Source organism: Toxorhynchites rutilus, chromosome 3 (assembly GCF_029784135.1).
Source record: "Toxorhynchites rutilus septentrionalis strain SRP chromosome 3, ASM2978413v1, whole genome shotgun sequence".
In the NCBI taxonomy this organism is placed as follows: domain Eukaryota; kingdom Metazoa; phylum Arthropoda; class Insecta; order Diptera; family Culicidae; genus Toxorhynchites; species Toxorhynchites rutilus.
The window spans coordinates 6,569,284-6,681,325 of record NC_073746.1 but is presented as its reverse complement, the minus strand read 5'-3'; the positions used below and the strand labels follow the sequence as shown (position 1 = coordinate 6,681,325).

The following is a 112,042-nucleotide window of genomic DNA, read 5'->3' as shown; positions in this document are numbered from 1 at the left end:
CTGAAAAGAATTCAGAAAATGACTTGGATCCAGGAAGATTTGACATTTATGACAATCATGTCCGAAAATGATCAGTGTGGTGATTCTAATACCAATGGGAACCACGATAGAACGAGCACGTCTCAGAAAAGACAGGTTCCAGTTCGGCACAGAGACTACGACATGACTTTTTTTGGTTTTGCTGAGATATTTTCGAAGCAGCCTGTAGATTCTGAGGCGAGGCCGTCTGCATAAGACTCTGTATGACCTTGAACATGGTTCATGACTAGCTTCCTCTGCATATAAGCCGAACGAAATGTGAAGAAGCGAGTTATATAGATAAGCCAATATCTTTATTTGGAAAATCTTCTTAAGAAATTGTAAACAGAGTTCTGTTCCAATAGACCAGTGATTCTCAAACTATGTTGGACAAGAGACCCCTCTTCAGAATGATTTTCTTCAAAAATTTTCTCTTTATTTTATTCATACAAAATACTCACCCCTTAAAAATATTGATTAATTAAACAAACTTGACATCATTTTATCGTCAATAATTAGACATAAAATTCAGTAAATATCAATTGTAATTAATAATTATCATACAACTAACAACAATAAAACTTTATACTAAAATATTAGTCATACTTATAACAAATTGGTTCACGTAACACAACTTATACAGTATCCTGAATGTTTCAAAAAAAACTTGTTGCAATTTTAAGACTGCGTTGACCCCCAAAATCTGTTTTCCCATATGTCGACCCCTGGGAACACAATATCTACCCCTAGGGGTCGATATAGATCGCTTTGATACCCCCTGCAATAGACTGTCATCTGCAGTTGAAAAAATAGAATGAACCGGAGCGAACAAAAAATCGTACCAAGGACGTGTAAAATGTCTGATGTACATTTCGCCCAGATCTGTTAGCGGCGATCAAATTTTGAAGCCAATTCCAGGCCTTTCCGACCGAGGAACACTGGAAATATGTGCGTAGGAATGGAGTGTGAAGGTGATAACTAGGCAATAATTTACGAAGCATTTGATAAAAGACGAGGTCGAGGCAGAGACTGTACTGCGAGGTGGCATAGACTGTCCCGAACCTTCGTAATGTGTTCCCCTATACGTCCCACTCCAGAAGCTGAGGTCACGAGTAGCGTTATTCCCGTATAACGAAAATTACCCTATCGGGATCATACTTTCGTGGCTAGAATGATGTTTGAGTGTGATTTCGTAACTAGAAAAACTTGTTTAAAACAGATTAATTCTAATAAATTCTACATGATTTCGAAGATGATGACCGATGACGAACAATGAATAAATGACTAAATATTTCTAGAATGTTTAATGAAACATAGCTGATAGATAAATTATCGTCAAGTCGAAGAGAAATTATTCTCTAAATTGTAATGTTTATTAGATTATAGGCTGCAAGCCCGTTATCTTTCTTAAAAACTAAACATGGAAAATAAAACTCATCATAAAAACTGAACATGAAAACAGAAATAAAACACATCATCACTTATACATTTAGTTGACCTCTTAAAAATAATCGTAGTCTTCTTCGAATTTCTTCTGTTGTCATATTTATGGAAATCACTTCCTGCAGCATGTCAAACTCACGCATGAATCGAGTTGTTGGTTCGTGCTGGGTGTAATTTCTGGACCTCAGAGGTGGATCAAAAACCCTCCGGCGACGAAGAGAAACGGGGCTGGTGTTAAAATTTATCCGTTCGTAGAGACACGGGCTTTTCTAGTTTTACAGTCAACTCAATACCAGATAACAGTCATTCGTGAAATATGCTCAAACGATATCAGATGGTAACCCTATCGATGGCTTATGTACAATCGACTATATCTCTCCATATTGACACTCGCCCATACTCCCGGCCAATATTAGGATGCTCATTCGCGTAGCGGTGATATGAAATTTCAATTTAGAATCTCTTCGTTATCGCGCTTATTACGTTCCGTTTGTGGTCGTAAACGTATATGTGCGATGCGGTCAGTATGATATCATAGTTCCTTCGCATTTCTCTCTCCCGGGGGGAAATAAATTATCAAATAGTTTTCAATGTCCTTTCCATACGCTACATCTCGATAGTCAACAGGCACTCGGGATCACCCTTAATGGTCTGTCAATAATGATTCTGTAAATTAAATCATCATTGGGTGAACGTTGGCTTCAAATTGCCGTGGAACAATTAGAAAAAAAACTTTGATATTAATCTCACGAAATCTAATTGATTTGTCAACGCCAGGCGGCTATCAGTGTCCAAAATTTAGCGCGAAAAAAAAACCTTTGAAACGTGAATCACGGAAAATGTGCATCGCAATGTGCATCCTCAGTGCGGAACGAATGTTTCCAGGCCTCGTCGAGAGTGGCACATAAATTGACGTAAATACAACAGAATCCCTACTCGCATACACGACAGAGCGGATTCATACCAGCGGACCAGCGATTGCATATGATTGTCGTGCAATTTGGAGATAATAGAGCCGCTTTCATGCTCTTCAGTTTACTTTATTTATCAGCATACACGCAAATCCACTTTAAAATTACTAGCATCGGGGTGGACAGTTTCGTAAATAGAAAAACGGCGAATTAGTGTGGTACTGTTTTTAAATCGATTACTGGTACACTAATAAATTGATTTTTAATAAACTGTGTTTATTCTCAAACAAAAACTTTTAATAAGTAACAACAAAAAAGTAATATGTTAAAAATGCATTCATAATAATAGTCTATCCTCGTCATACTTCAAAATGTATGTTATATTTGGGTGCTAAAACCATTGGTTATTGGGTCTTGGAATTAAACTTAGAGAGTGGGAAAGACCTACCTTTGGATTATCCTCCAAAAACATCGCATTTAGCATGATTTCATCAAAAATTATTTAGAAAAATCATATTTGTAAGTCATTGTAATAAGATTTTGGATCCATGAGACAACTGAATTTTTACTTTTATTTTTAGGCTCAATTCAAGATTTACGACACACAATGAGATGTGATCGTAAGGACTGGAGCTTTATGAAATAAATCGTGTTTGAATATACACTCGAAAATATCTGTTCTAGAAACATGGGGTAGGGGAGATGGGGGGAATTTGGACCACCTAAGCAAATCGCCTGATATTTCCAAACCAATACGGTCTAAATAAATAATGTCACATTGTACACTGAGCTACACTTGTTTTCTCTCAATCAATAATGTTTAATCGTTACATCAAGCTTCAGATTACAAAATATATCATAAAATAAAAGAGATGATTTTTAGACATTGAAATTTGATGCGGGGTGATTTGGACCGTCTGTGGGGTGATTTGGTCCAGTGTGTGTTTCATCAAAAAAAACATACTTATGTTCATGTTAAGTATTTTGGGATAATGTTACAATCAGTAACAATGTTCTGGGATCAATACCAGGTGTCTTGGCCAGATACCATACTGTTGTTCGAGCATTTTCAAACACTTTCGATGCTTGGTCAAAGAAAATCCGTTCTTGATGGCTTGCGTTCCTTTTTAAGCTCCTCCTTCTTCCAACGTAGTCTGCCCATCCTCTTTTTGTAATTCAGCGGCATCTTGAATCAGTTAGACCAAAGAAAAGCCTCAAACCTGCAGGACCAATTCACCCCACAGAAACGTGTCCATGTCACCCCAAACCAAAGCACGTTTCATTTTGTAAAGTTTAATCTCACGTTCGTGTATCATTTTATTTTCTATAAGGTTTACTATTTAAAAATGATAAAGTAACCATGCGATAAACATGTCGAAGCACGTGTCTGAAGAGAAAACTGTATAGAAAAGTTTGTCAATTTTGTTTCGAGACGTCATTTTAATATTTGCATATTTCGTTATTCAAAGTAGTTTCCATCAGTTTCAACGCACTATTAACAGAGCTTATTAAAGAAATAATGTTCAATGCTTAGGTTGAATTCATTTGACATTAGGCATCAAAAAACGTATTTTTTATTTTCTATTCATTCTTGTGAAAATAGGAGAATATGGCGGATTTTCTTGTTGCTTTATTTAACCCTTTACGGTCGTATTAATTGTTGATCGGAATCAATTCCACTTGGAAGAGATCCTCTTATCTTTCTACGCTAATAATACTTTGCTTATACCGAGTACCGTTATGTAATATTCTTGTTCAACCACAATAATCTCAACCTTCTTCCTTGTTCGTCATTGATCCAAGAATTTGCGGAGGATGCGTTCCACTTCATATTTCGGCTAAATTTTACCAGCTAATTGAAAATATACTTTATTTCTAAATTCGACCATTTCTTGATTTGTTTTTTCTTGCCCAAAAAGTTATATGTACCACTTTTCAGTTTCTTACAAATTACATTTATATTGTATTGATTTTTTCCAAAATAAAATCCGTATCAAAATGTCGTTTACACGCCTCAAACAGTTGAGTGTAGAGCAATTCCGCTCCAAATTGATTGGGTTCTAATCAGACTCTTCCCGAAGTTTCTTTCACTGCGGTATGACTGTATTTTCATAAAAGCGTAACGGTTGACCATTTACTTTAAAAAGCTGAGAAACTGGGACTGAGACTGGGAAAAGCAGTTCAAGAAGCGCCATGAATCGGTTGATGACAATCCTCAACCAGGAGCTTCTGTTGTCCCCTTATTCACCGTGAATATACTCCACAATTACAGTTACAACCCGAACATGGCTAAATCTTGCATCGTCATTGTGATGTTTTTAACAGAAAAAATTACCTTGAACTTTATTATCTTGATCAAGCCTCTCAAACTTGCAGTCAAGCTGCTTTCTGAATCTGACGCGATTCATGGTGGATATATCTCATTTCTGGCGTCTAAAAAGAGTTCCAGGGCCTTAAGTTTTACAACAACTCTGTTCATGATCACCCCTTTCTTCTGCAGATAAAATTGGGCTCATCCGTCTATTCAAGTAATGCACACCAGGAATGCACAAAACAGATAAAAACAAAATCCTTGGGCGGTACCTTTCCTGAGTAGAGGAAGCGGGGACATAGTGGTCACCCTAAGGAATAAGACCATTTCCAGCGTCCACATACCTCTTCAATTCCCGTTTCTCGAAGATTATTTTAGTTCAACTCATTGTTGTTCAAGATAGCAAACGGCGTTTACTATAAACATTCCAAATAGTACCCTTTTCATCATTAGAAAAAAGGTGAAAATTCGAACTTTTTTTTTTGCTTGGAGGTAAAGTGGTCACCTAGTGGGGCAAAGTGGTCACTCGCACATATCAAACTAAATGGCATAGATTTATGCGTTTCTTTCGTCCAAATTTGTTTAAATCATATTTGATATAGTAGGTACATGTATGAAATAAGCTTGGTCTATTCACCTAGAGTCTCAAATAAAATTTTCTCATGCATACAAAAACGTAGTAAGAAACAAATAACGCATAATAAGGCTTGGTTTTGTTGGAATGGCATATTTATCCAGGGCCAAAGCCATAAAACGATCCTCTTCGAAAGCAGAATGTGATGCGGTATATCAGCTTTAGTAAACAGAACATTGTAAGTCGTTATTCACATATGACCACTTTGCCCTCAAACATTAATGTAATTTCTATGCGAATGAATCGCTGAGATTAAAAAAAAAATATCTGTTCACCTCTCCTATTATATGTGAACAGTCGTCCAAACTGATGATTTGTCCAATATATCAGATTGCATAAACTAAATTTCACGAGAAATTCCTTAGATACCATAGGCACAGAACTACGGCCTAATGGCAATGTAGAGAGTAATTTCTGTTTTTATTTATATTTTGACACTAGCTGACCCGGCAAACTTCGTCCCGCCCAAAATTTGGTTTTTGTTATCAATACCTTCAAACATTCACGTTTGCTTACTAAGCGCAAGTTCATGAGTCCAATCGCAGAACTGTTCATTGATTGATCTTTTAATTGGCCCCGTTGAATTTACCTTTTACTTAAAAAATTCTAGTACTTCTACTCAGACTCATCATTATAATATCAGATTATTTTCAGACACAATTCTCGTTCAAGATTTTTTTCTCAAATAACATGTTTCTCCGTTACATGGAATAAATGTTTGGTACAGAAAATATGATAGAATAAAGACAGACCCCTCTCCTCTTCTCCCTTCAGAGAGGGGGAATAGTGTCCATTTAACATAGAAACGTTTCGTGCTCCCTAAAATTTTCACATGCCAAATTTGGCTCCATTTGCTTGATTAGTTTTCGAGTGAAGCATACATTTGGATTTCATTTGTCTGGCAGACCAGAACCACAGTAATGCAGAAATTTGTGTTTCATTTGTATGGAGCCCCCCTAAGAGAGAGGGGAGGAGTATCTAACCACCGTAAAAATATTTATTGAAAAAACATAAAAATCACTTAAATAGTCAAAAAGTCAATTAGAAAGCAGTACATATCGTAAAACTTCCAAAAACAAACCATATTCTTTTTGATTTTTCTTTTTCGTAACTGTCAGTTCCAGTAATCATCGTTTTTCTAACGAAAAGCTCAATGTCAGCCCCTAGGGACCGACACGGAGGTCAACGAGTTAAGCATTGCAGAATTAAGTACGCTACACATTAGGGTGCCAATGAATGTATGGGAAAAAATCGACTCTCAAATTTCAAAATGTTACCCTATACAAAATGTTCCCCACCTGGAAAAGACGCCCTATGCCAAATATCAGCTCAATTGGACTTAAGGGAAAGTGGCGCAAAGCGGTCAAAGTTTGAGTTTTTTGATAATCGAAAAATCACCCAAAGGGGGAGTAAAGGAAAACGGGGTTTTCGAAAAAATAATTTTGATGCCAAATGTCTTAAAATTTCATAAAACGTCGAGATCTAGAGTCATCTCGAAAAAAAAGATGGTATGGTTATGAGTACCAATAAAAATAGTTATCTCGATTTTTCATTCGGAACTTGTTGCGAAATGTTGATTTGCAAAATATTAGCTCATTCGAACTTCATTTGCAGACGTTAAAATTTTAGTTTTTTGAAAACAGAAAAATCACCGGAAATTGAGGTTTTCAAAAAAAATTGGTGCCTAATGTCTTAAAATTGCATGACACGTCGAGATTTACAGTTATCTCAAAAAAAAATTGCCAAAAGTCGACTTTTCAGACGGGACAAACGACTAAGCGCCAAAAACAAAAACTTTTTTTTTACAAAATTTTTTTTCGTTCGAGAAATCCCAGAATGTCAATTTTTGACAAGAATTTTTTTTAGATGCCACTAGATCTCGACGTTCCATGCCATGAGACATTTGGCATCAATATGTTTTTCGAAAACCCCGATTTCCTTTTCCAAAAAACTCAAACTTTGACCGCTTTACGCCACTCTCCGTTAAGTCCGATTGAGCTGATATTTGGCATAGGGTGTTTTTTCGAGGTGGTGAACTTTTTTTTTTTTGATAACCTTTTGAAATTAGAGATGACCATTTTGATTGGCACCCTACTACACATACAACGTCCCGTCACCGTGAAGTCAACGTGAAAGGATGAAATGTCAAATATTCTCCCATGGAAATCCTATGGCAGCATTCACATACACCATCACCGTTAACTTTACCGTCGGTAAAACAAATTCAAGAGAATAGTTGACGGGACGGCGACGGTAACGCTGTATGTGTAGCGCATATTAACAGATTGTATATTTCGCGCTGCTGTAACCACCTCACAAATCAAATTAAAGCACCATGGTACTTCATCTCATCTCAAAACCACAATGATGCCGAGGATATGAAGAAACGGGCAACCATCAACAAGGAGTAGAAATAAGACCGCAAAACCACAGCCTCCCCGAACCACCGTCTTCTCAGTCGATCTTCCCGGTGAAATGTGCCAGGTTTCTGCTCTAATTAGTGACTCAATTTGCACCGCAAATTTTTTTTAATTAAATCAAACAATGACATGAATTCCAAAGGAAGACAAATTGAGTAAAGGAAAGAAATGTGTCATCTTCCATGGAGACATCATACCTGTACGAACAGTATCACAGAATTATGATTTTGGATTGATCTATTAACCCATTAATGACCAAGCTGTAGCAATATTTTTTTTAACCTTTTATCAAAGTAATACTGTAGAAAAGTTTACATATTTTTGAATTTCATTAAAGGGTGTGTCACATCAAATTGCATCACGGAAAAAACGCTGTAGAAATTCGCCCAGTAGACCGATCCTTTTGAAAATTTTAGACAGTAAAATAAAAACTATTAAACAACTTTTGGCATTTTCTTTTTATTCATACTTCGAGCCCAAGCCCGTATGCTCGCACCTTCCTCTATACCCCGTCCATAAGGTTCTGTACAACGTCAGGTTATAGTTTATTTTAACAGAAATCCATTTTCTCTTGCAGTCCGCCTCCGATTTGACAACTTTTGGGTTCTTCCGGAGGGCCTGCTTCATAATCGCCCAATATTTCTCTATTGGTCGAAGCTCCGGCACGTTGTGCGGGTTCATTTCCTTTGGCACGAAGGTGACCCCGTTGGCTTTGTACCACTCCAACACGTCCATTGAATAGTGGCACGAAGCGAGATCCGGCCAGAAGATGGTCGGGCCCTCGTGCTGCTTCAATAGTGGTAGTAAGCGCTTCTGTAGGCACTCCTTAAGGTAAACCTGCCCGTTTACCGTGCCGGTCATCACGAAGGGGGCGCTCCGCTTTCCGCAAGAGCAGATCGCTTGCCACACCATGTACTTTTTGGCAAACTTGGATAGTTTCTGCTTGCGAATCTCCTCCGGAACGCTGAATTTGTCCTCTGTGGAGAAGAACAACAGGCCCGGCAGCTGACGAAAGTCCGCTTTGACGTAGGTTTCGTCGTCCGTTACCAGGCAATGCGGCTTCGTCAGCATTTCGGTGTACAGCTTCCGGGCTCGCGTCTTCCCCACCATGTTTTGCCTTTCGTCGCGGTTAGGAGCCTTCTGAACCTTGTATGTACGCACGCCCTCCCGCTGCTTGGTCCGCTGGACGAATGAACTTGACAAATTCAACTTATTGGCGACATCCCGGACCGAACTTCTCGGATTACGTCTAAACTGCTAAACTACGCGCTTGTGATCTTTTTCACTGACGGAGCATCCATTTTTGCCGTTCTTCACCTTCCGGTCGATGGTTAGGTTCTCGAAGTATCGTTTTAGAACTTTGCTGACCGTGGATTGGACGATTCCCATCATCTTACCGATGTCCCGATGTGATAACTCCGGATTCTCGAAATGAGTGCACAGGATTAATTCACGACGCTCTTTTTCGTTCGACGACATTTTTCCAAATTTACGAAACATTAACAGTGAAGTATGGCCAACGTTATCTATACACTCTTATCTGATTATAAGCGAAAGCTGAAGATATAATTCCTAAAAATTAAATTTCTACAGCGTTTTTTCTGTGATGCAATTTGATGTGACACACCCTTTAGGTCTTGTTTTTCGTTAGGTTATCTGAGGTAATGTACCTTCCGCACATAGTTGCTTTAAACCGAGTTTATTGCCCAATAAAGTTATACAAAATTGAATGAAATTGATAGATAGTGGTAGCTAATAGACTAAGGGGCTGTCCACATACCACGTGGACATAAAAAGCACGATTTTAGACACCCCTCCCCCTCCGTGGACAAGCGTGTACATTCCCTATACTCCTCTCCCTGTTTTCCCCTGTTTTTTTAGTGAAAAAAAATCGAAAAAATAGTTGAATTTCGCTCGAATCCAATTTTATGTTTGTTTTCTATTCTATGTTTCTATATTGATAGAAATGTTAGCTTGAATAATAGAAGCGGTTTGTTATTAATTATTTGATTTGTTCGTCAACCCGTCAAATTATTTGTGTCGCTGTTTGGGTTCTCCCAAATTCCATTTTCGTTATCACGTCATGTCAAATCATCTCGGAGAATCTCGACATTTCCGATCATAAACCGATGTAAGCTGGCTGAACTGGTTGAGTTTTCGAAAAATGAGAAACGGACATCAAGGGCTTCGTTATTGGAATTCAACTATCGAAAATCTCCGAGGAAAAACGGAAAATTGAAACAAGACAGTAGAAGTATAAAAAATCACTCATACCAATAGGCGTACCAATAGGCTCGCACTAAGCAAGAAATTCGCCATATTTTATGTTTTTACTACCTGCGAGGTAAAACTGCAACGAAGGCGGCCGAAAATTCGTGTAGTTCATGGACCCGATACTGTAACGATTCGCACAGCACAGCGTTGGTTTGATCGATTCAGTTCTGGTGGTGTAGTGGCTGTCGAAGATACACCCCGTACTGGTAGGTTAATCGTCGTGGAAACCGATAAAATCGTTGGAATCATCCAAGTAGACCAACATGTGAGCACTCGCACGATTGGCCAGGAACTGGGTATAGACCATAAAATCGTTTGGAACCATTTGCAGAAGATTGGATTCCAACAAAAGCTGGATGTATGGGTGCCACACGAGTTGACGCAAAAAAAAATTTTAGACCGAATCAACGCCTGCGATGCACTGCTGAAACGGAACGAACTCGACCCATTTTTGAAGAAGATGGTGACTGGTGATGAAAAGTGGATCACGTACGACAACCTAAAGCTCATCAGGCATATGTAAACGCTGGTGAGTTTCTCACTGTTGAGAAATCACTAAAGTCGGATGCAGTTCTACTTCAGGTGAATAAATTCACCGAAAATATGAATATATTTATTATATAAGTTCGCGCTAGTGTAAACGATTGATACGATTTCTATAAATCTCATCATATTTCTTCACACGAATATATCACTAGTCTAAACTCACCCTTAAACATAATTTCGTTATAATCCCTTCAATTCAATTCTGGTTTCATTAAATTATCCAGTCTTCTTTAGAAAATCTTAGAACATTTTGAGTGTAGTGAGTATGATTCTGGATTTTCATTCTGGAAAAGCTTATTCAATCGATTTGCAACTCGCTTCATATGATAAGAAGTTAGATACAGCTTTGTACCAGGAGAATTTTGGTAGAGATCCTTGTGTATTTATTATGGATATTTTTATCTGATAAAATGAAAAGTACAAAAATCTGAAAAAATCGGGATCATTTGATAAAAATCACGCAAATTTGAGTGTTCGTCAGGATATCAGGGAACATGGCAAAAAGTCAGGGAAATCGTGAAAAATCAGGAAGTTTGGCATATCTGGTTGTAACACGAAAGCATACTCTCATTTCACAAACATTGTTCATTTAACCCATTTTGTGCCAGGCGACAAAACAAAAAACAAAACCTTATAAAATTTAAAAATACAGTCTATCGCAAAATTAAGTATACACCTCATACGGCTTTGTTATTTTTGAGTTTTTCGGGATTAAAAGTAAATAATTAAATGCGACTCATATTCATCTAGAGGCGAATGAACTGAAAAGTTTAAACCCTCTTAAAGCCAAAAAGAAGAAGAAGAAGACTCATATTCATCGTAAAATTGATCCATTTTACTCTCATGTAGTGATAAGAAAAACATTAAAATTGTCATGTCTCTACTTCATATTTCATATACAAACAAAAAACCTCTAATTAAGACGTGGCAAAATTGAGTGTACAAAAAGAAAATCAGTTCAGAAATGTTAACAGATAACAAAAATCAATCCCCTAGTATCTGTTATGGTCCCCTTTGGGCGTCCAGCACTTTCTGCAAGCGCCGTGTCGAGATTTCTGAACACTGTAGACGGAAGTGCCTTCCAGATTTCCGTAATCGTCGTTTTGAGTTCTGCTTTGTTCCCTGGATTTTTATTCTTCAGATGGTTCTTTATTTACTCAATAGTGTTGTCCGGTGATTGCGGAGGTGTTTTGAGTTGATTGGGACATTATAGAACAGGTATTCCCGCACGATGAGGTCAGTTTGCTTCGGGTCATTATTCTGTTGGAAGTCGTAATCACGAGGGAGACCCAATTTCAGAACGGAAAACCGCAGGTTACGTTTCAGGAAGATCAATTAAGCCATTTTGTCCATCGCCGAATCGATAAACACCATGGTTCCAGATACAGAAGTACCATAAATCATCTGGCAGCCGTTTTTTAATGTGGGAACCAAATGCTGAACCTGGAACACCGATACTGATTTTCTCCACACCATCTGTCTTTCATCCAATTCAAAGAGATTGGTTTTCGGCTCATTCGTATAAAAGACCTTGTTCCAGAACTTCTTAGGTCTGTTTACACATGCATTAGCAAACTGTAGTCGTGTTCTTTCAGATGATATAATTTTCACGACCAATGCGACCTCTCCGATTGTTGCTGTATGCTGCTCTGCGGACAGTATCTGCGCTGACAGGTCTTCCAATGATGCCGGCCACTTCGGTAATCAATTTAGGAATGTTTGTTATAGGGTTCTTTCGCAATGTTCGCATAATTACTCGTTCATCATCAGAAGGTAGGATACGTTTGTGTCTTCTACTCGGGAGATTTTCTATGGTTCCTTCGTATTTCCACTTGTTTATGATTTTATTTGTTGTAAAGTGAGTTCTTCCGGCTATATCTGCTATTTCGGGCAATGTATTTCCCCGACAATTCATATTTATTATCATTGTACGTGTAACAATATCTATTTCTTTCCTTTAACTTGCCATTCTGATGAAAAAAAATGCAAACATCAATAAAAAAAACAAAAACCAACACTGCCCAAGCAATGGTTAGGTGTTGACACCAATCACTGATGAAAAAAAGTACGCTAATTCGCAAAGGAACTTACAAGATTAATTTGTTCGGAGAAATTTAAGGTGTACACTCAATTTGGCGATGCCTAGAATAGAGATTGTTTTAATTTTTTAGGAATAAACAATTAACAGAAAACTTTTCTCGGAATTTCATTGCACGTACAGCTAGTGTGAGTAATGTGTGAGTAATAAATATGCATCAAAAGAATCAATGCATTCAAAATATTTCATATAAATGGAAAGTATCGTGTATTACTTTGACGAAAGATCACACTTTGTGATGTAGGAAAAAAAAACATTGGATAGAGCTTCCTACAGGAAAATGTAGGTTTTGGTCGATGTTTTTGTTTGGCGATTTATCGATATTTTTGTCATTTCCCGGAAAACGGAAGAACGAAGAAAAATAAATCTTGAAGATCTCAACAGGAATAACACAGATTCATCGAAATAAGGATAATGATCCTTGATTTTTTTTTACTGCGCAAAGAAATTTGGGACAACACCTTAAGAAATCCTCGGATTCAATATCCAATCTAACAAAAATAAACATTTTCATTCATGAGTTACTTCGACTTATAGCATTGTACTGATGTCCTTCAATTCAAACAAAAGATGTAATTGAGCATCGAATCCCTCTAAATACTGAAGAAATATATATATTTTTGTAGCTGTTTTCTTTCACAAAAACACAATAAATGTAGAAGCCCAATCAAATTAGCTCAGCATTTATTCACATATCTTGGAAGTAAATTTTTATCTAAAATAAAAACATACAGTATTTCAACTCAACTGAAATAAATAACTGTGTTGCAAAATGGAAAGAAAAAAAAGCAAAACGCAAACACATGCTCTAAAGTAATATCCTCGATTCTCAATAATGTTGAGTTTTCTTATGCACCGATAAGTTACTGGCGTGAAGGAACGATTTGGTGCACATGTTACACTTGTAGGGACGCACTTTTTGGGCCGCATGTATCCTCATGTGAACCTTCAAGTTCCCACTTGTCGCAAACGCACTTGTACAAAATCTGCACTGATACGGGCGCTCTCCCGTGTGGACCCGATAGTGGATGGTCAAGTAAGACGGATGACTAAAGGTTTTGTTGCATATCTTGCACGTGCTGGACAGTTCACTGCCTCCTCCTGCATCGCTGGAACCACTGATCAGGGGGAATGAATGTGTTTCCATGTGAGAGCGAAGTCGAGTATCGGTGTTGAAGCTTTTGTGACACTGATGGCACTTGAATGGTCGGTCTTGGGAGTGAACAACGTTCATGTGAGTTTTCATATTGCTGGAAGTGGAAAACGCTCTGCCACAAATGTAACACGGATAAGGACGCTCTCCCGTGTGACTTCGTCGGTGAATTATTAAATTTCCATACAGTTTAAACGTCGCATCACACAAATCACACTTAAAACGACCATCGGGCAAGGTACTTATCATTTTATGCTGGTCCATGTGAATTTTTAGAGTGCGAGAGCACGGAAACGTAAGATGACAGAAGTTACACTTGCTTGGAGAGTTGGAATGTAGTGACTCGTGATATTTCAGTTCCTGGGTGTCATTGAAGCTTCTGTTACAAATATGGCAAGTCAGCTGTGTTATCCCGCCTATGTTGGGAATAAATGGTTGAAGTGTATCATTCTTCAGTCGGGAAGGGCAAAACCCCATGTGCTGGTTGAGATCAAATGGAGACGAGAATTCTTCTCCACAGCCATTGCATCTAGCAGAGCTGGAAGAAACAACTTCTTCGGGTGTAGTTTTCTGTTCATCATTGAAACCAATATCTATTTTAAGTAAATCTTCCGGTTTAACTTCGCTTCCAAACGTATGATCAAAGTTAATTGCGTCCATAGATATATCCTTGCCCTCCAGCGCTTTCAGCAGTGTTTCATCCAAATTCTCAAGACTAATTTGGTCATTTTCGAGTCCAATATGTTGATTTTCCTTAACATCTGGTGTTTGTACTTGCTCCGGCAGTTTACGCTTACGATAAAGTATATTATTCTTCCTGCATTGTACTCTAAACTGGAAGAACTCATCTAGTTTTGTAATACACTCTTTACAAATTTGCGAGGTCAGATCATCATCATCGACTGGTAGCTGGAATCAAAAGCAAAAGTAGGTCATAACACTCAATACTTTCATGGTTTTACAAAATAAAAATCCAATATATTCATTACCTGTAGCGAGGTACATTTGAGGACTTTTATTGCCAACTGGGACTCACAATCCACATCGTCCTCGTCGTCGTTATCAGGGAATATTCGGCTCATATCCGAGCGCAGCCCGAAGCACAACCTGCATCGCGCCTCCATTTTGTACGAGAAATTCAATTAATTATAATTTATTATTATTATATTCGACGCCAACTGGAATGACAGAGAACGCAGAAGCAAAAATGAGCATAAACCAAAGCTGTAAAGTTATTAAACAGCGTAGACTGTCTCGTTCCATTGTTCGGAAATCATGAAAAAAGCAATTAATCATTTAACGATTTCATTTATCTTCGACACAGAACCACTGAAAGCCGATAATATAGTACCACTAAATATCACGAAAACGGCCAACACACACAGCATAAACTTAAGCCGAACTTCTGACCCGTTGCATCTCACACCTATTGATTTCCACATTAATGATAGTTCATTTAATCAAATTGTAAATTATTCGACCGGGGATCTCCAACACAGCGAACTGTTCTATTGCTATTCTCAAGGCGCTGCTTGTATACACACAACACAACTATTCAAAATCGCTTGGTGGATGACAGTGAAAACCACAGCGGCCAAAGTATGATGAAACTTCGTACCATCACGTCAAATTATTTGGACGGGATGCCAGGACGTTCCAAATGGTTCACATCAAACTGGAGAAGGCCAAAATTCAGACTGAGGAAATTGTCTCAGAGGAAAATTTTGCTCGAAGTGCCTAACTTATCCAATGGAACAAATTGTAGTTATCAGTAATACATATATATATATTATATATATATATATATATATATATATATATATATATATATATATATATATATATATATATATATATATATATATATATATATATATATATATATATATATATATATATATATATATAGCATGAACGATCTTTAGTCGTCTGATTTTTTGTTAATATCATGAGTAACGTATAATGTTGCTCAAATTTTCGATCCAATAACATACGCATGAGATTGAACGATGCAAATGAAACAAAAGCCGTTTGAACAATAAAATGCTGTTTTTACATTTCCAGATTTTTGAAAAAAAGGAAAATAGAGAGATGCATTCAGATTGTATTCATACAAATTCTACGTAAATCGGTTCAGCAGCACTTGAGATATCGTGTACAGCAGTTTGAAAAAACTAGTTTAGAAATAACTAAACTGGGATTCGGATCGGGATGGGATTTTTATAAAAGTCCTTTCTATGGACTTTTCTTGAATGCCTATACTTCAGAAATACAACCTTTTTTTAAAGTTTTTTTTCGAATTTCTAGACTGGAATACTGCCTCCAATTCCTATGTGAGACCTATTTCCATTTGTGTTAATAGATCATACAATGTGCTCTCGTGGCCAAGTGGTTAGCGTCACGGATTATCATGTGAGGGGATCGGGTACGATTCCCGTTCTGGCCGGGAGATTTTTCACCACGCCACGCGTATTCTGGAATTTGTCACTTGAAGGCATATTGAAGGCACGTTAATTGGCATAAGAAATCTCAAATGAGTATTAATAAACGACACAAGTTTATATATACGTTAAAACGACAAAAGTTTCTCTGATAACGTTAATGTCATTCGAGAAGAATTAATCGTACAATGATACCTTAGACAACTTATACTTATTGGATAGAAAAATGGATATCAAATTTTATACGGAGAAATCAGAAATGTTCTTTGTTTCTAGGCATCAAGAGCCGGCCATCTTGCTATACGTATTCATCGCGCACATTAGGCCATATGAATAAATCTAAATTCAGCTTTACTTTACTTGAATCGAGCAGTCGAGCAGTGAGATTGAGTTTTTACTACGTTTGGTATGAACAAAAGTAACAACTAAGTACAGGGTGGGCCATTTAAAGTGGAAGGATTTGTTTTTGCAATAGCAAAGTAAAGAAGTGGAATTTAAAATTTTTTTTTTGAAATTCATTTATTTTGGTCCAAGGAGATTTGTTCTAACTACTTTTTGATTATGATATCTCGTAAATGACCGCCTCTGGCCTTGACCGCAAAATGTGCCCTTTTTTCGGCATTTTCCATCACTTTGCCTAATGTTTCGGCCGATATGGCAGCAATTTCTTGTCGGATATTGTCTTTCAGCGCAGCCAGGGTCCTTGGTTTACCAGTGTATACCTTGGATTTTAAATATCCCCATAAAAAAAGTCAGGAGGCGTCAAATCAGGTGATCTCGGTGGCCAGTCATAATCGCCGTTTTTCGATATTAATCTTCCGGGGAACATTTCGCGCAATAATTTGGTCGTGGCAGCCGCTGTATGGCATGTAGCGCCGTCCTGTTGGAACCAGTAATTGTCCAATTCATTTTCACGAACAAATGGCAATAAAAAATCGGTTATCATTGTCCGATAACGCTCCCCATTCACGATTACCGTTGCTCCATTTTCGTTTTCAAAGAAGTACGGGCCGATGACTTTATCGGCATAAATGCCACACCACACAGTAACTTTTTGGTCGTAAAGAGGTTGCGTTTCGATGAATTGAGGGTTTTCAGTAGCATAAAACCGACAATTTTGTTTATTCACTCCTCCATTCAAGTTGAACTGCGCCTCATCAGACATTATGATTTTTTGCCAAAAGCCACGTTCATTTTTGGCCATTTCGATGGTCCATTTCGCCAAATCAAGTCGACGTGGTAAGTCAGATGGGTTAAGTTGTTGAGCCATTTGAATTTTATACGGAAACATTTTCAAATCAACACGAATTATGCGTCGGAGAGTGGTTCGAGCGATGCCTAACTCTTGCGAACGATGGCGACCTGATGTCGATGGAGTCTCTGCAACACTGGCTCGAACGGCATCAATATTCTCGTCGAAACGTCTTGGTCGTTGTCTGGACAGATGACTGGCATTACCAACACTACCAGACGATATAAATTTGGCATATAATCGACGTATAGTGTTGTCTCCAGGCGATGTTAATGTTTTAACTATTTTTATTTTTCCACGCACGTTTAGTTAACACAATTGAGAAGTTATTTTGAATGTACAGCTGAACAATTTCAGCGCGTTGTTTAGGTGTGTATTGTTCCATGGTTAAAATTGTACTGAAATGACGCTTCCAACGTGGTATGACATTTGTTAATCTGACATCTCTGTCAAAAGTTATGGGGTTGCCAGATGCTTCCACTTTAAATGGCCCACCCTGTATTTACTTTTCTAAAATAGAAGTTTACCTGATTTCGCATAAATAAAACAGCATTTATCAAGTATTTACTTCGTAACTATCAAGTGTGCTCATGAGCATACTTTGGATCTGGAAATACCTTAATTCGTTTTGATATCATATCCGATTTATGTTCAATGCAGCTTGAAGAGCTTGAAGTTAAACAAGTTAACATGTACCATGACGCGTCAAACTTTCTGGTATCACTAGTTTGTGGCATCGATCCTGAATTTGCGAATAATCGAATCACTAAGCTTACAAACTACGCAGAGTTTACGAGAGGGAGATGACAATTTTTAAGCAATTATAGGTTTAGTCGCCGGGTGTTCGGGTTCGATTCCCGTTCTGGTCGGGGGATTTTTTCGTCAAAGAAATTTCCTCCGACTTGCACTGTGATCACGCGTATTCTAGAGCTTGCCACTCAGAATGCATTCAAGGCGTGTTATTTGGCATAGAAATCTCAACTAAGTACTAATAAAAATGACGCAAGTAATACTACGTTGAGACGGCGAAGTTCCTCTAGGAACGTTAGTGCCATTGAAGAAGGTTTAGTCGTGAGAATGTATTTTTTCAACATGAACCTTTCTACTCAACTATGGTGAACACAGAGGTCGAGCGTTGCAAAACATGCTTAAGAATGAAATGTACCTCGATGTCAAAAATAATCATAGTTGCACTCCCTGAAAATTTGAAATTTAAATTGAAAATTTGAAATTCGAACATGCGTTTAAATGAAATTAGTAAAGTTAACTTTTATTCATACGGGTTCAAGTGAACACTAGGAAAGTGTACTTTACTTGGAAACGGGCAGAATAAGTTTACGACCGAACAAATCTATGGAATAAAGGAATCCTCGAGAAGTTGAGGAGATGAATAAAGTTCCTTTTAAGGAAGCTGTCGGATATCTGTCTTTCGTAACCCAGTTCGGCATTTCTTTTGCGATAAATACTTTTAGTCAGATTCAGTCCACTGTCAACCGTTATTACAGATCGACGTGCATTTTATTTGTACTCTATACTTATTCTATTCATTAAATTTTTTGAATGTTCAACTAATATTATTTTATGTTTGTATTATTATGTATGTATTTGTATCTAGGACCAAAAAACGTATACATTCACTTTCTAATGGTAAATTGTATGTAATATATAACAACGTATATCACAACTATGCATGCGTAAAAATCCATGGAACAGGATTTTATACACCTAGTATTGCTATTTATCCTACAGCCTCAGTTCAATAGAGAATTATGGACACTGAAAACGTTTCACGTGCATAGTGTGTGTAAGCGTGTCTTTCATTCACAACGCACTATCGGTTATCCGGAGAGATTTTGTTCTCTTCATGCTTTTGGCTGCTCGTTTGGCTGGAGCAAGACAAGAATAAAAATCACAAATCACATCTTTATACCCTCGCCCGGTGCAATAATGTTGAACCTTGAGTTTCAAATGTTTCCCTTAGAGTAAAGCAAGTGCTGTACTAATCATCGTTAACAACGTGATATGTACTCTGTTAGGGCAAAGGTAGAGGTTGTCCTCTGAACTATATCTGAAAGAAATAGTAGCATTTTTTATTTTATTTTCAAATCAGACCTTACCCCGATAACCGCTCCGAATAACTCGGGCTTTCGCATGTCAATATAGGTATGAATACATAAAAATACAAACTTTTGAATTGAGACCAAATGCTCTGAATCTAATACAAAGAGAGATGATCTGATCTATTAGATTGTTCGGTCAGTAATACAGGTGTTTCTTTAGTATTTTGCAACAGCTAATTTCACGCTTAGCAGTATTGGACCTCATACTGCATTTTTTGTAGAAGAATCTGGAGAATATAAGGGAAAACACGTTGTTCACGTTTTAATATGTAAGATACTTGCCAATACCGGCATACATTTTGTGATGTGACAACACGCTCTGCACAAAAAGCAGAATTCACAAGCGTTGTCACATCGCAATCAAACATAAACAAATATGATTTTTACCATATTTAAGGAACCTATGTACTAATTGTTATGTTAATTATTTTCTTGAATTCTCGCTTTCCTCTAAGATTTCTGTCCCCTTTCCGAAAGACCAACCAATAACTATTCACATTAAAAATATTTTTTTTTGTGCATAACCTCATGGAATAGGTCTATTCTTTATTAGAATAGTAGAGATAATGGACAACAATTTTCAAAAAAAATCACGATCCTAGCAAGCGTTTGATCGAAAAGAGCATATTGTCAAGTCAAGCATCCTGATTCTCGGATATTATTTTTACAATGCCTCAGTACACGAAAGTCGTTGGATTGCCTCCTTTGAAGTACAATTGGGGTAAAGCGTATCTCATCCGACCAGTGGACAATATCATCTCTCATCCGGACGCTCTGCTGAAGCGGCCTTTCAGACCATCTTTTGAATACGTAAGATTGTGGTTATCAAAAACGACCACACATATGGATTATTTCGATGTTTTGTGTGCATTTTCAGGATGGTGATCCCAATATAGCTTGTTTGCTTCGATATGATTACTTCCGGATTTGGAAACAAGAGCACTGCGCGTATCAAGCCTGTAAATGTAAGCCTAGAAAACAACCGATCAAGAAATTCTCGCCTTACAGGAAAAAGCCAATTAAAGCTACATATTGTGGTGGAAAATGTGCAAATGATTCGAAGGATAAATGCCGTTTTATAATGAAAAAATTCCAAGGCATTCCTGCCAAAGTCGATAATCATGGGGTTGATGCGAGCATGAAATGTCAAGAAAAACCAAATTGTTGCGCGCTATCAATTCCAGTTGGATGCTAGAAAAATTGTTTCTGATCGAGCAAAACTAGTTGAAATCAAATTTGTTCAATGTTTTCGTAAATCTAATAAATGCATATTGTTGTTATTATTCCAATTTTCTGTAACAGTCAAAAACTCCACACTCGTAAAAAAGGACATGCGCGATCCTCGTGTAATCGTTGATATGATTGTAAAAAACACCGATGTCCTTGCAATGCTGTCAGTTTGTGGCACACTGTCATCACAAATAGAAAAATTTAACAACCGTAAATAACCAGTTCTCTGAACTAACTGCTGTGAAGATATTACTAGAATAATTACTTAACTTCCATAAATTTATATTTCTCTGTAAGAGTCAATCTTAAGTCGTGAATCAACTAACGACCAATGGCCAAAATACGAAATGTGTTCAAGTAATTCACAAAACTGAGAAGTTCTTCCTACAATATATTCTATCGAACTTTTCACAGAAAACATCTCATCCCAAACTTGGAGAGTAAATGTCGGCTGTGTCTGTCGGACAAGGAGATCGTCCAATCAATCTTTCGATGTGAGACCAAAGAAACTACGGATACGCTTGTGGAGAAAATATTCGAGTGCACTGCAATTATGGTGAAACACATTATGCAAATGAGTCTCTTTCAATGTGTACACTTTTGGATTATTTTTTTTATCTGCAGCTCTCCAAGGATTTCGATTTTCCCTCCCCCATCTGTGAGGATTGTGCTTTAAAGTTAGACGAATTCCTGCTCTTCCGAGCGAAATGTTTGAGAAGCAACGAAATTTATAGATTCAACAAATTGCATAAGCCTAGGCTTTTAAACGGAGGGGCGAAACCAGATGCCACTGGGGATGGGAGGGACGGAAAGAAAGATCCCGAGCCACCTGATCACAAGGACGACCCCAAAGAGGACCAAGGGGATAGGGATGTTATAGCAACGAGCAGCAGTAGCGATGGTGCTAATGTAACTGTAATCAACTATGAACTGCCCAGTACAGATAGTGTTCAACAACAACAAGTGATAGACGAAACCAAAATAACCGAATGTAATGGGAAATCCGAAGACATTGTTGAGACTGATGGAAGAAAATCAACCGATCTTTGGTTGATCGACAGCACCGAAGGTGTCAAATATGTCGTCTTTCGGAACTCTTAATATAAAATGTTTCTACTTCCAGCGACAACAATGAGTGAACCTTTGCGAACTGTGGAATGTTCTGAGCATGAAAGAAGCCTAAAAGATGTGATCGAAGGAATCGTCTTTCCTATTGGAACGGTTAAGGAATTGGATCATTTGGAGCATTGCATACGGACGTGCCCTTTAGCTAGAGAAAAATTTGTAACCTTACGATCGTGTTTTTATGAGTACCTAATAAATTACTTATTTCCATCCGGTTATTCCAGATAACACTACTTAGATCGCTAAAAACGCACGATACCTCACTGAGCGATACATATCAGCGCCTGTTCACGGATGTGCTCATGATACACTACAACTACGATGGAATTTCGCCCAAATACAACAAGCGACCGCTGAAAAGTCTTTCAATTTTTACTGAATGCATGCTAGGTAAGTAATTCCACTAACCTATGGTCTGGAAAATTGGAAAATTTAACATGCTTCCGTTGTATAGCTGCTTGGAACGATCACATGGACGCTAACTCCGTGCGGGAAGCAATAATAGAGGCTGTGAAAAAATCTCATAATCGTTACAATCAATGCAACCATCGTAAGGTAAATTCTCGTTTGCATCTCATGACAAGTAAAATTAATCTAGTGTTTTCTAGCGCTCTAGGCAAGTATACCTTTGAGAAACACAATTCCATACCGTTTGAGATGCTCAACTAATCGAACGCAAACTTTCAGCTATGAGTGGTTATAGCTGACGATCATACCACACTAGATAAGTCAATATACTAGATTACTAAACTGAAATACAAAACAAAAATTGCTTAAAGCAATCATTAGTGATCAAGATGTGTAGATAAATTTTAATGAATGAAAACAACAATTTGAGAAAAAAAAACTATACCCAACCAATAGAAAGATAAATTGCCAAAAACATGAAAAATAATAAACGAAAAATGTAGGTTCATTTTGAGCATTTTTCGAGAAATAAACGATAAAAGAGGAACAAAAATGTAATCGAAATGATAGCTAAATGAGAATTAGTGAAAATTTAAATATAGTTCCGCAAATGATCCTACTGTTTATGTAAGGTTTTAGCGAAGTAATAGTAATATAAGCACATTCGGATACGCACGAGTCGAAACCGCAGACTAGTTTGTTAGTCGGGATAGAAGCAATATAACTAATGAAAAAATGTTAAGGATTGCTCTGAATTTTATCTTGTTTCAATAAGTTGTAAGTTATTATTTATAAACCACCAAACGAACAGTATCCTTCAGATTCAACTAAATACACATCGAATGTTTTTAACTCGATATACATATATTTAGAACAGGTCTAGAAGCTAGATCTGATAGAATCACGGAAAGATTGAATAAACTATTTGAAATTGTTTAGATGAATACTACGGATTCAATAAAGTTTGATGATACTTAGCGCAATTGTTCCACTTGGCATTTGTGACTAACTGAAGACATACAAAGGGTAATCTAAATGAGGATGACATTGGGCCTGATCACGAACGTCACTTCACGATGAAAAGGAAGTGAATTGTATACAACGTTATGACGGCTGTCACCGAGTGTGTAGAATCCGGAAGAGTTCATCCGTTGTGACAACTTTGATGAACTCGGTGTTATTATAAATACCACGATACTGTCATGTCACGGGGAAAAACAAGTATATTTGTCACTTGTGTTTTAGATGGTGAAAGCTAGTCACGCGGAATGGAGTAAGTTTAATTTCGGATTTATTTAGCTTTTTTGCTAACATTTTGAATCTTGTCTTGCTTTTAGAGAAAGAAAAAATAAACAAACAGCAATTTACCCGCTTTGTGGCATTTTTAGAACGAAATCCTGACGTATCCAGAGAACGTAAATTTGTTTATTTGGATTCGATAAATGCGCTATGGGATATAATTGAAGACTAACTACGGGTAGCTCCCGTAGACCGATGGAAACATGGCGAAAGGTCTAATTTCGATTGCATTAAATAAATAGAATTTTCTGTTTCTATTTTAAGGATTAGACTAACAGAGAGTTGCAACCCCATTAAATGGCAATGGAGGCCACTGGCCCAAAACGATAATTATGATTGATTATGTATAGAATTGATTTGTTGACATTTTGAATATAAAATAATAACTGTAATGTTTTTCCAACATTGCAGAGCTGGTTTTTGTAATTCATACATCCGCAATTGGTGGACAAGACCTGAATCAGGACGATAGTTACATCGAATAAGACCATTGAACTTTTGTTATTACGTAATACATGTTTTCAACGCTATTGTTTTGAAAACATACTTTGAATGAAAGAATATTTAAGTTTCAAATAAGAAAAAAAGAATCTATATTTGCAAAGCTTTTAAATTACTAATTTGTAAATTATTTTCTAGTTCTTTTTCCATAATTTTGATATCCGTCTAAAGAAAATCTGAATCATTTTCTGTTTTTGGCAAATTCCTTGAAACTCATCAGATGTTCCATATGAAAATTATGCTTCTGACCGACGCTACTGACCAATTTCTGCTCAAATAATTATATCAAACCTCATGGCCCGTATATCAAATTACACGAGAATGGGAAGGATAAGAGGATTAAGCTTCAGAATCCCATATGGAAGTAGCTCAGATTATACTGATCACGAGATGGACAAATTCGCATTTATTCTGAGATATAGAAGATATTATTATTCATCAAAATTGTAGAAACGGTTCTTAAAAAATGATTCTAACGTTGACCTATACTAAGTTCTTCCCACTCTTCAAACGAGTAAGACAGAGCTTAGTACAAGAGTACGCGAGATATCGATTATTAAACTTATGATAATCATGCTTTATCTCTAGAGTAATTTATAGAAAGGAGAAATAAAACTACACTCCCATATGTTCAACAACTACATTATTCAAGAGCAACCAAGTATTCCTCCTCATCTTTGAACCAGCGTTTGATTCAGCAAACTAACGCACCAAGCAAATGATTCATGGAATGAGTCCGAATAGTTGGCATTGAAATACCGAATCTTCGAGGTATAATCGCAAACTTGTCATTCTAAAACATACGTTCGATTGAATGGAATATTATCTTATACACTTATAAATTTTACCTAAATAACGTTCAAACGTCCGAAATTATGCAACTGGCATAACATTCAAACGCCCGAAACTATGCAGCTGACATGTCTCTTATAAACGGGAATGAACTTTTTCACTTCACGGAGTTTACTTTTACACGTGACAATGATGATAGACACAAAAAGATTAAGTAAAGTGTAAGCGTTTGTGACAGTGATGTTCGTGATCAGGTCCATTGTGAATCAATTTTGAAGTGCTGTGACTTCGACAAATATTATCGACTATGAATTTTCCACGCACTACTGGAGATTTAATACAATTTTCTGGCATTTATGATACAATTTGTTTTAGAGCCATTACTTAAACTCCGTTCCAGGGAAATGGTCGTGAATTGATTGATATTGGACTAATTTCGAGATGTTCTCTACAAGATTGGTTATTTGACAGCACTTAAAATTTGACTGAAAATAGACCTCTTCCTTTTTGTCGAGATGAAACTTTAGATAGAAAAACCGAAATTCAATAACTACAATCCATCGCAAAATTGAGTTTACAAATGCTACTTGGCGATACTTTCCATTTATTTGGTATGAAATATTTTGAATACATCGATTCTTTTGATGCATATCAAATACTCACACATTTAACTAGCTGTACGTGTAATAAAATTCCGCGAAAAGTTCTCTGTTAATTGTTTATTCCTATAAAATGAAAACAATCTCTATTCTAGGCATCGCAAAATTGAGTGTACACCTTAAATTTCTCCGAACAAATTAGTCTTGTGAGTTGCTTTGCGAATTAGCGTACTTTTTTTCATCAGTGGTTGGTGTCAACACTTAACCATTGCTTGGGCAGTGTTGGTTTTTGTTTTTTATAGATGGTTGATTTTTTTTATTAAAATGGCGAGTTAGAGAAATGAGTATGAACTGTCGTGGAAATACATTGCAGGAAATAGCAGCTATGCTCGGAAGAACCCACTATACAGCAAAGAAAATCATAAACAAATGGAAATACGAAGGAACTATGGAAACTCTCCCGAGTAGAAGACACAAACGTATCCTGTCTTCTGATGATGAACGAATAATTGTGCGAACATTTCGGCATATGTTAAAAGAACTAAGGAGTTCTGGAACAAGGTCCTTTTAAACATGGCTATTGGCGAAAGATGGTTCACGGTTTATCAAGGAAGACCGCTAGGAGCATTCTTTTAAAGACGACTAAGAAACTGCGTAGCTGAATTTTGATGAGATTAAAATTAACTACATATCTGGTATGGTTAACGAACAGAACATTAGTGAAAATTTAAAATGAAAATGTTAAATGAACGAGGTTGTTATGCGTTACTAAGAGGTATGGATGCGTTGCTTAATCACTGATTCACAAACCGATTGTTATGATTACAACACTCCTTCCTAAAGGCTGATTTAGACGATGCCAGTCAGCGCTCTAGTTGAGGTATCCAGTGAACAGATAACAGACACTCTGTCCAAGTCACTTGTACCAGTATCGAACAAGTAATTGGCCTCTAACTTGAACAGAGTGTCTGTTCTCTATTCACTGGATACTTCAACTAGAGCGCTGACTGGCATCGTCTAAATCAGCCTTAAGTAACGAATCCAACTGGCTTCTTACTGTCTTCTAACATCTGTTTCGTCAGGGTCATCTGCTGGTTGTTGCTTCGTGTTCAAATATTCTAACTCGAGTACTCCTTGCTCTATAACATCTTGGATGAAGTGGTATATTAAGTCCAGATGCTTGGTTCGAGGATTGTACCCTTTGTTCCGAGCAATACAGATAAAGAATTGATTGTCGCATCGGATAGTGGTCTCTTGCACACCGGGAATCTGTGACTGGAAGTAGTGCTACCCCACATAATACAGGAAGCTCCGCTTCGCACGAGGACAGTGCAACGATCGGTTACCATTTTACACCGACGCAGCTCCTCCCATGTAGGTGTAGACTTCCTGGTACCCGGCTCTCTTCCCCCAATCGACATCGGTGAATTGACTGACTTGGTTTACCGCAAAACTTACATCAAGCCGCGTTTTTTGCATTCGACCAGCCCACTGCCTCCTTGTAAGAAACTTCCTTCATTTCCCAGATCTTGTCCGGTGTTGTCGGGGACATTGATTTGTTCAAATTGACCCCTGGATACAGAATAAGAGTTCTCAAGAATAAGAGGCCTCAAGCGAACTATCATTTTCCACTGTATTCTCGACCCCGTCAGACTAACACCAAAGAGACTAAATAGCAATATATACACTGGAAAAAGATGTATTGGTCACTAGAAGGAGTTCTGAATGATGAGCAGTTGTTAGGTTCCAAAGAAATTAAAAGTAAGGGAGGGGTTCACGTGCCCACATGTTATACACAAGCAGAACTGATTTTCGAAGACTATAAGTCATTCTGCAAGCAGAATTTCGTCGTTCAATTTTCCATTTGCTTTGTCACACCGGTGATTCACGTCACTAAATCGAGCACACGTTTGTTGAACGTAACAGAACGAAAGAATTTACGCCATGTACAAGATCAATCTTTCATCCTTCTAGCAGATTAAGATTCCGAATTTAGTTATGTCTAAACTACAAAAGCCATACACAAGGCTTTCGGATAGTTTTCTGTGCGAATTTTCAAATGTTTGCGTCGCATGAACCAACATTTCTCTATTTTTACGATTGAAAAAGTTCATGTTACTTTTGGCTACCAATTCAGCAGGAAAGCATTTCTACTGCTGTAACATTTCTAGATTGTGTTGTTTATCTTTGTTTTCAAATTGTGACAGAGGATCATATGAGTAATCACGCATAATTGGGGAAATGTTAATTATTATTATACATCACGCACAGCGCTCTGTATTCAATTGGATTCGAATATATATCTCAGGATTTGCGACTGTGTTGGTAGCATGGGCTGGAGCAGAAAAGTTTTTACTCCCATATAAGAAAGAATGTTAGAAAAGTCAAGTACATTTTCATTTGAATCCGGCCAAGATTTATCGGATTCAGCCAGACTATTTTACTACTTCCAATATTTATCAGCAAATAAAACAGAATACTACTTTACACACTAGCGACTGTTGTTTCTGATTAGTAGTTGATTTTTTTCATTTTCTCTATTACAAGTACAGCCTAATAAATCATCCACAGATTTCCGTTTCGCTTCTTGCGTGCAAAATTAACCGAAACGGAAAGTGAAATTACTGTTGTTGCCTCCGAAGCCTCCACCAAATCCTGTATCCGCTCCTTGGAATTGGAAGAACTGTCGGAACATGTGCTGCGGGTCAATGTCTAAAAAATAAAACATGTTATTCGGACGCTAAACTTTTCCTCCCACCTAAAAAAACACCAACCTGACTGTTCGAGATCGTCGATATCATATCCACTATCGTATCGTGTTTTCTTGCCAGCGTCAGACAGAACTGTGTACGCCTCGCCAACTTCCTTGAATTTGCGTTCCTGCTCCTTTTTCTCTTCCTCCGAAGAGTTCGCATGACGATCCGGGTGATGGACCAGTGCCCGCTTACGATAAGCCTTCTTGATCTCGTCTTCGGTGGCTTGCTTCGAAACGCCCAATATTTTGTAGTAATCCTTGCGCTTCGATTTCTTCAGTTGCAGTTTTGCATCTTTGAGTAGATTCTTCAATTCTACTGTTTTCTCGAACTTAAGTGCTTTCTCGTAATCTTTAACACATTCCTCAAAATTCTCCAAATTGTAGTGTAACTTCGCTCTCTGTAACAGCGCTTTCATGTATTTCTCGTTTAGATTCAGCGCACATGTGCAATCCGTGATAGCTTCCCGCATATTGCCAAGTTTAGAGCTCACGAGCGCTCGATTGTAGTAGAGCTTGCTGTTGATATCCTTGTTCAAAGGGTCCAGTGCGAGGGCCTCTGTGTATACCGCTTGTGCCTCTCTGAATTTCCCGGTCTTGAACAACTCGTTACCCCTTTCCTTCCGTTCCTTCAGGTGCTTTGCCTTAATCCGCATGGTCTTCGCCCTCTTGTGATCCGGATCAAGTTGTAAAGCCCGCTCAAAGTGCAGCAGTCCCTTCTCCAGATTATCACTATAGTAGAGCGTGAGCCCGCGCACATAAATCGCATCGGCGTTGGTCGAATTCGACTGCATTATGCTGATCGCAATGTCTCCCGCCTCGTCGAAGCGTTCCAGCAGCGCTAAACATTCCGCCTTGAGCAACTTGTAGTGTATGCTGGCGGGAGAGATCTTAATTGCGTTATCACAGTGGTACAAGCACGTCCGGTAGTCCTGCTTGTCGTAGCAAATGGCGACTTTTTCGTTGATTTCACGCAGCTGTTTCAGGCTGTGCACTTCATGCTTCAACACCGGACTGGAGGGGTCTAACTCCAGAAATTTTTTGATTGCTTGCTCAGTGCCGATCAGATCACCTGTTGATGAATGAGAGTTTTTATAGCTTAATTGGTAATCATAGTAGCAGAATAAAAATAGGTCTCTCTCAACAGTTTGATTTCACGTCATCGACCGCCATCGAGGTCTAACAGTCACCAGATCAACAAACCTGGCCCTGCAGTGGAATGTCAAAGGTCTGTATAACAACCTTGGAGAGCTGGAAATCCTAGACTGGGAACAGTGTCCTTTAGTCATCGCTCTTCAAGGAATAAACAGAGTATCTCCAACGAACATCCAGAATATCCTCGGCGGTAAATACCACTGGTACATGAAGCTGGGCTCCGTACTTTAACATTCCGTGGCTTTGGGCGGCAAGAGGAGCAGCCCACATAAGCGCAACCAATCAACACCGACCTACCGATAATTGCGGTCAGAGTAGAATCTCCAACTCCGGTAGTAATTGTCTCCGTTTACCTAGCTTGTGGCAAGATCCCAGATTTGAGACGCAAGCTGCTAGAGCTGTCTGAGAGCTTGGAGGATCCTAAAATCGTTCTGGGGGACTTCAACGTTCCCCACCACAACGGGGGGATGCAAGCAACAGACGTAGGAGGGAACATCATCGTTGATTTTTTTCGAATCGTTGGAGCTCTCAGTCCTGAACGACGGTACCGACACCTTCTGTCGAAGTCGCAGCAGTTCAGCCATTGACATTTCCGAAGCCAGCATTGATTTGGTAGGTAAACTGGGGTGGAATGAAGCAGACGACCTACACGGAAGTGACCATTATCCGATTTCAATCATCCTCAACGCACCGCCGCCTCAATCCACCCGTAGATCAAAGCGAATCTTCGACAAAGCTGACTGGGATTTCTACAGGGCTTCCTCCAGCCACCTGATCGCCCCAGACAACCCGACCACTATGCAGAAGCTCAACGAAGCGAGAGCGCCGCACTAGTGGTCTGAGGACATCAAAATAGAAATCAAGAAACGGAGGAAGTACCTGCGTGCGGCAAAACGAATCCGGCACGATGGCCCGGAGAAAGAAACGCCAATGAACAGGTACCGAGCGCAGCACATAAGAGTGAGGCGACTAGTGAGACGGGTCAAATTAGACAGTTGGACCGGCTTCCTGGAATCCATCAACGAAAGCCAGTCCTCTGCGGACCTATGGAGACATGTGAACGCACTGAATGGGAAAAAAGACTCCGAACCCCTATTCCGCAAGCGAATGGCACGACCGACAGCGATCCAGTCGACACCGCGAGCATACTAGGGGAATATTTTGCTGAACTGTCCTCGATTTCGGGATGCGATTCAGAGTTCATCCGACGACAGAGCGGACACGAACTCAGTCGATCGATTCGGGGTTCCGAAGCGACAAAATGAACAAAATCGATTTTCGCCGTTTTGCATTCTACGCAATATAATACGTTTGCTCAACATGCAGACAAACATTTTTTGTTCGAAAACATTTGAAAACAACAATTTTGAAAAAACGTTTCCGAAGAATCAATGTTTGTCCGCATAACAGACGTAGTTCCATACAGCTTTCATCTTCTTGAATGGCGTTAACGTTCCCTGTGGAACTTTTGCCGTCTTAACGTATGTATTAACTAGCGTCATTTATTAATACTTAGTTAAGATTTCTTAAGCCAAATAACACGCCTTCCGAGGGGCAAGCTCTAGAATACGCGTGACCACAATGCAAGTCGAAGGAAATTTCTCTGACGAGAAATCCCCCGACCAGAACGGGAATCGAACCCGAACACCCGGCATAATAATGTGAGACGCTAACCACTCGGCCACGGGTGCACTACAGCTTTCATACATCGTTCGGAAATCAACAATTATAAATATTATGCGCTATAAGCTAAATCTACATTTGAATCACATTCTTTGTAAAGTCCAAACATGCCTGTCACGATAGTGTCTTATTACTTAGTGTTTCCTAATAGATGAATATAAGAAACCATTGAAACTCTGCTCATATAATTACAATTTTCTGTACACTGCACTGCGATGAACAAAGAGAAGTAATTGTGTTTTTTTAATGTTATAACTACCTAAATTTCTGCATTTGAATCTTCAAGTAGATAATGAAACAATCAGCTCAGTAGTAAAATTAAAATAATATTGGTTCTTAGCATTATAACTCATCAGATTCGACATCGAATTATTCCACATATTGCAGCATTCATACCGTTGGTGTAAGTCACTTCACCATCTTTATGCGATTGATCGTGATATCGGTAACCCATGTTGCTAAAATTACCAACATTGCAGATTGCCTTTACAAATTGAATAATTGAAAAAACACGAACCTGCTGTTCTTATATCCCAGAGTATTCAGGAAAAAAGAACTATACTAGACTCACAACAAATCCAGAGCACCTTTTACAGATAGTTCACCAAATTCCTTCTAAACCTTTTTGATTTTATCCGTAGCATGTAAAAAAAATTTATGTTTCTAGTATGCGCACATCTCGGCAAGATTTCGGCCGTTTTTGCTGAGACGAACCAGCCCAGGAGGCTAAATGTCTCAAAAATAAAGAATTAAGAAAAAGAAAAAATAGAAAGCATCGTTCACATGTAGAATTTTTTCCCCATTCGATTCATTCACCGCCGATCAATTAGATTTATAAAACTTATATATATATAGCTCATGATCAGTCATCGGGCTGCATTTCCTACACAGAGATATAGTTGATCTCACCGTAATTATTATTTCTTCCGTTGCTAAGTATTCTTCCGTTTTTTTTTGCCATCAATTCTCTTTTATGCTTCACACCTTCAACTCAAATTTAATGGGTTTGTTGGCCTTGAGGATGATTTTGCATATTTGACTGCAATCATCTTCTCTCTTTGAGATCTACATTTTTGGAACGGAAAACACAACAGGTGCTCGTACACTCGGTATCTATCGGTCTTTTTTAAAATCCGATAGGTACTTTGACCCGAATGAATTTCGGAGTTATTGTTCATTGATTCGGTTCGCGAACTTTATGTGCCTTGTTTGCGCTCTTATTGAAACATGATAATTGTGAGTTATTGTATCGTCAATTTGGCTTCTGTGATTTTCCAATATCTGTTGACGTCACTTTCATACCCGTTTCGGACAACGGAACCGAAATAGAAATGTATTCAGTCTCATTTCACCCTCTCATTCTTACAATACCAAGCAAATGAGACTGTTTCGGTTTCCTGCACAAAGGATTTTCAATCTCAATATACAAAATGAGCATAATTTGTATATCTGTTACTTCCAGCTAAATTTGTTTCAATCACAGAATAAATTACTGGGGAGTCGGGAATTTCCATGTTTATCTAAACTCTCCAAAATATAAAAAAATACATCAAAGCTCGTTTTCGTACGGGGAATGTCCCGAAAGTAAATGTTTTGATATTTAAGATCTCAACTAAAATAACGACGTCATTTGATGTAAACCTTTGTGCGGATACATGATATCTTGTGTCAACGATAAGAAATTTGATCAGGCTTGTTATTTTTGAAAAAAAGCTCTACGAATCAAAATCGTGCTCTATCGACATTTCAAAAAGCATTCTTCAATGTGTCTTGGATTCTACTCCCTTATCGTATATTATCTCTTATTCCTCATGACGATTTACGATCTACAAAAATCAATTGGTTTCGACAAACACTCTACCGATAAGATTTTGTTTATTTATATTAATCTTGCGGCTTTATTGACTTTTTGGTCTCGGTGTCTACTTTTCCATCGTCCCCAATATACTAAGACGTAAATTCTTAGATCTCGTTCACCTTCGGACAGGTAAGTCAAGTAACTAGAACTTATGTGGCCGCAATATATGCACAGAGAAAGATATTAACTTTACACTACTTTTCTCTGACCGAAATGCAAACCACGAAATAGCAAAGAAGCTTGCCACTTCCTACCTATTATCAAGCCACATACTTGACACAACTTTGCTTTGCCTCTCAAGCTAAATTTATTTATAGCTCATTATTTATTTCAACACCCAACTCTCATATGTAAACACAATATACTTAGCACATATACTTTGCTGTCAGCATAAAACTTGTTCTAGCACTTCTGCTTTTGCTTACAACACTAATGGCTAACTGAATATGCATTTTCACTTCCTCCCTCGTGGAGGTGAACCAATGGTTTCACCAGAACAAGAACACATTCTTACCCATCAGTAAACAACATTTGGCCATCCTCATGTAGCCTTTCTCGAACTTGGCGTCCATCTGGACCGACTGTTTGGCGTCCCTCAGGGCGGATTTGTAGTCACCGAGCATCATGTAAGTGGCAGCCCGATTCCCGTAGTAGGCTGGAGTGTCCGGGCACAGGTTGATTGCTTCCGTATACAGACTGAGGGCTGCATCGTACCGTTTTAGTTTGTACAGCTCGTTGCCTGAATTTTTTCTTTCCTCGGCGAGACTTAAAATAAATAGAAACAAACTTTTGCTTAGTAATACGTAAAATATGGTGGGGTGCAGTGCAATTCACGTTCAATAACAAATATGTCGGTCGCCATAACACTCGAACGGGTTTTAAATGTCTGCTTTAGGAATTCACACTTTCTCGTGTGACCTCGTTTTCACTAGATAGTGCCACTAATTATGAATTTACCTCACGTTCTCGATCTCCATATTGTCCGCGTCCAAGAATTGCTCGGGAAACACTTTACCAAGACGAACAATCCGACAAGGAAGTCGTAGAATTCACAATTATCTCTGCTACAGGAAAAGAATCAACTTGTCCTAAACCTAGCAACCAGCAAAAGCCACACGAACAAGGACTTGGCTCTTCACCGCCCTAAACACTAATGGAAGAATGCTCCGTTCGAGCGAATGTATTTTTCGTGAGAGCAGCAAGAGAAACAGAGAACTGACAAGTGGTGGATTGGATAATTAACATTTATCCCCTGAAGCAAAAGTGGTGAATGCTATTGACATTTACCGTCGGTTACTGCCTTTAGAACTGTTGATATTTTCAATTTGCATCAAAACAACACTAGCGATCTGGGTACCTTTATGACAAGGTATCCTGGACTCGAAGTGTGTCCGACACGATTCACTCATACACTCTCAACTATGATATCTTAGCTTTGACGGAAGGCAGCGATCGCAGAGCAATTCATAACAAGTGTTTTTTTTTGTTGCGAATATTACGTGTTTTGCTACTTTTTATTTGAAAATACGTCAATAATACGTGAGATAGAGAAGGTAGTGAACCATTAAAGTTAAAATAACGGAACTAGTACCCAGGATGTGTTGTTTCTGTGTTGCTTTTTAAAGTGGTCTTTTTACGGCGGCTCGACTGCGAAGGATTATATAAAAAATATTTCTATTTGGCTCAATGTGTGGCACCCGGATGCGTGAGCGTTCCGGCTTGAGTCCAACTCGAATTATGGAAACATATCCCACAAATTATCATTTCATCGATCCCCAAGCGATGTGACTATTCGGAAGAAATGACTTCGATTCTTTGGACAGGACCTAAACAGCAATACTAAAAACATGTACACTTGCTCGCTTCACTAAAGTCCAGATTGTTTCATTCATATCGATGGCTTGGAAGTACAATATCGTCGAAACCCGATACAAACAGGTAAATTTGAACGAATCCATATTATAGTTACAATTATTACACATAACTGTTTATTTTTAGCTGTTTCTACTGTCAGAAAGGCCAACGCTTGATTGACATCAAACAAGAGTTGAATCCAGTAGAAGCATCCGTAAAATCCACGGAATCGGCCCAGCTTTCTAATGGAACTAAACAAGACCATCCCGAGAAGGATATTCCGTCAAAGGAAATCGGGAGCAGCATCCTCAATATCTCTAATGAAAAACCTAACGATTTGGCTGGTTCTGATGGCTTAATTCAAGCACTGCGGCAGAAGGTATCGAAGAGCTACAGAGAGCTTCAAAGAGCTAAAATCCGAATTACCGAACCACAATTTCTCCAATGTATTGATTAAGTTTTGAATCTGAATAGATTATCTTTACGCTGCAATGAATAAATACATACATTAAGCTAAAATACAATAGATATAAACTTATTTAGATAAATTTATTAGACCGCTCCATGATACTTGCAAAGCTAACACGTCACAGGCTCACTACTATTGATGCACTAGTCAGTCCAGACTACCTTTCCATATACATACCCTGACTAGCGATGATCTACGATGGAACGAACGAACGTGATGAATGATAGAGGCTTTAAACATTTCAATTCGTTCGCCTCTACGGTCTGCGATGTATACGATCAGAAGCTGTCCACATGCCACATGTTCAATTCATGTAGTAGGGAGGGGGTACAAAAACGTCACATCCAAGATATCGATGAACGAAAATGAGGGAAGCGTTATATGTCGACATACACGTGGTATGTAGATAGACCCTCACAGGAGACTACGTTTTATTTCAACTATTAAATACTAATTGTAATCTAATCTTGTCGGATATAAAGCTATTAATCATGATTACAAAAATCTTGATTTGTTGTTAGTTTAATGAATCAATTGTGTGATTGATAATCTTTTCAATACAAAACTAAAAGATTAACAAATACATATCGTTTGAAGAAACTATTTTACCCAGTCCATTATGGATAATGACTCGAAATTGTACGTTTACCTCAACAAATAATAGTCTTGATCAATGAGAAATCCGAAAGGACACATTTGAATAAAACATCTTTGTACCACTCGAACCGACTATCACCCTTATCATAGTTTTCGAACGAATAGGATACGTACGCAAATCCCATCCTTGTTTTCGTACGAGCCATTCGTCGTATTTTCAATTTACAGTCGTACTAGATCAAGTTATTGGTGTACTACATTATCGACATCGTTGACAATCAGGAGGTGTTTACGTATCGAACGTGTTCAATTTATGATACAGAGTTATCTCAACGTTGTAGTTTGTTTTTGTAGTTTTGATTTGTGCAGTTTAATATAAACGAGATATAAAGCAGGTGAGATCTCTGTAAACATGTGCAGACGATTTGTACTCTGAATAATTTAAAATTGTTGAATGCAGATAAACTTCCGCTAGAGGAACAAGATCCGGCTATTCTACATTGCAGATTGCCGGCTATCATACTATCGGGCATGCAACTCATGTGTCCGCCGTATTCGCTATACGACTAGTCAGCTGTTGGCATTGAGAAATCCCTGCTCTGCAACCGCCGTCCGGTAGCAATAGATGACCCTATTGTGTCAAATTTCGCAGCAAGGTTCCGTCGCATTAACAAGTTCAGCAACCGAAACAACTACATAAGTGCAGATGAACAACGACACCAAGATACATCAAACGAGGAAGAGCCAGAATGGGTGTCGGCAGGACCTACCTTTCGCCTGGACACAATTTGTGAATTCGATGGAGATATTTCAAACAACGCCTCACCAATCGATTAGTTGACATGCTAGCACAAAATCAAGTCAACAGTAGCATGATTACTCAGCAACAAATTCTAATGCAAATTCTCAGTGAAAATCAACAGAAACAATGAAAAACAACGTTGAGAATGCAACTGATCCACCACAAATGCAACAACCCAACAACCCAACCCAACTATCCATCCCAACGTGAGCTGCAGTTCCGTACCCAATCCATAATTCAGAACGCTTTGCTCCGCAAAAAAACTGCAGGATCAACGTAAGGCGCTTTGTGATCAGAACGGTCGAATTGTTGCCGCTGCCGCTGTGATTAACAACGGCGAACCAAATGCAGCTGTGCAGCAATTCGTACAATAAATTTGTCCAAACATGCGGCGAAGTCTTTTGGTTCATAGTCACACTGCTAACCGGCTGGTGACAAATATCCTAATGATACATATTTCTCTGCAAAGCCGACTGCAGGAGCCACTACCCTCCGTCACGCAAAAATTGTGCCAACAGAAACGAGGTGGTCCCATGAGCGTTAGAACTTCTTAGGAAGCATCGAATTCTACAGATCAATTCTTACATGTTACGATAGAACTGGATTCTTACAATGCATTTACCAGTGCAGAAATGGTTATCTCTTGCAACATTCAAATTTAATGTTGTTTTGTACTATATATTACCGTTCCTCATGATCATATTTCATATGTTGTGGATGTTCTTTGTTTTTGTTCGTGCTCCCTTGGCCGAGTGGTTAGCGTCATAACTAACATGCCGGGTGTTCGGGTTCGATTCCCGTTCTGGTGGGGGGAATTTTTCGTCAAAGAAATTTCCTCCGACTTGCACTGTGATCACGCGTATTCTAGAGCTTGCCACTCAGAATGCATTCAAGGCGTGTTATTTGGCATAGAAATCTCAACTAAGTACTAATAAAAATGACGCAAGTAATACTACGCTGAGACGGCGAAGTTCCTCTAGGAACGTTAGTGCCATTGAAGAAGAAGAAGAAGGATGTTCTTTTTATTTTATTACTATTTATAATAACGTGCTTCGTTTCATCATTGTCATATTTTTTTGGGCAAGCGAAATCTTGATACAAATTCTCACTGCCTGATTTATGTTTTGAAAAATTGCATCGATTCATTTGTCGTTAGGTTCTCCCATCAATGTAGGTATAAGACGATTGTAAATTATAGGAACGAATGTTCGTTCTTTTCTCTTTGTTATTTTTTTTAGACTGCAATCGCTAAATATTTTCTGGAAAAGCCGTTGTTTAACCTCACCACCAGCAAGCGTTAGCATCTCATATATTGCCTAAAAACTGTCTCAATTATTCTCATGTGAAACTTTTACCCCTAGCTTTGCTCGAGTCTCGTATCAAGTCATCTAGAAACAGCGGCAGCCAAAGAGGAGAGCTGCAGCTGGTCGTTCTAATGTGGTTCCTCTGTCTGTTAGGTCTGCTCAGTGATGAAAGCCACGGTGGTGGAGCCATAATAGGTTCGCTTGGGGAGCAGGCACCCCGCTGCAGGATCAGCACGAGCGAAAGAAGAATTCGAATAAGTATTATGATCGCATTCGGAAGAGTTCGAAACAACTAACCTATTCGTTCATTCGCAGGGCCAACATTTCTCCAGAAGGTGATTTGACACTTGGTAGTGTGAAGTCCGATGGAAAGATGTGAACGCTAGGAAATATCCAACCTGATAGGTATACCACTATATTTCATTCAAATTGTAGCTCATAACATCTTTCAAGACTCCAATTACAGCACCAACACTAACATCCCCCTACGCATACCGCGTTACACCTGAATATTCTATGTTTCATATTCAAAAAGTAATAAAGTTTTGATAAAACTCTTAAATAGTTTTAAGAAATACGCCGTGCATGACTATTCGAATCAAAATAACGAGATGTTGTACGAACTTCACTGTACATTCACTGGTGTCTCTTTATTATCCAACAAACATGAAATAATTCTTCGCAAGGAATGCTGAAATTCACGAGCATAGCTCGATCTGGTTCTATTGTCCGTCCAGCTCTCTCTTAATGAGTAAAGATAAACTTTTTAAGAAAAATTTGTAATATCTCGGTTTCCCAGCATTTGTGTCAGAAAACAACTGATAGCATCGATTGAATAATATTGATCAACACTGAACATCCTAATGTATTCTTGTTAGGTCTTCTACAATATTGATTATATCATCTTCGGCCACTCCTTCTTAGTTCTATCCACGTCGATCTGCAATCCCAATACATCGTACATTTTTCCCGACTTAAATCTAAAAAACCTTCTATAAGGTCTCCATCAATAAATTCCCCGCAACGTTCCGTTTTCATTTCGGTATGATAACTATGCCAATGCGAATAATCAATCTTGTCAACAGATTTGATAGTGTCAGTCAAACTTTCTTGTAACTTTCGAAGAAATTCATAATTCATAATCAGGTGATATTTGTGTGACCAGACCGATAGCTGACCAAAATAACAAACAGCCCGTTGTCGGCGTCGTACGCTCACCAATGTTTTCCATCACGAGCGAACCGTGGCGGAATATATTCATCATATTAACGAGATGGAATTGAGCAACCTCTGGCATTTGCTGTCGTTCGTCGTCCGTTGTTGTGGCCCTTCAAATAAATACAAAAATTCGTATGATAAACAGAGCTACAGAAACCCTACTTATCCATCTTTTAGGCAAACAAATAGATTGTTCTGTTATCCACTCTGCTGTCATCCAATTTGGTTAATAGTCACGAGCGATCTCCTCAAAATTACCTCCAGCGTAACAGATCGCATCAAATCACCCACCAAAATGAAGTCTCCTGTTAAAAAAACCGTTACTCTAAGGAATCCAAGTGGTTGCATTAATTTTGTTTACCCTTGGTTTTACAATATAATACCAACACGTTATTGAAATGGTTACATTCAAGTAGCAAATCTTTATCATCAGTCCACTCATACAATCGTGCAGTTGAATTGATGCTGGTCAATACACGGCCGTTAAACTCAATGAGAGAATAGCACGCGCCCTTGATTCCCTTCCTATTTTGGGTTCCGGTTCCGCTTGATGTATCAGTGCTGTGCCGACGATGCAATAAGTTTTCAAGTCGTTGCCCAATTTCGCCGGAATCAGTGACATAGTATACTCCGTTTGCATGAATTGATGTGCATGTAGCAACTCGAACGTATTCTGATCGATGATAAGTAGATTGTGAATTTCAACTTCTTGACCAAACTCGGCACTGCTGGCTCCTGGCTTAAGCATTGCCATGCTGCTCGAGTAAGTTACATTTGTCGTCTGAGTAACGCGCTCTGTCTCGAAGGAGTCAGACCACTCGAGTCATGAAGATCCATTCGCACCGTTATAACACCAAACTATTGAGAAGCTTCCTGTTCCTATTTGTACCGTTCGAATGTGCAGCTTTTGAATTTCATTAATTGTACCAAGAATAACTGAATATTCGGTTTCAAGAGCCGAACTGTCCTGATACGTTCCGGCATGAAGTGAGCACATATGATTTACTTCCTTCAGGTTGACATTTGAGAAACCCGCTGCCGAATGGTTCCGAACGGCTGGAGCTTTCGTTCAAGGGTGAATGTGACAATGCTGAGGGAGGGAAAAGAATGTTATTATTGTGAACATGTGCAATTTGCCGTTTCATACCTCTAGTGCTCCGACTTGCCTGCTTCAATTTTGATATAATAAATGTCGCATGCAGTTACACACGCAAGCTGACATGAATTTCACGCGACTACACTAATGCACTTATCATCCGGCGGATTCCATTCACATATAATCGATTTGTTGTCACATTGGATCAATCGTGCTGTTATGAAGTAACCCGAATAACTTGGTCATAATCGACATTCGCACAGTAAAATGTCTGCGGATCACTCAGAAAACCGGGAATTTCCGGTTTTTTTCCCGACAAAAACTGTACACAATGTAGGAATCTCAAATGAAAACAAAACAGAAGGGATAAAATAAAAAAACATCTCTCATCGATGTCGATAAAACAGTTTACCAAACAAATCTAGTACACAGAAATACGGCCGTAAATGAGGATAGCTTTTTCTTTGACGACGTATCGTATCCGACGAATCAATATACGGATACGGCCGTAAATGAGAATAAGGGTGTATATCATATAAGAAAGTAAATAATGAAAAAAAAAATATGTTTCTTAATTCCACTAATTTTTATATTTTACAACTGTATCCAGTATCAATTCTTCATTTTTCAAAAGAAGCAACATAATGGTTCTAAGTAGATAAGTTCGATATATATTCCATATCAACTACCTAACATCATGTAAAACTGGTACAGTAGTCAATCGCTAACTGGGTCGGAAAGGCAGGTTTAGTTATCGACTTCCGTTTGCTGGCATGTCAAACATCAAATAAAACGGAAGGGAACTTCAATGAATTGTTTGATTCGCGTTGACGGCACTGAACTTCGTAGGAAATATGGTGCAGGGTCATTTTCTGTGGCATAGAAACGATATTCGATCTAAACTAGATAAATATAGAGAACATGTTGTAGGCAGCCGGAAGACGATAAAGAACAAATTCTCGCTATAAAGGAAGAATTGAGAAGCCAACATCTCCGAAATATTATGGGCCAAGGAAGAGTTGTTATTCCACGAGATTCAGTTATGTGAATCAGCATTTACGTCTTCAGATGGCTGGGTGCGCCTGTTTAAAAAGTGGTTTGGGTTACATTGCCGTTCTAGCAAGATATAAACGAACACTTATGCTTCATCTAGCATAATGGACATTAAGGTAAGCAACAGTGACGTCGAATTGAGCTGTGGCGGCAAAAGAGTCGATTTGCACCCCCACCCTGCACAAGAAAAGGAGAATCAATAGTAAATCAAAATGCAATAATTATAAAACTACAGATTTAAGTGAAATCCTTCAAGTTCAATCCAATCGAATACCACGTAATAGTACGTTTAATAGCGAACAGACCTTAACATAAAATAGCTGAACTGAACTCCTTAAGGTGAAGGTGGAAGGAAGCCATTGTAGTAGTATAGGTAAAACCACGTGTAAAAATGGGGTAATAGTGTTTGTGAGAGAAGAGCAAAGCACACGCAAATAGATCAATTCACTTATCAGACTGTGTGGCGCTTCCTTGACACGAGTCTTTGAACACATTTGAAAAAAATAACAATTCAATACTAAAGTAAAATTATGAACGATATGTTCCGATGAACAATTGCAAATTTATAACACATGCGAATTGGGGCTCTTTTGGTATTAACAAGTTCTTCCGCATAGTTACTCGATGTTGATAATTCCTCAATATTTTTCTTCGTTGATCGTATTGTTTTCACATATTCACGTTGGAGAGCCTTAACCCTTCTCTTCGTTGGCCGAGGCATTTTGATTGAATGTAATACTTTTCCGTTTACTGTTTTTGAAAACATGGGCAGCTGTGGCAGTGTTCCGAGCTCTGCAATACAATTTGCTTAACCAATGTTAAAGTAGCTAAAACTTACATTATAGGCACATTGAATATAAAAATAATAATTGTATTGATACCAACACAATTTTATTTTATTGAGTTCCATGACATGAAACGCTATGACTCAGGAATAACATTTTATTGAGTGGTTTTTCTAGCTGTTTCGATGATGTTGTCTGGCATCAGTGTCGAAAAAATAACGATGCTTTCATCAATACAAACAAAACCATTGCCGAAAATTGAAAAATGAAAATTTAACTTTCAGAACACTAGCTCGAGTTTTCCAACGGTTTTCACTATACAGTGCGACAGCAGATGAAAATTTATTATCTTGTGAGTAATCGATTAGAGTTTGGTTGATATTCCTTGATGGGAAGTGTGCGAAAACGATCATTTTCTTCACTGTTTCGCAAAATTATTGATTTTCGGGCGAGGGGTGAGGGAGGGAAATGAAAGAAATGAGCGCCATTGTGGCTAGCTTCCACCTTCATCTTAACAGAATGTTTATAGTGATCCATGTATAACATTGCATCACTCTACGGTACGCACACGTGTTCCAATCGTTGCTATCTCTTTTTTGCAACAACGAACTGTCAGAGATGCTACACGCACACAACCAAACAGCATATTCACCTCGCTCATGTAGTGTATCGCAAGGGAACACCACACGAAATATATCGCTTCTCTTTCGCTTATATTGCATAAATGTCAAGCTGCGTCGCAGCAATAATTTCGTGGTTATGTTCAACTAAATAAAAAAAGATTCCGAGTCGGAATCCAAAGTGGCAGAAAGTTGTTTTGATTTGACATCAGAAACTGGTGAAATTAAAAGTGCACAAACTTTGAAATCACTAATTTAGAGCAGGCTGTAATTTGGCTGAAAACGTGGTGATGTAATGTGTGTGTGCGCGCGGTTCTAAAGAGAGAAAGGAAAAAGAAGTTTCGGAGCTCGAATCTTTTCTTCGCATTAGGACATATACTGGGATTTCTCTTCGCTGGGTCGAGACGACGGTCGCTCAAAAACTTTTTTTTTCATTTGCTGTCTCAATTTCTAATATGGCGCACTGAATCCTGTGTGGTAGAAAATACGTGATTCTGCGATTTTTGGCCAGGTAATTACTTTTGTTTCGTTCAGCGAGCGAGCTGTTGTTGTTTATCGTCAGCTGATTAGAAGTGGTTTGTTTTGATTGGATTTGTAGCAAGCACTAACCTCATTCTTGGACCATAACCTCAGAAAAAGTGTTCTACGAATCATTTACGAAGGCTGCATATCGCAAGCAGCAATCCTCCATGATTCATTTTATTGGGGGTTGGCTCTATCCATAGGGCATTAGTGTATTGTGATTACCAATACCATTGACCAACGGGTATACCACCACTACATTGCTCCGCAATGAACTGTTGTCAAAATTATATGGTATATGGTGTGTTGAATGATTTGTTTCGAAAAATTCGTCTCAATATAAACAAAAAAAATTGAAATGAGACTGAATCAATTATTTACTAATATGAGAAAAAATCTTACAGACATGGAACCGTCCACATTCACAATCTGGGATCCTTCACAGTCCAGTGCTAAGATGAAGATAATAAATATTCCGGGACAGGGTCCTACGCAAATGATTGAAAGCGTTTCCGGTATTGGTAGCACTGGAATATCTACGTCGGCTGAACAAATAATCCTGCAGACTCATGACGGGCGGGAATATCTTGTGGACGGGATTGGTCATATCGATCAAAGTCCCCCGGAAAACTTGATCTACATGGCAGCCGACGATGGTTCGCTCATCCAAGGTGAAGTAATCCATGTGCAGGGAGAGAACAGTACCACTGGTGCTGAAGTAGGAGGAGAGATAGTTCAGCAGGATCAGGAGTACATGGAATGTGAGGTCACCGAGGAAGTTATTACCGACGATTGGGTCCAGACGGATGGACAAGAGTGTGTTCAAGTCACCGTTGACCAACTGGGAGCAATGGCTGTAATTGGAGCACAGGACGATGATATCACAGTGCCGCTTCCCACCGATCAAGACGAGTACACGACGTTGCGTCCGTATCCATGTGATTTCTGCAGCCGGAGGTTTCGCAAGAAAGCGAATTTGATGAATCACATGATTGCTCACTCTAACGATAGACCACATATTTGTAATTTGTGTGGTGCACGGTACATGAGACGATGCGACTTGTTAAATCATCTTAAGTTGCACGCGTACACTGCGGATGACCATGAAGAACCTCTGCCCCAGAGTGATCCAGAGGATGACTGTAAGTCAATCATTTGATTTATGTTTATGTGATTTATTATATTATGGCTTTTACTTCAGATGATTACGACTTCACAAACTCATCACCGACAACGCTTCAAAAACGTTCGGATTCTACGGAAGAAGCCGAGGGCTTGTTGGTACCAGCGCCTTCTCAGTACAGGGCACCAGCGGCGAGAGTTGTTCCCAAAAAAAGTCGGACCAAACAAGTTCCGAAATCGCAGAAAAGAGTCCCTACCTCAATCATTCGTTCGCGCGTTCCGCCATCCAAACCTGCAACGGAGAACAAATTCAGTGTCCCAGTAGAACCATACGTCGATATTCCTCCTAGGTTCCCGGTTACGGATGAACGGAAACCTTTCGTCTGTCAAAAATGTGGAGTTTCTTTTGCAAGAGAGAAAGCACTCGCATCGCACTACCGCATCCATGGCGGAGATTCGCCGTTTGAGTGCGAAACGTGCGGTGATAAATTCTGGGATCGTACAATGCTACAGGACCACATTAGACAGCGACACGCGGCGAATTTCATGGCTCCATCGATCGAGCAAACATCGTCTTTTACATATAGTCCACAAATTCATAACCCACAGGATCAGGTGGAAGATGAACATTCTGAGGATGAATCCATTGAGCAGTACTTCTATTGTGACAGTTGTGGTTTATCGTTTTTAAAACAGGAACAGCTCAAGCGTCACATAAAACAAACTCACGGTATTAAAGAGCAGAAATATGAACCAATTAGTCAGATTGTCCGGCAGCGGCAACAGCATCAACAGCAGGTGATTGCCGAGGAAGATTACAACGATGAAGAGGAAGAATATAACGACAACAACGGCAACGAGAACGAACCGCAGCGGCCCTTGTCTTGTAATGTATGTGGTGACATCTTTGCTGAAGCACTGGATTTGCTCGCACATGCTGAAATACACGCTCGATTCGAGCCACACAGATGCCAGTTGTGTCCTTTGACGTTTGTGGACGAGAAAACTATCAAAGAGCACATTCAACAATGCCATAGTCACGAGTTGACGGACACTTCCTGTGTGATTTGTGGGAAATTCTGCAAAAATCATGCTGCTCTGCTGAAACACGCCTGGGAACATTCGCGAGAGCGCGCCAATTATGGTTCCCATTGCTGTTCGAAGTGTGGAAAAACGTTTCACAACAAAGCTCGCCTCAAGCGGCATATGGTCTCACATCGGAACAAATCTGTCAAGTGTGAGGTTTGTTCGGAGGAATTTCCAGACGGGAGAAGTTTAATGAACCACAGACATTCGCACACCAAAACGAGACAATTCCCATGCCACGAGTGTGGAAAGACGTTTGGTTCCAGATCGTCGCAGCAAATCCATTTGCGTATACACTCCGGAGAACGACCTTACGGATGCAGGTAAATATGGATGAACCTTTTTTTGACGTAGGACTACGTCTTTCATTTCTATACCGGGGTGTAAAACCAAAGTTTCGAGAACGAAAGCGTTACGCTGGAGACCGAGATTTTGAGCGTTAATAGCTCTTAAACAACTGAACGAAATGGTATGATAAACACTTCATTTGAAAGATAAAATGTCTACGCGTCATATACTTGTTACTTCTTCATCCAAAAACTTGTTTCAATAGTCTTAAAATTGTTTTCAAAACAGGCTATTGAAATCACCAATCGGTATATAAGCGAGCGCCGCTCGTAAACCCACTCAGTTATGATTGAACAGCGATTGGAGCATGTTGTCGCTGTTGTTGTGGAGCTAATTTCGTTTATCATGAAAACGCTGATGAACGGTGTCACCAAGAGCCTGTTTGTGCACCTAAGGCCAAAAGGGAATCCTTCAGGAGGAGAGTAATGCCACGGTTCCTCTTGAAACATCGGAGCAGCCGCCACACACACACACACATACACGCGCGGAATTCTCGTTGCTATCATCGTTGCTGAAAAATAATCTGCCAGTTCCCCTGGGAATTGAAAAATACATTCATGCGAAAGAGTTTATTTTAATGTTTTCTATCCATATAACAGTGCAACCAAATACATTTGGTTTTGTTATTTTTCAATCAATCGCAATTAACAGGAAAGCTTCTGAATATTTTTTTCCCCCATCAGTGGAAATTTTCGTATCCAATATTGGATGCATAACATGAAAAACGGAAAATGTTTCACATCGCGAAAATCAAGTCATTTTCGAGCGATTATTTCCTTTCTACTCATATAATGCTGCGACCAAATACATTTCGTTTTGGATTTTTTCAATCAAGTGCGATCAACGTAAGACCACGTCTTTCGGCAATTTATTAGAGGTGCAATGAATCTTTAGGAATTCCCGCTCTACGCGCACTGACAAACAATGTTTACTCAACAATTTCTCAAATGAGAAATGGGTGTTGTGAGAAAGGATTAGCGAACGCGAAAACGACAAACGGGAGAAAGATACGTTTGGAGGTTGAAGGAAATTGGCAGAAAACTTCTTCATTCTATCATTCAAATAATGTGATTCATACCACATCGTTTTGCCAGAAAGAGATTATTAATGTTCAAAGGAGGAATCGAGTCCTCCGAGGAAATTACCCAGCGCAAATTAGAGTTGACTATCGATTGCGGCATTCGTACACAAATAATTTTATAATGCAGTTTCACCAAAGTGATTTCTTCGGATATATTCACTACATCATGTCATGTATTTCATATTCTTCATTAAGAAATCCATATCCATGGCACCTATCGGTAACGAATTATTATCGAAACCACGATTTTCGCTAAATGCTCCTTTCAGTTCGGCCTGTAAAAAACTTTTCTGAACTCTAATCCATCAAATTTGGAGCCCTGAAAAGGGCTGTTGATTATATGCTAAGCTAATATAGCACGCTCTCCTCGGATACGATGGGCCAGCTGGATGTCCTTGGGCATGATGTGACGCGTTTTGCATGGATAGCACACGAATTGGTATCTTCGAATAAGCCTCCTGCAGCGTCATAACCGCGGAACTTTGGAAGCGCAAGTCGGTTTTGAAGTCCTGAGCAATTCCACGAACCAAATGCTGCAAAGGTAGCTTGCGGATCAGCAATTCGGTCGACTTCTGATAGCGATGAATTTCACGCAAAGTTCCCGGTCGATAGCGATGTGGCTTCTCCACCTATCCTGCTACTGGTGCGCTAATCCGAGCTGACTTCGTGTGCCTTACCACCGAAGGACTAACGAGCTGTCTGCGAAAGACTAACGAGCTCGAGTCCTCACGGTGCGAGAGTAGAGTAAGAAATGAACGAAAGCAAAGGAAGCGTCATTTTATAAACCATAAAAGTATAGAATCTAAATCCCACCCTTATTATATTCGTGAGTATACAGTAAGCTTATATAATAAAGAGGGTGGGGTTTACATTCGATTCTTTTATGTTTTATAAAATGACACTTCCCTTGCTTTCGTTCATTTCTTACTCTACTCTCGCACCGTGAGGACTTGTTTCATCGGGACTAAGCAGACAGCTCGTTAGTCCTTCGGCGGTAAGGCACCACGAAAGCAGCTCGGATAAGCGCACCAGCCGCAGGAAGCGTGAAGAAGCCACATCGCTATCGACTGGGAACTTCGCATGAAATTCGTCGCTATCAGAAGTCGACCGAATTGCTGATCCGCAAGCTACCTTTGCAGCATTTGGTTCGTGGAATTGCTCAGGACTTCAAAACCGACTTGCGCTTCCAAAGTTCCGCGGTTATGACGCTGCAGGAGGCTTATTCGAAGATACCAATTTGTGTGCTATCCACGTAAAACGCGTCACATCATGCCCAAGGACATTCAGCTGGCCCGTCGAATCCAAGGAGAGGGTGCTATATTAGCTTAGCATATAATCAACGGCCCTTTTCAGGGCTCCAAATTTGATGGATTAGAGTTCAGAAAAGTTTTTTGCAGGCCAAACTGAAACGAGAATTTTCGTTTGGATGCCATACAGCATCGAGAAAATTCCGGAAAGATCTAATCGTTGCTGAAAAATAATCTGCCAGTTCCCTGGGAATTGAAGAATACATCCATGCGAAAGAGTTTATTTTAATGTTTTCTAATTATATGGCGAACACAGCGACCAAATACATTTGATTTCGTAATTTTTCAATCAAGTGTAATTAGCTGGAAAGCTTCTGAAGATTATTCTTTCCCATCAGTAGGATATTTTCGTATCCAATATTGGTTATCGAGAGGAAACCTGGAAAGAAATGATCGTTGCTGAAAAATAATCTGCCAGTTCCCCTTGGAATTGAAAATTACATTCAAGCGAGTTTATTTTAATGTTTTCTATCCATATAATACTGCGACCACATACATTTGGTTTTGTGATTTGTCAATCGAGTGCAGTTAACAGGAAAGCTTCTGAAGATTATTCTTCAGAACAAGGTTTTTTGTATCCAATATTGAATGCATAAAACCTTGAGTCTTCAAAGTAACACTCTCGTTTTTGAAGTCACCCAAATATTTATTTATTCATTCATTCAGGATGGATTTAGATTCAACTTCAAACAAATGATCTCTAAATCAACGATAGTCCTACGTCACCCTTGCGGTTATACCATAGATATAACCCACTTCCTGTTTTTTTGACGTGGGACTACGGTTAACAGGATATATATGGGGGGGGGGGGGGTGAAAAGAAAACCTAAACACAGAACATGTAGGGTAAATTATGTTGATTTGTCTGATTTTGGATATGTTCACGCGACTAGTAAATGCAAATCAATCTTTCTCTTTGAAAATCACATGTAATCAAGACGAGTTGAAAAGCTCCAAGTCTAATAAGGTGTTCAAATATTTCAAACTTTATGTTTTTTAACGATTTTCCTCAAAAAGAAATCATGATCGTGATTTGTTCACCTCTAATCATGGTTTGTCCGGTTACAAAAATCATCATTTTTGAACAAAGATATTCGAATTCTCAAGTAGAGGTTGCAGTTCTCATTGTTCTGAGTTTACTGTCATCATATTGATCCATTCATAATTCAGGCTTTCTTCAGAATATTGCCTTTTCTTGGGCATTATAAAGGTGAACAGCACTCAACACCGAGAAACTTTATTTCTGATACGCCACCAAAAACCATAAACACCATAAACAAACTGCGGCGCGTCACTATGGTGGAAACCATGTGGACAAACCAACATCAGTGCATCGGACATATCATGATCAGAATTGGAGTCATCAAGATGCATTAATTACATGCTTTAGATTTATGAATCTGATACGAATGGTGTGCAAACATGATGTTTACAATATTTGTAAGTTTTATAATCCAGAAAAGGTTTGAATACATACCAAATAATCATCGGGTGATTGATTAAAAGTTAGCTCAAATGAGGGGCGCATTGACACCAATAGAAGGTGAACTTTATAAAACTTTAAACATGTGAATCCGTGGATATTTTTACGAATATATCCTTTAAAACTACAGGAAAACCTGTTTTTGAGCGGTCTTTTTTTTGTGCGGTTTTTTTCTGCGTTTTTTGTGCTGTATATGAAAAGGAGCGTATTTGACGAAGTTATCGTCCATTTAGTTTTTTTTTCGATGTTTTATTTGCATTTCAATGCGAAAAAACCATATTTGCGTCTAAAACATTCATTTCTCAAATTATTCTCATCCTTCCATCAAATGCACTATGTTGCACTCGACATGATATCTAATAGCAACAAGTTTCGACATGAACTAAAAGCACAACACAGCCACGCGCAATCGAATAGGCAAACTGCCCCATATCAAAGCAGGGAAACAAAAGGAAATCCAACGTGGATTTGAGTTATTTTCTTAGGGGAAACATTTTTTATGCGGTCCCTATCTACCGCACAAAAAAAGTTTTTTTCAAGTTTTGTACCGAACACCATTTTTAAAGCTACTGGTAAAGTTTCGCACGATTTTTTTTATGCGACTTTTTTGTGCGGTCCCTATCCTCCGCACAAAAAAATGTTTACCTGCACTGTAAATCATGAAAAAGACAATTTTATTTATATTTGTGGAAACATTTTAAAAATTGATTTGACAGAGTAGCTCTGAACTAAAGCATTCAAAAGTAGACAAACCAAGATCATATTTTCAACTGGATAAAACAACTATTTGAGGATGAAAGAAATGAAAGATTTCGGATGCTTATAGCTCCAGCATTTCTCAACCCTTTTACGGGTAGTGGCAGCTATATTGCCACCAACAATTCAATTTTTTTTTGTCTCTTCTTAACAATAAATTATCACTTCTAGTCTTATGTGGTAACTAGTTCTGATATCTAGCAATATGCCTAATTTTTTGAGCGCGGAAAAATAAATTATTCTTTTCGAAGCCATTTAAGGTGATGGTGGAAGGAAGCCACAAATGGCTGCCACAATGGCGCTCACTTCTTATTTTTGAAAACAGTGTGTAGAAAATGATCGTTTTCGTACACTTCCCATCAAGTAATATCAACCAAACTCTGATCGATTACTCACAAGATATTGAATTTTCATTTGCCATCGAAATGTATAATGAAAAACGTTGGTGGTGGAGGAAGATGGCGGTTCCTTCGGCTGAAGGAGGCCTGAGTGATAGCTAAGGATTATAAGGAATATGGCACTTCATGGAGACCATTGGATGTGGCTTGTATGGAGAACTTAAAAAACACTTGGAATACTTCTAAAACACGGTATTTATTTTCGCGGTCTAAGACGGTTAAAAGTTGGATTCGGAATTGCTGTGACATTGGTAACGATCATCGTTGTGCACGGATTTGTTTGTGAACGTTCGGATTCAGTTCGACATCAGGATATGCTGCTGTATGCATTTGTGTTATCCACCACACATTGCATTTCGAAAGGGAGGAAGTGGTTTGGATGGGAATAAGGATAGGGATGGACATTGGAATTTGGAAATAGCGATACTTGCTCCATCTTCGCGCTGTCGGTCGCGAACAGTCAGAAAACTCGAACTAGTGTTCTGAAAGTTAAATTTTCATTTTTAAATTTTCCGCAATGGTTTCGTGTGTATGGGTGAAAGCATCTTAATTTTTTTGACACTGATGCCAGACAACATGATCGAAACAGCTATAAAAACCATTCAATAAAATGAGTCATAGTGTTTCATGTCATGAAAATTAATAAAATAAAATGGTGTTGATATCAATACAATTATTATTTTTACGTTTAATAAGGGTATGATGTAAGTTTTAGCAACGTTAACATTGTTTAAGAAAATTGTATATATATATATAAATGGATTTATGTCTGTTTTAGTCTTATGGACTTCGAAATTATTTCGAAATCAAATACGGCGAATTTCAGCCTGCCTTGTATTGATAACCTACTGCTCAAACGATAGTCGCCAGTGTAATGAACATCAACATCAGCTTGCCATGAAGTACATTTTTCATTTTCGTCATGATATTCGAAACGCAGAAGTTGAATTCAATCGTGGTCGTAGTTCGCTGTCCGACGAGTTTCGTGAAGGTCGTCCAAAATCGACTGTAGTGCCAGAAAGCATCGATGCTGTGCACGAAATGATTAAGCAAGATCGTCATGTAACCTATTGTGAGATTGAGGCATCCCTAAGCATTAGTTCCACCAGCATATATGCGATTTTACAATGAACACTTAGTTGTGCGAAAATTATGTTCACGTTGGATCCCACATAATTTGACAATCGCTTAAAAAAAGGCTCGTGTCGATTGGAATAAATGCTTTGAAAATTGGGTTAAGCGCATAGCACCAAAGTGTATCGATCATCGTGGCGAGTACTTTGAAAAACAATAAAAATATATTCGCAGCTTAACTATTTGTTTTTGTTCCTATTCCCGAAATATAAATAGTGACCCTCGTACGTACACTCGAGAGATGCAGTAACTTCATAGGGGAATGTAAAATGCAATGATCGTTTCATAATTCTTCCGTTTACGTAAATGGATTACGGACGATCAGATTTACGCATTAAACTTACTTGTAAGGAAGAACGTAATTTATCACAAGGCATGAATTGATCTTATATGGTATTTTAAAAGTAGTCCCACGTTAACTTTACGTTTATACCATAGATATGACTCACCCTTTAAACTTTGAACATCCCGCAGATTCTGTTGGAAAGCGTTTGCGGACGGAGGAACGCTTCGAAAGCACGAGCGAGTGCACACCGGCGAGAAACCATACGGTTGCTCAGTATGCCCGCGAGCATTTAACCAGCGAGTTGTGCTGAGGGAACACATTCGATCTCATCATTCGGCTCCGGACACCAAGCGAGGCACCGCCATCCAGCCATACTTTTGCTCCGTATGCACCCAACTGTTCGAAACATCGATCGAACTCATTCAACACTTGATTCAGCACAGTGACACGAATACGGCGATGAAAAGACAACCCCCGACCTTCCCGAGGAAGTACAAACGCAGGAGGAAACTCAAACCGGACGAGGTTGAGAAAATGGGCAACAGTAAAGGCAGGATGAAAAATAACACCGTGGTGACTCACACAGAAACCGTACAGAATCTAATGAAAATAGTGGAAGACGAGGAACTGTTGAAAAATCCTGCAGAAGTTTTGCTCGAGTATGGTGCCGGAAACTCGGATAGGAAACTTGTAGCCTCGTCAAAGTATGTGAATTCCTATGAGCTGTTAGCCTCGGCATCTGCCAGCCACACAAAACCTGCAAACTTGGATGACAGCGGTATAAACCTACTGAGCAACGTTGTCTTAGTGAGTAATCCGAGTTCCAGTGGTGAGAAGAAAGTGAAACCTATAAAAACCGAATCTCCCAAGCGTCGAGGGGGAAAACAGACATCTCCATCAAATGCTTCCAGAGCACTGGGTGGCCAAACGAGTTCTTCCGCATCCGGATCACGTCCTCGTATGATACACACTCAAAAAACTCGTGTCCCAGTGACAGACGGCAAACGCAGGACCAGAACGGTTATAACCAAAGACATAAAAAGCCAACCAAGCAGCAATTTCTCTCCGTTGGAATTTGAACGGTCAAGAAACCGTCCCGTTCTTACGTATCGAGAAATTCCTTCGGAAAGAATTTCATCCGAAAGTTTTCCACTGCTAGACGACGGTCGAGAGGTTGACGCTGACGTAGATGATAGAAATCAGGAAGCACTTGATGTTCTTACTACCAGCACCAATAAGCTGCACCAACATGAGGTACCCAGCTATGAGGATCTGTTGAATCAAAATTTGTTGATGGAGATTTCACGTAAGGATAAGTTTATTGACAAGTTCAATAGCGATATCGTGAACGACTTGGAAGAGATTCTTCGTTCACCTATTAAATGTGCCAGCAATAGTGGACCACCAGCAGTTATAATGGCCACACCCAAAGCCAATCGATACAATAATGTTAGTCATCAGAAGGAACTATACGATCAACCGACTGCAGAAGATGATACAAACTTTACTGCTGAAGAAGAGGATCCGAAGCCTTCGAAGACCCCCCGAAAGCAACAGCCGAAGAAAATAACTAAAGAATCTGCCCAGCGTTCTCTGACTTCCGCGTTACGCAGTCAACGTCTCACACGCCGACAACTAGAGCGAGAAGTCAACTTTTTGAGAGAGGCATACGCTCCCGATCTAACAACTGTCAACATAAAACAGGAAAAAGATAGTCCCGATAAACTATCAGCCATGCTTTTGAACGACATTCAAACTCCACAAACCCTACTCAATCCCAAATTGGAACCAACGCAGGATACACAGATGGAAAATGGTGTCTCGACAGTACCACCTCCCCAACCGGAGCAATTCCAGTGCGAAATGTGCTCCGCATTATTCAGTGATCGTTCGCAGCTGCTGCTGCACGTACCAATTCACATTTGAAGCAGCGAATTTTAGTTGGCGCAGGAAAACATACAAAGTCACTTTGTTATAATTTTGAGATCGAATATCGCATCTGTAGAAATATAAGATTACTGGAAGTTTTTTTTCTCTTGGTCGTTATCTTTGATATGCGTTGCAATATGAATATGATTAGTTCAAAACATATTTGGTGAGACCCAAAATCTAGCCAAAAGCCGGTAACCGAAACTGTATAGTTGGATTTAAACATTATTTAATTCTACAACCCCTCACTAGCACAACGATAATTGAAATGTTATATTGAATAAAAACGTTGAAATATATCTTTGAAATTATTGATTTTCATTCATGACTAATCCTCTGCATCCAACAACAATATCGTTTAATGCCAAATGAAACACAATGCAGAATCAACTATTAATTGATGCAATATTCCTAGTTCGAAAAATAACAATAACGAATTGAAATCCCATACATCTGCCCTTGAGTTAAGCGACAACAAATCAGCTGTTTTAACATAAGCGTTTGTTTGTTGTGTTACGCTGAAGCATCGAACGCGAAGGTGCGCCTTAATTATGTAGACGAGTTTCACCTACTTCTGGACAGTATGATATCCGTATAACAATGCAATCAAGAAATACTCATTCAGCGCGCGTTAAGGTTATTTTTGCAATGTATTGTGGTCGTACAATTTTCATGTTGGGGTTATATCCCAATTCTTAACATACATGTTTCAAATGAAGTTTTCATCGTCTAATTGCGTCACGCAAAAAACGCTACCATAACAAAACTTTACTCACGTTTGATTATTGATTGGAATGATCTCGTCCACGTCCATTTGAACCGGAATATCGTCAGCGTCGAAGGGTTTCCGATCCTCACTGTTTTGGTCACTATCTTCCATAGGGTTATCCTCGCAAATGCTTGTTTTCGGACTATCGTCAATCACAATCACGTCGTCATTTTCGTCACCCACCAAATCGATCACTTGCTCGGCTGACATCTCGAATTTAAACTTTATTTTAATCTAATGTTTGTGTGGGGCTTTAGTTCAGTGAAAATATTTTTGGATGGTAGTTCTAACCTCGTATTTCGATAACGGGAATCGACCTGAGACTTCGGGAGAAATCCTACGCGTGAAACAAATAGCCAATGTTGCTTGCTGATGCTGCTAGGAAAGCTGAGATGTTTTAGCCGAGGAAAAACAAAACACTCTTGATGGGTTTGAATGGTTCGAAAATGTTGCGAACTCGAACAGAGCTGAGAGATATCGTGATAATCATTTGAATTGACTGTTGGATCCGGGGATTGTTGTGCAGACAGATAATTAAAGTTGTGAAATTAAGTTGTTCATGCGGCCCGCAGCCGTCATAAGCCATCTGAACAATTTGTACTTGGGCCTGCAAGATAAATCGATTCACAACTCAACCAGATCAAAAACCAAAAACGAAAGCAAACTCATGTTGTTCGAAAAACAAATGGGAAAATTTAATTTTGTCCATTTTCTGACACTAAGCCCTTCTACACATTGGGCAACCGCAACCCAATCTATGTTGGCGATGTCAATCGGATCGTCAACTCAGTTTTGCACATTGAGACAACTCAAACGCGATGAGATCGTTAAGTTTTCATCCGTCATCATAAACTGTATAATCTAGCAGAGATGTCATTTTTTTAGCTGCCGTAAAATCACATGAAGAGCGAATTTTGAAAAATATTTTTGGAGAAAAACTACTTTACTTGAGATTTTTTCTTAACTCGAGCGAAAAAAAACAAAATACTTAATTTGGCAAATAGCATCAAATTGAATGTTTGGGTGACATTTTAAAAATCTACAATCGAATCAAAACGGAAACATTGAAATACAATTTGCGCTATAATAGAAAAATATGTTTGTATGGCATTCCCTGATGTACTTTTTCCGAAAGAGTTATACTTATGACAGACATACAGCTGTACTTGCGTTGTACTTCGAACATTGTATGTCTGTCACCATGTTCAGCGGTAGAACCATGCAAGCAACTCAGTACAATCGCTGTACCTGTACCGACCTGTTTTACCGCTGTACATGGCTACAGTTGTACTGTGCGCAGCGCCATAGACGGTTAGTGGTGGGTAGCATGAACAAGCAGAATCAAATCACTTGATAAACGTTCTTTTCATGGACTTTCTTTTAAGTTAATAACTCAGATTGGAAACTTTTTTGTTGTGTTTGATAGTTTAGACACTAAATAAAAACCTTTTTCATTGAAATATGTGGTGGAAATTGGAAAAATATCTGATTGTCAGTTTGACATACGGTACAATGTACAACCAAAGTATGTCTGTCATGGTACAATGGTACCTGTACAACGCAAGTACAGCTGTATGTCTGTTCCTGGTATTACAGCTCATATAGCAAACAATAATTGGAATTGAACTCAAATGGATTTCCGAATCGCATTTTTCTACCATTTTAATACTTTCTTTTTTTTCTCGTTGTGACAATACCACAACAGCCGGAATATAGATCTATGAACTGAATAAAAAATCAATGAACAGTTCTTCTGTAGCATGATTCATGTGTACACGCACACTAAACGTTTCGGGCTCGATGCTGTCCATCTACGTTGTCCGAATGATTACGCAAACCTTCGTACTGATGTACTTCTCGTCGAAGGGAAGTGAAATCATTTGAATTTGATGATTTACTTTGCCAACATAAATAGCTGCGATGTAGTTGGGGCTTCAAACTCTTTATTACCAATTATTTCATCTCGCTGATAACAATACACAGCAACAACTGTAGTGAACTTGGAAGATGCACGTCTAGCGAAATCCGTGCTCACTGCACAAGATCTTGGGGTCCAGGAATCTTCAATTTTGTAAGCATCCATGACTGAGGTGGTGGGATTAACAAGTGGTTCGTTATTGACACAAGCTGAACAGAAATTATCTCAAATTTATGACGTGTAGATAACTTGATATGATCGTTGTTTCATTAAATCATTTTGTTTATGATACTGTGTATGTAGCCAAATCTTATTATCATATTATAAAACAAATCAGTTTCTAATTTCAATCCTGTAGTGAGCCATAGAAAAACCGGTTAAATCCGTACATTTTAAATTTTATAATAAACAGCAGTGGGAAAAAGTCATTGCGGCCCACGCCTATGATGAAAAATCTGATTCGGTCCGCATCATGCCTATATCTGGCCACCACTACTCTAAGGGCATCCGCACCAATGCGTTACTATTCAAGGTTTCTAGAGAGGCAGATTACTATTTCCCACACCTGAACCGCAACCACCAGTGGGGTTGCTGCATTATGGTGAGGGTTGTCAAAATGTCTGTAACAACGCATTGGTGAGGAAATTAATAGTTGCCAAATTGCTATCAATTGATTAATCCCTCATTCGATCCGTGGCTTGTGTTTGACAATTGGTCCTTTCAGAAGTTATGAAAATTCTCATCATCGCAAGCAGTACTGGGCCGCTCGGAATCGTTTCATGGAAACGCATTTTCTTCTAAATAGCATAACTGGTACTTTGGTTGAGAATTGCACACTCGTCGACCTTGCGTGTCAGCCGCATGGGTCCGCAACCGCAATTTATGAATCATCATTATATTCACCAGAATTCAACTATCCTAAGGCCTGAGATACATTGAAAAAATTGAGCAACACGGATCAATATGTGCATCTGGCATTCATGCCTGAAAGTAAACATTAATAAACTTTTCGCAATATGGCCGAAATGTAAGTTTATTATTTTCTATAAAAGATTATATTCTTATTGAGATTAATTGTTAGGTTTTCGGACACAATAATAATTCAAGATGAAGCGCACAACCTGCAGACAATATGCGAGGAGTATGCATCAACACGGTTCGAATCACCCGACATTGCCTTCTGTATTGATGATATCAACTCGGTGATGCATACCTAACTCACTGCCGATTCCGAACGGCTGTACAAATAAATTCAATATGCACCAACTGACTTGGTCAAAGGACCTGGCAATCAGGTTTGGAATTGATCTTCTCGAGAAGATTAACGTTAGTTTGTTGTTTTTTTTTGGGAGTTTCATAACATTCAATGAATTTCTGTTTTCAGATAAAAGAAATCAACTTTGAAGTTTTAACCGATCTAATATAAATCAACACATAGCGGTAGTTTCCCGGAAGAGCTGGTTTAGGCGTCGCGGCGGTTTGCAAAACTTCGCGGAGTTTCTGGCAATAGATTTTGCCGGAGTCCCCAGTACCGACAATCGATCGATAAATGTTACAAGATGTACATTGATCTCGAGTTTGTGAGTTGCGAGTTTGTCATGGAAGTCGACGATATTCACGAACGTGTCAAAGTGCTGAAGCCGGTTTCGTTGGTTTTCGCACAGGATACCGGCGCCTCATACGACGGCCAGGCGAAGTGCTGTATGGCTTTGGGTTTGCTCAATTTCCTTGGTTCGGATGATATTGGAGACATTCTGCCGCTGATGAAATGTTTTGTGGGAATCCCATGTCGATGCTGCTGCCCTTTACAGTTAAGCTTTTAGCGCTTGGGTCCTACTGCTCACGCCAGTTACCTTGGGGGATTTGGTTTCCCTTGTCAAAAGGTACAACGCCATGATACCATCGATCAAAAAACTCTTCGAAATGCTACAGAGTTCCCATCTTGATATAAGAATGGCTGCCGAGGAAACCATCGCGCTCATCCTGGAGAGTGGCCGCTCTAACGAAGACTGCTTCCTTGACGAGAAACTTTCCGATATAACCGAAGCCACCAAGATGCTGGCCACCAATGAACACAAGTCGCGCTAAACGTGACCGCTAGGTGCAGCGTGCGACCTTTCGTCCAACGCTATCTGGAGGAAAACATCTCGCCGGAGATTTCACTCCACTACCATTAAATCTGTCTCTGGAACGCGCTGGGTTTCAGAATGAACGTGCATCTGTCGGAGTACGGTTTTTTGCGGGATGTGCTGTGGCTGGGCGCTCGATTGGATAACGTCCAGGGCAACGTTGAGATGGCTAAAGTGCGATTCACATACAACATCACGACACGTTCACGTTTCATTCCGTCACGTTGCGTCAATTATTCTTCCAAGCAGTTCTTATGCAAACATTCACATACACCGGCAAGGGCAACTTCGACTTGCCGTTGCTGGTGTATATGAATGTTTCAATAGGAATTCCATGGAAGAATAATTGACGCAACTTGAACGTGACGTGGATGTTGTATGTGAATCGCACTTAAAGCAGAAAAGAAGTTCAACCGCCTTCAAGGCGCGCACATTCACCAGCGGGGAGAATCGTGAGCTGTTATCAATTGAACGGAGGTCCGCAGGTGTATGTGTATGTGTATATGTTTACATAGGTGTGCGATATATTTTTTAATAGTATAATCATTTTTATTTGAGAGAACATAATTAAGTGACTTTAATTTGGATAAATAATAAAAAATAAAAAAGACGGGTGGGTAATGTTGGGGACATAACCGGAGTGACGTAGGACTATACAAAGGGGACAGTTTTTGTTAAATATATATTTTAAATATATTTATTTTCTTCTCCTACGTGAATACCTACCTATCCACCTGAAAAATGGATTAGTTTACTGTTTACTCTTTATGAACATGTTGGTGGTTCTGAAAAGAACCTTTGGTGTTGTGTTTTGTTATCACGCGATATCCCCATCTTGTTCGGTTAAACCTTCCTGTTTAGCTATTGCGTTTTCCACTCGCCACAGCTTTCACAGTTGGAAAAATTCTTCCCATCCAGCTTGTGACATGTTGTACAGTAAGTTACATTCAATGCGTCGTGCCGAAGCACCACTCAGTGTCGCATTGGAGCCGATTTTAACCTGTAATTGAACATTTCCGATGACAGTGGTACAGTGTCGACTTTCAATGTGGGGTCATAATTTGGACCCCGAACTCTATGTTTACAAAAATGTCCAACTAAATATGTCGTATTACAGGTCCGTCCAATTAGCTAAATGTCGAGCTAAACATAAATTACTGTACTTTCAATCTAGAAGCAATTTAAGAATTGGTGAAAATTGAATAATCGGGAAAGTCCCCAACCATCAATAAGCTCAGAACAACTGCCAAATTCTCATACTCATCAGATCCTGGCAAACAAAATATGAAAAAATCAATTTGTGTTTTATTATTGTTTTGGATATCATTTTAGAAAGCATTGAACTGTATTTCCTAAACTCTTTTTTGAAAAGTTTAATGGCCCTGATAAGCGCCGTGTTTTGTGGAATGGTTCCAATTTAGAAAACTTTGTACTCGTGGTTTTGAAAAAAAACATTTCGAACGCCCTCGATGCCGCCTTGTTCTGGATTTGCCACCAGTTTGTATAGAGAACAAACTTTTTTCTTCTGCTACCTGATGTCGTTTTGCGATTGCGTTTGCCACTCGCCACTCGCTGCAACTGCCTGTTGTCTTGATGTCCACCGAACCGAATGTGTTCTGTTCCGAATGCGGGTTTTCTTATCGTCGCGAGCAGCTTTGCCAGCTAACTCGATCACTTCGGCGGCCGAAACTATATAACGGCGGCTAGGTGGAATGGTGCACTGCTACTAACGCGCTCGGCCTAGCTACCCTTGCGGAGAACTCCAGACCAACACGGTTCGAGCGGGATTTTGCCTTTTCCTTCACTTTTTCTCCTTTGCCATGTCCAGACATGGCTGCTTGTGTTGGTTTGTTGATATGTTGTGATGCGAAACGATGTGGTGTACGGTTTGGATGAGAATGATCGTTACGGAAGGAAGGAAGGAAGGTATTGTATTATAGAGACTTTAAACTTTTGCAGTTCATTCGTCTCTAGCCTTGAGAAAGGCCCTTTGAAAACTCTACTCTACTCTACTCCAGCGCTACCACCTCCGCCCTCTTGCCTTGAGAAAGGCACTCGATCCCACGCCGTCCAGCTCGTCCAGCAACGATATTGTCCAGTCGGTGTCCACACAAAGAATGATCGTTACGGCAGCGGAGCGGGGATTTTTAAGCTGACTGGCTGGCTCGAGAATTACGCATGTGTGTGACTGCGACCAATGTTTCGTTCATATTTTTTCTTTTTCCTTTCCAATCGTGCTTCATTGTATTTCGCTGCTGCTCTGGTTGCCTGTTTTGGTCGGTACGATTTGCGGAGCACAAAATGGACCAATCAAAAATGGGCACATAGTGCATTTGGACAATGCTTGATATTTCACAATTATTCAATTATTTATCTCAAGAAAAATGAAATGTTATTCGTTATGATAGATGCGTAGATATATTTCCTATCAATTGATGCAAAAACCTTTGTGATCTATTGAGAAATGCTCGAGTTATAAGCATTCCAAATCTTGCATTTTTTCCTACTTGTTACGTGCCTAGATTTCCATTTCACCCCCTATATCTTCCGGTTAGACGTAGTCCTACGTCAAAAATAAAAAAAAACATTTCTTGGATAAACGGTTAGTACAAAGTCGGCAGAAATAGAGGGCTCACCACAAGATAAATATATTTTTCACAGACTCATTCTTTAATGCTGTTAAAATAGCATCTAGTACTTTGGGAACAATATGGAACAAAGTTGTTTCCGGGATCCTAAAAAGGTACTGTAGCGACACGAAATTGTCTCCGGTTGCCAAAAATCTTTATGTCAATGCACATCGCTTTCCGCATTTGTGTATTCTCTTTTTCTATTAAGGGTGTAGCGCTCGAGACAGTTCCACGTAAAATCGCGTTTGGGGTTTTTCGATCCACTCGTTCATCTACAGCTGCGGTTAGGGACCCTTTTTCGTTTTTTTCTGATTATCTCCAATTGTCTTAGGTGCAGCGGCTAGGACAACAGCCTTAGCACATAGCATATGACGTCTTCAGTGGCCGTTGTCATTAACATCATTTTTTTTTCTTTGAAAACTGACAGCGAACGCACACAAAATATTATTCGACTCAACAAACAGTGTACTATACTATAACTGTGTTTTTCATTCACTCTAAATAGCTGTATTTCGCCAAATAGTTTTATGTCAAATTTTTAACAAAAACAAATAGGTGTAATTATGGCTATAAAATATTTTAGTCAAATATGGAATTTGTACTAAATTTTGACCAAATTTTATCTGTCGAAAAGTGTCAAATATTTGACCTCCGGTCAAACAGTGTACGGCCACCTTAAGGAACATAAGAAGCGATCGAAAAAATCATAGACATAGATTGGAAGCACTTACCATCTGAAACCATCACTGGTAAACGGTACTTATTAGAATTGATATGTCAGTGTGACCAGAACGAAGGAATATATACGACAAGATAATTTTGCAGCATGATATCGTCAGAGATCGTTTATAGATTTGAGGAGTATTATCTACGAAGAGTGAACAGGGGAGCACCATCGCACACAGCAGATTCATCAGACATTGCTCCCTCTATTTGTTCCGGTCTATGCACCGGACCTTCTGAACTAGGTAGCGCGGACTGAATCAAAACGGCTGTCAAAAAAGATCCAATTGAAATGTCAAAAGAGATCCAACGATCAGAAGTGTTATTTTTCTTATAATAATCAACACTATAAAAAGGGTATTGTTATCAAGGGCAAAAATAATTAAAATTATAAAATGATAGAACTACATTTTTCCGTCAATTGTTTGCATTGCATCTCTGAAAGAGCATCTCAGCCTTTCACTGAGTAACGCATTTTTAATGTCCCCTTTCTTTGACATAACGTTTTTCCGAACGAAATAAAAACAAACGAAGTCAGAGTCACGTAAATGTTTACTCCTGCGATTTGAAGATAATCGATAAAAAGTGGAACGAAGAGATGCCAGATGATTTTTAAAAAAGTCTGTTAAAAACATGTGAATGTTTGTTAAAAATGTGGAAAAGTCTGTGAAAGTGTGCAGATCTATAGAAATGTCTTTTAACGTTAATTTTCACATATTCATTAATACTTTGTACATCGCGATGCACGTAAGATTGTATTTTGTACTAGCTAACCCGGCAAACTTCGTCCCGCCCATTTAAGTGCGATTCACATACAACATACACGTCACGTTCACGTCCCGTCACGTCACGATACGTCAATGATTCTACCATGCAATTCTCATGAAAACATTCACATACACCAGCAACGTAACGACCCGTCAGCATACGTTCAACGAAAACGACCGGCAGGGTTTGTAGAAAAGAATAATTGACGGAGACGGACGGCTCGTTTGGTTTTTGTCTGGGCTTTGTGTCTCGGCTTTTGTTTTGATTTGGTTATACAGTAATTTACATCTACATCGACATTAAGCTAATTGAACAGATCTGTGATGCAACACGTTTAATTAGACATTTTTACCTCTAGATGGACATTTTTGTAAACATTGAGTTCGGGGCCCAAATTATGGCCCCACATTGATAGTCGCCACCAGTCGCAAATGTCCAATTACTGGTCAAAACCGACTCCAATGCGACACTGAGTGGTACCTCAGCATATCGCTTTATAAGTAACTTACTGTACTTTTTATGCCAACATATCTCATAAGGCCCATTTATACGTTGCTAGTAGCTGACTTGACAATGAGCAGCTACTGACCCGGTGGACTCGCTTGACAATTGGTTGACTCGCCTTGTCCGTTCACATAGTGTGAGCTGCTGGCGAGAAACTAGATACTACGGCACGGGTTTACCTGGGATGCCAGGCGATTTTTCAAATGTCCATCAAATAGTCAGAAACAGCAATCAGGTCCGAATTTGTCAAATGATTGGTCCGAAATCGACTTCTTTATTGGTAGTTTTCATCTTAGGTTTTCAGTTGAATGTATCATTACACAATTTTATAGAGATTACAGAGCAGTGTTGAGAATAACACCTGAACAAGTGGAAAAACTGTTGAATTTAATTGCTCCACAAATACAACGCCAAGATACACTCATGAAGGATGCTGTACCTGCAAGAGTGATAATATAAATGACATTGATATGCCTTTCTTCTGGAATATTGTTCAGATTGTTGTCGATATTTTTTAGAATCTCGAAAGCATCCATAGCTAAGATAATTCCGGAAGTATGTGATGCTTTAAATGATAGTCTAGAAGACTTTTTAAAATTTTATTCACACGCGTCAAAAATTAAAATAATGAATGAAAATGTACTTTTTTAAATCGAATATGTATTCTGTTTCTTAGAACCTTACTTTTTTTCGCAAGTTGTGAGTGAATTTTGAATGAAAATTGTGCCTGATAATGATTCTATATTAGACATTCTCCAGAAAACTATCTCAAAAAGAAAGCGTGCCCCGCCAGCGTGCAAAACAGAATAACAATGATTTCGTTAAGAAACTATGAGGGTTTTATTTGTTTTTCCAATAATTTTCAAGTCTATAAATATCTTCGCATATTTTCAAATATCTTAAAAATAGAGACATTTCTTTACATTTGGCATCCCTGATTCGAACGCTAAATTCTGTTTTTGACGTTTTGAAGCATGCGAGTGCGAGTAAATTCAAAAAACTTTGAAGTAGCTCGCACGCCGGATCACACATGACAATAACTGGCATGATGTGTTCACACGGTGTGAGTAGCTGCACTGCAGTAACTGACTAGACCGACTCGTATGCTTGCTCGCACCGTCTGAACCCGGCTATAGCTCCAAATTTCGGAGTGAAAATCATTCGCGACTAGTTGAAAGAATTATTCTATTTATTATTATTATTGCATAAGGGTCGGACTACGGGGTTTAAGCATTCAAATAATTGAATTCAATGATTCTCATTGAATTTTTCAAAATTTAGAACTGATTCTAGGCATGCTGATTTGAAAGAGGACATTGCAATTTAAAATTGTTGTAGATGGCGACACCATGAATAAAATTAAATAAATCATTCGTTTGGCATTTGACGTGACGGTGCTGGTGGAAGCATTGACTGCATGTGTGAATTGGTGGAGACGTTGACGGAACGTAGACGTTCTTCTCCGTAACGTGCTATGTGAATCGCACATTACTTGATTAATTCTCGAGTAATGCAGAAATTTGTGTTTTATTTGTATGGCAGCCACCCCTAAGAGAGGGGGGAGGGGTATCTAACCACCATAGAAACATTCATTGCACCCTAAAGTTTCCATATGCCTAATTTGGTTTAATTTGCTTGATTAATTCTCGGGTAATGCAAAAATTTGTGTTTCATTTGTACGGCAGCCCCCTCTAAGAGAGGAAGAAGGAGTATCTTAACACCATAGAAACATTTATTGCATCCTAAAACCTCCACATGCCAAATTTGGTTTCATTTGCTTGATTAATTCTCGAGTAATGCAGAAATTTGTGTTTCATTTGTATGGCAGCCCCCCCTTTGAGTGGGGGAAGGACTGTCTAACCATCATAGAAACATTTATTGCACCCTAAAACTTTCACATGCCAACTTTGGTTTCGTTTGATTGATTAATTTCCGAGTAATGCAAAAAATTGTGTTTCATTTGTATGGCAGCCCCCTCTAAGAGAGGGGGAAGGAGTATCTTATCACCATAGAAACATTTATTGCATCCTAAAACCTCCACATGCCAAATTTGGTTTCATTTGCTTGATTAATTCTCGAGTAATGCAGAAATTTGTGTTTCATTTGTATGGCAGCCCCCCCTTTGAGTGGGGGAAGGACTGTCTAACCATCATAGAAACATTTATTGCACCCTAAAACTTTCACATGCCAACTTTGGTTTCGTTTGCTTGGTTAATTTCCGAGTAATGCAGAAATTTGTGTTTCATTTGTATGGCAGCCCCCCCTTAGAGAGGGGGGAGGGGTCTCAAAATATCACGAAAACCTTCCCCGGCCCCAAAAATCCCTACATACCAATTTTCATGTCGATCGGTTCAGTAGTTTCCGAGTCTATAAGAATCAGACAGACAGACAGACATCACTCCATTTTTATATATATAGATAGATAGATAGATATATACAGCCATTCCATGCCAAACCGATGTAGTGCCTCTCAGATTTTCGTCAAAAGTGGTTATTTTGTTCTTTATAGCAAAACATTAGACCCGTATATTTTATTTTTTCATTAGGGTGTCCATTTCCATTTTAGGGTGGTCCATAAAATCAATTTCTTTCCACTTTTTCACAAAATGACTTTTTTCAAAAATTTATAACTTTCGAACCACTTAACCGATTTAGATGATCGACGTATCAAATTGAAGCCAATGAGCTTTAATTGAAAAATATTGAACTTTCAGAGAATATGGATCCTATTTTCGTAATTATTGATTGTAGTCCTTTTTTAAATGTTTTCATGGCTTTGGACTCGGGGCGCTATATTTTTTAATATTTTTTCTTGAAAGCTGAGAATTTTTTACATAAAATATCTCGATATCAGAGACGTATTTTTTTTCGTTTTCGAAATATGATTTTTCAAAACTTATCGATGGTTCGAAAAACATTTTATCTCCATTTTTCCCACTACAAAAAGTCATAATATTTGAACTATTGGACCGATTCTTATCATCGACATATCAAATTAAAGCTTACGAGTTATTTTTCTTTGAAAAAATATGACTTTTGCGAAATTTTTTTTTGTTTTTGTAATTATTGATTGAGTTAGTTTTTCATAGTTTTCTCGGTTAAAGATAGGACCCAGCGAACATTGAATCGCATAACAAGCGTATATATAACATCATATGTCGGCATATAATGCGCCTAACTGGCATATGCATGCAAAAGTGGAGGCCATATACATACATGGCAAATGCTTACCGAATTTGTTTGGATGAATATGCAATTTTGACCGGCTATAATAGCGACTTTTGCCATACTCATATACGACATAGAAAAAAACAAATGGCACAAAATATTTTCGTGATATGTTTATTATAGCCTCACGAATCGCCATTTTTATATATGAGTATTTTTGTTTGTAGAAATAATAATTGTTTGATTGACTTGTGTTGGGAGTGGAATATGAATGTTTGAAATGGCACAGATTGTTGTTTGGTGAAAACTGCTCCGATGTGGGTTCGAACTCCGGTCGTCTGGATTATCATCCACCAGCTATCTCGCGCGGCTATCTGAAATTTAATTCAACAGCGGTTAAAACTTTCGAGTGCATTAGCATTTCATTGCCATTTCTATATGATGTAATATGTTCTTTATTAGGGTCTAATATGATTCACTGTTTCATGATTTTCTTCAGCATGCAACACGATTCACTACAGTACTGTATCGATTTAAATTATGCGCTTATACGACACACAAACTGCATCAGCGTAATATACGCATATGATGCGGATTAAATATATTTTACGACAATGTGCATCATAAAATTGATGTTTATTATACCGAATTGCGACTTAATTTGAAAATGGTATTTTAAATCGAGTTTTTACATTTTATGCGATTTCAAATATACACGATACATACTTTGATTGATATTATATGCGATTATGATTTATTCGGATTTCTTGTAAGACTTGGCACGTGCAAAATTATACGATTTAATGTTTGCTGGGGAGCGCTATATCTGTTTATATTTTTTATGGAAAGCTGAGGATTATTTACATAACATATCTCGATATCAGAGATGCTATAATTAACGTTTATAAATTATAATTTTGTAAATTTAACATGTTTTAAGTCTTCGATCAATATTCCTATGTGACTAAACTAGTATGTGACTAAACTAGACCTATGCGACTAGAATCCAATATTCCCGCAAGTGTGATATTTTTTCAAATTTTGCTAATTGGCTTAAATTTAATATATCGATCATCTAAATCGCTTCAGTAATTCAAATGTTATGATTTTTTGCAGAAAGTTATATATGGACAAAGGGGTGAAAATGATTTTTCAAATCATATCTAAAAAACGAAAAAATAGCATCTCTGATATCGAGATATGTTATGTAAAAAATCCCAGCTTTCAAGAAAAAATATAAAAAAATATAGCGCCCTCTATTCCAAAGTCATAGAAAAAATAAAAATCAACTACAATCAATAATTACTAAAATATAATTATTTTTTTCGCAAGTTAAATATTTTTAAATAAAAGGCTAGGTCATGAGTTTCAATTTTATATGTCGATTATCTAAATCGGTTCAGTAATTCAAAAGTTATGATTTTCATTTGTGATTTTTGGGAAAAAGTGGAAAAAAATGATTTTTCGGACCACCCGAAAATGGAAATGCCTACTTTCAGCCTACTGAAAAATTAAAAAATACGGGTCTAATGTTTTGCGATAAAAAACAAAATTACCACTTTTGACGAAAATCTGAGAATTACTATATCGGCTTTGCATGGAATGGCTGTATATATACCCAGCAAACGTTGTTCTGTCATAAAAAAATATTTCTAGTGAATATGTTAATTGTAAAATCAAAAATAACTTATGTGTTGTAAGTGTGTTTAAATGTTTCAACGATCTACACATACATACATACACATCCATACGCGTTGTAATTTTTTATAAAAATCAGTATTTCTTCGTTGATATGTTGGACATCCACCAAGGCTTGCGGTCTTGTCGTTGGTGAAATTTATAAGAAAATGCAGTGTATATTTTCCATCCGCCATGAAAGGCTATACAAGTTTTAGATCACCACACGCCCGTGGACCATGTCTGTGGTAACAATATCGAACAGTAACCCATATTTCGTCATAAGCAGACTCGAAAACAAATGTAAGTTGTTGAAAATAGAATAAAAATTGTTATTCGATGTTGTTTAAATACTTGGAAGACATAGTCCTGACCTTAACTTAACTATTTTTCTATAAATCTCCTTGAATTTCAGCAAAACAATCTTATCCATAACAGAAAATAATTATCAGAGACAATTTTCGTTAAAGATTTTTCCCTACCTACAGAGGAAGCAATTTTTCATTCATTGTGAATAATCGTATCCTCCCCAGCAAACATTAAATCGCATAACCAGCGTATATATAACATCATATGCCCTAAAATTTGGTTGGCATATAATGCGCCTAACTGGCATATGCATGCAAAAGTGGAGGCCATATACATACATGGCAAATGCTTACCGAATTTGTTTGGATGAATATGCAACTTTGACCAGCTATAATAGCGACTATGTTGGAATTGAATTGCGATCTAATATTAATATATTCATGAATTGTCAAAGCACCAAATACGACATTCGCCATACTCCTATACGATTTATTACAGACATAGAAAAAAACAAATGGCGAAAAATATTTTCGTGAAATGTTTATTACAACCTCACGAATCGCCATTTTTATATATGAGTATTTATGTTCGTAGAATAATAATTGTTTGATTGACTTGTGTTGGGAGTGGGATATGAATGTTTAAAATGCCACAGATTGATGTTTGATAAAAACTGCTCCGATGTGGGTTCGAACTCTAGTCGTCTGGATTATCATCCACCAGCTATCTCGCGCGGCTATCTGAAATTTAATTCAACAGCGGTTAAAACTTTTGAGTGCATCAGCATTTCATTGACATTTAAATATGATGCAATATGTTCTTTATTAGGATCTAATGTGATTTACTGTTTCATGTTTTTCTTCAGCATGCAACACGATTTACTAAAGTACTGAATCGATTTAAATTATACGCTTATACGACGCACAAACTGCATCAGCGTAATATACGCATATGATGCGGATTAAATATATGTTACGACAATGTACATCATAAAATTGATGTTTGTTATACCGAATTGCGACTTAATTTGATAATGGTATATAAAATCGTGTTTTTACATTTTATGCGATTTCAAATATACACGATACATACTTTGATTGATATTATATGCAATTATGATTTTTTTCGGATTTCTTGTAAGACTAGGCACGTGCAAAATTATACGATTTAATGTTTGCTGGGTCTCTTCCGTCTGCAATGATGTCAGGGCAAAAGTATTTATGTGTATGAGTTCCAAACTTCATACACACCAGATGGACCAACCAGAAAGTCTGCCGGGCCGCAGGTTGAGTATCGCTGGTCTAACGTCACGTGTATTGATATAAACTAAATATAATTACTCTTCTGTATTTAGTTGAAATGTAAATACATAGTAGTTATAAAATAGGTTTAAGAATTGAGTGTGATGAGTGTGAGTGTGAACATTATCAACATATCCTTATATCCAATCAAATTCCTGATAAAAATATGTCACCCTTCTAAACTCGAGTCTACCGCGAGTAATCGGTTTTCTACCTAATTAACAATAGAATTAAGGAAAATTGTTCATAGATATATAGATATGGTTAATATGTTTAGTTAAGAACTCAGCTCTTTTAAACTTATGTAACTGAGCCTATAAAAATAAACGAATTAATAAAAAAAAAAACTTTTCTGTATTAAAACTATGGAAAAATGTCATATGGTGAGTCAAATGTCTTTGATGTGATGAATAGAGCCTCTTATTTTTCAAAAACCTGTGAAATATTGTTATATCCAAAAAGTCTACAACAAAAATAAAAAGTGTTTTACAGATATGTCTGTAAATTTACAAACATATTTGTAAATCTGGCATCTCTGGTGGTCTGAGAATTTATTGCAAGAAATAGCTTGGAAGCATGCATGAATTTGCTTGAAAATGAAGTGAATTGAGTCCTCACCACTTAGCTTCTGAAGAGCGTTAGCGATATTATGAAGAAATTAAATTTGAGCTTGGAAACTAGATCGCTTCAAAACAATCAGAATTTTTACCAGTTGAAAGTCCGTGTATTGCCTGAAGGATGGGCACAGATAGTGGCATCCAATGGAGCATATTTTGAATAAGATAGCAGTAAGTTTTATGTTTCAATTCGTAGGTTTAAAATGACTTTCTACAAAAACATGCTCTGTGAAGGTTTGGTTAAAAAGTTAACCGTTTCTTTTCAGTGTACATAATACCCTGTGGCTGTGTCCGGTGCTATTTAAATAGGTATGCATATCGCCCAGCCCTAATTTCCTGCTTGCTTGCCTGCTTGTCGCTTTGCACGGCTCGTTCAGAAAGAAATAAGCGCTTGGTGAGTTATGACGTGTTTTTCGGCTGTGCAATTCCAAAGTATACTTTGCAGGCTGCAGCAACTATAAGTAGGGACTCCATTTTGTCTGCTCAGCTACACTACATATAGCTGTTGAATTTTCGAGTGTTCCGCTATTTGAACTCTACTAGAGAATATCGATCGTTACTATTCGCGTGCATCTCGTGATTTTCCTACAGATATATGCGTTTGATTCCATAGTATTCACGAAATCGAATGGTCAGCGGAGAATAAAGAAAAGTTGGTCGTGTTGGCCGCCATCTTTGGAAAATTGCGAAATTCGTCAGACAAATGAGAAGAAAAAACTGATCGCGTGGCAGCAGTTGGAAGCAGGTTTTCCCCCATTTGGACATTAAGTAATAGTTTGAAAACATATACTAGTATTTATGCGTTCGAGACTATTAAAAACGGATTTCGAGTGAGTTGCATTTTAATTAGTTCATAAGTAATAGTGAAAAGCTGAAGTAAAATATCGAAGGTTTTCATTGGTATAGTATAAGGGTAGTTTGATGATATCGCGAAATGACCTTGAAATTTAGCCCCAATGCGTAGCACTAGCGATTTGCTTTACATGCCATGGCGCATGTTGATGGGTAGGTTAACCGGAAATTATACCCCTGTGGCAGAAAATTTTGACAGCTGACAGCTAGGTAGAAAAAAGCTTTTTCGAAAGCTCGATGACCTGACCTCCCATGTTTCCGTTTTAGTTTTATATTAGACGCATTAATGAAAAGTGCTGTACATTCCCCTGTTTTTCTCTGTAGAGCATTAATATGTCGTTTTAGTATATTCTAAGCAAAATAAATTCTATTTCTGCCATTGGTCGTGCTACGTCACAATAAGTGGCTAATGCTCTTCACCTCGGTTTGAAGCGTAGTTTTAGCATTCTGGCGAAAGAATATACGTATTATGTCAACAATTACGACTGAAAACCTTTGATGTTTGCCTTCCGAAAGTGTATTTGTGATAAAATGATTGTGTAAATACTAAATTGGTGCTTCGTTTACCCATTCATTGTTTCATATAGTTGAACGTTTCAAAATCGAAGAAAGCCACGGAAAATGGCGTGTACTAAGATGAAGTAGACGAACAGTCTAATTTTCAACGTTGCAAAATAAGATCGTGAACAATAATAGCAATAAAAAAATAGTGTCGGAAGCAAAGAAAATCAGTTCGATATATCTTGTCAACAAAGTCGATATAGTAGTTGCGCATCGATATTTGAAAGCTACGAAACAAAATGGTAAGTTTATGATCCTTCGGATATATTATTCAAAAGCCACATTTGAATCCCACCGAATATTATTTGTATTGGACCAAAAAATTACTTTAATGTTATGTTTTTAAATCATATGAACAGTTGAATTGTTTAAAATTTAAAAAAAAATGCACCGTCTGACCCGAAGATTTAAAAACAAACATTTGAGAAAGGTTTTTGGTGGGATTTGAAATGTTGCTAATGTGATGATACTTAGCTAATCCTATTTTGCTCCAAAACAGCCTCGAATCGATCCTCTCAAACTTTTGGTGTGTCTGAGTGTTTTGCTGGCACCAAATGGCGGCATTCGAAGCGCGAATGAGGTGAAACGTCTTGCCAAGTAAGTATATGATGCTCTACCATACCAACTGCATTTATCATTTTCGCACAAGTCGAAAGCTTGATTCAGTGAACCTTACAAATGTTTGTTTTTATCCTCTCCCTCAGTTTGATGGCGAAGTTTTCCAAGAAGCTTGTATCCAAATGCATATACATACAGATACTCAAATGTACCGAGACTGAGCTGCTCGGTCAATTCATGGCCGCCGGTGGATGGTCGTTGGTACACATGTGGCTGGCCGATGGTATCACCACTAAAAATTGGCCCCTGACGCAGGAGCTGCTGGAGCTGTTGCTGTGCTGTCCGGTGGATGTCGAGCGGCTCAAAAGTAACACCGCTCCAAAGCTGGTGAAGTCGTTGTCCAAGGACAGCAGTCATGAAGGTAGGTGTTTTTTTTTGTCTTGTTTCTTCCGCATCGTTTACCAAAGAATTGTTGTATGACGGTTATAATTTGTTGGACATTAATTGTATTTGGGTTTTATTAATCTATCCGATTCTCTGAAAAAGTTTTTAATGCTTTTGAATTATCGTTTCAACGCATTTTTTATATTTTTTTTGTTCAATTTCAATTTTTTTTATTAATGTCATTGATCTATTGGCCCGGATTTATTGGACAATTTTAATCGTAATATCGTTTGCGTGATGAATTTAGGATAGATAGTATTTACAGACTTTTCAATTGATGATAGATTTTGAAAATTTATATTTGATTGTCGTATCTTTTGTCCCAGTATTTTATTTTAGCTGCTCATGTGTAAAAGAACCCGAATATAATTTAGCAGGTTATATTCCCAGAAAATTAAACAACCACGTAGGTCTCTGCGAATAAAGATTTTGAACCCGACTAGAGCTGCAAAGTATATAGTGCATACCTATCAAAAGCGCCATTTTGTTCGTTTTAAATGATTTCACTTTATCACACTATTATAAACGAGCGTCTTTTCTTCCTACTCCTCTCTTTGCAGGAGTTCGTCTGCTGGCTAGTAAGCTTGTTGAGCAGTGGCTCAAGATCGCCCGGAATGATATCCGTTCGAGCAATCCGCAACAAACAAATCAGCCTTCTCAGCTGCAGTCGGCAGTTACTCCACAATCCGGAACTAAGGAGGACAACGATTGTGAAATGCAGGAAGAAGAGGATGAAGTACAAGAAACCAATCAGGAGGTGATTGAAGTGAGTCAGGATGAGGAAACGATGGTGGAGGAATCAATTCTTCCCGATGACGGCCCGATTGAGTCCGAATCAGAACAACATCAGGAACAAGACGATGGCAATTGTATGGTTGAGGAACCAGAGGTGAATGAGGGAAGCGAGAAGGATGCAGATGAGAGCAATGCGAAAAAATCTCCTCTGCTGTTTAAAATTACCATGAAAAACGGAAAACAAATGCTTGCGAAGGTTGAATCGCCTACCAAGGGGGATGCAGTTGATGGCAACGAAATGGAAGTCATAAATGATGAAAAATCTGTCGGCGAGAAGAAGGAAAAACAAGAAACAGTGACAGCGGAAAAATCAATGGATGTAGACGAAAATGAATCCACTGGAAAGCTACACAAAGATGACGACAGTAAGTCGAAGGGAGAGAAACATGATGAGTCTGATAAAGAAAAAGATAGAAGAAAAAGCTTGGACGGCGATCGGAATAAAGACAAGAGCAGCTCTTCAAAGGATAAAGACAGAAATAGAGATAAGGACAGGAGGTCCAGCAGCAGTAGCAGCAGTCATAGATCTTCATCGAAACATAACAGCAGTAACAGCAGCAGCAGTAGCAGTAGCCGAAGCAAATCGTCTAGCTCAGGTTCCAGCAGCAAAAGCTCAAGTTCAAGCTCTCGCGACAAGGATAAGGAAAAAGATCGCCACAGTAGCAGCAGTAGTAAGAGTCACCACAAAAGCTCCTCATCATCGTCTACGTCTCAAAAATCATCGAGCTCAAAAAATAGCAGCAGCAGCAGCAGCGAGAAACATCGCGAGCATCGAGATAAAGATAGGGAAAGGGACAAATCAAACCATTCGAGTAAAGACAAAGACGGTCAATCCAAGTTGATTTCGCCTTCCATCAGCAAATTGTCTAAAATATCCAGAAAGTCCAAAGATTCCGAGGAAGAAAAATCCGACTCTTCGTCAACCCATAAATCGTCCCCGATTTCGGCTAGCAAGAAAGCTTCAATCTCGATCGAGGTGCGCAATGCGGAGCACCGCCCCAAAACGGTCAAAACCTACAATTCTCAATTCCGCTCGCATGGCTTGATTGAGGAGGCTCCACCGCCACCGTCACGTAAGGGGCTGAAGAAACCCTCGCAAACTCCCACCACTCCGCCCGTCATTGGATCGACCGCAACGGGAACCATACCGCCGAAACGCTCGTCTCCTCCGCCTTTCACGCGAGAAGGACCTCCCGAGAAGAGGTTGCGCGAGGATCTCGCTGAACGGCCGGGAGCTATCAAGCTCATCCCGGCGAAAAGACAACGTAAGTTCGGAACCTTTCACAACGCTATTAATCGGAGTTTTCTGAGTTTCGTTTCAGATTGTGAGCATGGTTGGATTTGTGCATCTTTAGCAGCTTGAGTGGATGATGTGGCGAGTGGAATATTCATACGGATTGCATCTAGAAGTGATCGAAAATGTGATTTGATATGTAATATTTTGACTTATGATGTAGTTACCACTCAAAAGGCTATTTTCACATTTTGCATCCCTTTGTTCGATGGGATCGCGAAACAGTAGAAACGACGTATCCTTCCACGATGAGAGAGGTAGATAAACCGTGTAGCAATTTCAGGACATCGTGGGAACTGTGGAGAACGCAGCGGGAGCGACGCATGAGTAAGATTGACCAAACACATTTTCCTTTTTATTAGCCATTGACCGGAAAACAAACGCGCTCTTCCTGTGTGAGTGGGCGTGCATCCGACTTCCCTTGGGAGACACACCGAGGATAAATGGAGCGTTCCGAAACAAACTAGTTTTAAGGCATTATCTTTCTGTTGACTTAGTTATTTTTTTTTTGTTTTCGTTCTGACATCCTTCCGTAGCCGATGGCCATTTCCACGTTATTTCTCTAATTGGCTATTTCTCGAGCTTGTAAACATTGTAACTTTCTACGTGGCAAGCAGTTTCGGATATAAGTTTCACCCCCCCCCCCCAAACGGGTGACGGAAACTGCTTCGCTAACTGTGAAAGCCACAAGCCACGAGAAACTGAGCTTGCCGAATAAAAGAGTGGTCAAATGTCATGAGAAACAACAATCTGAGCAATAAAAAGAAACGAAAAACTTAACCCTAATGGAGTCCTGCAAATCCAAGGCCGAACTAGCAAGCCAAAAGACGCATTGTTTTAATGTTTTAGAGGGATTAGAATGTCCTGCGTGTATACGTTTCACTTCATGTAGTAGAATTTTGTTGACTCAACGTCGTGTATAACTGATCCCGGATTTGTCTCGCAGGCGTTACGACTAGCTTGAGGGATTTGCTGATCATGTGCAGAGTATTGAAGGATAGTATAAATGTATAAAACAACAGTATGGCGGTCCCTGCGATCTACCTTTCTCCTTTGTGTCCACATATGCATATAAGTAGTGATCAAAGTTCCATATCACGTCAATTGTATATATGTATATATAAATCGCAATGAGTTCTGAACTAGAGTTTCCACGATGATAGTTCTGAACGTTTTTTGAGATCAATTTTTGGCTATTTAAATTGTTATCCGAAATGTTCAATTTCAATAGTCATATTTCAACCTGAATGAAATGTTTAAATCAAGATTCGTATTATCATTTGATTGGATTGAAGGTAAATCTGCATGCTTCTTTGGATTGGTGAAACAATTTTGATTTGATCTTCCATTCAATCCAAAAAGATAACATTGTATGAAACATGAACATAAACCTTTAGGCGGAACTAATTGTGAATGCTTATCGGTACAGAAAGCATTTTAACGATGTGGGTTTTTTTTTCGTAGTGCAATGATTACGAGACCCGTTATTAAGAGCGAATGATCCCCCTGTTAAATCTCAGGACCACCCTCCATCGAAAACCTTCTAAAATTGCTCTTAAGGACTAGAAACGAATGAACGATTTTCGAAATAAGATACCCGATAATGGCTAGATTAAGTTCAATCGTACGTTTTATCGTTTTACAAAGACAATCCCAACGACCTTGAAGTGTTTCTATATACAAGATACCTGATATTTGTCCAGATTAGTAGCTCAAGGTCCTCTCCGTTTACGTCCCATTTTTTGTGTAACACGTGTCCTGATAGGTTGTTTCCCATTATCCTGAATAGAGTGTAGGAATGTTTTTTTTGTATATTTTGAGGAAGTTGTAACATCCTCTATTTAGTATGAATTTTAAATTTTGACTCCAATAATTTTATACAACGCTGAGAAAAAGATGTTTTTTACCAGCTTTGACGATGTGTAAAAATGATTCCGATGAACATGATTGCATAAATTATTTATGACAAGCCTGTTGTTTCATTACATGATCTGAAGCGGTAATAGCTTTTGTTGTTGCAAAAAGAATAATAATATTTCAATCGTAGCGTTTTGAAATTGAACCAATTTTCAGATTCACTTTGTGTGCTTACGTAATCGTATTTTCATGAAGAAACCAACTCATTTCTTCTTGATTTTGAGGCTTTTGTGCCAGACTTGAGATTTGCCGACAACGGAATATTTATTTTTAGATACGCTCACTATCAACGTTTCATAGAACTTACTTTCAGTGAATTGAAATTGTTAGAAAAAACAAAACTTATGTTCAATTTCGCAAGATGTTTCTGCATTTCAAAAATTATTCGCACTACGCCTGAGAAAAACATTACGACTTTAAATATTTACTCGTGGGAATCGGTCTCCGGAAAAGTTAACCCATATCATACTGAGCTGTGAATTATTTTTTTAACGAAATTTATTGGTGTAGTTTTGATCATTGGCGCTGAAGAAGCCCTAGTGTTTCGATCTTTCGTTTTCCGGAAAACGGCGGGAAATTAATATCTTGAAACCGAAAATTAGTCAAACCTGCTTCTGTAAGAGTTTCAATCGTTTTTTTTGGGATTTTTCGTACATCCCAATGTTTGTTCTTCTAGTAAAGTAATGCTGTCGAAAATTTACATATTTGCGTATTTTATTAGATGTTTTTACTTGTTAGGTTATGTTCAATCATGCACTTTTTTCTTTAAATCGCACATAATTGCTTTAAACCGAATTTATTGCCCAATCGAGCAATACAAAGTTAAATGAGTGTTGATGGTAGGTGGTAGCTAATAAGTCAAGCTATCATTTAATGCCAAAACATTAGCATATGATTGCTTCCTAAAGCCATGAAAAATTATTAAAGTTGTTCTTCGATTTTTCGAACGCTCGGTACCATATGGGTTAACGGAGTAAAATGATTGTGAGGCCCTTTACTAAGCGCGAACAATAGTTCAAACTCAGAACCACCCTCTTCTCCATTGAATCCTTTTTATAATGTTAATTGCCCTCTTTCAAAGACTAGATGGAATCAACTTTTTTAGTTTAAATCTCACTATTAGGAATACTCAACCAATTTTAACGATAGTAGATTATGTTGTTCTGTTTTAAATATCCAAAATTAGGAGAGTAGACTTTCGAGATTAGATACGGAATAATGGCTAAGATAGCATGATAGGTTGAGTCCGATCCTCTGTTTTACCTTACGAAGACAGTTTCAATTCTAATTTGTTCAGGTTAGTAGCTCAAGGTCTTTTCCATTTACGGTCCAAATCGATAACACGAGCCCTAATAACCTGTTTTTAATTATCCTGAGTAGACTGTAGGAAAGTTAATGTATTCATTATTTGAGGAAGTTGTTTATTGTAAGTTAGCCTCAATAAATAATGATTTTGAAAGTTTGGTCGATTTGTAGACATCAATACGGGATCATGATTCACCCGCCAATAATTGCATAAATTATTTGACACATAAACCTGCGCGTATATGTTTCATTCCATGACTCGAGTAGGGAATAGCTTATGTTGTTGAAAAAGAATAACAATGTTTCAATTGTAGCGTTTTGAAATAGAATCAGTTTTCTGATTCACTTTATGTGCGTACGAAAATGGTATTTTCCTTGCAGAAATTAATATATTTCTTCTTAATTTTGAATTTTATTTGTTACAATTGAGAAGATTATTCTTGATTTTGAGATTTTTGTATCGAAATTGAGATTTTCCGACATCTAAATATTTATATTTAAATACTTAAAACTCAACTTTAGCGAATGGAAATTTTAAAATAAATTATTTTGCAAGCTCGCAAGATACTTCTGCATTTTAACCACTTCTTTAGCAATAAATTATCATTTCTAGCCTTATGTGGCAACTGGTTCTGATATCTAGCAACATGCTTGATTTTTTTGGGCGCGAAAAATCAAATACTATTCATTTTGGAGCCATTTTTGTGTTAACAACTCCCAATTTAGAGCAGCAATAGCAAATTCACCGAAAAGTCATTGAAAAACAGTAAATTCGTTGAAGTTCTCGATTCATATGAACTGTTTAGGACCTGCTGAGTCTGATAATGGGTTTTACTAGTTGTTTTTGTTGAAACTAACATGAAAATTCTAATTTAAAATAAAACATTTTTACCATGAAGTGTTTACCGCTAAACTGGCAGATGGGAAATATATTGCCACCAATGTTTTTAATTGTTTTGTGTATTTTAGCATGTAAAAATATCGTTGTATTGTATTTTGCCCTTTTACATGCCTAGTTCTCACGGTCTGTTAAATTATTAAATCAGTTTTCTGATCATTTAATCTGCAAACGAAATAGTATTTTTGCCGAAGAAACTGATAAATTTATTTTGATTTTGATGTTGTGGGTCAGATTTGAGAAGTTTCTTCTAGATGTTAAAATTTTTGTGCCGCAATTGAGATTTTCCAACATCGAAATATTTATTTTTAGATACCTTCGTTATCAATGTTCCATAAAGCTTAACTTCAGTGAATTTAAATTGTAAAATTAATTAATTCTTAAAGTTCGAAACTTGCTTCTGCATTTTCAAGATAATTTGTACTTCGCTTGACGAATGAATGCAAGAATATGACTTCAAATATTTACACTTACGACAATTAACTTTCCGTCTGGCCTTCCCATCAGTGTCTTCTTCTTCTTCAATGGCACTAACGTTCCTAGAGGAACTTCGCCGTCTCAACGTAGTATTACTTGCGTCATTTTTATTTGTACTTAGTTGAGATTTCTATGCCAAATAACACGCCTTGAATGCATTCTGAGTGGCAAGCTCTAGAATACGCGTGATCACAGTGCAAGTCGGAGGAAATTTCTTTGACGAAAAATTCCCCCGACCAGAACGGGAATCGAACCCGAACACCCGGCATGTTAGTTATGACGCTAACCACTCGGCCACGGGAGCACTTCCCATCAGTGTCCCTATGGACTAATAGTGGACTTTTCTGAAAATGATTTTCTAGATTTGTTACTGTACCAGTGCCCCGACGCTTTCCAAACGAAAAGTCTACCGTCGGTTCGATGAGCCCGACGCAAACCAGTCGGAGTCAGAGTTATTGTCAGTTCCGAAGTATCGACACGGCTTTCAACGTGTTAATATGCGAATGTAATTCATTTTTTTCAAGGAAACATTTGTATTCCGAAGTTTTTGTGCAGGAATTGAGCTTTGCCGTTATTGCAATACAGCCATTCCATGCCAAACCGATAAAGAGAGTCTTAGATTTTCGTAAAAATTTATAGTTTGCAGCAAAATATTGGATCTGCATTTTTTTTGTTATTTCTTCATTATGGTACCCATTTCCAACCGAAAAATCTTTTTTTTTAATTTTTTTTCTAAAATTTACTTTTTTTTTTAAATTTATGACTTTTCAATCATTGAACCTATTGATCGAAATATCAAATTGAAGATAACCTCCTTTGCAAAATATAAAAATTGCGTCTTTTTTTTTTGTAATTGCTGATTGTATTTGTTTTTTTTATAGTTTACATGGTTTCGGGACCAAGGGCTCTATTTTTTATATTTTTTCTTGAAAGCTGAGGTGTTTTTTTTTCGATTTTTAGTTATGACTTTCAAAGTTAACCTATGGTTCGAAATATCAATTTTTACAAAACATATCCTAAAATCAGACATGTGTTTTTTTTGTCGTTTTTGAATTATGATTCGTTAACTTGTTTTAAGTCCCCGTTCAGCATTCCTATGTGACTAGAGTCAAATTTTGTCACAAGGGCAGTATTCTTTTCCCAAGATGATTTTCTCATTGACTTCAATTTAATACGTCGATCATCTAAATCGGTCCATTATTCCAAGGGCTACGAATTCTTGATTAAAATAAAATGATTTTTAAAAATCCTAACTCAAAAACGAACAAAAAGCACATTCTCTGATTATTGGATATTTTATGTGAAACAAACTCAGCTTCCAAGAAAAAGTATTATAAAAATAGCGCCATTGGTCCTGAAAGCATGTAAATTATAAAAGAACAAGTACCAAAAATTACGAGAACAAACAAAATCTTTTCAAAATAGACTAGTTCAGTGGCGTCAATTTGATATGTCGATCATCTGAATTGATAGTAGTAGTAGTTCAAAAGTTATGATTTTTTGAAAAAAGTGGGTTTTGAGAAAAAGGGGAAACATTTGATTTTACGAACCACCCTGAAATCGAAATGATAACCCTAATGAAAAAATAAAAAAAAAGGTCTAATGTTTTGCGATAAATAACAAAATTACCACTTTTCACGAAAATCTGAGAAATCTGGAGTGGCCGTATAAATATATTTTAAATTGATTTTGGAGTAAGAATTGAATTAAATGAAATGAAATAGTAAGCATTTCAAAAATAATCTGCTCTTCGCATAAAAAAAGTTTCTAAGATTACCACTTCTTCGGTTTTATTAAAGACACTTCAAACTTTGGCTTTACCTCCAGTATACGAGATTACGTCTTCAAACATTTACTCATTGGGTTCGATCTCTGGAAAAGATAATCATTTGCGCTGGCTCATATGGGATATCAAATATTTTACTATCTCAGGTGAAGCGTGATGCTCTTGTTAACCAATAAATAGGCCAAATGACCGCGATACAAGATTGATGTTATGCATTCCGTTGCTGAAAAAGAAAGTGAAACCCGTTGATTTAACACCCATCAACTTGCGCAGGCGCACTTCACCTTGCTGGTTCGGCTTTGGATGAGGGCGTTTTTAATTTATCTCTGTAAGTCTATGTGCTGTTATTTTACCGTACGGCATAGATCTTGATTAATTTCCCCATAAATGGCACAGATTGGCGGGTGACCAAAATGTGTGCAATGTAACGATGACAAACTAAGAATTCACTAAGAAACATAAATAACAAATAACCGGGAATGATAGAGAAGAATAGGATAGGCTTTAGTCAGGTGTAATTTCAAAGGCATCAGTTAGATAGATTTATTTTAGAGAAGCAATTCACGTTGAATAGATGGAAACATCGTCCGCAGTCATTTAATAGGTCCCGGTCAAGCATGTTTCAAAAGCCGTTTTTCATTTGAATTCACTATCGCGTAAAAATATTCGGTAGAACAGAGTTCAATTCCCCCCAGCACACTTTAGAATGTGACAAAACTGAGTGAAGGCTTAAATCGATTATTTCATCACACTCTGTCTAACCCACTTTCCGAGAGCAACTAACGTAGAAAAAAAGAAAGGAAATAAGAACAGCGTAGAGTTATATTGTTGATACGATGTAGATCCCCCTGTAAATAAATTAAGGAAAAAGTAGTGTTTTCCCAAAAGCATTTTATTATGCAATTTAAAATTCAAAATAATCATGACCTTCGCGTTCCATCGCTATCCATTATCAGAAAGCGGTTATTATCTATATGCCATCGAGAAGGTTTCAATATAAGACTTCCAATTTAAGGCAGTACATTTCACATTTCCTATGTACTTCCGATGACCTTTGCGTCGAATGACTCATTGCATATTGCAATTTGGTCGAACAACGCTATTAATCAACTGAACAACCCCATCTAGGGAATAAACTGATCAATGTTTAATTAAATTTGTTATAACAACGGTGAATTTCGCAACTGTTTTGAACACTGAATTATTTTTTTTTTTCAACATATGTATTTTTTCCGTTGAGTCACGTGATGTGTGGCAGAAAATGGAGTCTGATTTAACGTTTTATTGGTCGTTATCGGTATGATGGAGTTCAGGTTATGGCAAGCAACATATTTGGATGTAGCAATCCTGTGCTAATAGATAGATAGAGTAACCATTTAGTTTTGAGCAGTTATTCAATTCCAGCCAAAATCACAATACAATACAAATAATAGACGAAACCTTAAACATGTTTACTTTAGGAGACATGACGGCTCAAACTTATGAATCATACCCTCTGAATTGCTCTTTTTCGATTATGTGTGAATGATTTCCCTTGAAGATGATCTTACAATAGATTTCTACGATTTCCCCCACATTTCCGTTCTGTTTCAGGATCGTCGCCCATCCTCAACGCATCAACATCGCTGTCTCCGTCCGCTGAAGTGCACAAATTCAACCAACGTTCCAATCATAGCCCCCTTTTTTCTCTCTTGAATCCACATGATTCTGTCATAGCATTCCACCATACTAACAGATACATTTTTCTTTGCTTTGCAGCATCCCTCGTGGAGTCCGACATGTTCATGGACGCGCTCTCTGCCACGCTGAAAAAGGACGTCAAGAAACGCAAACGGCGACCAAGCGGATCGGAGTCAACCAAATCAACCGATAAGCCAGCTTCCGCTACCTCGCCTGTAGAAAAATCTGCCCCCGGAAGCGTTGCTTCGCCGGACAAAAGTGCCACAACGCCAGCGGCGTCAACCGGTCAGGCGGGGGACAAAACATCTCAACAACCATCCTCGCCGACTGGAAGCGTTCCTACTGCTGCTGTTTCTAACGGCCCCAGCTCACCCGCCAAAGTCATAGCCGCGCCAATGTCCTTCTATCGGGACACGTTAGCGGACAGCGAGGAGAATGCGGAAGAGAAGAAGGAAGCTGGCGAGGAGGAGGATTCTAAGGAAAAGATTGAATCACCCGAAGTCAGCGGGGATGTCGAAATGAAGACGGACGAAACCATCGACACCCCAGCGGAACCGGACGAGATGGATGACGAAGTGATCAAAAAGCCCAAACGGCTGAAATCGGAACTAATCGACGATGATGAAGCCGCCGATGACAAGGGTAGTCTGATCGATGCCGTGGGTGACGATTTGACGAAAAAAATGGCAATGCTTGAGGGCGGCGAGCAGACTGAGGTGCCGGACATTCCAGTTAAAAAACCACCCGGTCCAGGTTGTGGTCCAGATGGGCCGCCTGGAGTGCTGGTCATCCATCGGCGGAAAGGACCGAAAAAGCAGCTCAAGTGGAAAACCCAGGATGATCTTGAGGAAATCCGCTACTTCGAGCTGGATGTAACGGAACGATGCAATGTCACAAAGACCTTCACCGATCTTAAACAAATGGAACGAGTTGACGAGCGTCAGAAGTATATACTCTCTCGGAAGCTCCAGACTGAGGATGTCATGGTGGAACGGACCGCTTGGTTGCCTTTGATCGTTGTTGATAACGTTCCGCCTCATCCGGACGGTGTCAATAGCGTCGAAAGACGTCTTCAGCGAGATCGTGAGCGAACCGTTCTGCAAGCATTATATTTTAACCGACATATGATTCCCGATTCGCCATCTGAACCCGATGTGGAGGTATACTCGATATCGGAACCAGCCCACATCCCAATGGAAGATGTGACTGGCAATCCAGACTCTGTTAATGATTTCACCAGTATGCCATGGCCGGAACCGAAATCCACCCCACCCAACGAATCGGCTGGTTTCAATTCACCATTCTTCCCGGGATCTGGAAATGATTTTCCATCGTTCGGTAGCCCTAACAGTTGGGATATGCCCGGTGCTGGTCCTGGATCTGGACATGGTCCCATACCGAGCCTGTTCGCACCTGGCCGAATACCCGTGGGAATGCCTCCTGGTAACAATGGCCCACCATCTGGCCCAAATATGATGCGCCAAATGAATATGCCACCGAATATGCCACCAAACATGCCCCATCCCCATCATTCAAACATGTTTCCGAATAACTTTGTGAGAGGACCCCCACCGCCACCAATGCAGCACATGCTCGATGCTGATGAGGATAATTTCCGAGGTGGACCACCGCCACCACCGAACTGGTTCAACAACAATCGTGGGCCTCCACCCCATATGAGTGGCAATTACAACCATAACCGCGGGGGATTCGGCAACAATAGGGGAGGAAACAATTGGAACAACAACAACAACAACCGGGATAACGACCGAGGGGGACCTCGTGGAGGCAATTATCGACCACCGTGGTTGCAGAATCGTGGCAATCATCGCGGTGGCAGGAAGTGGTAAACGGCCCAAACTTTTGTACAGCGACTTATGGCAGAGCCTAGTGATAAAAAACAATAAAATATGAACTAATAAGCTTGTTTTAAAGCGGTAATGTAATTTAGATGGAGACATATCGGCTAATTTTCTGGTGTAATTATTGCCCTGTATAGTGTGTAACGGAAAGGTTTGGTCTGTGGAAGCATTTGTACGTACATTTATCTCTTAAGTCAGGAAGGCATCAAACCTTGAAGGTACAAATTAATTTGTAGTGCTTGAACATACATTGTAATGTTGTTTTGCATCTAGGTTAGGGCGTCTAATCTTAATGCTGAAATAAATGGATGATTAGGAATATTCGCTGTATATTTTGCGTTTTTAGAATGAATGAATATATGAATTGTTTGTTCTTGACCTGTTCAATAAAATGAATGAATTTTATAAAAAAATAAAATATATTTTCATTTTACTTAAAAATCTTAAGGAATACACCGATTTTTTTTTCTTTCGTGATTGATGCGTGAGCGTAAAAAAATTCGTTAAAAATAAAAAAAAATCGAGGGTTGTATCCGAAACACGACCGCGTAAGACGTAGGACTACGAAACCTTTTTTTTTTTAAATTTGTTGGTTTATCATTTCGGATATTATTTGCGAATACGTCAAAATTTCATCAATAACTCTTTAGTAAAAAGTTCCGGAGACCCTGAAAAGGTTCAATGGAACACGCGTCTAACAGATGCACACAGTTGCAGCGATAAAAATGAAACATCACGAGAATGACCGTTTATGAAAAATCGTTTCTCGACTCTCGGTCAAAACCGTCAACAAAGCTAAGAGTTTGTTGCATCGGAACAGAGCCGATGCGCACGAGAGCAAATGCGAATAGCAACTAAAAGTATCGAAGGTGTGCTATTCACATGTACAGCAAATGTACAAGTTCCAAGTTTGGCGCAACAGAAACAAGCAACACACACAAAGCCAAACACTGATGGTGTTACGCGCGTTCTAAAAGTCTCCTCGTGCGAAGGTTCGAGTTAGCGAGACTTTCTTAACCGACGAAACTAAAAATACCGACGCGGACCAACTGTTCTTTGGCGGACTATTTTTGCGCTTAGAATAAGCTATTACTCGGCCTTTCCCGCTTCCTCCTAGTTGCCTTGCTATTCAGCAGGCCTATGACACTGGAAGGGAGAAAAGAGTTTTCGCTTGAGCTAAGTGCGCTGGTGAATCCAATAGAGACTCTTGGCCAGGTTCGTTTTCTAGCTAGTTTCCTCACTATGTTGAAGGACTATGCACCTTGAAATGGAACCAAAAGATTCTCTACTGGATTACCCGAAGGATTTCGGACCTCACGAACAGAGGTTAATAGAACAGTCCCGGTTGAACTGTAGAATAGAACTAACTTTATTTTACAAATTTTGAGGTTTACATACAGAGGTTCTTAATCTAAGTTAAAACTAAGAAAGGGAGAAAATATCTATCTGTCATATTCAAACAACCGAAACTGCATCGTTATCGGCCTAGGGTAAAGAATATTTTTCCCGTCTGCTTACATTTCTATCCTTTGCTGATAATGCTTGCTTATGCGGTTAATGCGTGAGACAACATAAACAAGTGACTCATGTTTATGTTTCGATTCCTTTCTAATCTTTTCCTTCAGGGTCATAACATTCTATGCCTAAACAAACAAGGCGAAGGAGAGAAATGACATTTGATTCTATTCAGATACAAATTTAATATTACAGCTGTTATTTTCCTATGTTTTTGGTTCTGTCATGTGGGGTGATTGAACTCCTTTTATCACGGCGGTAACAGATGGTTAGAAGCGACCTATAATCATTTGTGCTCTTCTCTTTTTCGCCTGCTCTGCTATGGCTCGGATGGTTATGTTAATTGCAATGTCAGCTCTGCTCGGGAAAGCAAATCTGGAATGCTGTGAATAGTCAGTCAACATAAACCCTCTAGTTATAAGCTAAATCGGTGCCTTCGTGTTGACTGGGTGAACCGTTAGAAGTCAAAATCCGTTCGCCGCAAAAATAGTTAATAACGTTAACTTTATTTCATAAAAACGTGACCTGTTTTCTGTTTTATCACCCTTAATGAAAGACGTAGTCCTACGTAAAAAAATAACATTGAGCATCAACTGGCATCTTGAAAAAAAAAACATACACAGAGTGGAAATTGACTCTCCCGTGCAAACAAAAAAAATATTCGAGATATACCACAAGACAAGTGCGATCTTGATTCCGAGTTTTCATCTGTTTCGTGTTAACTTTGACCGAGTAAAAACGTTTTGGATTTCCTCAAGCGTAGTGAAGTCAAGTTCTTGGAACCAATTCTTTTCAACATTAACAATTCAGATATTCCCGCACTTCCATCTGATGGAAAACTTCATTTTTTATTCAAAACCCGGCAAACTTCGTCCCGCCCAAAATTAGTTTTTTGTTATCAATACCTTCAAACATTCACGTTTTTGACGTAGAACTACGTCTTTCATTAAGGGTGCCAAATCAGAAAACAGGTCACGTTTTTATGAAATAAAGTTAACGTTAATAACTATTTTTGCTGCGAACGGATTTTCACGATTCACATGCCAAACGAATCGGAAATTCCTTAAGATTTGTTTGATATGCTATACATTACAATCCCATAGTCTGTATGTGGTTTAAATTGATGAAAATTGGAAGCATTCCCATCTCTCATACATTTGTTCTGTCTGTTTATGTGCTTTCCCGAACAGAGCTGTCAATAACGTGCGACTTATCGACGAGCAACGAAGAGAAAATCATAAGAGTAAAGTCTCCGTGAACAAAGAAAAAGAAGAAGAACGAAGGGGAATATTTGCCTAGAGTATAAACAGTGGATCTCGCTGAGGCAAACTTTCATTCTTCGTGAGGAAATCGACTGAACAACATCGTTGCTGGGCGAGCTGGACGGCGAGGGATCTAATGCCTTTCTCAAGGCAATGGGGGTGGAGGAGTAATATGATGGATAAAGTAAAGTTTTCCAACCAACAGGTGTTAAGGTTGTGCACCAAAAAAATATTTGGGGAATACCTAGTTATTCAATAAGTTATATGAGACTAATAATTTATTTGGGCTCGCATGCCAGTCACAAAACTGCTTTCAACTAGGATTGCATTAGCACTAATCTTGATCATAATGAAGCAGTGCTACTTTTTTCGAGGTTATTGAGATTAGCAAATAGAGTTTATTTTGTTTATTTAGTCACCAAGAAAGTAAACGCTGTCCAGGATTTGGTTTCGCTTGCCAGTAGCAAAACTTTCTCCACTAAGGATGACAGCTGCACTTATCTCGAGCATGCATTGTGCTGCGAGCACAATATTGAATCATCAAACAATTATCATCAAATGATTCTATAATAAAAAAAAAACTTTTCAGGGCGGCTAAACCGGTAGAATGGTTATTTTAAAACTTTCGTAGCATTATAAAATAATATCCGCAGTTATAAACAAGCGATTTGAATAGTTCTACGTCAACAATGCGGTCGTGTCTTGAACACAACCTCCTATAGTTTTTTATTATGAGCAAGTTCATGGGTCCAATCGCAGAACTGTTCATTGATTGATCTTCTATTCGACTCCGTTGAATTTACCTTTTACTATAAAATTCGTAGTATTTCTAACAAAACTCATCATTATAATATCATATTATTTTCAGACACAATTCTCGTTCAAGATTTTTCAACCGCTTGCAAATAACATGTTTCTCCGTTACATGGAATAAATGTTTTATACAGAAAAGATGATAGAATAAAGACAGTCCTAAATCGGACAATTCCTTCCTCGAGTTCTGCTCTTATCAACACATCCGGAAATCCTGTTCTTTGGTATAGATAGAAGAAGATATAGGAGTGCGTTTCATCACATAATACATATCATACAACATATGGGAATTTAATTTTCCGAATTTTTCCTTTTTCCTTCAGAGTTTTCCGAAAATTATCAGTTGTCATGTTTGGTTGGAATATTTTTGGTTGAAATATGTTTAATATTTTTAGGAGACCCCCTCTCTATTCCAGAGGAGGGAGGGGTGTCATACCATTATAGAATCATTTCTCATACCCAAAAACTCTCACATCCCAAATTGTGCTTGATTAGTTCTCGAGTATTGCAGAAATTTGTGTTTCATTTGTATGACAGCCCACTCTTAGAGATCGGGAGGAGTGTCTAATTACTATAGAAATATTTATTGCATCCTAAAACCTCCACATGCCGAATTTGGTTTCGTTTGCTTGACTAATTCTCGAGAAAGGAAGAAAATTTGAGTTTCATTTGTATGGCAGATCCCCCTCCCCCTAGAGAGGGGGTGGAGAGTCTAACCATCATAGAAACATTTATTTCACTCTAAAACCTCCATATGCCTAATTTGGTTTCATTTGCTTTATTAGTTCTCGTATAATGCAGAAATTTGTGTTTCATTTGCATGGCAGTCTCGTCTCGATTACATGTGATTTTCACGAAGAAAAATCGATTTGTATTTACTAGTTGCATGAAAGCACCCTAAATCGGTCAAACCAACATCATTTACCCTATACATATGACAGAATGTAAATCATCACGGCTTACAGAGACAAGGCTAGTTCTTTAGCGAGTAAACATTTTTTAAACATTATCAACGCACAAACTTACAAAGCACGAAAAATAAAAAATAAGAACACATTGTTTACTTCAACGACTCAGATGACGTCACTAAAAAATGACTGATCCGGAGTAGCTAGCCTTGTCTCTGTAAGCCGTGGTAAATCATATTTTTTTATGAGAAAAAGTTTAATTTTCATTTTGAAAATGTGTTCCACTTGGAACCTTCTTCGCTTCACGCCCACGTAACAAACCGCTCAATACAGCGTCAACGCAAATTGGCAACTAGCGATTGTGATTGTATTGCTGGGTCTTCCAGGTTCTCAATCCTTAAGACCCTTCACGATAAAATTAAATGAGTTCTTATGAATTGTTATCTGATTGGATTCTTCTTCTTTCTTTGTTTTTAAGAGGCTTTAAACTTTGCAGTTCATTCGCCTCTAACAGGTTGGATTCAGCATCAATAATTAATTGTACTATAAACAACATGTTGTACTATCGATTTTCGTGTACCTCTGGTGGCTTTTTTTCGAATCTATGAACTTTCCACTTTCGCAAGTGGTCGAATGAAAAAGGCACGTAATTGCAAAGTTTAAGCCTCTCAACAACAAAGAATTGGCGATCTAAGGGGCTGTCCACATACCACGTGGACAGAAAAAGCACGGTTTTAGACTCCCCCCTCCCCCTCCGTGGACAAGCGTGGATATTTTCATACCCCTACCCCCCTTTGTCCACGTGGACACGTGGACGTTTTCCTTTTCAAATTAAAATAATTAAGGAAATAACTGATTTGCGCCTAAACTCCATTTTAATTCCATTTAAGTTGTTTTTATTTCAAATTTTACCATCTGTACCCTGTACGTACTTTGTTGTGGCCCATTGTTCTTGTATGGTAGAGAAATGAGTGGCATAACAAAGCACATGCTTCTTGTGAGTTTAATTTTGAAACACTTGTGAGTATACAATACTTTTTTGTTTTTCCATTATCAGCGAAGATATAAAGTCTATCTGGTTTGCTAACACGGAAACACGCAATGTACAGTTATCCAGGTGAGGAACAATCCGCATCTGAGTATAAACTACACAACTTCAAAGATTGATCTTGAGCTTTGCTAATTGAGATTGCAAGCTCCAATCGAATAGAAATAAATCGATTTAAAATCATTTTCAAATACATTTCTAGTTCACGATTTTCTAAACACTTGCAAAAAAATGTGTTGATATCACATAGACGCCAGTAATAATCCAGTCAACTTGATTATTTCGCTTTCATTTGATTCATATGGAATTCCAGTGGAACCTTTTACTACCGAGATATTCTCGATCGAATGAAAAGTTATCCTTTCATTTTGGGTTATAAATATTTAATGACATAACGATCGCACAGCAAATCGAAGGGCAATTGTGGAAACTTGAAAATGTTCTATACAAGATCCAGTCATTGCTTTGACAAATGCATTGTTTTATTTGTCAATTGCATTGTTACAGTGGTTCAGTGTTACTCAAAATTTTAGATGAAACAAATCTTTGCCCACTCCGGAATATGATCGATCAAAGTAAATGCCTATTCATTTGCACTCTGGATTTCCGATTCACCTTTAGTCGGTAGCGCAAGTCAAAACCTTTTCCGCCATAGTTCGGAGAATTTTCAGAGGATATTGAAGGCGTTTTAAATTTTTTTTATTATTTTTCAAATCCTTATGGGCCATTCTGCATTAAGTGTCTAGATGACTTTTAAAGTGCTTGCGGGGAAAAATGACTTCAGACAACTTACGATACATTGATTCGCAACTATGGAATTAAGCTCAAATCTCAACTGTGAAAGTTGAATTTTTCTTGAGACTCATTTTTTGCTGAAAATTGACCCCAATTCAAAATTACGCTACTTAGAAGAATTTAAGATGGGAAAATTTTCTGTTGTGGAACAGTAAATAGATAACAATAGGAATAACATTGTGGTGTCGAGGAAGGAAGTGTAGAAGGGTTGGAGAGCTTTAATTTTGTTGATAGAAACAATCAAGTTTATTTTAATAATATTTATAAAAAATTATAAAAACCCTTGAAAAACGAAAAAATTTAAATAATTTTTAACTTCTAAAAGCTACTTCAATCCATCAATTCAAACGTTTTACAACTGTATATATGCGAAATTTTCTGAAAAAATAGAATACTGGGTCAACTGATTTAAGTTTGACGACTAGTGGTGCATGGATCATTTCACGCAAACGTAAATATTAATTCCTAGAGATTGACGGAATTCCAATACTTTGAAAAATTCTACATTTTCGAGAAAAGTAATACGAGAAAATGATTTTACACAAAATTCTACATGAAAAATTATACAGACATTATCATCCTAAGACTAACTGTTCTCGAGATAGAACAAAATCATACAAAATTATATTTGATGAAAACACCATGTGTGTATTATCATGAAAACATAACCATTATGGAATCGTTTATTTTTTATATGTTTGAGGTATGAACGTCTATGCTTAGCCCTCAACTATAAAATTATAGGATCATACAAAATAGCTCTGTCGCTCACAGTTTACATGAGTTATTTTCAGAATATAGATTTCAGTTAAAAAGTTCAATGATATTAGTATAAATATATGAAGCACTCTCAGGCAGCTCAATCCGTTTATTGATAAATACGGAATACTCACTATGGGCGGAAAGTTTAAAATTCTTGGATATGGATCAGTTTTTATTTAATTTAGAATGTATCGGTGATTATATTTGAAAAAATATTTATTTTTCGTGTCCACGTGGACATACTCTATACCCCCTCCCCCCTCTCCGTGGACAAGCGTGGATATTGTCATACCCCCTACTCCCCCTAAAATTGTCCACGTGGTTTGTGGACAACCCCTAACGCAAAACGTAAACGATCGGTGAGACATCTGGATTTTGTTTTTGAACTAAGAAAATGATGCTAATGTAACCTAAAACTCAAAATCAAATCACGTATATTTTACTTCCGGGCTTTCCAAGGTAGTTCTGAAAGAGGTAAATAAATAACATGTTATATATAAAATTTCGCAGAATTAAATTTCTTACAAACTCTTCTTCTTCTTCTTCAATGGCACTAACGTTCCTAGAGGAACTTCGCCGTCTCAACGTAGTATTACTTGCGTCATTTTTATTTGTACTTAGTTGAGATTTCTATGCCAAATAACACGCCTTGAATGCATTCTGAGTGGCAAGCTCTAGAATACGCGTGATCACAATGCAAGTCGGAGGAAATTTCTTTGACGAAAAATTCCCCCGACCAGAACGGGAATCGAACCCGAACACCCGACATGTTAGTTATGACACTAACCACTCGGCCAAGGGAACACTTTCTTACAAACTCATCGCAATCAAATAATCTTTTATGATTATAACATTGTAATTCATGGAAAGAACTACACCCAACAAACAATCGCTAGCTGCAATTAAACTAGTCAGTTGAATTATGATCGAACAATAGTAAAGAGTGCTTAATAAAACGATATGCTGAACTATACATTGCATAAAAGATTGTTCAGGCCAAAATAAAGTTTTTGTTCAACAACTCACGAAAAGAGCTGAACAAACGAAATTTTTATTCTGAAATATAGCTTTTACTCAACTATTTACATTTTGCTCATTGGAATACTTAACAAATGCTTAATAAACGTTTTACAGTTTTTTAATGTTCTGTCAAGATTTGCTGAAAATTTTGCTTCTGTTTCGCTGTTTGCCCACGGTATAAAGACGTTCATTACTCGCGCTGTTCTGCTATTTGTTTACCTCGATATGGATAAAATATATAAAAAGTATAAAAAAAGTGGAGCGTATCACCGAAAATTGATAAAAACACGTAAGCAATATGAAAACACTCTAAGGCATTTATATTCCCAAACTTACTCGGGAAACAGCAATTATGGCTCAGATTCCGATTCAGTACCAGAAAATTCTTCCATTCGGCAAAATGTTGAAACACGTATGTATAATTCATTGAACACAAGCATACATTGACGAAACTTGAATACATGTTTCAAATTATAAATTTATATATCTATTCTAGACAAGAATACACCAGCAAGTATTAATGATATTTGCATTAACCTCGTCTCTGAAGTATCTAATGATGACAACAAACATAAACAACGAACAACGAACGAAACATTTTGTGAACCACCAAACGAATCGTCTAAAGATTTAAGTGACTTTCATAATCCTCAGCACAGCAGTAATTCAGATGAAGCCCTACGAATGTGGGCGCTTCGTCATAATATAACTCATCATGCTTTAAAAGATTTACTTATATTGATCAAACAACAATACCATGACGACAACCTGTCTTTGGATCCAAGAACCCTTCTTGAAACTCCACAAAGTACCGGTAAACTGTGCATACCGATAGGGGGTGGTAAATATTGGCATCACGGATTTAAAGCATGTTTGGAGAAATGGTTCAAAAATTTATCTACTGATATTATGATTAGTATCAATATTAACATTGATGGTTTACCCGTACATAAAAGCTCTAAGTTTCAACTTTGGCCAATTTTATGCAACGTTCATGAATTTCCTTACTTGCAAGCATTGCCAATAGGAATGTTCTATGGGAAGAGCAAACCTACAGACGTCAACGAGTTCCTAACACCTTTCGTAGATGAAATCATTCCTTGTCTAGAAAATGGCATTGTCGTTAATGATCACACTATCAGCATAAAATTGAGATGCTTCATCTGCGATTCTCCAGCGCGAGCTTTCGTCAAAGGTGAATAAAGTAATTATCTTAAATTATGTATGGGCTATATAATCACGCTAACCCATGAAATAATGTCCTGTGTATGAAGAATGTACTGCACAACTGATATTGAACTCTTCATTTTCAGGAGTCGTGAACTTCAACGGAAAAGATGGATGCCTGAAGTGTACAATAAATGGAGAGTATTCTTATTTGTCTCGCACGGTAGTGTTTCCTTCTCTCCATTGTCCATTGCGCACTGATGCGATATTCCGTAGGAAAGGTTATGGGAAGCATCACACCACTCAGGAATCACCTTTACAAAGAATTCCAGGCCTCGATATGATCAAGGATTTCGTGGTTGCCGATCCATTGCATCTATTAGAGTTAGGAGTCATGAAACGCTTATTATTTTTTTTTATTTTATTAATTTTTTTTTTCGGCGAACATGGTAGTTTGTATGCCTATAGTGCTGAATTCAAAGTGTTTTTTGTGTGTGAAATTCACGGCTGAAATTGCTGAAAAATTGTGCAACAGACGGCGAATTTGAATAATTATCAGATAAGTACAAGTTGCTTGCATGTTGATAATTATTCTGTGTATATTTGGGTGATTTTGCGTCACGGCTCTACGGCTCGCTATCGCTCAGGATAGCAACCGTAGCTGCTTGTGTTGTGTTTTGTGTATTGTTGTATTGTTTTTTTTTCATCCGCTTTAGCCATTGCTGCCGCACGGGGCCTACTCGAGATGAGCGAGTGTAATGCGTGTGACGGCAAAATAATGATTAGCGATGATCCTGTCGCTTGTGTAGGTAAGTGCGGTGTTCGATTCCATCGGCGCTGTACTTCACTCACAAAGGCAACAGCGAAACTGATTGCAGATAATGCGAATATCATGCGAACAGTCGGGATATCGAGAGGGACACTCTTGTGAAACCGCGCTGAATCTGGTATTAGCAAAATGGAAAGAGAATATCGAGGCGAAAGAGACTATATTTGCGGTATTTCTGGATCTTAAACGCGCTTTTGAAACAATTTCTAGGCCCTTATTGTTACAAACACTGAAGCGCATTGGAATTGTAGGGATGGCGTACAAATGGTTTGAAAGCTATTTGTGCGATAGAACTCAAAAGACTCGTTTCAACGATTCTGTTTCCGATCCCATTGGCAACTCACTCGGGGTGCCACAGGGAAGTGTTTTAGGGCCCATTTTGTTTATTTTATACATAAATGATCTGCGACGAATTTTACGATACTGTGACATTAATTTGTTCGCGGATGATACTGTCCTGTTCATCGCAGCTAAGGATATAAAAGAAACCGCGGAACACATAGACGAAGATTTGCATTCTCTGGCTCAGTGGCTTAAATTTAAACAATTAAAGTTAAATGTTGGCAAAACAAAATACATGCTCATTTCTGCAGCAAACTCCAGTATTGACGTAAATTTTGAAATAGATGGTGAGACATTAGAACGCGTGAAAGAAATCAAATACTTAGGAGTTATTATTGATGACACGTTAACTTTCAAGTCTCACATCAATAATGTCATCAAAAAGATTGCCAAGAAGTACGGCGTTTTGTGTCGTTTGAAGAAAGAGTTGACAATAAACAGTAAAATTAAATTGTATAAATCATTGATTTCACCGCACATAGATTTTTGCTCGTCGATCCTCTTCCTTGCAAATAATACACAATTAACGAGATTGCAGCGTTTACAAAATAAAGTAATGCGTTTGATTTTAAGATGTAGTAGATACACTTCCTCCAGTTTGATGTTGGACGCGCTACAGTGGCTATCTGTGAAGCAAAGAATTTATTACATGACAATGGTGTTCATCTTCAAAATTTTGAACGATATGCTGCCTCGATATTTGTGTGATCGAATTGAAAGAGGAAGTGATGTTCATAGATACAATACAAGAAACGCGAATGATGCAAGAACACCCAACTTTATGTTTAGTAGGTCGCAGAACTCGTTGTTATATAAAGGTATAAATTTCTTCAATTCGATGCCCAGAGAAATTAAACGTGCGGCAACAATGGCAGAGTTCAAGAAAATGTGTATTTCACACGTAAAATCTGTTTTGTAAACAGGTTTTATAATTTTTCCTAAATCATTCATTTATGTTTGCAATTGATAAAAATTAATAAAATTTATTTACAGGTTAAACTACCATGTTCGTACTGATGATGATGATTTTTTTTTTTGTTTTGTTTATGTATATTGTAAAAAAAAAAAGTAATAAGCGTTGTCTACGAGAGTTTGAGCCTCGCGCGCGTTTGGTCGGCCTGGACTATGTTAATGGAACACTGGCAGAACACTGATATATAATGAAATTTTTATGTGGGTCTGAAGTGGAAACTGGAATGGGGATAGCTCATTCAGAATTGTCGTAAACTATCTTATCATAAGATGGTTATATCGAGTATTTGTGAATGTGGCAGATCTCTATCATGTTCTAAGTAGACACTTTTAGATATTGGGTTCGATTCCCAATCTGTCAAGGATCTTCCCGGGTTGGAAATTTTCTTGACATGCCTTAAAAAAACTTTGGGTCTGAAGTTGGGATTATCATTATGATAATGTCGATAAGGATAGGACCATTGTTTTTCTTTTAAAGTTTTTGCCTATTTATGATGTTCGATTAATAGAAATTCATGCCTGCAACAGAGTCAGTTCGCTGTTTTGTTTTATAATACTGATATCTTAATTTGGTTAAATATAAATATTATCTATTAGATAAATCGGCCAGTTCAAACCTTTGTAGGGGTATGAGGTGGGTCATCATCATCATTAACAGGATGGCAAGTGGGTAATCTAGGTTATACAGGAAAATTCAGTAGTCATCATATACAACGGTTGTCAGCTGCAATAGAAAGCATAAAATTACCGAAAGAAATCCATCGCAAAATGCGAGGTACCGATTGCCTATCTTTTTGGAAAGGCACAGAGTGGCGCACATTTCTGAACTATCTAGGGATTGTAGTGTTAAAGGATGTGTTGGATGAAACATTATATAATCATTTCTTACTTTTATTTACGGCAGTAACAATTTGTTCTACTGATATTCATGTAGCTCTTCGACCTTTGGCACAAGCTCTTTTTGAAAAATTTATTGAGGAATTCATTAGAATTTATGGAGAACAGTACATAACCAGCAACATTCACAATCTAGAACATATTGTTGGAGATGTGAACCAATTTGGTTCCTTATATACTATATCAGCATACCCATTCGAAAGCTACTTATTCCAAATCAAAAACCTCGTCCGGCAGGGTAACAATTGTTTAGAGCAAGTTGTAAATAGGATGCTCGAGAGGAACGCGATACACGAGAGAGGAGACAAAATGTCCGAAAACATTACTCCGAAAATAATCAGACGAGGATCTTATGTTCGCTGTGAAATTAAAAACGAATTTATGATTAGCAATTCATTTAAAGATGCTTGGTTCTTAACGAAAAATTTAGAGATTGTAAAATGATAGATGCTACGACTGATTGTAACGGTGGTATTACTTTGCATGGCTGTCCCGTACAGAACTACTCCAACTTTTTCGAGCTCCCCATTCGTTCATCATATTTGTATATTTTTCTAGTAAAATTATTTTTGAAATCAGGTAAAACATATAACATAAACGATATTACTTGCAAATTCGTAGCGGTTCCTTACACACAAAACACCATTGTATTACTTCCACTTCTCCATACAATTTGTGCAGGATAATATCATGAAATATATCAAAAATCACAATCTTATTACATTCATATACTTTTTCGTGAGACAGTCTGCAAACATTTTTATTACATAAAACAAGGAAAAACAGTTATATATATGTACGATAAATAAAAAAAGCGCTTCAAATAATATGTAAATTATGGAAAGAAATAAAATACCTAGGCAGTTCGTAACGTGCAGCGTTATATTCTTTATTTTCATCCTTGTCATCTTTTCTTTGATCTTAGCCTTTAGGCCGAGAAGCGATATCCTTGTCATCTTGTCATCAGTCAACTTCACTATCATCGTTGCCGTCATTTTCATCGTCACCATAATTGTTGTCATCAGTGTCTCCATCATCTTCATATTTCACGTTCCCAGATTCCTGTTCGACGTTTTCTTCTTTTGTTCTATTTGTACTAGGATAATGGCCTTCTGATAGGCTGGATTTATCAAGATCGCTTGAACCTAAAAAGTATTCAATAAATTATTATAGACACAAGTTGTAAAAGCAAAGTCATCTTACTTTTAATGGACCTTTCCGCCATCCGCTTGCCACGGCGATGGATCGATGACTGACGCAAGCCTTTTGCTTGACTCCGTGCTTTCGAATTCCGCAAAACTTGTTTAAAAAAATCCTCCAGCAATTTTTTAGAAAAGTTGGGATTCACATTATGAACAATTCTAAAAAATACGTTCAGGATGTTTTTGCATTCTTTTATTGCAAATTTAGGGGTATCGCTCTTGCTACCCCCACTCCACGAGCAATGCAACATGATCTTGCGGTCGAAGAATTGGTCAATCAAAGAGTAACATGTGTTATATCCATTACAGTTGTCTCCAGTATGACCAATGATTTTTTGCATGAAGATGACCTTGAAATTACATAAATTAAAAAATATTTTAAGTAAATTTGATACACGTTACACTTACAAAATTGTTGATAAAGGTTTCGCCAATTTCGTTTCATGACATACTCTATCCTGGTTCTCTCGAAGACGGAACGCGGCTGCCAATTTCATATCAAAATCGCTTTTCAATGCGGCTACAGTCTTCGCCAGCATAGATTCAAACGTACTGATCATTTCGTTTTTAGTTTTCTTGCATTCGTCTTCAATTTTTTTTGAAATCTGCTGTACGATTATATCGTCATTAATCACAGGCTAAAAATTAAAGCAAAAAGTTTCACTAATGATCAATCGGTATTTTGGCACTCCCATACCTGCTCAATATTCAGCACGTATCCTCCGGAAATAAGGTTGTCTTCCATTGCGCTCTGCTGCAAAAGGTTATCTTGATTGATAACTTCGAAGATTGGCTGAGGTTGTTGATATTGTTGAGAAGATCGTCGGTTCACTTCTTCTTGAAAGTCCTGCGGCGGTTTTGTAGGTTCAGATTGGAGGCGAAGCCTGTCTAATGGCTGAGAGACAGCAGCTGGAGGATTTAGTTGATTTTGTGTGGATGCATCTTGATGAAAATATGGAGAGCATGAGCCGGCTGAATTGTGAAAAAAACACAGATAAAATAAGCTCTGCAACACATTTTTTTATGTAAAGAGACACATACATTTACCCATGAGGTGATTAAAATCATAACTCTTTCTGGATGCAACAGTCTTGGCGTTTTTTGCATGTTTTATCTTCGGTATGTAGTCTGATACATCTGTGGACATTCCCGATAAATCAGCGGCCTCCTGTTCCGCTTCAGCGTATGTTGGAATGTACTTCCTCTTAACTATACAGGGAATTTTTGTCCAAGAAGCAGTAGGTTTCGAAGAAACATCTTTACATATAACGCTAGCATTCTTCCCAGGCCATAACAGAAACTTCCCTTCTATCCATTGATGCGGAACCACCGACAGCATCGGAGTCCCTGCCTCTAATGTTTGCACAACGTTGAAGTAATCTCCTAAAATGAATTTGATAAGATTGGGCAATACTATTGAATTTATTATAAACAGTTGCTAACCTTTGTTCATTTTTACACGTATTAACACGGACAAGAAAAACGGAGAGAACCACTTTGGTAGCAGATTGTAAACAAAAACGATTTTGACGGTTTGTGTGCAGTATTCCGAGTACCGTGGAGCAGTGTACCCAGATGATATCTCATAACGTGTCTTCAACTGTAAAGCAGTTTTTGTACAACACATGACGTACTACTGAAATAAGCAAGCTGCAAGCGTTTTCGAGGCTCGTGTTCGACTCCGTTATTTATACAGCTGCGTTAACCAATGATTCCGTTGCGAATGCCCTGCTGTAGTAGTAGGAGAGATTTAGATTGAACGTTTAAGTGGTCTAACGGAGCAAATGGTTCGATGGAGGATTATCGATGCAAATGTCATGGGTTTGAATCTCGGCAGTGAAGAAGGTATGTGTGTTGTATAAAATAATTCTAATTCCTATTTTCACAGCAAAATACATGCGAATGAGATTCATAGCAAATGGCAAAGGGAAGGGCTGATTGAATAAGAGTAAAGCAATCGGCCACTTTATTTAACTTTTTTTTTATAGCTCATCAAAAGCTGAACAAATTTTATCTGGTAGCTGTAACAGACTCTAACAAGCGTATGTCAAGATGCTAAAACAGAATTCTATTTATAGAATTTTTGTGAACGTTGCTGGTTGCTGGTTCGCATTTGTGTCAGGTCGAATAAACGTAACGTATAATTTCTATCGACCTCATAAAACTAATGAAATCAGACAACGATCATCTGATTTGAGCTAAACGAATCCAAATATGATCGAGTAAACGTTTCCGCTACACAATGGAGTTGGATAATCGTTTTTAATTTGCATTTAACGAACAATATAGGCAACAGCTTAATAATTTCTCCTAATTTGCGTGAACAAGGTTTGAATAGACATTTTGATTGCAAATAGTTCAGGCATTATCAAACATAGTGCAGAACAAAACTATTATCAAAAGACGGGTGGGTAATGTCGGGGACATAACCGGAGTGACGTAGGACTATACAAAGGGGACAGCTTTTGTTAAATATATATTTCAAATATATTGTTTTATTTTCTTCTCCTACGTGAATACCTACCTATCTACCTGAAAAATGGATTAGTTTACTGTTTAATCACTCGATATCCCCATCTTGTTCGGTTAAACCTTCCTGTTTAGCTTTTGCGTTTGCCACTCGCCACAGCTTTCACAGTTGGAAAATTTCTTCCCATCCAGCTTGTGACATGTTGGTCAGTAAATTAAATTTAATGGCACGTCGCATTACCACCACTCAGTATCGGATTGGAGGTAATTTTAACCTGTAATTGAACATTTCCGATGACAGTGGTACAGTGTCGACTTTCAATGTGGGGTCATAATTTGGACCCCGAACTCTATGTTTACAAAAATGTCGCATTACAGATCCATCCAATTAGCTCAATGTCGAGCTAAATATAAATTACTGTACTTTCAATCTAGAAGCAAATTAAGAATTGGTGAAAATTGGATAATCGGGAAAGTCCCCAACCATCAATAAGCTCAGAACAACTGCCAAATTCACATACTCATCATATCCTGGCAAACAAATTATAAAAAAATCAATTTGTGTTTTATTATTATTTTGGATATTATTTTAGAATGCATTGAACTGTATTCCGTAAACTCTTTTTTGAAAGGTTTAATGGCCCTGATAAGCGCCGTGTTTTATGGAATGGTTCCAATTTAGAAAACTTAGTACTCGTGGTTTAAAAAAAACCATTTCGAACGCCCTCGATGCCGCCTTGTTCTGGATTTGCCGCCAAAGCAGTTTGTATAAAGAACAAACTTTTTTCTTCTGCTACCTGATGCCGTTTTGCGATTGCGTTTGCCACTCGCCACTCGCTGCAACTGCCTGTTGTCTTGATGTCCACCGAACCGAATGTGTTCTGTTCCGAATGCAGGTTTTCTTATCGTCGCGAGCAGCTTTGTCAGCTAACTCGATCACTTCGGCGGCCGAAGCTATATAACGCCGGCTAGGTGGACTGGTACACTGGTACTAACGCGCTCGGCCTAGCTACCCTTGCGGGGAACTCCAGATCAACACGGTTCGAGCGGGATTTTGCCTTTCCCTTCACTTTTCCTCCTTTACCATGTCCAGGCATGGCTGCTTGGGTTGGTTTGTTGATGTGTTGTGATGCGAACCGATGTGGTGTACGGTTTGGATGAGAATGATCGTTACGGCAGCGGAGCGGGGATTTTTAAGCTGACTGACTGGCTCGAGAATTACGCATGTGTGAGACTGCGACCAATGTTTCCCTCATTTTTTTCTTTTTCCTTTCCAATCGTGCTTCATTCTATTTCGCTGCTGCTCTGGTTGCCCGTTTTGGTCGGTACGATTTGAGGAGCACAAAATGGACCAATCAAAAATGGGCACATAGTGTATTTGGACAATGCTTGATATTTCACAATTATTCAATTATTTATCTCAAGAAAAATGAAATGTTATTCGTTATGATAGATGCGTAGATATATTTCCTATCAATTGATGCAAAAACCTTTGCGATCTATTGAGAAATGCTCGAGTTATAAGCGTTCCAAATCTTGCATTTTTTCCTACTTGTTCAGTGCCTAGATTTCCATTTCACCCCCTATATCTTCCAGTTAGACGTAGTCCTACGTCAAAACGTCACACTGATGGGGAATTGTTAGTTGGGTAACCATCCCTAGTGACGATAATTTAATTTTCTTGCTCAATTTATTCTCCAGATCACAAATATCCTTCTCGTTAACACTTGCCACTAACATATCATCGACATATATTAGCAAATACATTCTTCTACCACCAGGAAGTATCACTGAATAAAACACGGGTCACACGGGTCTGATCGCGATTGTACGAAACCCATTTCCGTCAGGATATCACTGATAGTCTTGTTCCACACTCTAGCCGCCTGTTTGAGACCATACAGGCTACGTTGGAGACGACACACAAGAGTCTCCTTTCCGCTCTCGATGAAACCCTTTGGCTGCTGCATGTAGATGACTTCTTGCAGCCGTCCATGTAGGTACGCCGACTCCACATCAATGTGACGCACAATCATGTTATTATGACCAGCAGCTGTCAAGAGAACCCGAAAAGTTGTTAGAGTTGCGACTGGTGCAAACACTGCGTCGTAATCAACACCGCTTTGCTGTGAGAAACCTCTCGCCACCAGCCGAGCCTTGCAACGAGTAACATTACCGGCACTATCCTCTTTCTTACGGAACACCCATTTGCAGCTGGTGGGTACTCGACCAGTCGGTAGTTGCTCTAAAGTCCATGTTTCATTTTTCATAAGTGATTCAAACTCCGTATTCATCGCCGCTTTCCACAGATCCTGCTCTGGACCACTAACGGCTTCCTCGTAGCTTGTCGGCTCTTCACGCACTGCCATGGCAACATCAACTTCGTAGTCTTCGTATCGCCTGGGAAGCACACCTCGTGTACTTCGTTTTCGCTCCACCTCGTGAGTTTGCTCACCTGGTTCATCGTAACATCCGTAGAATTCTTCATCGGACTCGTTTGTTGAACCGTTCTCCTCCAACTGTACGTTTTCAACAGTTGCTTGCTTCTGCGGTTCATCGGCCTCTGTCTCCTCCTGAATTGAAATATCCTTACTTTCAGATTCTACTTCAACGTATTCTTCACAAGAACCAGGAACTAGATCGCGTGGCCGCAACGACCCATCGCCAAGCTCGATGAACCTTGCATCACGACTGATTGTTATCCCGCTGGTGTTCGTGTCTAAAAAACGATACGCCTTTCGATCGTCACAATATCCAACGAATGTAAGCCGCTGAGCCTTGCTATCAAGCTTACCACGTTTATTTTCTGGAATGTGTACATAAGCCGGACTTCCAAAAATCCGCAAATTGCTCAACGAAGGTTTCTTGCCGAACCACATTTCGTAAGGAGTTTTGTCTACAATACGCGATGGCAGTCTATTTTGCAGGTACACTGCGGTTACAATAGCTTCTCCCCAGAACCGCTTTGCTAGACCTGCATCGAGAAGCATACATGTCGCCATCTCCTGTAGAGAGCGATTTTTGCGCTCTGCAACACCGTTTTGCTGAGGTGAATAAGCAGCACTAAATTGCGCTTGAATTCCCTCCAGCTCATAGAATTTCTTCAGTTCTCGATTCACGTATTCGCCTCCACCATCTGAGCGTATGACGCATGGTATCCTGCCAAAACGCGTCTTCACGTGCGCCACAAATCGTTTGATGCATGTAGCAGCATCTGACTTCTGTCGGAGCAGACACACCACTGTGTATCTACTGTGATCGTCGATAAGAGTCATTAAATATCGACATCCTCCCGGAGTAATGTTCTTCATGGGACCACAAACGTCTGTGTGGATGATGTCCAGAACACGTTCAGCACGATTTCGTGAAATTTTAGGGAAAGGAACTCGCGACGACTTTCCCTCAAGGCAGTGCTCACAAACTTGTCGTAATCCGCAATCTTGCACTTTAAGTCCTTCACAAAGGTTTTCCGCTCTGATCCGGTCCAGCACCGCTGGATCACGATGCCCGAATCGTCGATGCCAAGTGTGCTGACAGTATGGCAAGTGTCGAGCCTCCTTGCCTAACTTTGCATCCTCCGCTTGCTTTAGCATATACAGGTTGCCACGAAGCTCCGCAACCGCTATCACCTTTCCTACTGCACTGGATATAGTGCACCGTGAAGCACCAAACTCCACCTTTAATCCCTTCTGGGTCAGCTTCCGCACGGACAGCAACGCACTGTCGAGACTGGGAATGTATAACACATCTTTGAATGGAACCTTCAAAACACCACCTTTGTCGTCGACACAATTCACAACGCCTTCTCCTATACCAGCAGACATAGCAAATGAACCATCTGCTAGCACAACTTTTATTTTGACATCCTCGTCCAGCTTGGTAAAAAACGTTTTCTCGTTCGTCATGTGGCTCGAACAACCACTGTCAACAAACCAACAGCTGTTACTTTGTTTGCTTCCAGCTATGAAACAATCTGTGACGTCAGATTCGGCTGCCTGCTTCGCTTTCGTTCCCGGTTTCTTACTACTTTTCGGGAGTTCGTCGCTCTTCTTCTCCTGTTCTTGTTGCTTCTTCAACTGGCGGCAATCACGTCGAAAATGACCGGGTTTCCGGCAATGATAGCATACCCTGTCCTTCCGAGTAGCACTCTCAAGCTTCAAAGCATTTTCACCAGGATTCGTTGAACGTTCCAATCGTCGCTGATGCTCATCAAGTAACTTTTGTTTTACTAACTCTATCGTCTGATCCCCGTCAGGATGACTTTCCATAGCAGTCACCAAGCTCCCAAACGAGTCAGGAAGGCTCCGGTAAATCATAGCGACCTTCAACGGTACTTCGAGATCCAGACCAGGACACGACAGGCGATCAAAAAGCTCTTCAAGTTTGACCAGATGCTTCTCAACATCACCACCTTCCTGCATGTTCAGACTGCAGATACGACGCAGAACTGACACACGTGACGTCATCGTTGTTTTTTCGTGGAAATCCCTTATGCGATTCCAAGTATCCAGGGATGACGCAGCATCTCGAATCAAATTTAGCTGACTATCCTCCACGTAGAGCACTATAGTTGCTTGCGCCTTGCGATCAGCTTTGACCCAATCCGGTGTCACCGGTTCCGGCTTCGGGTCACCCACTGCACACCACGTATCTTCACGTTTCAACAACATCTCCATACGTGTCTTCCAAACTTGGTAGTTTTTATTGTTCAGCCGCGCGAAAAGATATTTGTCACTCATCTTGTAATGTATCACAAAGCAAAACAAAAAAAAACGCGAACCGAGAGTTTTTCACACAGAATCTCACAAGAAATAACTACCGGCGCCGTTACGTGCGGTGAAAGGCCAAACCAAAGCCACACCAGCAAACGCTCGAAAAAAAAAACACAACCTCGAAATGTTCACACAGCAGCGACTGCTGTTCAACCGAAACGCGATTTTTCTTTAACTCACTACTGGGCCCATAACCTGTTGGAATAATACCGCAACAACAGGACACACAGTGGACAGCCCAATCAGCGAAACAACGAGAACGAATCGAATCACCTTGGGACTCGCGCGGAGTAAAAGAAAAAGACTAATTTTCGGAACGTACAAAAGTGAACTATATTTCGCGACGGTATACAATAGAAGGAAAAAGGAAACGTATCACTCGTTTTATTTTTCTCCTATCAAGTTGGCAGCTCTTCAGAAACAGTGGCGGCGTAGATAAAATGTCACCCCTTTTTTTATACTGCCAACATATCATACCAGTTCGTACAGTTGTTTAGGAGCTATTAACGTTCAAAATCTCGGTCTCCGGCGTAACGCTTTCGTTTTCGAAACTTTGATTTTACACCCCGGTATAGAAATGAAATACGTAGTCCTACGTCAAAAAATAGGTATGCAATGCACGAGGTACAAACACCCATAAATATTATATATATGGGAACAAGCGCGCCACTGGAAATAATATCCTATCGGCAATATTAAAAAAAAAGTGAGCAATGAAATCGATTCCTATGAAACGTTTGCTTGATTAATTCTCGAGTTATACTAAAATTTTCGTTTCATTTGTATGACAGCCCTACTGCTACTGCCTTCGAGGCTAAGAATACGACTGCTCTCTGGACCATTTTACAACTCAAATTTTGAGTCCTTTGAGTCCTACATCGATTATCAAAATTTCTGAAAAAGTTAGTTCTACGAATCCCTTTGAATTGAGGTTGCAAATATTCGTTTGTATGAGAAATCCCATAAGTCCATGTTTCTAAATATCACCATGGGCAACGGAAAGGCATACCAAAATAGAGGCAAATCATCTCTCGGGAGCCCCAAGCTGAAAACTGTAATTGATCTTGTAGTAAGTCGACTCTCGTAGAAGTATTTCACTACACCATCGTCGAGAAAACTACGGGAAAACAACAATTTCGTTGGAAAGCAGTGGCTGGAAAATCTCAAATGACCTAAAAATCCACTTCAAGTTTTCGCATTTCATCAGGTAGCTTTCAAGAAACACAAATTTCTGCATAATCCAAAGTTGGCATGCGCAGGTTTTAGGGGCCAATAAATGTTTCTATGGTGGTTCGACACTGTTCCTCCTCTCTAAGGCCTAACTCGAGGAAGGAATCGTACGATTTAAGCTGTCTTTATTTTATTATGTTTTTTTTTCTGTTCCACACATGTATTCCGTGTAACGGAGAAACATGTTGAGTGATTGAAGAGTCTTGAACAAGAATAGAGTCTGAATATAATTTTATATTATAATGACGAACGCATAAAAACGCATTAGAAGTTCATTGTTATGGCCGGTTAGATACCGTATCACTAAAATGGCTCTTGAATCGGTAAATAATAGGTCCTACGTCAAAAAAATAGGTATGCAATGCACGAGATACAAACACCCATAAATATTATTATATATATATATGGGAACAAGCGCGCCACTGGAAATAATATCCTATCGGCAGTATTAAAAAAAAAGTGAGCAATGAAATCGATTCCTATGAAACGTTTCTTGTCCCGCGCTTGGATAAGATGAATTCCGCTTTTATTCAGAAATTCTCCGAACAAGAATGTTAATAGGAAAAACGCTTTGTTTATATCTTTTTGTTTGCATAAGTCAAAATAAACATCTAAATTAGAGATGTGCCATCCGCTCATGAGCTGTTCCGAAGAATCGGCTCTTTGAAGTGAGTTGACGCGGAACAGCTCGCAAAAAAAAATCAAACAGCTCTTCAGCTCACTTTGATGATGATGAAGGAGAGAAAAGAGCTGTAGAATTGAAGAGAGTGTGTGAGCTGTAAGATTCAAATGAACTGACCGTCTCTCGCTCTTTGTGTTAAGACATTGAGCTTTGTTTACCAGTTTAGGGGGCGCCAAAAATAATAATTGGCTCTCAGGCAGAATGAACACGTTTTTAAAATTCAAATTATTAATGAAAATTAACTTCTGTGTATCAAATGAGTATTCTATTTCAATGAAAAACTTAATGAAAATTAACTTCTGTGTATCAAATGAGTATTCTATTTCAATGAAAAACACTTTGTTTGCAGGCGGTGCAAAAATCTCATAAGATTTTTTTTTTTTTTGAAGAAAACTTTCTATTGTAATGTAAAGCCTCAGTAAAAATGTCGGAAATGTTGTACTCGCCGAGTCTGTTGTAAATAATAGTCTGGAATACGTGTTTCAAGTAATTAATAATATGGTGTGAAAAATTTCATTTGAATTTTAACATTTTCAAACTGGCTTCGTGGCTATCGAGTTTGGGACCCAAATTGAAAGTCGGCACTGACAACTGAGCTGAAGAGCTGTTCATAAAGAAGAGCTCATTTAGATCTAAGACAAGACCAGACAACTGGCTTCTTACTCTTCTTCGTCGTCCAAAAACGAAGCCATGACATGAAGATGCCAGAGCTGCCAAATATTATAAAATATCGGATTTTTCAAATTTCTATTTTAATGAATCGTAACATTTGGTTGGTGCGAATTCAATGATTATTGCATATTTTCAAATAGACAATCTCAAAAATATGCTTTAAAAGGATAAAATAAGTCTTTTAAATACCCATATCTATAATATAATCGTTTCCAAAACAAATTTGGGATTTTTTTTTAGCAAATAAATCTAATCTGACAACCGTTACAGCGTTATGCAGATTCTCATTGTCTGAACCAAAACATTCTATCTTATTATATGAGCAGGAATACAACCAAAACAACGTTAGGAAGCCCTTTTATTCATACAAAACGTAATTCAAAAATAAAAATGAAGTGTAAAGCCATAAATTGTGAGCGAAGGACGGATACTCATCCTGAGTATAAATTTTATCGGTTCCCTCAAGACAAAAATATTCGGAAAGAATGGATTCGATTTTGCGTGAACAGTGAATTAGAAGTTCCATTCTTTGAAATCAAATCAAGCACAAGAATATGTAGCGTAAGTATTAAAAACTAATTCTAAAACATATCCTAATACTAGTATATATACAGGCTCATTTTGTTGATGGGAAATACAATGAAAATGGAGTTACGAAAATTCCGACCTTAGCTGCATCCGCGAATGAGGAATGGGAAGAGATACAAAGTATTGAGAACAATTATGATTTGGTTGACGTATATGAAGGAGATAAACAACTACAGGAAGAAATATTTCGTTTGAAACATCAAATTTCCAAGCTGAAAAGGTAGTGTGTCAAAAAATATGTTATTTTCTAATATTTTATATTGATGTAACCGTTAATAGAATTGTAAAACAATGGAAGAAAAAATGCGGATATCTGACCTCGAGAATTCGTGGAAAACAACCCTTGAAGAAGCTTTTCAGAGAAGATCAAATTAAGCTATTAACAGGAGAGGTTAAAAAAGTGAAACGTTGGTCCAATGAAACGATTACGGAAAATTTACAAATTCGGTTTGCATGTCAAGGTGGATACGACAAGCTTATTCAAAAAGGCTTCCCGTTCCCATCCACGAGGACTCTACTACGCCAAATTGAAGGAGTTCGTTTCAGTCCTGGTATGTAATTATAATCATATGTCTCATCGCATGTTAATATATGAAATGATATTTTGTAGGTATTCTTGAAGATATATTCGAGCTGCTACAACATAAAGTCTCCACAATGTCGGTTGAAGAAAAGGACTGCGGATTGGTTCTAGACGAAATGAGCATAGACGAGGCAAATGAGTTTTGCCAAAATACGAAGCAGTTTGATGGAACAACAACGCTTCCTATGTCCCAAACTTTAGCCTGTAAAGCTTTGGTATTCATGCTAGTTGGAATCGCAGCGCGCTGGAAACAGGTGGTTGCTTTCGAGTACACCGGCAACTCTATACAAAAAGAGTTTTTGAAGAATGCTGTATTGTCTGCAGTTTCAAGAGCAGAGGGAATCAGTTTGCGTGTCCATTTTATAACAACAGATTCCGGGTCCGAAAACCAGCGCATGTGGAAGGATTTGGAGATCGATATTCGTCGCAAAAATGAGACATTAAATGCTGCGATACCTCATCCAAACGCTGAGAACAGAATGCTAGAGATCATACCCGATCCCGTACACGTATTTAAAAATACAGTACATGGCTGGTTGAACAATGTCTACCTGAAAGTTCCGGATTGGTATGCTCGTGAAAAAAAGCTAACATCCAATATTGTTCATCGAGACCATTTAACCACAATCGTGAACTCCGAAATAAACAACACGTTGCGGCTTTGTCACAGACTAACGGCCTCGGATGTGTGCTTTGACAACAGAACATCTTCAATAGATAAAATGAAAGTATGCAACGCAACAAAATATTGCAACAGGACGGTGGCTGCAGCATTGAAGTTTCATGCGGAAATACGAGAATTACCGGAGCTTCTTACTACCGCATGCTTCATAGAAGACTTTGCTCGATGGTTCGAGCTTATCAATAATAGGGCAGAAGAAAAAGTATTTTGTTTGAATGATCCTATGAAATATGACGAGGATATCGCTCATCTGAAGACCATGGTGCGGTTAATGTATGATCTCCAAGTAGGACACGGACATTGGAAACCATGGCAAACAAGTGTAATCGTTTGCACGAATGCAATTGTGAGGTTGACAGATCGGCTTTTGCATGAAGGACACCCACAAATATTTACATCGCGGTTCGTCCAAGATTGTCTGGAGAGTCTTTTCTCATTGATTCGTGCAAAGCAACGACGCCCAACTCCATTGCAATTCAGCAATAACTTGAAAATTGTGACTCTTTCGCAATACATGACCGTAGTACCGAATGCTTCGTATACAGCCGATACACAACAACATCTTATTGGATTGATAGATTTGCTATCAAAGCGGCGTGAAGAATGTTCAGCCCAGAAATTGATGGACAATGAAGCAGCATCGACATCATATCGAATTTCAGCTTCATCTAATTCTAGTGATAATGTGGATGATATGAATATTGAATTCGACTATGAGTACACCGTCGATGAAGCGAAAACTTTTCTCGACAGAACAGAACAAAATTCGTTGTTCTATATAGCTGGTTTCATCATCAAAAAAATTATTCAGCGGGAAAGAACATGTCAGCAGTGTAACAAGAGATTGGTAGTCAGCAAAACACAACCTAGATTGTATCAACCGTCTCTTTTTTCATATTTGCGAGCTACAGCTTCTAACTCTCCCATCTGCATAGTGAATGATGAGACTTTTAATTTCTTCTTAGCAATGGAAATTCTATTCCGAAATATGAAATCGCATTTGGAACCTAACGAAGCTGATTTGCCGAAGAAAATGGCAGGAGAAATGTATGTTTTGCCATCCACTTTATTCCATTGTGAAAAAACAAGGAATGACATTATAAAAAAATTTATATCTTTTCGTTTAAAAAGCGGAGAAAACAAAAAAAACAAGGAAACGAAAATTTGATAGCAGGAGCATGGCATGGTAGAAATAAAATATATTAGTATCAGAAACCAAATAGATTATTATTAAACTAAACTTATGTCCATTTCCATTTTAGTGTTGTCCGAAAACTCATTTTTTCCACTTTTTCCCAAAAATGACTTTTTCAAAAAATCATAACTTTTGAACCTCTGAACCGATTCAGATGATCAATAAATCTAATTGAAGCCAATGAGGTAGATTTTTAATAGAAAAAATATTGAAAAAAGTATTGAACTTGGAAAGAGGGTTCTAGAGAGGTGTTTTTTTCGTTTTAGAGTCATTATTTTGTAAATTTAACATGTTTTAAGTCTTCGTTCAATATTCTTATGTGACTAGACTAGACCTATGCGACTAGAATCCTGTCTTTCCGGTAAGTGTGATATTTTTTCAAAAAAGATTGGCTTATTGGCTTCAATTTAATATGTCGATCA

General features: G+C 38.4%; 7 protein-coding genes, 1 long non-coding RNA gene and 1 pseudogene across 13 annotated transcripts; 6 read left to right on the top strand and 3 right to left on the bottom strand.

Moving 5' to 3' along the window:
• Positions 1-13,309: 13,309 nt before the first annotated feature.
• On the bottom strand, positions 13,310-15,360 carry LOC129776470 (zinc finger protein 391-like). Of its 3 annotated transcripts, none has more exons than XM_055782133.1 (3): positions 15,235-15,360; positions 14,798-14,986; positions 13,310-14,717 (listed from the first exon to the last, which is right to left on the bottom strand). In XM_055782133.1, exons 2-3 carry the CDS (start codon positions 14,930-14,932, stop codon positions 13,485-13,487), a joined length of 1,368 nt encoding a protein of 455 aa, XP_055638108.1. In that variant the 5' UTR covers positions 14,933-14,986; positions 15,235-15,360; the 3' UTR covers positions 13,310-13,484. The 3 variants fall into 3 exon arrangements, with proteins under 3 accessions (XP_055638108.1, XP_055638105.1, XP_055638107.1); XM_055782130.1 differs by having other exon boundaries at positions 15,160-15,356; XM_055782132.1 differs by having other exon boundaries at positions 15,190-15,354.
• Positions 15,361-20,233: 4,873 nt separating this feature from the next.
• Positions 20,234-20,904, top strand: LOC129779437 (uncharacterized). The gene is made up of 2 exons (XM_055786916.1): positions 20,234-20,431; positions 20,499-20,904. The coding sequence occupies exons 1-2, from the start codon at positions 20,291-20,293 to the stop codon at positions 20,814-20,816; spliced, it is 459 nt and encodes a 152-aa protein (XP_055642891.1). The 5' UTR covers positions 20,234-20,290; the 3' UTR covers positions 20,817-20,904.
• A 122-nt stretch (positions 20,905-21,026) lies between these two features.
• LOC129779436 (uncharacterized) lies at positions 21,027-24,996 on the top strand. Of its 2 annotated transcripts, XM_055786915.1 has the most exons (9): positions 21,027-21,208; positions 21,266-21,407; positions 21,476-21,920; positions 21,975-22,135; positions 22,201-22,366; positions 22,431-22,531; positions 22,585-23,657; positions 23,722-24,027; positions 24,095-24,996. In XM_055786915.1, the coding sequence occupies exons 1-7, from the start codon at positions 21,183-21,185 to the stop codon at positions 22,606-22,608; spliced, it is 1,065 nt and encodes a 354-aa protein (XP_055642890.1). In that variant the 5' UTR covers positions 21,027-21,182; the 3' UTR covers positions 22,609-23,657; positions 23,722-24,027; positions 24,095-24,996. The 2 variants fall into 2 exon arrangements, with proteins under 2 accessions (XP_055642890.1, XP_055642889.1); XM_055786914.1 differs by lacking the exon at positions 24,095-24,996 and having other exon boundaries at positions 23,722-24,086.
• A 2,641-nt stretch (positions 24,997-27,637) lies between these two features.
• On the bottom strand, positions 27,638-55,456 carry LOC129775372 (dnaJ homolog subfamily C member 7). 2 transcript variants are annotated; one of them, XM_055780054.1, is made up of 5 exons: positions 55,334-55,456; positions 55,050-55,276; positions 33,538-33,788; positions 28,350-29,399; positions 27,638-28,287 (listed from the first exon to the last, which is right to left on the bottom strand). In XM_055780054.1, the coding sequence occupies exons 2-5, from the start codon at positions 55,250-55,252 to the stop codon at positions 28,175-28,177; spliced, it is 1,617 nt and encodes a 538-aa protein (XP_055636029.1). In that variant the 5' UTR covers positions 55,253-55,276; positions 55,334-55,456; the 3' UTR covers positions 27,638-28,174. The 2 variants fall into 2 exon arrangements, with proteins under 2 accessions (XP_055636029.1, XP_055636030.1); XM_055780055.1 differs by lacking the exons at positions 55,050-55,276; positions 55,334-55,456 and adding an exon at positions 33,981-34,198.
• LOC129775373 (uncharacterized) lies at positions 37,958-38,561 on the top strand. The gene is made up of 3 exons (XR_008742944.1): positions 37,958-38,307; positions 38,365-38,454; positions 38,516-38,561. It is a non-coding gene; the product is annotated as an uncharacterized LOC129775373 (long non-coding RNA).
• On the top strand, positions 42,877-54,581 carry LOC129775371 (uncharacterized). Its single transcript, XM_055780053.1, has 4 exons — positions 42,877-43,332; positions 43,748-44,485; positions 44,545-45,874; positions 52,533-54,581. The coding sequence occupies exons 2-4, from the start codon at positions 43,750-43,752 to the stop codon at positions 54,268-54,270; spliced, it is 3,804 nt and encodes a 1,267-aa protein (XP_055636028.1). The 5' UTR covers positions 42,877-43,332; positions 43,748-43,749; the 3' UTR covers positions 54,271-54,581.
• Positions 55,457-58,519: 3,063 nt separating the features above from the next.
• On the top strand, positions 58,520-72,273 carry LOC129780055 (interferon-related developmental regulator 2-like; annotated as a pseudogene).
• On the top strand, positions 71,174-85,545 carry LOC129777017 (serine-rich adhesin for platelets). The gene is made up of 6 exons (XM_055783050.1): positions 71,174-71,616; positions 72,226-72,441; positions 72,699-72,796; positions 72,904-73,178; positions 73,762-75,261; positions 83,432-85,545. The coding sequence occupies exons 2-6, from the start codon at positions 72,439-72,441 to the stop codon at positions 85,201-85,203; spliced, it is 3,648 nt and encodes a 1,215-aa protein (XP_055639025.1). The 5' UTR covers positions 71,174-71,616; positions 72,226-72,438; the 3' UTR covers positions 85,204-85,545.
• A 13,380-nt stretch (positions 85,546-98,925) lies between these two features.
• On the bottom strand, positions 98,926-100,342 carry LOC129779223 (uncharacterized). Of its 2 annotated transcripts, none has more exons than XM_055786575.1 (5): positions 100,191-100,342; positions 99,789-100,130; positions 99,445-99,719; positions 99,156-99,385; positions 98,926-99,097 (listed from the first exon to the last, which is right to left on the bottom strand). In XM_055786575.1, exons 1-5 carry the CDS (start codon positions 100,198-100,200, stop codon positions 99,025-99,027), a joined length of 930 nt encoding a protein of 309 aa, XP_055642550.1. In that variant the 5' UTR covers positions 100,201-100,342; the 3' UTR covers positions 98,926-99,024. The 2 variants fall into 2 exon arrangements, with proteins under 2 accessions (XP_055642550.1, XP_055642552.1); XM_055786577.1 differs by having other exon boundaries at positions 99,445-99,689.
• Between the last annotated feature and the right edge of the window lie 11,700 nt (positions 100,343-112,042).

Coding starts and splice junctions, on each gene's coding strand:
- LOC129776470 (XM_055782133.1), bottom strand. CDS start 14,932: ATGGAGGCGCGATGCAGGTTGTGCTTCGGGCTGCGCTCGGATATGAGC. Junction 14,718..14,797: donor TCAAATGTACCTCGCTACAG/GTAATGAATATA, acceptor TTTTGATTCCAG/CTACCAGTCGATGATGATGA.
- LOC129779437 (XM_055786916.1), top strand. CDS start 20,291: ATGCCTCAGTACACGAAAGTCGTTGGATTGCCTCCTTTGAAGTACAAT. Junction 20,432..20,498: donor TCAGACCATCTTTTGAATAC/GTAAGATTGTGG, acceptor GTGCATTTTCAG/GATGGTGATCCCAATATAGC.
- LOC129779436 (XM_055786915.1), top strand. CDS start 21,183: ATGGCCAAAATACGAAATGTGTTCAA. Junction 21,921..21,974: donor GTTGATCGACAGCACCGAAG/GTGTCAAATATG, acceptor TTCTACTTCCAG/CGACAACAATGAGTGAACCT. Junction 22,136..22,200: donor CTTTAGCTAGAGAAAAATTT/GTAACCTTACGA, acceptor CGGTTATTCCAG/ATAACACTACTTAGATCGCT.
- LOC129775371 (XM_055780053.1), top strand. CDS start 43,750: ATGGAACCGTCCACATTCACAATCTGGGATCCTTCACAGTCCAGTGCT. Junction 44,486..44,544: donor GAGTGATCCAGAGGATGACT/GTAAGTCAATCA, acceptor CTTTTACTTCAG/ATGATTACGACTTCACAAAC. Junction 45,875..52,532: donor GAACGACCTTACGGATGCAG/GTAAATATGGAT, acceptor AACATCCCGCAG/ATTCTGTTGGAAAGCGTTTG.
- LOC129775372 (XM_055780054.1), bottom strand. CDS start 55,252: ATGTCAGCCGAGCAAGTGATCGATTTGGTGGGTGACGAAAATGACGAC. Junction 33,789..55,049: donor ATTCCAATCAATAATCAAAC/GTGAGTAAAGTT, acceptor ATTTATTTTAAG/TCTCGCCGAGGAAAGAAAAA. Junction 28,288..28,349: donor CGACGATCTCGAACAGTCAG/GTTGGTGTTTTT, acceptor TTTATTTTTTAG/ACATTGACCCGCAGCACATG.
- LOC129777017 (XM_055783050.1), top strand. Junction 73,179..73,761: donor CAAGGACAGCAGTCATGAAG/GTAGGTGTTTTT, acceptor CTCTCTTTGCAG/GAGTTCGTCTGCTGGCTAGT. Junction 75,262..83,431: donor CATCCCGGCGAAAAGACAAC/GTAAGTTCGGAA, acceptor TTTGCTTTGCAG/CATCCCTCGTGGAGTCCGAC.
- LOC129779223 (XM_055786575.1), bottom strand. Junction 99,720..99,788: donor TAATCACCTCATGGGTAAAT/GTATGTGTCTCT, acceptor TTCACAATTCAG/CCGGCTCATGCTCTCCATAT. Junction 99,386..99,444: donor ACGTGCTGAATATTGAGCAG/GTATGGGAGTGC, acceptor TTTAATTTTTAG/CCTGTGATTAATGACGATAT.